The sequence below is a fragment of the Camarhynchus parvulus genome, chromosome 3 (assembly GCF_901933205.1).
Source record: "Camarhynchus parvulus chromosome 3, STF_HiC, whole genome shotgun sequence".
Taxonomy (NCBI): Eukaryota; Metazoa; Chordata; class Aves; order Passeriformes; family Thraupidae; genus Camarhynchus; species Camarhynchus parvulus.
Genome location: NC_044573.1, coordinates 29,509,074 through 29,630,969, shown reverse-complemented (window position 1 = coordinate 29,630,969; position 121,896 = coordinate 29,509,074). Strand labels below are relative to the sequence as shown.

General features: G+C 34.3%; 1 protein-coding gene across 1 annotated transcript; it reads left to right on the top strand.

The window, feature by feature from the left end:
* The first annotated feature begins 795 nt into the window (after positions 1-795).
* DNAH8 (dynein axonemal heavy chain 8) lies at positions 796-115,468 on the top strand. The gene is given in 92 exon segments (XM_030944732.1): positions 796-981; positions 1,608-1,742; positions 3,924-4,008; positions 5,235-5,383; positions 6,703-6,892; positions 7,259-7,422; positions 8,369-8,545; positions 8,902-9,015; positions 11,439-11,546; positions 13,813-13,914; positions 15,203-15,349; positions 16,241-16,438; positions 16,975-17,051; positions 17,510-17,609; positions 19,789-19,908; positions 20,620-20,755; positions 21,451-21,638; positions 22,537-22,617; positions 23,390-23,506; positions 25,980-26,099; positions 26,844-26,973; positions 28,011-28,114; positions 29,046-29,144; positions 30,065-30,157; positions 31,553-31,748; positions 33,410-33,600; positions 35,156-35,282; positions 38,204-38,439; positions 39,579-39,683; positions 40,683-40,796; positions 41,283-41,345; positions 42,264-42,364; positions 43,273-43,410; positions 44,614-44,854; positions 45,860-46,059; positions 46,419-46,572; positions 46,665-46,828; positions 46,974-47,076; positions 47,636-47,740; positions 48,008-48,169; positions 49,982-50,206; positions 51,149-51,321; positions 52,966-53,144; positions 54,836-55,023; positions 55,867-55,953; positions 56,054-56,161; positions 56,941-57,075; positions 57,696-57,857; positions 58,695-58,941; positions 60,279-60,520; positions 60,603-60,743; positions 64,002-64,239; positions 65,176-65,318; positions 65,873-66,007; positions 68,112-68,234; positions 69,260-69,473; positions 70,025-70,134; positions 70,744-70,907; positions 72,933-73,125; positions 73,550-73,672; positions 75,286-75,416; positions 75,741-75,894; positions 76,330-76,494; positions 77,065-77,291; positions 77,678-77,796; positions 80,364-80,467; positions 81,321-81,497; positions 82,356-82,523; positions 83,306-83,518; positions 84,682-84,819; positions 85,155-85,282; positions 85,985-86,156; positions 87,183-87,338; positions 88,617-88,772; positions 89,768-89,950; positions 90,416-90,521; positions 91,351-91,603; positions 91,704-91,894; positions 92,274-92,395; positions 94,323-94,441; positions 95,727-95,929; positions 96,872-96,945; positions 99,201-99,353; positions 101,840-101,995; positions 103,985-104,101; positions 105,277-105,378; positions 105,750-105,910; positions 110,394-110,550; positions 111,069-111,221; positions 111,312-111,501; positions 114,596-114,717; positions 115,181-115,468. Coding segments are annotated over 92 exon segments (13,908 nt in total).
* The last annotated feature ends 6,428 nt before the right edge of the window (positions 115,469-121,896 follow it).

The following is a 121,896-nucleotide window of genomic DNA, read 5'->3' as shown; positions in this document are numbered from 1 at the left end:
TTGAATTTTTTTTTTGTGGCTTTCCTTAATTTGTTTTTTTGGTGGTACTTTTCCTTTAAGAAAGAGATGAACATTTTCTGTAGCAGGTGGTTGCATGCCTAAAACCATAGAACATCAGCCAATTTGTCACCTATTATATGGACAAGAATAAGGAGCTGGTAATGTACTACCAGGTGTTGCTTTTCGGCCAGGTGTTGCTTTTCATGGCAGCCTCACCTTTGATTTTTTATTTCCCACATCAGGTAATAATGTCTAAGAGAGTATATAACACTGTTATGGCAGTGGTAGGCTGCCCTTAGGCCTCATATTAACTACTAAGGAATTCTTGATAATTATCTTGATCCTTATTGTAATAGTACACTGAGCAGAATAGCAATTTCTGTGTATGCAAGTCTTTTCTTTGCTGAATTTGGGTATATAGTTTAGAAACTAAAATTTAAATAAGTCATTTGTGTTTGAAACCATTTCTATTTCTCAGTAATCAGATATGCACTGAAATTATTTATATTTTAAAATATATTTGTTTTATAGAGAGACATTCACTCCACAAAATGAACATGTATGAAAAATTGTTTTTAAAAAATGTCTCAATCTTCGTCTTGACATTTGTAACCTATGATAAAAATGTGTATAATGTCTGGCATTTTAAGAACTGGAAGAGGATTCGATGAGACTATTAAATTTATATATCTGGAAAGTCAGTTTTGAGTAGCTCCTGTCTTCTGCAAAAGGTAGACTTGAAATGTTTGGATTGTGAAAAACATAATCTTCTCTTTTCAAATTTCAGATTTTAGAATGGCGGGAGTACAAAAAAATACTAAAAAGGGTTCAGGTACTGCAGAAGATTTACCCAGACCTTCTCTGACAGCTCAACGATTAGCGAGCCTTTCCTCTTCGTCTCGTTCTTTTGGAAGTCAAAGTTTTTCTAAGATTTACCGCCCTAGTGGAGTTACGAGCGTGCAAAGTCACAAAGCAAAAAAGGTTATAAGTTTCTGGTTCTTTCCTCAGATTATTAAATTCAGTTTATAGTAACAATTAGTTTAAATATTTTATTTATTGATTTTATTTTTCTTTTGACTCAGTTCTTTTACTAAATTATTTCTGGCAGAAAGTGAGTATTTTTTTCCATGTTTGTAATATTTTAAAATTTTAAAGTAATAGAGGTTAGAGGCAGGAGATATTAGCTGAATAATTTACATAGAAGCAAAGCTGTACTCACCTTAGTTCCTGCAAATATTTACCCACCCTAGATACTTTATTTTAAATGGATGTTTTAACCTTTCTGTATTAATTTAATTAAATTGAAATTTTGATCATGAACAAGGAAGCCAGTTAATGTCATGTAAAAATCTTAAAATCTAACTGTAATATTCTTAATGTTTGTTTTTCCTTGAAAAATCCTCAGATTTGACTTCACATCTTATAATAATACTTAATAATTTGTTCTTCTGTTAGCCTCTGAAAATTTAGGTATTTGTAAAATTAGGGCATTTTGTAGCTGTAAATACAAGATAGTAGATTTCAACATTAGTTGCAAGTTAAGTAGCAGGTCATTGTTGTGATTACTTTGTGTATTTTTAGCTTGAAAGTCTTGCTTAATGTTTTAGATTCAATATGAAAAAGCAAGAGAAGATCGAAAAGCAAGAATTAATGCTTCGTATAAATACATATTTGAAGTTCTCAGTGCCAGGGTAGGCTTAGACTTATCAACTGTGGAGGAAATGATACTGGACGTCCCTTCGGTGAGTCTGTTCTGTATTCCTGTTGATTTAAATTATTAGTAAAAATATGTAACAGATTACCCCTTTGATAGAAAGTGTAATCCATCATTTTTATTGTTTCTGCCAGAAAATGTGATTACTAAGGCACACAAACAATGTAAAAGGACACCTGACTAAATCTTTCAGCTGAGTTTCCCAGCAGATTTGCAAATATCTCCAATTTTTGATTGTGGCTTTTTCATCTTTCATACCTCAAGAAAAAAATATATGCTGCTGTTATTTTGATCAAAGGGTTTATTTTCACATCTAGCAGTTCCAAACAGTTTCATCCATCTGAGACTGACTTTATTATGTTCTAATTATGATCATTTTATTTGTTAGGCAAGTTCTCAATGAAATTTCTAAGATAGTGCAAAATTGTGTAACTTATGAGAGCATTTTGAAAATTAGCATGTTGTTAGTAGTAAGAAGGAAGATTATTCCTGCACCATTTAAATACTATGTAAATGTTTGAAAGACCCACTAAGAAATTTCACTTTTGAGTGCTTTATTTATGTTTGTATGTTTAAAAGATTAAGTGGGTCTGCAGAGTGTATAGATCTCAAATCTATGGAACTTCTGAAAGCTTTCATTATTTTTGTGTATTTAGTGTTGCCTTTCATGATATTTCAAAATGATTAAACAAACAGGAGGAAACAGTATGGCTGTTGTGAAAAGATACGACTCAACTCCTCTGATTATGTTTTTGTTATTTGTTATTTGACTGTTGTTGCACCTCATTGATGTTATTTTTGTCTGTTAAGAGAGATTTGACTTAGCATTTCAGCCAGATAATATCTCCTTTGATAAAACAAATCAATTCTTAGAACTTCAGTTTTATAGTTACAAGCCAAATTTAGCCTTACGCCAAATTTGTTTGGGTTTTGTTTGTTTATTGATACTTTTATGTGATAAAATGTACTTTGCCTCATATGTTTGTTTTTTTGTGCTTACACAACATAGAGGTATGCTAAGTATTGTCCCTTTTTTACATTTGTTAAATGGTATATAGTTTTAAATCATTCTGATTTAATGTGAAACTGCTGTTCTACACCAAGTTTGACTAATCCCAGCACTTGAGAAATTGAGAAATTTTGGGTTCTTGAGGGTTTTTTTTTTTTTGTATTTGGTTTTGGTTTGGGTTTTTCTGTTTGTTTACTTTTGTTTGGGTTTGGGTTTGGTTGGGTTGGGGGTTTTTTTGGCTGTTGCCAGGACCATCTGAAAAATTATTGTGGTTGAATATTTTCCTGCTCCCAGTTTTAGTTTATTTATAAACTGTTTAGGCTGTTGGGGCTGTGTCGACATTGTCCCTCACCAAATTGTCATTTAATACATTCCCATAAACATATGTCTTTGATATCCATGACTTATGTTTTGCCCTTTAAAGTGTTAGCCTGCATATATATTCACACAGTGGGTGTGAGGACCACATGGACTTGAAACAGCAGATTGATTCTTTGCAGAATCAGTAGCTATGGGAACAGTTCACCTCTTACCTGCTGTGTAGAATCATACAAGCCCCAAAGTTTTTGTTTCTCCTCCTCTTCCTCACAAGCTGGAGTGCTTCTTGTAGTAGTGAACTTTTTCCTGCTTTTTGTCACTGCACTTTCAGCACTTTAAAAATTTTTCTTTCTCTATTTTGGGGGTGGGTTTTTTAATGTATTTTTCTCTGGTTTAACCTTGTTATTCACTAATGCTGTTTACAAAAGTGAAATGCGCTTCTAGAGCTGGCTTGCTTTTACTTCTTTTATTTTCATGCAATGTTGTCTTCTCACAAGAGTGGCTTTAAGTTCTATCAACCTGGGTGTCACTCATTTTCCCATCATTGTTCTGATTCAGCTTTAGTATTTGTTTATCTGGGGAAAAAAAAACGTGCTCATAAGAAATATACCACAACCAGAAGAGCATCCTTTGTCCCTGAACAGGTGATGCATCTCCACACATGCTTGCTAAACTTCTGACCTTTTTTTTATGATGAGGAGGAAGCCACTACCATGGCTGAGTCCTTCAGTTGGACACTTCCTATATTCTCACAATATTTGAGGATAAACATTTGGGGATAAACAGTGCCAACAAAACAGTAGCATGGTCAAATTAGTTTTGCACCTCTTAAAGGCACATAAAATATTTTGAGTAACACGTATTCACTCTTTGTTTTAACAGTTCGATGCCTTTGATTCCTTTTTTGCCAAGGGAGGAAAAAAATCATTGAAAATTTTTTATCAAGAAGGAGATCCACGAGGAATAGGTAAATGTTTAGCAATAATAATACAGGCACATGTAACAGTGCATTCTACTGTTCATTTCAATTGAAGTTTCTCAGAACAAAATCGGCTTTTTGTTGTTCAGAATTTTGCAAGCTTTTGCTCTGAGGACTGAAAATTCATATTTTAAATGTTTGCTTCAAGTCAAATTGTTTAGGTAAAAAAAAAAAATCTCAATTTTAGTCACTCCTGGAAGATAGACTATAAAGTGTTATCCTGAAGTACTGAATTGGTTGTGACTTTTTCATACATGAGTTTTGCCTGCAGTTCATTAGAAAGCACTTTCATAAAACCTGTCTCTGAATTTTCATTTATTATAAATATTTGAAATTTTTCATGTTTCACATGCATGGTGGAGAATTAGAATGTAATGTCCGAAATCCCTAATGTTTCACTAATTACTGCAAATTATGTTCTGTTACTTATTTATATTGAGCTATCTAATTGCATAAGAATATATCTACTGTCACAGACATCTCTTTATAAAAAATCTTTTCTTTGGGATTTTTCCTTCTGAGAAGCTGTGGCCTCAGAAGCAGATGTAAAAAATGGTTATCTGCTGCTGTAGAATGCAACAAGTCCGTCTGGATTGGCCCATCTTAGATGTTTATAATTAATGGCCAATCCAGGACCGTGCTATCTCGGACAGAGTCCGAGTGAGCTGCCTTTGTTATCATTCTTTCTTTTCTATTAGCGTAGCTAACTTCTAGAAACGTTTCCTCCTTTTTCTTTTTAGTATAGTTATAATGTAATACATATATATCATAAAATAATAAATCAAGCCTTCTGATCATAGAGTCAACATTCTTGTCTCTCACCTCACCTGAAAACCCCAGTGACCACTGTCACAATCCACAGAGCACCTGAGGCCATCTCGAAATCACTCTTTTCGCACTTAGACCTGACATCTTTTTTGGTAGGATAAATAGAAATACAGTACCTTAGTCACCAACAAATTGTTTCAGAACTATGGGGCTGAGCAAATTCCCTTTTCAGTGCATTACAATGCACCCAAATAGGTTTGTAAGATACATGTTATTGTTTGGTGTAGTTTTCTAATAGTGTGATTAATTACAGTTAGAAATTATACTCTGACAAAAGAAGAAAATAAATTATTTATCTGTTCAATTTTATTTCCTTATATTGATTTTAAGCATTTTATCATACCCTCATTTTTAAAAAGAGTCATACCTATGAAATTCCTTTTCAGAGTGTGGTCGGGTAATTCCAGATGTTGAAAAAGGAAGTAAAATTTTTCAATTTTATTTGGAGAAGACACCAGACAAAATCCTAGGACTGTGCTTGTATTTCGTTCGCTATAAGAATGACACATCCATAAATGAAAAAACTATACACGAGGTACTCTCTCATTTTTTTAAAAACTAAAAGCTTTAAAAGCAGCTATTTTTTGTTTCATTATTTTTTCACAGTTGTCGCATATCTAAAGTTACTGGTAATTTTTTGCTCTCCATTTTGGGTAAACAACAAATTGCTGAATCGCTTCAGCAAATACTTGTGATTTAGTGTCTTACAGGATTCTTGTTAAAGAAATATATATTAATTTCTCATTCTCCTTGGTAGCGGTCAAAGCTGATAAGTATATTTTAATTGTGATCAAAATTCCTAAGCTACAAAGAAACACTGAGAAGAGTTTATTGCAAATACCAGGAGACAAAAAGTTTACCTGTACCTTTTCATGTGTTTTGATAAAAAAAATACAAAATAAACATTTATCGTGTATAAATTATGTGGCATGAGATTTTCTGCTTTATAAGACAAATTCTTATGTAAGTGTGGGCTTCATTATTGTTCATAGCTACATGTCTTAGTATTTGGGCAGTGCTTAAGGGACTGTAAATTGATAACAAATAGTTTCACATATGTATCTTGTAATTAGTATTATTTCAAATTCTTCAGACAGAAAATCCATTATTAGTTTGTATTCTTTATATTTCATATTAAAATGTTCCATTCCTTTTGAGACCCTAGAAGGTGAAGGAGAAAAAACACTATCATAAGTAAGATACAAGTTCTGTCTTTATCAAGGGCCTCAGTATTGGTCATAAATATCACTTTTCCATCAAATACCTTCCCAAATAATTCCAAATGCTGAAGGGATAAGGAAAGGAAATTTATGTTTTAGGAAGTTTGTTACATGATGTATGTTAATACTTGCTTATTTTAAGGACATTTTAAATACTGGAATATTAGAAATAGTCACAACTTGTAAAGTTTTGTTTTGGAGAGTAGGTAAAAATTTAACTTGATTCAAGATAATATATATTTAGTCAGATAATTGCTTCTTATATAATTTCAGATAAGGACATTCAGAGAGTTTTTTGCTACTTGCAATTCATTAATTAGTACCTAATTGTGGGTGAGGGCATTTTTCTACCATTTCAAAATTTCCAAACTCTATGTGATAGATAAATAACTGATGTAACAAAAGCATAACTAGACAGCTTTTAAAAACTGTATTAAATAATTATTGACTTCCCTTTTTTATTGAAAGTACTATCTTACAGGCACAATGTAGTTGTGTAATATAATGATTTTCTCTCCTTAAATTCAAGTTTTGTTTGGCATATTGGAGTGCTTTTATAAAAATACATAGAACTTATAATACTGTTTCTAGTGTAAGTTACTGCTTTGATAACAATAATATTTTTACGCTGCAGGAAATTTCCTTTGGTGTTTTGGATGCCACTGATGGACTCCTACCTGGCATTAAAGATCTACTAGAAAAGGTTTTTCTCCCTGCTATCCTTGAAACAAGTAATTGGGGTGATTTAGGTCAGTCCAAAGAGGATACAAAAGACAAGCAGAAATTTGTGGAAACAATTAAGAAATACGTTTCATTTTTAGGAGGTAAGCATTGCATTTAGGAAACAAACTAGAGGAATTCTGCTTAAGGATTTCTATTTAAAGGCAGTAGTGCATGGATAAGTAACTTCTCACATTCTGCAAAGAAAAATAAAATTATCTATTACTTGCATAATATTTACATGGGTGGATTATTTTCTTAAGCAAATAGTGACACATTGCTTTTAAGGAATACCATTGCATTTAAAATCAGATATTTCTGCTTTATAATAGCAATTTCTGCAGTAAATTGCTATTATATCAAAACAACACTGGCTGCAGATGTATATTTTCAAATTTAAATTGCTTTAATTGGTGGAAATTTATTTTAAAATCTTAATTGGCTTGATATTGTAATTGCCTTTTTCTCAGGTGCTGCAGCATGCATTGAAGGAACAGTTGAGTTGAAAAAAGTAGATCACATTAATTTTTCTGAACTCCAGAGCTTTGATAAAATAACTGCAGCTGCTGACAGTCATGACACAGTTAACCAGCTAGAGGAAGTACTTATGATATGGTATAAACAAATTGAACAGGTAAGTTGTTGTTTTAACACATCAATTCAGCATGAATATGGATGAATACTTATAAATTATATGTGAGACTTGCCTGAAGTTTGCCAAAGGCTTCAGCTGCATCTCCACCCAAATTAAGAGAAGCGCTCTGCTTCTATGCACAAGGGAAGTTAAGTAGATAGACCTTATGCCTAGGAATTTACAGTCTAGTGAGAATAAGAGTTTCTGAGCCCTTAATTCACAAATAGTAAGAAGAGAACAGAGAGTTGCAGGACCACATATGTATATAGAGCATACCTAACTGTATATTACCTGTTAAGTTTCTGCTGTCACTTGTCGTGGGAAGTACTGCTCTTAGAAAGATTTTGAGCAGGCCCAGCAGGGCATATTTTATCCAGTGTAAGTTTTGCATGGTAAGGTCTCAGTTATCAAAGTCTGAGGCTTCCATGAAAAAGAGAGAATCCTTTGTCAAAATATGAATCTGTGTAGGCAGGGACATGCTCTACTTATAAGGCATACTATAGTTAGTGTGTTTAGCTCATAAAAATAAAAATGTTAAAGACATGGAAAAAGATCTGACTGCACATTTATCAACATACAAAAGGATAAATTTATGACTGATATCTAATACTTTTATTAAACTAGTTCTTGAAGTTCTGGACAAGTGAAATTGCATTTGGTGCATTTCAATCCACAGACTCTGGTTAAAGGCTTATCTATATATGGTGATATTCACCAGGGTATGACAGCAATTTGTATTAATTGCCTTATTTTCAGTTTAAAAATATGATTAAGTGCAATTCAGACTTAGAAAGCTTTTCCAAATGGGAACCATTTTTATGTGTCAGTAACTGCAAGCTTGTTCTTTTCTAAGTGAGATTCCTCAAGAGTGTTTCCTCTCTATAATGACTTGTCTATTTCCTGTAGTGGGCATTTGATATGTTTTTTTTTTTCAATTGGGTTACAGGTTCTGACTGAGAGCAAACAGCTAAGGAGAGAAGCTAAGGACTCAGGTCCACTGATGGAACTGGAGAACTGGAAATACATGTCTGCAAAATTGAACTTTATTATTGAACAGATCAAAGGACAAAACTGTAAAGCTGTTATCAATGTTCTGAAAGTTGCACACTCTAAAATACTAAAGGTATTTTTTTTTCTTTTTTATGCTGTTTTTTTTACTATAAAGGTTGTTTGTTTGTTTGTTTGTTTTTAGTTCATCTAAGAGAGTTTTGCCAAGGAGAATTAGAAGAGGAAAATTTAGGTGTGTTGCTGGTGTGCTGAATGTACCAAGACAAAGAACAAGACATTTGCGGAATGTAGCCAAAAATGAACATAAAATATATTATATGTGTAATAAATACAATAAGTTAACTTTTATTGCCTGCTTTGGCAATGTCTCTTAAAAATTCATTTACCAAAGTTTACTTCTGGCAAGTGAGTTCAAGTTAAAGAAATAGTTCACTATGTATGAAGTTTTTCACAGTACTCTTTTCCCACTAGTCATGGCAAGAATTAGATGGCAAAATCACAGATGCAGCAAATGAATCAAAGGATAATGTGAGATACCTAAGCACACTTGAAAAAGTTTGTCAGCCCCTTTATACCACTGATGTTGTAAGTATGCCTTTCACCATTCTTTATGCATAGTTTGGGTATTTACATAGAAATCCCAGAGCAGAATAAAGTTTCCCTTCCTTATATTTACTTAAAAGCAATTTTTTCTAATTTACTGCTAGTAATTTAGTAATTTTTACTATTTTAAAAAATTTTTTCTAAAAGCGTGTCAAGCTAAATGTTGAAGCATTATTATATATTTCATCAAATATAGTGTTTTGAAATATGTATTTAGTAAATATGAAGTATGTATTTAGTAAATAAGCATAAATACGTACAATTTTCTAATGAGTCAGTCCTGCTGCTGGTATTATTTTTAAAAGCAATTAAACCAGCTACACATTTTATAATATGAAAATCTCCAAATATATCTTCCCCTGAAAATGCCATATGTGTCTATGATCACATAACTGTAACCAAAGTACTAAAATTTCAGTTATATAGAAAATAATGAAACATTATAAGGTCCTAAATAGGCAAAACATTTTTTTAATATGGAATACAATATTTTCTGCTTCTATTTGCAGAAGTACCTGCCAGTCAGAATTTAGACAATTGGTTGTCCGGGTACACCATTCAGTGGTAGTTCAAGATATTAGTTATTTGGTATAATAACTATGAATTATTATAATAGGTGCATTGCAGAACAGAATGAAAGGAGTACATACCTTAGAAAAATAGTGCTCATTCTCCTTTAGTTTTGAGTTCTTCATGTTTTGGTCCTATATGCCTCCAGCTCTCTGTCAGGAAGTGCTGCATTTCTTTTGAATCTCTGGCAGCTTAGGATCCTAAGGGGCTTTGATATGACATAGAGCTCATATTACATGGAATAGTGTAAGAGGCAAGTATGATAAGCAGTGTCACTGAGCCGTTTATCTTCAGCTCTTCAAAGTATCACTAGAGGGTGCCAGGTACCAGGCAATAATGATGAACTACTTCATAGGTGTTATGAAGATAAAATTATTTGTATTGTAAACAAAGACAGACATTAGTGGGTGCAAACCTGTTGAAAAGTTCATAATTTTACCAATACAGGATAGTTAGAGTTCTTTGTTTAATCTGGAACAGTGTGAATACATGTGATTTTCTGTTTAATCATGTTCCTGAGATCAAGTTAATTTAGGTAGGATTTTCTATGATGTTCAGCTTAAAAGCTGTGATTTCCAAGCTTAATATATCCTGTTTTAAACACATCTTCATTCTGTGCAGAGTTGCATTTAGTATCTGGTATGGACGACTCTTTTATATATTAGCGAATAAGGAATGGAATAAGGAATACATGTTGATTTATGATGATATTTGGTGTGTGCATAAAATATGGCATTTAGTGTATGCAGTATCACACAGTGAACATTTGTGCTGAAGTAGGTTAATATATGAAAATTCAGACCAAGCATTTAACTTGAGGCTTTGAATCAGAGAAATTTCTACACAGTCCAGTATTCAGAGTTTTATTTTCTGTCAAGGATTGAAAAAGAAAACCTATAGACTCAGAATCTCCTGATTCCATTTCACAGGTGGTGTTGGTGATGAACACTATGGACACAGATGGGTTTTTTTATACTATATAGCATTTATTTCACACTCTTGCTAAATGCAAATGCCTTCTATTCACACTATGAGTTTGAGTTTGCAACTCAAATTTAATTACAGGAGCTTGGCTTCTCTATTGAGGGGTGACAGCCAAAATTACTTTCTTGATGTTCTGAATTGCAATTTTTACAAGTTCCTGGTAATGTTAATGAATTATAATTTTTGTCTTTTTTTTGTTTAGTTTTGTTTTTTCCCCACCAAAATACTTTGGAAGTGTTTGAGCTACTGAGTATTTGTAATGCCACTGTACGTTTTTAACAATGTGAACATTGATTTCACAAAATATGTGAAAAATTTAGGTGTTTGATATGCTTGAAGGAATTAGGCATTTGTTAATGAAACTTACATTGTGACAATTATTTAATGAGTTTTCTGAAGTGTCTGAATGAAACATTTTATGTAAAGATTGTTATCACAATGAAAGTACGTTAGCACCCTTACCTGAAGGAAAACAAAAGCCATCACAGAAAATTACTGACAGAAAAATACTTCCTATTGCACCAAAAAATGCAACCTTTACACTTTGAATCAGTGTTCAATTTTGTTCATCAAAATAGGATATTAAAATTATTTTATCTTGTAACTTCTTTAATCTGATTTCTTAGCCAATGATCGAACTTAGCCATTTATTGTTCTTGTTAGTTGATATTTGAAATCTTATTGAGCATGGTTAGTCTTTTTTAATAAGAAAACTTTTCGTAAGCTGCCATGACATTTTAAAGACTGATTTGTGTGGCTTAGGGAAATATGTAATTCAGAAGTTGTCAATAGAATGGAAATATAGTTGCTAAAAATAGAAAGTAATTTTTTCCTTGAAACTTTGCTTTGAGGTATTAATGACACAGGGCATACCATACTTGGTGAAGGCTGTACAAATGATTCACCGTGTTTCAAAATATTACAATACTTCTGAGAGAATTACATCATTACTTATAAAGGTAAGTATATTAAACAAAATAGTAATCACAAAAATTGTGTGACTTTTCAGAAGAAAAAAATTGTTTAAATCAGTAAAGCATTAAAAATGTAAAAACAGTTAAAAAATGGTAGTAAATAGTGGGATTCTGTAAGGGAAAGGAAAAGAACTCTGTTGATCACGAGAGGATTAAACTTGGATTGCAAATTTCTCTTCTGAAAGGAGCTTTGTTTATTCTTGGTTCATCAGTGTTAATTTTTTTTATTCTTAATTAATCTTCTGATCTGAATTAATCTGATCAGTTGTTTCCTAAGTCACAGAATCTGCAAAGGCTCTTTTTCTCTCAGCCTGGATGACCTAATGGCAGATGGCCATCAATCTGACTAGGCTCTTCCTCCAAAAAGTGAGAAAGATAAAAGGTTCCTGTTTTCCGAAGCAAGTCATACTTGAAAAGTTAATTGAATTTCAGATCATAAACTTTCCCTCCTTAAAGAGAAAATTGAGACCAGCTGTGCATTTATATAAATGTCTTTTGCAGAATCCAGATATCCACTGCATGCAAAGATGGTTTGTACAATGATATTCTAGCAAAGAAATCCTTCCTAACTAAGCCACACACCTGCAGTAAGCATTCAGGGGAAATTCACAGTAGACCCTCATTACACAGACACACATTTTTTGTTTCTTTACACCACAGAGTTCAGCATAAAATTTTGTTATATTTCAATCTTAACTAGGGTATTAAGAAGTATATGCTCTTTTGAATCTCTATCCATTCATGGCTGTGGCTGTTTTCTATATATCACATTAGGTATATATTACCTATCATAAAATGGGTCTTTGTACGTTTGTATATTGACTCTTGCTACTGTCTATTATTTAATGGTTGAAGGGAGTAAGTATTTTATTACAGAGGCTAATACCAAACTGGTTACATGAAGCTATGCTTGAAATAGCAAGGAAAAATCTGTATTTTAATCCAGTAGTTTAAGGTCCCTATTTACTGTTTGTTTCCACTTAATGATCATCAGCAGTGACACTGGAGGTCCTATCTCCAATTTCATCAGTAATTTTCTTAAAGTTTGAGGCTGCCTTTGGTATGGCAGTTTCCAGTCTTTTTTCAATTAGGAGTACTTAAGGCCTGCTTTACAATAGCCTCATGTCAGTGTTGCCTTTTTCCCAACCCAGAAATGAAACTCGAGATAATTTTAGTAAGGAGGTAATATAAAAGAGGATCTCTAATGAAGGCCTTCAGAGGCAGTTATGGAAAAATGTCCATGAAAGCCTACCCCTACAAGGATGAGTACACATTTATAGGTTTTAGGAAATTAGCATAATTGATAAAAATCACCAATTAGGAGTACAAATGGTGTTGCAATTTTCCTCCAGGTCAAGCACCTTCTCTGGAGCCCCCCTTCAGCACTAGTTGTGCTTTGTCCATGAGAATGCATCTCAAAAAGTTGTTCTTCGCTTTGGCTCCCAGGTAGAACCAGGATAGCACTGGGGCCTTGTACCTCTCAGGGCTTGAAGCTCTGGAATTTGTTTTGTCTTTCTGCTTAGGGAAAGGCCATGGAAAAGTACTGGGAAAACTAGCTACTAACAAATATATGTGCAATGAATACGGAGAACATATAAAAGAAAAAAGGCAAAACCCAAACAACACCATCAGGAGAATTGTTTTGAATTGTTAATATAATTTAATAGACAAAAAATTTGTCTACCTGTAGCTGTTCTCTGTGATATGTCTTCTGTATCTGCACATACTCCTCTCTCTCTTTCTGTCATGACTAAATTTGGATTTTTGTGGTTGAGAAGTAGAAGAATGGTTGAGAAGTAGAAGAATGTTTTTTTCCTTTTTTATAGCCACAGGAAATCAAGGTAAAGCCATACTGCTAGGATAAAAAATTCTCTAAGAGCAGTCCTTAAATAAGTGCTGCAAGTGTAAAGACAACAATGTAAGTGAAGAATAGTTGGAACTCAATAAGTCCTTTTTGTTCTTGAATTTTGATTGATCACTTTCTGTATTTATGTATTGCTGCAATTATAGGACTTACAAATATGTCCTGGGACTTACGTATACTTCTGGGAGCGTTCTCAGAGTTTTTATAGGGTGTTTGTTGCATATATTGCATATATTTTTTAGCCACTTTCCACAAGTGAAATTTATTCCAAATTTGATTGATAGTATTGACATATGTATATGAGAATTTTATTAGATTTTGTGAAACAGGAAAATTTACTGTTAAGCTTAAAATTACTGTTAAACTTTTTTCATTTGTCTGTCCTAGGTTACAAACCAAATGGTCACAACGTGTAAAGCATACATTACAGATGCTGGCTTGAATCGACTCTGGGATCAGGAGACACCAGTAGTCATTGGAAAAATCAATGTTTGTATTTTGGCGTTATATTATTTACATGTCAAACATATTGATTATCTGTTGATATTGTAAGGAAGTCCATATCAATATGTATCAAGTGCTTTGTACCTCTTGGCTTTTTTATTTCATGATGTTTTGAAAGTTTTCCCAACTCATAGTCTATGGGCATTGCTGTAATTACAATAGCTTCATCTTTATCAGTGTGGTCTGTCACCAACCTTGGAATTGGCATCTTTGCTTTATGTGCAACCAAGGAATTAATATTTCACATTTTTCCATCTTGAGGAAGAGGAGCTATGGAGGAGGGTATAACTCTGATATGGTACCATCCTGGAAAATCTGGTGTTTGAATAGACCCTGAGTTTGTCACAGTAGTTCCTTCCCATACAAGATTTCCTTGGCATACCATGAAAAGTCATTGTTAAGATAGTCTTTCTCTTCTTCATCTGATGGTGACCTATTAAGAACAGATTAAGCAAATGCAATATGCTATGGCTAAATATGTGCAGCTGTGGGAATACTGATTGCCAATGCTTACTTCATTTCCACCTTCTCCTTTTCTGGACCTCAGTTACTGAGTTCCACTCTTCCCCAAAAGGTGTAGAATACAGAGGAAGTATCACTTCCCTAGTCCTGCTGACCACACTATTGCTCATAAAGGCCAGGATGCCGCTGGCCTTCTTGGCCATGGGAGCACACTGCTGGCTCATGTTCAGTCTGCCATCAACCAGTACCCCCAGGTCCCTTTCTGCCTGGCCACTGTCCAGCCACTCTGTCCCCAGCCTGTAGTGCTGCAGGGGGTTATTGCGGCCAAATAGGACACAGCACTTGGTCTTGTAAAACACCAAATTGCTGGATTCAGCCCATTTATCCAGCCTGTCCAGGTCCCTCTGCAGAGCCTTCCTACTCTCCAGCAGATCTACATGGACACCCACATTTGCAAATTGGCTGATGGTGGACTCAGTGCCCTTATCCAGATCATCAGTGAAGATATTAAACAAGACTGGGCCCAACGCTGATCCCTGGGGACACCAGGGTGGCTGCCAACTGGATGCAACACCATTCACCACCACTCTCTGGTTCACTGTGCTCTACCACTGCATGTTCATTCATATGTTGCGAACACTTTCTTCAGATACTGAAAGAAACCCACTGTGTTTAAGTTGTTGTTGCCTCTTGACTGAAACCTGATTAAGTGATAACTAATGGCTTTGGAATGTCAATAGGTTTGAGTACTCTAGTCCCTCACTCATAAACATAGCATAATGAATATGGTTTCTTTTCCTTCACCTTTTAGGACTGCATGTATCTGTTGAGAGAATATCAGAAATGCTTCCATGAAGCTAGGGAAGAGACTTATAAAAATCTAGGGGAAAAGGCATTGGAAGTATCAGAAGTGTACATTTTTGGAAAATCTGAAGCTTTTTGTAGAAGATTAGAAAAAGTGAGTATATTGGGTGCTGTTGTTATTTGCAAAGACGAAGCGTCTCTCCGAACAACAGTTTACGAAGTGGATGCTTGCCAACATACATTCTCTTAATCATCCTTAAAGGAGTCTGTAACTCTCTATTGAGAGAATTTAGGCACTTCCACAGAGTAAGTCATCCCAATGATTGATGCTATTACCTCACAATTGCCTTCTCAATTTGCCAATTTATCTCTTCTAGTGTGGAGACAAATAACCTGATCTAGATTCAGATCATTATTTTATGAGGTTTAAAATTATGTGAAAAAACCTTAAAAACTCATGTTTACTGCCAAGCAGAATTCTTCAGATGATTCTGCTGCTTGGTGTCATCTTAACATTTAGCTTGGTAATGCAGTGAAGGGGTTTAAAACTAACATTCTTGAGTGGAAAAGGTAATAGGTGCTTCTTGGTACAGATTAAGGTCAGGCAAGGGATAAGATGATAATCATCACAAGGTAGGAATTCTGTGAGTCTTTGATGTACTTTTTTATCACTCAATATACATACTAATCTGTAGGGTTGTGTTTTTTTATTCTTTGATATATCTTTTTGTCATAAATATGCCATGTTTTAACTCCTTTTCCATATTACCCTATTGGATCTAGCAGTAAAACATAAAAATCTCCTCTTTATCCTTAAGAAAAACAATTATTATTTTACTTTGTGTTGAGTTGTGGTGACAACTGATGTTGAAAACTGAATTAACCATGCTTCAAGTATTGAAGATACTTGACTCAGAAACAACACATTTGTGAATGCAGTAGCTAGAAGAGTGGCTGTTGAATATTTTATTTTGCTCAGGTTTTAGTTTATAGAGGAAATAACAAAGAATTCATTATGAGCATGAATATAACATCTTTATTTCAGATAATGGAAATGATAGCCATAGAACAGAATTTTAATGCACTGACTCAGTGTGCAATTGAAGGTATAGATCTTATGGCAGTAAAATTCAAAAATATCTACCACATTTTTCAAAAGAAACCATATGACACCCTTGATCCACATGTAACAGAATTTGATGTGGATTTTGTGAAATTCAGGACAGAAGTTGAACGTTTAGAGGTGAGTAAATGTTTTGACGTATTATAACTTACTTGGGAAAGAATTTATGGAACTGATTGTCAGTGGGATGTTGGATTGTGAACAGGCTACATTGTTCTTCTAACCAGCATGGAGTTTATGTTTGTCTGGAGGGAGATTTTTTCCATTCCTTCTCCTTCTTTCAAAGGAAGGTGTAAAATATATTAAACAGTGCTTAAGGATGATTTTCATTCTGTGGCCAAAATGACAAAAATTGTGATACCTGAGAGAATGATCTATGTGAAAGTCATCTATTAGCCTGAAGAAATGTGGTCAAATATTAGGCAGAATAAATTTGCAGCTAATTTGTTTGTTTCATAGAACTGTATGACATTTTAGAGATTATTTGACTGAAACTGGCTATTTAATAATTATATTAAGCATGGCCTTATGAAGGCTGCTATTTTGTGCTCTAAGTGTGCTTTAAGTAACAATTTCAAATGCTACTATGTTAAGAAAGTATCATCAAAATACTATTTTCTGATCTGAAAACCCGTACTGAATTATGTATTCTTTAGACACAGCTACAGAATTTTATGCGCACCTGTTTTCGGAAAATTTTGTCTTCACAGAATTCACTTCAGTTACTTCAAAGGTATTGGCAACTATGTTTTAAAATATTTTAAGGTAACTTGAAATTACTGATTACCACAATTGAAACAGCCCAGCAAATTTTAAAACAAATGGCCTAATTGAGAATTTTTCATTACTGATATTCTGAACCACATAATCATGATAAAATATATGTTTTATCTTTCTTATGGGAATCAATATATTTTTTTTCTTAATTTCATTAGAATGTTATTATACACAAGAAGATACTAAAGGAAAAGCCTAAAACATACTAAGCAACAGCTACCAAAATACCCACCAGAGCAGAAATTTTCAACTTGTTTAAACTTCCTCAAAGAAAAAAGTTTTCCAGGTTCAAAATAATTTCCTAGATTTTTGCTTATTTCAGTTTATGTAATGTTCATATACCCCAAAACAAATTAAATCAGTTATTATTTTAGAAATGTAATTTTGGGTCATTTTTGTCAATTTTTAAAACAGGTTTCAAAGTCTGAATATGCCATGCCTTCAAGAAGAAACAGCACATACAATTAGTTCTATTCTTCAACATTATGTAGCAGAACTCGAAGCTACTAAAAAGGTATTTAATTTCTTTCCTGTAAGTTGTAAACATCATGTTAAAACAGGAGCAAGCATTTTAATATGAATAATTTTTATTTTTTCTGCCTCTTTCACTAATTTACTCCCAATTCTCAATTTATCCTACTTTTGTTTTCCTGTTACAGAAAACAGGCCTTAGTGAATGGGCAGCACAATATGCAGAACAGCTCTTGTAGGCAAATTTGTCATCACAATTTTACTTTATAAACCAAGATATTTTCTGTTATTCCTTCATAAATTAAATTTAAAGAAGCATGTTCTTTGCTGGCTGTGTACATTTCTTGCTTGTACCTTTTGGATTTTTTTATTAAATGAGGCCTCTGCAGTTAATTTGCATGTATAAGTAGTTATTATCAATTGCTGTGGCAGCATAAAATACATGTAAAATATAGGTGAATTGCATTTATGTTCATTATGAAGTAATTTTTCATGATTTTTGTAGTGCACCTTGACTGAAGTATAATGAGAATTAAGTTCTGGCAACTGCTCATATCACTTGACTCTAAACTATTACTTTGTCCATAAAATAAACATCTGCAACAGAACTAGATGTCTAAACTCCCTTTCTACTAATGAAAGAAAGAAAGAAAGAAAGAAAGAAAGAAATAATTACTCTAGAGTGAGTTAATCTGATCAATTTTATATAGTGTCCTGAAGATTTAAATAATTCCCTCCAAATAACCATTTTTCTTTGATGAATATAAAGGGAATCTGGAAAACCAGGTTGTTGAAAAAGGTTTTTTGAGATGTTTACATTTCATAAAATCAATGATAGAAGTTTGCACAAGGAGCCAATATCTATAAACTCTGCAGTTATTAGAAAATTTTTCCTCCAAACAGTGACTTAGAACTGTAGCCTAGCAAGGCTGTGCTGAACCACTCTTTACAAAACCACTCTTTCCTTTCCCTGCCTATACACTGTATATAACAATTCCTGAACCTCTAATTACTGGCTTAACTAGATGAACAGATTTTTAGCAGCGCTGCTTGCTTAAAAATCATGTAGTCCACCCTTAGTTGTATTTTCCCAGACAAAAAAAAAAGATAGGTACATTTACTGAGAGGGTTTCATCCAGGTAAGTTCCTTTCAAGGTCATTGTGAAGCTGCTTGGATTTCTTTGGTTGGGGCCACCGGAGACAAGGTAGGGCTAAGATGTTCTAGTTAGTGAATAGTTGTGTCATCACAGCCTGAGTTCACATGCCTAAAGTTGGGTGGCTCCAAATACTCCTTTTTTCTGTCAAAGAACACATCTTGATTCTGCTGACTAGTTTTAACTATTTATTTGATATTACTAAATTGCCTTTTATCTTTGTCAAACAAGTTATTTCTAATAAAATGTTGCTCTTACTGCAATGCTGGTTCTAAAGTGATTCAATACTTTGTCATTGCAAATTTCAAATGATAGTAATTTAGACCTTTTTTTTGTTTTGTTTTGTTTTGTTTTAATGCAGCCATTCACTGAGCAGGGGATATTCTTTTTTCATCTTGGGCACAGATAAAAGCATGAGCTGTGTATCTAGGAGTATCTACATGCATTTTAGTTAGGAGTTAGTAGAAAAGTGCATATCATAGAATGCTAAACTATTGTGATTTGGAAGGGACCCACAAGAATCATTAAGTTCAAATCCTGAAATATTATCTAATAGTCAGATATGTGTGTCTGAAGAACAGTGTTGATGTTTCTGTTCAGGAAAAAACTCCCAGTTAACTGTCTAGCTTGGGCCTCTCCAGAGGCCAGTTCCAAGCAAAGGAGGAGAAGCCCCACAAGAGTTCTCCTGACACCACTTCCTTAAACAGCTTGTTTTCACAGCAGATGGCTTCAAAGTCAGGTGTCAGACTTGATCCTGAGTACTGGCTGCTCTGCCCCAGGGTTCACAGTGCCTTTTGGTGCACTCAGGTCTCTCTCATAAGTGAGCACAGCTGAGAAACAGCAGGAAATAATGGAGACAGCAGAGGTACCAGCATTGATGTGTGTGCATCTTTGAAGGGTAGCAAGTCAGGGAAGAAATACATTTTTCTCTCCATGAGCTGTTGTGTGACACCATGCAGATTTAATCTGTTTGGGAGGAGGAAGAAATTGTGCCACCAGAGAAAACAGTTTAGCATTTCAATAGATTTTTTTAAATACATGTGTTTAATGATATTGTTCTTGCTATAGCTTTACCAAACCGAGAAAGATGACCCTCCTCTTGCTCGAAACATGCCACCTATTGCAGGAAAGATACTGTGGGTGAGACAGCTATTCAGAAGGGTAAATGAACCAATCAGCTATTTCCATGTAAGTTGATGTGCGGAAAAATTAGGTGTTTTGTGTAACTGTGAACTGTCTTCAGTAGGGTAATCATAAAACTTCTGGTTATAAATGCATCACTTCTTATATGCTAAGGAACATTTTTCTTTGTATGTTTATACTGCTCTGCAGTAAGCCTTGTCGATCCAAGATGTAGTGTTGGAATAGAACAGACTAGACTCTTTCAGTTGAAAATAACTTTGAAGAATTCTTGAAATGTTTGAGCGATACTCCTACAAAGCATCTAGGGTCTCATGCCAAGTTAACTTCTATGTGAGAGAGATTTTCACTTTCCTGTTTCCCTCGGATGTGAATAATGATAATGTAAATCTGTTCCAAGGAAAACAGACATAAATACTGATTAAAAAAGGAAACTTTTACAATAAATTTTCACTTATTCAATTTTGAGTAGAACCGAGTATCCATTTCACTGTGAATTGCAGGTATCTATGACAGTATATTAAGTAATTGCTCTTACTGATGTTAAATATTTAGTATTTTTTCCTTACAAGTTCTTACTGACTTTATTGTCCTGTAAATTTGAATCATTAATATTTGATACACTTTTTAAGACCTCTGTCAGTATAATTCATAGTATTAACTGACACTATGTATAGACAATAGTTAAATTGAGAAAAGCCCAAGTGATATGGGTGGTTTTGGATGTAGTTTTAATTTGAATGTGCTGTGTTTTAACAGAAACATTCAGAAATCTTGGCAAGTCCAGAAGGTAAAGCAGTTGTTCAATCATACAACAAACTTGCATATGTATTGGTGGAGTTCGAGGTAGTCTATCATAATGCATGGATGAAGGAAATGTCACAATTACAATATCGTAAGTAATTAAATATGTACTTGTTCTTTAAATTGTTGTTGAATAGTAAGTTAACATAAATTAAATCAGATTTTTTTTAAAGCTTCATTTACCCTTAACATGTGCGAGTAAATCATGGTCCAGTTATCAGACTCAGTAATACAATCTCAGTGCTTTACTGACCTTGATGCCGGGTTTTGATGCAGGGGATTGCAGATTTGGTACACTGTTTGACTGTACAGATGACTGTAATCATTAGTGACACAAATTCTGGTATTTAAATTCTCTATGTGTACTATTTAAGAATTCTTTCAGAGTTTTTATTTTTCCAGTATAATAATTCATAAGGTTGTATTGCCCCAGTCCTTCTAAGGACAAATATATTATTATTAAACAGCTAGAAATGTTTGATAGTCAAGCATCATGTTTCCTGATACTTAGAGAACTAATTTCATGATTTTTTAACTTGGGCTGAGAAAAATTATGACACAAATAAGAGTGTATCTGAGGCTTGTTTAGTTTATGAAGAGAAAGACAGAAAGTTAATATGATGGAAGTGGGTTGTGTATTTTCTTTAACTGAAAACAACATGAAGCTATTTCACAAGTAACCCTACATACTTAATCACTATAACATTAGAAATATGGATTTCGCAATAATTTATAGAAGTTAAACAATTGTTTGCCTCTGAAACTGATACTAGAATGTCTTTACAGTTTTACAATCCACGATATTTGTGCGTCATCCTACAACTGAGAAGTTCCTGGTTAATTTTGATCCCCAGATTCTAGAGATTGTGCGAGAGACAAAATGTATGATAAAGCTGGGTCTGGAAGTACCAGAGCAAGCATTCAAACTAGCAATAATAGAAGATCAATTGAAGTCAAACAAGTTGAAATTAGAGGTAAACTTGAAAAGTATCGTGATTGCTGTTCAAAAAAATTAAAAAGAGAGTGTGTTTAAACATGGATTTTTTTTCTATAGCTAAAGATTAAAGCTGGGTAAGAGGTAGTTTAAGGTAAATTTGTGGAATGCACAGGTGAACATAGAAAATCTCATTTGAAAAGCCCCTGTTAAGTCCTGTGTGGGCTGGTAGATACTTAAATATAAGAATATATACTTCATATACCCAATGGCATACTAAGTATACTTTGGTCATGAGATAATTTAAGCTATACAAATAGTTTTCACAGTCAGAAAAACAGTAAAATGCAGGGTTTTAAAGTTTTTGACAAGAAACATTGGAGTTAGTCTGGTTTGGAATTGTGAAGAATTTTGAAGAATTTTGCAGGTTTCCTGCAAGAGAAGTTACATTTGTTATACCTATTGTAGTCTCTGCTATGGTGTTATTTGAAGAGCCTGTATCCTGGGGAGCCTGTATCTTGTGCATCATACAAGACTTCTCTGTGTGTGTGTGCGTATGGCATAAGAGAAGAGGATATTTTAAAACTTAAGCATCTGAAGGATATGATACTCAATATTAAGAGATTATTGCAAAGATTAAGCTGTCTTCAGTTCTAGAGAAAGTTAATTCTTTTTCTGGCTTTGTGCCTTAAGAAAGTGTTACAAAAAGGTGGCTTTCATTTCTCCTTCTACGGCATAATACAAATTCATTACAACCCAGAAATGATGTTCATAGGTATGTAATGTCTGTGTAAAATTCTACATTTGTTTTCAAATACAGCATTGTGCAGTTTTCAATATCCTTTTTCAGATGATTTGATTGTATGACAAATTGTTTTCTTGAGTAAAGAAATGTTTTAAATATTCTGTTTGATGCTATCCTTTCTAACAATCAACAGGGTGTTATTGAATCTTATGAAGATTTGTGTAAAGGAACACGAAATGTGTTTGTAAATCTGCTGACACCAAAAAAGCAAAGGGTTAGTACTGCTCTATGCACTTCAGTATACCTCATAGGATCTTAAAATACCTTAATAATAATTTATAATTCTGAAATATTTAGATGGATCTGCATGTTGTGAGCTTAATTGATTTTTCTGAGACCTTTAAGACTAAAAATTTGTTTTTCTGATCCCTCATACATTTCTCAAATAATGTGCTTTATGGTCAAATAATCTTAGTGCCTATGAGATAGAAGACCAGTAGAACAAAAAATATGGTCTTTGAGGTCTATCTATCTCCACAAATCTCTGGCTTTAACATGGAAATTTGCTCAGAAGGAATTATTAACTTTTTAAATTGAGTCTCTTCAGTGGTGTGGAATGCTACACTATGATGTTTTATGCTACACTAAAAGTACAGTTTTATTGGAGATGCAGGATGTCCATCCCACAAGCCATTTTGTTTTGCCAGACATTTACAAGTGTACGTATCTGAATGTTTTAAGTAACCCTCCCCATTCTGTTTGTAAGTAGTCACACTGAAAGGTTGCACACTTTGTGTAAGTTTGTATAACTACAAAGTTGGACAGAAGTTTGAGAAACTAAAAACCTGAGGCTGTAGTATGCACTACCCTCCCCTTCCTTTCTATTGCATAAATTCCTTTGACCTTTTTAATTGGAAGCTTGTAACCTCCCTTGCACACCACTCTGTTTTATAAGCAATGTTAGTAAATATAATAATAGAACTTGTTTTAATTGTTTTCTCTTGTGGTTTTTTTTTTAATCTATTAAAATATATCTTTATGTTTAGATGGAAGCTGTGTTGAGGCAAGGACTTACCATGTTGACTTGGTCATCTGTCACACTGGAAACTTTCTTTAAAGAAGCTGATCAAATTCTGCATATATATAGGCAGCTTTTGAGAAGGGTAAACATTTGCTCACTATATAATTAAAACCAATACCTTACAGAAATTATTTCTAGGATGCTATATTTCATATTCAGACATAATCTGTACTTATTTTTGTACCATACCTACAAATTTTATTGCTTTTTAAATTAGGCTGCTTTTCTTGGAGTAGGGATACACTCAATGATTCTCTTCTATTATTGCCATCATATATTTGATTTTTCCTACTGTCCTTAAAATAGAATCTATTTCCACTTCTTGTCTTCAGATGCTGCGGCTTTCACTCCCGATTTTCAGAGTCAATGCCTGTCTTTGAGTGCTTGTCCATGACTGCAGCTGCATAAAAGATACTTCCATGTAAAAACTGTTGAGTGGAGAACTTTGGAGCATTAATTCTATCCATAGCAGGCATATTGTGAAACTCTTTGTGCAGCCCATAAAATAATGAATGAGATTATGCTCTTTTCTCACAGTTCTCTGCATGCTGCTCTGTGCTCTTTTACTCTCTTGGTATTCATCACATAATTTCTGAATTTATTTTATTCCATATTTAATATCTACATAAGTTATCTGGATGATGGGATCAAGTGCACCCTGACAAAGTTTGCTGATGGCACCAAGCTAAATGGGAAGGTAGAAAGACACCCGACAGGAAGACCTGAATAGGCTTGAAGAGTGGACTAGTAAGAACCTTACAAAGTCCAACAAGGACAAATGTAAGGTCTTGCACCTGGGCAAACATCATTCAGGAGTGCAGCATAGGCTGAGATCTACCTGACCTGGGCATCCTTGTGGATAACAAGTTCAGTGTGAGTGAACAGTGTGCTGCTCCAGCAAAGAAAGTCAGCAGGATGTCGGGTTGCATAAATAAGCAGTGATAACAAATCACCATCCTCCTCTACTTAGCGCTGGTGAGGCCAAAATGGATTCAGTTTTGGTCCCTGCTATACAGAAGACATTTGAAGAGGGTTCAGAGAAGGGCCACAACAATGATCAAAGGACTGGGAAGTCTGACAAATGACGAAAAGTTGAGAGAAATGGTTTTTTTCCACCTTGAGTAAAGAAGGCTTAGGGGAGACCTTATCATCATGGTGTAATATTTGAAGATTGGCTGCAAAGAAGATGGAGACTCCCTTTTTACAATAATTTATGTGGAAAAGATGGGGGGGTAATGGGTATAAGCTACTTGTGGAGAATTATCAATATGACAGAAGAGGAAAATTTTTCACAGTGAGAACAGTCAGCCACTGAAATAATCTCCCACTGAAAGTGGTGTATTTCCCAGACAATTTTGAGGCTCAGCTGGACAGTGTGCTAGGCTGTCTTGTTTAGGCTGTGCTTTTGCCAATAAACGTTGGACCACATGATCCCTGAAGTCTTCTTTCAATTTGGTATACTATGATTCTATGATTTACCATGCTTAAGGACCAGTATTGGCTTGGTTTTTTCTCAAGACTTTAACTTGACAGTCAGATTGCCCTTTTGGCTTGATGATTAAACTGTGTGGCTATTATCTTTTCTATGAATATTGTAAATTGTGTTTCCTTTGTGGTAGGAGATTGTTAGTCACTAGTCAGTGTATCTAGTTCTTTTTATGTATGTCAGAAAATCATAATTATGAGCAATGCCCTGTTTGCCACTGAAACCCAAACCTGGAAAAAGATTGTCTTTGTCAGAAATGAACAGTTTTGTAAGCCTGAGGATATCTAAAATAACCATGTTTTTATATAAATTTGAGTTGTATGTGGTTTTTTTTTACTTCTCCCTGCCATATAAATTTAAAAAAGTTAACCTTGGTTAGACTCTTGATTTCTGTGAATGGGTTATTATTGTCAAACAGGAAAAAAAGTGATGTGCAATGGAAGCATGAGGTATATTGTGAAAAACAAGATGGAATATCACAAATGCAGACTACTTCAGATAAAAGACTAAAAGATGGACAGAAGTCACTTTTACCTGGATTCTTCCATGGCGAAAAACAATTCAGTGTAGTTAACTGTATACTAATAATGCTGCAATTGAGGATCAAAACCTGAGCAAAAATAGAGTTGACTAAAAGAAGGAGAAGGACTGAAGATTAACCCATAAGCAATTTACAGTAGACCCACCCCACTTGCCTTGCTGCTAAACTTGTGGTCAGTAAGACTATGAACAAGTATCCAATTATATTGATGTAGCTTGTTCTATTACTCTGTTTTATTTAATCTAGAAGCAGTGTACCTTGCATGACAGGAATGATCCAGAGTCTGACTTTTTGTTACTGCCTGTCTGCCTAAAACTGCAGTTAAACCAGCCAGGATTCTTTGGGAGTCCAGTAATTGTTACTTAAGTTACCATAACTCTTATTATTCACTTGGAGAATTTTCTACTCTGTAACATTCTTGCATTTATTTTTCTGCAATACATTCTTTACCTGTTAAAGCGCTCTAAAATGGAATACATTATGCTTTAAAGATAAATGTATGGTATTAATGTGGTTTTCTCTTTTTAGGTAAATGTTATAAGTGATGTGCGGATTGGTACAATATTAAAAGAAATATCAAGTACTTCTTTAGTTAGCTTACCAGTAGATGGTGCTATCAAAATTGAGGATCTGTTGACTGACAATGAGGTGTGTGCCACTTTACATCTTTCAGCTTGAATTTTAGGGCATGTTAGGAAAAATGCCTTAGTAAATGAAAATAAAGCTATAAAATTCTCTACGTGGAAATACAGAACTTTATTTGTAATTAAATGATATTGGTTAAAATATTTTATATGAAGATATATTGGTTCTTTGGTATTTGAGATACTTAAGCTGTAGTATTTCATAGATCATCTTATTTAAGTGCTTTGTACTTAGATGAAATTTCTTGTGTATGAAGGACCTCAGAGATATATAGCCCTTCTTCCCCCCCTATTTTTTCCAAATTGTTTTTAAGGAGAAGGCAAAAAATACTTTCCAACAAGTATATTTGAAAATCTGAAAGTTTTTTAGTACAAAATAGGCTAAAAATGTATTAATTATCGAATCAGTGCAAGTAAATAAAATTATTAAGGACAGTTGAAACAGTGTTTGGGTAATTTCAGATTCCGAGTGTGACCTCTCTTCAATATTCAGGATTTTTTTAAGCACCTAAAAGTACCATTGCATTTTAAAATCTGGGGTTTTTTAGGCATTAAAAATATAGTGATAATATAGCAGAAGTTTTTATAAATGTACAAGTATATTTTAGTAAGTATATATGTTTCATTGAAATGGTTTTGGTCTGATTAATACAATATTCAGGAAAATGTTTTGAATCTCCATCAAGAGAAACAGTAATAAGATAATCAGTGTTAACTATGATAATGCATTGATATTTTTATTTAACAGGAATATACTAAAGAGTGTTCTGAGTTATTTAACGTCAAAAGCATGCGCGTTGAAGATGCTGTTCAAGATCTAATAGAGATATTTGAAAAGCATTATGAATTTCCATCTCCTAGACCCTCAGAATTACAAGGTAGTTAATATTGCTTATTTAAATAAAAAGTTCTGTGGACGTTAGCTAATTTTTATCAAAACTGATATGTTTTAGTTCATTTGCTAAACAAATTTTCCTCCAACTAAAATTTCATCTGTGTCACAGCTCTGCCTTCTTTAACCACTGTTAAACTAAACCACTAACTTATGAAGTACAGAGATAACTCAGTTGTGGGGTTTCTAGAGTTAAAAGCTGTCCTTCTGTTTAGATTAGCAAAGTATTTGCTCTAGAGGAAGAACATTCAAGTTCTATTTCTATCAGTCACTCATCATAACTCTCCCATGTCACATCTCGCCACCTGTAAATTAAATCCAGTGTTCCTCTCTTCTCAGCTCTGTCAGCTATTTGGTACTGTCCTTCTGTTTTTAACTTTCCTGCAGAAGTACAATTATGTGCTTTTTTGGCTGGTCAGTTTAAAATAGTATAGTCAAAGGCTGGCACTTGAATGACTGGTTCTCACTTCTTTGGGATGTCTTACAAAGATTTTAGAAGATCCTGTATTGTTACAAGAGAAATAGTTTATATTTAGGGGAAAAAAATGTTTTCAGGAAAATTTTATTTTGAGGCATAATCAGTAATGGAGCTCTTTTCTTTCATGGGATTTTTTCCTTCTGGGTTCAGGTTTCTCCAGCTGTAGAGGCATAGGCAGGGTCAATACTGCAGATGGTTCAGTAGGATGCAGGCAGAAAAAGATGACATGAAAATATTTCTCTGTCCTTTGTTAAATTGTTTATGCTTATTTTGATTTTTTGGTCATTTTCATGGATATAATAATTTCTGCCTATCCATCTTTAGTAACAGAGTGGTAGTGCACTGTGTTTGCTAATCTAAGCCTTATAGGCCGGTCTCTAAACCACATTCCTGGTGTGAAAAAGTGTCATGAAATAAAACCAATTTTTGGTGATCCAGGTATTACTAAATAAAAGTCAATATTTGTTTTGCCTCTAATGAGGGGACAGCATGCTTTAAAGCAGAATATTTGTATAATAACAACTTTCTTTTTTTTTAATTTACAGGAAAAGACAAACGTATAGCATTTGAAGGTAAAGAAAAAACTCCTGCTGAAGGATCTCAAAGTGAAGATAGCAAGAGCAATGATAAAGAAGAAGAATTTAAAAAGGTATTTTGTGAAAATAAGGAAGTTATTTTTAGGCCAGTTGGATTAGTAAACAGGATCTTGAGTTTTGGTAGCTGCATATATATGTTACAGAAAGACATCACATGGAGAGTATAAAATGTAATGTACAAATGATGAAATAGCTTACCTAAAAAGTGCATTTGAGATGGATTTTAGTTTTTACAAATATATTGCATTTTATTCCAATTATCACCTTTATTAAACAAATTATTGACAAAAGTGGTAAGTGTAAAAATTGGAGACAATAATGTGCCTAAGCCATAACACAGACTTCCCTTCTTGGGTAGGCAGGATCTTTCATAATTTCTATCATTCTCTTCCAACTTCATCAGTAAAGATTGTCTTTGTACTTTTCCCATAAAGAATGCAGTTTCTTCATGTTCAGCAGAGAAGGAAAGTAGAAGTAAAGAACAAGGACTCTCAAACGTGGAAGTACAAATACAATAATGCTACAATGTTGCAATTTTTAAAAATAGTGATAATCTCATATTACTGTATTTTCATATTCTTGATCCCGTTGCATTTTATTGTATTTGTCTCTTATTCAAAAATAGGCGCATGTGCACCAATATTCTGGAATAATTCAAGGTTTAGTTTTGTGGCTTGGTTTTCTATTTGTTCTTTTTTTAATATGGAGAGCTTTTCTGAAGGAGTGTATTTCAAACAGATTTCAGTATTTGTTATCTGAATAAGACAAGTTGTTTCTTCACATACTGTATTCTCTTTTCCATGCAGCTTTTACTTATTTACTTGCTTACAACCCCCCAGCTTCTCACTTTGTGCCTTTCATGTAGCTTACAGCATAAATTCCTTCTGACAAAACCTATTAGGTTTGACTTAAGACGTTTTTGCAATAATTTTCAGGTTCCTATGTGAACATGATGCTAAATAATGTATGGTTTATTTATTACAGAACTGTAAAGACTTACTTGCCTATTTCAGTCGCCGGCTGCTAGTCAGTCTCCAGAAATCAACCCGACTGTCTTTGGATCGTATAAAAAGAAGAATGAGTGTTCCAATGTAAGTTGCAAACGAAGGATTCTCTCAATAGTATGCACTCTTTATGAATTTTTCATGATAATGGCAAGATCCATACAAAATCACTCTCTTATATTCAGTATGATTTCTATAGATTCTTCTCCGTTCGAACAGGCATAGAGTTCAGAGACAGAATTGTTTCAGTATAATATATTGTACTTTGAAAAGCCTACTTAGAATTCTATTAAGAGAATTTAGTTCAAGCAAGTGAAGATTATGATGTTTTGTCGTTAATGTTTGTTAAAGTCTGAATTGCTTTTTTTTTTCCTAAGGACATTTTTCATAAAAAATGTATTGAAATCCTTATCAAAGTAAATGGGAATTTTTTTGGTTGTTTCCTTCATATTTGTCTACTGTATCATATTGTTGAATTCTCCCTATTTGGTTAATATATCATACAACAGCATTTAAAATTGTACTTTGCTCTATGTTTTTAGGTTTTAATTTCAGTTTTGAGTAGGTTAACATCATGTTTTTATAATTTTGCACTAGCTTGTCATCTTTGAAACTTTTTTTCATTCTGTTGAATACTTACCTAAAATGTAATGGGACAACTTTTGCTCTTGATAGGTTGTTGCATTTAATGATCAATGAGACCTTCTTATGCCCTATTCAAACCACTGGCAGAGTTCCATCATTCTGAACCTGAGAGTTTAAAATCCAGAATCAGAAAATACTCTGGAGAAAAAATTCTGAAAGCAATGGCTGGATCCAAGTTAGCCTTTGTCAGAATGGTGGAGCTCTAGCTATTCTCTTTATCCTTTAAACAAGAAACTTCTGTAAGTTTTGGAAATAGTACATAATTTCATTTGAAAATTCTCCATGAGGCTTTGGTCAGAAAATGTAGCTCAAAATTATATTTCTCAGATAAAGTGAGGAGGTTCTGTGGTAAAGTGTTTATGATATGTGTCAAAATCATTTTACAGCAAATCTGAGAATGTCACTCCTTTTCTAAAAGCAGAAGTACACCTTGAGATTCCAAATCTGGTAAGTTTTATTTTATATAGGTAAGGTAAGATACATTGTCTTACAGTTATCTCTGCATTTGCCCAAGCGCAGGGTGTGGGCACACTTCCACTGAACCAGCATCTTCTCCAAAGGAGAGCAGTTGCTCATATCTTTCAGTGTGCTGAGAGCACTGATGAAATGTGCTTGCAGTCCCAATGCTCTGGCCTCTGTCTCAGTTGTGCTTGCAGAACCTTGCTTTTTAACCTTCTGTGGTTTAGGAATTACATTGCAATCCATTCATCCGTGTTCTTTGCAGAATGATTACAGTTCTCCTCACGTGTAGTAGTTGCATTACTGCTATTACATGGAATAGGTTCTACATCTTGCTTTATTCTTGTTCTTATTCTTATTCTCTTACTTGCGTAATCTAAATACTTTTGTTGAATTTCAATAGTGAGCATTATCTTTGCTCAGTTTGGCTTTAGTCACCTAAATGGGAAGTTAGATGACCAGAATGAGGAACACTGAACAAAAATAGAAGATTCAAAGCCAGAAAAAGGAGTTGTGGATTTCTATGTACAGGGGAAAAAAGGCAGCTCAATTGCAAAGAAGTAAAGCATTAGTTTGTTTTCCTTTTGTAGAGTAAGATAACTATATGTCAGCAATATGTATTTTTTATTTTATGAGAGAAGGTTGCAAAATTTCTCAAATATCTTATAAAGATTGATGGGTTTATATTGAAATTACAAGCGAGATGTATTGATATTTATGAATTTTCCATATTCATATTGATATTATGAATTTTCCATTGATATTTATGGAAGCATAAAGCACCAAGCTCTACCCACTGCAAAGGAAGTACATCTCTCTTTCCAGTCCTCAAAGGCTTGGCTGATCCAGGGCAGTAATCAAATAATTCTGGGAAAAATACCTCTTTGCTAATGCTAAACTCTAATGAGAGTTTGCAAGAGCCTTGCTTTTATGCATGTGGCTGATCATACATAAGGCCTGAGAAGGGTGGGAAGTGGTGGTTGCATGTTAGCATGCAATTTCTAATGCTTTGTTATTCTAGAGTGTAAAAATCAAGGTTTGTAATGTATTCCCATATTTTATATAAAAGTCATTATAAAAATGATGCTTAAAATGTTGCAGGAGTTTTTTTAATAGCTGTAAAAAAAAGCCAGTAAATCTATCTGCTTATATACTTGGTTGACTTTTCACCCACAGTATGAGTGCATAATTAGATGGTAGGTCATCACAGTATGTTTCATCTCTTTAGAAGCAATTCTGAGCCAGACAACTTGCTAAAGTTGTATTTTCCAGCTTCTCTTCTGGGGTCAACTCTGCAATTCACTATGGGTGGAGTAAAACTGAGGTCTCAAAAATGACAATTAGTTGCATTTATTTCAACAATTTTTCAACTGTTTTAAATAGGTAATAGTTCCCAGTTTAGATGATATACAGCATGCCATCAATCGCATGATTCATTTAATACTGGAAGTAAATAGAGGAGTTGCTCAGTGGGGACAGAGGCATTTGCAAAAATCTATTTTAAAAACAGAAACAGGCATGCGGCAAGCAGCTTCTGCAGGCTTTGGATCGCAAGGAAAAAAAGCCAAAAAAGGGGAAAGTAAGTTGTTTGTTTAGGTTTTGTTTTACTTTTCATTTTGCTTTTTGCTTTAATAACTATGCCATATATAAATATGTGTAAATAAGCTCACTTTTCATCAGAGAAGCCTACTGTGGATTATTTTACATTAATTTTGGGGAGTTTATTTTGATTTAATTACCTGTATTTTTCAGAAATAGCTTTTCAGGCTTACTTAAGTATTACAACTCCAAAAAACAGTAAGCAAAAAACTTTGAAAAATTCCTAGATTCTGAATATTTTACTTAACTTACAGCAAAGTAAGCTGTTGATCAATCTTTTTACCTCCTTATTGTGGAATGTAGCCATAATGATATAGCTGAAACCATAAACCATGATTTTATACTAAATTTCATTGAAATATTGAGATACAGCAAGAGACAGATTTTAGGAAATATTTTAATTGCTGGATGTATTCCTAGATTGGATTAAAAACACCTCAAATGTTTTTTCATGTGAATGAAAAATATTTGACTGGAGACAGACCTACATCCATTTTAGTCAAATACTTTATTTCTTAATATTATTTCAAAGTGTCTCTCCATACATTTTGCAAGCCACCATAAAAACCTAAATATGTTTTTACATATTTACATTTTACATGTGGGTTTTTCTTAGCTGTTAGACCCAGTGATATGCAATCTAGTTATATCTTTGTTATCATTCCTTAAAAAAATCTGTAACATTTTGGAAAGTTTTTATTTCTGACAGTCCAGAGCTGTTACTTTATTCTTCTACTGATGTGTCTTGTATGAGTCTCACCTCTTCTAATGGGCTTCAAGCAGGGTAGCAGGAGCCAATCCTTGTCAGACACTCAGAGTCTTTTCCTCTGCTGTGTCAAAATACAGCATCAGCAAATGACCATTTTCATTGCCTTTAACTAGACACCAGCAACACTTGGGGGCATATGTTAATATTATAGCAATGAGATTATGGAGTACACTGGTAAGGATGGATGAATCTGAGACTGTTTCCAGTAAGCAGATCCCAGAAAAAGGCTTCAGAGTAAAAGAGAACTTGGAGCTGCCTCAAATTCCCCCCATTAAAAAATATATGCTGTGGGAAGGGTGGAGTTTTCTTCTTTGTTCACTGAAATCTGCTTCAAAATGCTCAGGGATTGTTATGACAGAAGGAGCTCATCAGATCTGAAGAATATCAGTTTCTATATTGACCCAGATTTTCTCAGCAATTAACCAAAGAGTTTGAGAAGTTTACACAGCTTTAAGCAGTATATACATCAAAACTTTAATTTCAAAAATTAAAAAAAATATTAAATAATGTGGAAATTTTATGTGGCCTTTGATGTTCTGCTTACAGTTACATTAAAATGAAATTTCATTTCATTCATTCATTCATTTCATTCATTCATTTCATTCATTGAGAAAATGAAATTTGTGAATGAAGATGACTATTTTCTTTCCATTTGAAAACGTTCATTTTAGACTGAATTTGCTCTAGCTGTATAGTGCCTGGCATGAGCTAGCAGCTGGTACTTCACATTAAGCAGTGTGACAGATCTTTGAAGAAGCATACTCAGCCTTTCTGAAGAGCACCATTGCTCAATTTGGTATGCATAGGTTTAGAGGAGAATTCTAATCAGACTGTCAGCAATTCATTGATTTATATATAATTTTATTTTACAGAAGGAGGTGATGAGGTTGTCAGAAAGTTAAAAAATTTTTACTCGGGTGTTGCAGAAAATGAAGCTATTACTAAAATAATTGTGATGCTCTCTTCTGCTGGGAATTCTCTAAAAGAAGGAGTTAGTGACGTTCTGCAAGAATTTGATAAATATAAGGTGTTGTGGACAGAAGATAAAGATGCCATATTTCAGGTCAGTTTAATGATAATAATTTACAGGACTATTCTTCATTAATCCTATCTTTTGAAATCAGAAAACATTGCGAAAAATCAAGGAAAAGAAAAAGATGTAGAAAACACATTTACAGCTGAAATGCTTCTTTTATCTTTCTGTAGGAATGGTACTGTATCTGCTAATGATTCTGTGCCATTCTAGATACTGAAAACCTGGTAATTGCTTTATTTTGTTTGTGTAACTCTGGATTTTTGGCCAGAAAAAAGCAACCCAGTTTGATATGAGGCATGTCTCTATGCAAACACAGGTAGCACAGGGTATTAACAAGAGGAGTTAGAGATATGCACATGCCTGCAAGGCTACTGGAATCACAGGGGGGATGGCACCTATGAGTGGAGCGTTGGAATGGAGGGACACAGCCTCTTTAGGAAGGCTAGGCAGGGAAGACCAGGTCAGGATTAAAAGGAGGGCAGGGACAGGTGACATTATAGTGGGGATCTGCTACAGGCTGCCTGACCGGGAGGTCCAAGCAGATGAGACTTTCTGTAGACAGACAGGAGCAGCCTCACACTCACAAACCCTGATCCTCATGCTGCTGAAGGAACAGCACAGCAGGCCATAAGCAATCCAGGAGGTTCCTGGAGTGTGCTGATGATACTTATTTGACCAAGTAATGGAAGAGCCAATGAGAAGAGGTGCCATACTCTACCTTGTTCTCGCCAACAAGGAGGAGCTGGGGGTGGGGAAGGTGAAGCTCAGGGGCAATTTTATGCTGCAGTGACCATGAAATGGTAGAATTCAAGAGGAGTTTATGTGGGTTAAAACCCCACCAATTCATAAGCAGGGCTGAAATTTTCCTGTTAGTCCAATTAAAATTTTAAGTCTAAAGTAATTAATGTTACTAGCTTGATCTAGTTACTACTGATGAATAGGCTACTGCTACAGTGAAACCTTCAATAATAAGGCAGTTAAGTTTCATACACACATGTTTAATTTCTACATTCTTCCTTTTCCACTATGCTAACCCTTCCACTGCCTGAGTACTCCTGGACAGAAGAGTAGAAGTGGGATGATAAATGCTTTCAGCATTTATTACTTGCCCATGCAGCGTAAGCATAATCAGTACAGGTCTTAAGTAATATTGTTGAATTGCAGCTTTTCAGAATCACAAAATATTTCTACCTTTGAGTTCTGCTCAGGGAACTACTTAGAAAATGTGTTTTATTGTGATTGTTTCTCACATTATTGGGCTTATGAGGTAGTCTTTCTGTAAGCGTGGGCATGCATATGACCTCTGTTTCATCACCTGTTTTCACAAAACAAGTAGATCCTTAATATGTCTGTGTTATCTGTTTCTCTGTTGAATTTGGTTGGAATTTCCCAACAAGGTTGAGTGTTAGTGACAGAGAAATTTATAAACATTTGTTTTACAATGCTAGCAAGGCTACAGAAGGCTAAAACTAAGTATAATAATGGTATACATTTTCAGTAATTGCTGAATTACAGTTACAACATGTTTTACCAAAATTATGGAAATGGACATTTGTTGATTGACATTTTAAACTGCACACAGGAATTTTTTGCTACTGGTCCTACCCTGTCTGAAATTAAAGAAGAAATAGTTCACTACGATACGTTTGAGCAAGAGATGAAAAATTTTAAACCCGTTATGCTTCTTGGTCCAATTGAATTGCACACAGGTATGACATTTTCTTATCTTAGTATGTACAGTAAGATAATCAGTAAAATAGTCACACAATCACAGAAGATGCATAGTTGAAAGGGACCCACAAGGATCATTAAAGTCCAACTGCTGACCCTGCACAGGACCATCCCCAAGAATGACACCATGTGCCTGAGAGCCCTCTCCAAATGCTTCTTGAACTCTGTCAGGCTAGTGCTGTGACCACTTCCCTGAGGTGCCAGTTCCAGCCCAACCACCCTCTGGGTGAAGAACCTTTATCTAATATCCAACCTAACCCTCCCCTAACGCAACTTCAGGCCATTCTGTGTCCTGTCACTGGTTACTACAAAGAAGAGATCAGTGGCCGCCCCTCCTCTTCCCCTCACAAGGAAGATGTAACTTCAATGGGGTCTCCTCTCACTCTCCTCTTCTCCAGGCTGAACAGACCACGTGCCATCAGCTGCTCTTCATACGGCTTCCCCTCAAGGCCCTTCATCATTTTCATTGACCTCCTTTGGATGCTCTCTAATAGTTTAGTATCTTATTTTGTGGTGACCAAAACTGCACACAGGCCTCAAGGTGAGGCTGCCCCAGTGCAGAGCAGAGCAGGAGAATGCCCTCCCTTGTCTGGCTGGTGATGCTGTGCCTGATGCTCCCTGGACATACTTGGCCTTCCTGGCTTCCAGGGCACTTCTGACTCATCTTCAGCTTGCTATCAACCAGGAGACCCAGGTTCCTTTCTGTGCCACTGCTTTCCAGCATCTCATTCCCTAGTCTGTCCCAAATCCAGGGTTTCCCCATTCCAGGTGCAGAATCCGGCACAACTTTCCCTTGTTGAGCTACACATGGTTGGCGATTCCCCAGCCCTCTGGTTTGTCATGGTCTCTCTGCAGGGCCTCTCTGACTTCAGGTGAGTCAACAGCTCCACCTAGTCTGTGAACTTCCTTAGTATTCCTTCAAGTACTATGTCCATGTCATTTATGAAGGTGTTGAAGAGCCTAAGGTCCAAAATGGAGCCTTATGGTACCCCACTGTTGCCACGTCCCCAGTCTGATGTCACCTTGTTCACTACAACCCTTTGTGCCTGACCCATGAGCCAGCTGCTCACCCTCACACGATGTGTTTATATTGAAATATATCTAGACATATTTCAATATGAATAAAAATCACTGAAGAGACCTCACCAACTGTCAGCCCTGGCTCACTCAGATCCTTCTAAGAAGTCTGTGATAAAAAATCCTCCATTCCTCAATTCTCCGTGCCTTCTCTGCTTGTAAATGTGGGCACTAAGTTTTGTCATGAATCTGAAGTTGTTACAGAGACTTTCCAAAGAGTTAATGAATGTGTATTGACACTGATTTGATCATCCTTGGTACTCCTGTCTGGCATCACATCAGCCAATGGTTATAAAGAGCATTGGAAGCATAAAAGCACCTTCTTTGGTACTGGAGAAAGACTAGCATTTAACAGCATTAATGTGTTGTTCCCTTTCAGTGTTTGTTTCAGGAGACATGGCTACTTAGTCATTCCCATGTTTAGTATCTCTTGCTCTCAGAGCATTATGTTCCGAATTAAGCTGTGTATTCTATTTGTGCCACAGTTGGTTGTGCTAAGGATTCCAATGGCACTTATCCCTTTCACCTCACAGGTTATTACAAGACTAACACATCTTCTCTTGACCAACTATCTGGTTGGTACCTAGTGACAAGTAGAAAATGTGTCCTGCTGCAAATATCGGTGTGGCTGTATTTCTAATGAGCAACCCTCTTCTTACGACAGATTAGTTTGATGAGATTAAGAAATAATCTGTGAAATTTGTCTTTCTTGCACATCAGAGAAGCAGAAGATGCCTGCTTTGAAGACGAGTTCATTTCAGGATCTTGGTGATGCATTAACCCTATTTCTTTCAGTGAACAGGCGAAAATGTCAGACTGCTGACTGCACATCCTCATCCAGTTTCTGGATGCAGTTTCTTTTTAATGAGACCACTCTGGAAAACTATCTAATATTGTGTGACCAAGAGTAGGAAGAAAGATTTTATCAAAAAGAATATGGTTTTTGTTGATGGTCATGTGTGACCACTGCATCACAGGGACCCAAGTCCTCTAGGTTACAGAACAAAGATGTTAAATGTCTTTTATGATCTGGGACAGCAGGTAGTTTCTTGGACTCAGTTTAGGTTTGGGAACTGATTTATTGTGATTTACACATTTTAACTTCTGGAAGGGTGTGGTAATTTTCTTGAAATGTGCCTGGGCTTCACGAATCATCTCTTTAATGTTAATAGACACATTATTAAAGGAGCATCTATATCTGCCGCAAAATTTGTGGTTTTTTGAGCAGAAGTGTTTTATGCTATTAGTATATGTTGCTTTCTTTTACCAGAGTACAAAATGCTGCCTAATAAAATCCTAATTTTTTCTGAAAATAAATTTGAATTCTTGACTCTTCTGTCTCTTCAGTGTTGATTTGTGATTATATATTAAGTGCATATAACATGGTGTGTCTCCTTACAGTTTTAGCTGTGAACTCTTCCAAGTCCCAATTTTGAAATCCCAAGATGCCATTTCCTCAAAGGGTATAAAGCATTTAAATATCACTGATCTTAATACATTTGGTTAATGTATATCAAAGCTATTCTCTGAAAATCCACATTAATAAGTAGACATTTTTTCTTTATTCATCTTCTCTATGTGCTCCACTAGGTAAGCTTACCAATAGGTTTTACAGATACCATAATATACAATAAAACAACAGAAATATATTTAGTTATGGTTGAATTTGTTTTGAAACTTTTAAAATGCTGTAATGGAATTGCTTGTCTGCTGTTTTCTAACTACTGTTAAAGAACCATATGTGATGATGTGGGCTTTTTAAATAAAAAAATTAGGATATGAATTGAGTAATTTTTTTTAAATTATTGTTTTTTAAAACCAGGACCACTGAAGAAAGCTTTAACAATTGAAGCCAATTCCTGGAAGATGGTCCTCTGTCGTTATTTAAATGAGGAATATAAAGTGAAATTGCTAGACATAATATCATTCATAAATGATTACCTAAACAAATTGGCTCGACCTCTGGTTGACTTAGATGATGTCAGATTAGCAATGGAAGCTTTAAAAGCCATTCAAGAAAAGAGATCAGATATAGACATCTCTATGGGACCTATTGAAGTAAGATGACTTCTAGTTTGTTATATTGGAAAAATGTTATTTTTATTATTAATAATAATATATATAATAAGTGTCACAGGATAAGATAAACTTTGAACACTGTCTTGAAGGAACTAGGCTGAAGATGGGAAACAAAATATTATTTTTGGTTTTTTATATTATAAATGATGAATATATATTCATATGAATATATATTATGAATCAGATAATTTGATAGATTCTGTATTGACACAAAACAGAAAATAATTATTTCTCAAATTATAATATAGAAACAATCTAGGAGACAACATGCAGAAATAAGAAGATGAGAACACAAGACGCAGGAGCACTATGCTCCATTTTGCTTTTCATTAACCTTAATCCTCCTACTTTTTCTGTATGTGTGAACAAATATCTTGATCATCTAACTCCTTGAAATATAGCCAGAGAATATTCATGAAACCACACATCATGGTTTGCTGTCAAAAACTGGCAACATTCTTTTAGTTTTTTCTATAAGAAAGAAGCTGAAAAAGCTAAAACAAGCTCATTATAAGGACTTGGTATTTACTATCACTGCCTGAAAAAGTCAGCTAATAGAACAAATTAATTAATTAAATGATGTAGAAGTAAACTGCGGAAATACAGCTGCCTTCTTAAGTGTGTATCAGGTATGTTAGAAAGTCAGCCTTACATCAAATAGAAGAACCTGAACAATATTGTAGACATTTAAAGTAATATTCAGCAACCTTAGCAAAAAAGGTTTTATAGATGATATGGCAAAATATTTATAGATGTGTAACTTAACGTGCACAGTTATTCAGAGTTAGGGAAAATTCATCAAAATCTGCATTCAGGTGAACTGTAGATATGTGAAATAAAATACCATTGACATGATAAAATTTTATATTTTCTGATATTAAATCTATGGTGTTTGTATGTTTTCCTAGTATTTAATTCAAGACATCTTTGAAGAAATAGTTTTTGCTGTTGTTCCCTAGTTCTTCATTCCTCATCCTTATTAGAAAAAAAACCCCACCAAAACAGTTATGCCTAAAATATAAGAACAGATTTTCTTTGAAATGTTTTTTACAAATTTGATCTATGTTTCCTCAAACTTATAATGTATTTTTAAGTTAGGTTTGGTTTTTTTCATCTAGGAAGCCTATGCCATTTTAAATGCATTTAATGTGGAAATTACAAAAGAGGAATCAGATGGTGTTGATACAATGAGATATGCTTTTAATAAATTAAAAGCCCAAGCTGTAAGTACATAAAATTATGTTATTTTCCATTTGTGGAAAACATGTGAATTTCTTCAGGTCATAAATGAGAGTGTGAGACTAATTGTCCATCCTCTCTGACTTCTCACTCTTGACATCAGTTCTGCAGTAGTGTCTTAAACTACTATTAGTAGGTTCATTTTCTAATTTCATTTTTCTACAATATAAATAAATAAATAAATAATGTTTGATATTTAAACATTATTGTAGCTTTTAGATATATGTATAAAACCTGCAAGAAAATGCTGTGTCTGCTCTCCCTCATTTCCAGTTTTTGTGTCATTTTTGTCTGATCAGGGAGTTTATTACCCTTGAGTTACATTTTTCTAAGAAGTGTGTACTCTGCCAGTGCCCTTACCCTTAAGCGGTTGTGGTACTTTCACCTTTGTGATTTAGAACTGTCTTATATCCCTCAAAAATTCTGTCTTTATTGAGTATTTTATGTCATGAAGGTGTTTAGATGGAAATATGTAGATATTTTGTCGAATTTATTAAGTTACATCCTCTTCCACAGATTAATCACTCAGGAAAGGACTCAAGAGTACATCTTATATTTTTGTGCAGCTCTTGGTTATTTCTCTCAAAATTTTGATCAAAGAAAAAGAAATTTGTTAAAGAGAAGCTGAGGCCTGTGTGAGAAAGATGACTCTGTTAGCTTGGGGTTTGAGGTTTTATGGAGGGAGGAAAGAAAGATAATAGGATTTTGTTCCGCCACCCCCTTGTAATAAAAGACATTCCTTTAAAGTCCAATGCAAGATTTTGTTATGGTTTTTGGTTGAGGTGCTTTGGTTTATCCCTCACCTTTCCTCTCAAAAATTGAATATAGCACCATAAAGGGGGAAAAAGGTATTTAGCTTCAAATAATCAACTTTTATTAAAAAATTTGAGATGTTTTATTCATAATTTGGATTTATATGTAACTCAAATATCTGCTACTGGTTCTTACAGAAATAACTTTTTTTTTAATCTTTTCCATGTCAGATTGTAGTGCAAGATGAATTGGTTGAAGTTCAGCCCAAGTTTAAGAAAGAGTTGCTAGAAGCAGTTGCAGTTTTTCAGGAGGATGTGGCACAGTTTGAAACAGCTTATGAAACGGTAAATGAATTTAGTATTATTTTGGTTTTCAGGATTTGGGTGCCAGAATTTTATTCTGCTCAGCTACTGGTGTTGGATGCCATGGTTGCTAAGCAGTCATCACTGTAGGTCAAACTTTTCAGTATGAAGAAATACACACAACTCTGTAAAGAAAGAAAAGAAGCACTGGTGATGCAACTTGTAATGAAATTGTGATTATAAATTACAAATTAATTTAGAAACTGTAGTTCATGTTGTGGCAACCTTGCACACAAATCAGCATTAAAAAGGACCACTGTCCTGGTTTTGTTATTTTCAGCAAAATAAGGAAGTATGAAAAGTTAGAATCTAATCTTATTAATTTTAATTAAGGTAAGGGATTTTCAATTCCATAGATGTTACATCTTCTTAGATTTACCACTGTAAGTATTGAATTACCAAATATAGAGTGGCCTTCAGTCACTTTGAGAATTAATATTCCATTTTTGTTAATTGCTTATTTGATAGGAAGGGCCTATGGTTCCAAACATTCCACCTCAGGAAGCCAGTAAGAGGCAGCAGATCTTTCAGGTAAGAAAGTAAACTGTTGAATTTGCAGCTAATTAATTAAATCTGTTCTTGTTTATTGTAATAAGTTTACCAAATTATAAGTCGGATGTTCCTTATAATATTATGTTATCTATAGTTCCTCTCACACAATGTTTTCATTTATGTGGAAGGATTGATTGATTGATCTGTAACCTTTCTTCACTCTTCATATTTTGTGAGGAGAAATTATCAATTTGGTGTAATAAAAGCAGAAAAATAGGCAAGAGTCAATTGTGACACCTTGATAATGGCCAAAAATAAGCCAGGTTACAAAGCAGTCATGAGCCAATTTTGTAATCTCTAAAGATCACATTTTCATTAGATAGTTGTCTTTCAACTTGTTATTTAGTGTTATGAACCTTAATTCATAGGTCCAGGAGCAGTATTTTCTCTCATTTTAATCCTTCTTTTTTCTGCAAGTTACAGTAACTTAAATAGTACTTTTGTCAATCTAAAATATTGTATAGATTGTATAAAGTAAATTCTTAGTTTGTAAAAAGAACTGAGTGACTCAGTTACTTCTTAACACTTCTAATGCATCTAATATGTACTGAAAATTGAGTGATTCTGGTTAAATTTGCTGTGTTTCTTATTTTGCCGGGAGAATGCTCTGTACTTTTGGATACTAGTTGCGAAAATCATTCTTCTTTCCATTTTTCTATGGTGATCATATTCTTTTGGACAGCAGTTAGACTTTGAAAGTAATTGTGTTATTTTGCACTCTGGTGTTTTTCTTCAAGCTATATACTTGTTTAGATCAAAAATACTTTCAGATGTTTTACATATACTTCTAATAGACTTAATAAAAGTTTGAAACAGCTTAAGGATTTTATTTTAGACAATTTTAAGTTAAAACTAAAAAACTTGTGTTTTCATTTGGTCTGTATGAAACACAATCAGGCTAACTTTGATGAGCTGTGGAGAAAGTTTATCACATACTCGTCTGGTGAACGGTTGTTTGGATTGCCTGTCACAGAGTATGACATTTTACATAGAGTCAGGTAACTGTGGAAATATCATTGCCTTAAGTATATTAGAAAGTCTTAGGCTTACACCAAAGGCAGAAATATTATAATATGCAAGTTTTCCATTGCCTTGAATAAATAAATAAATAAATAAATAAATAAATAAATAAATAAATAAATAAAATTATAAAGTTCTAACGAATTTGGTAATTCTAATTTATTAATGTTGAATTTGTTAATTTTGAAAAAATTATTTATTTATTATTACAATAAAATGATACCAGATGATTTTGCTGTGTGGAAATACTATATAAAGCAGCAATATGCCCTGTTCTAGACATAAATATAAATTAAAAATTATATATTAAGATATGGTAGAAAGTGAAGAAGAAATGTAAGGAAAGATCATTTTATTGTGATATAAGAAGAATTAACTACAGCTTTTTTGAAAGTCTGAATTTTTTGAGCAGCTGTACAAATGATGACCAGATTCTAAAGTTTTTGTTCCAGCCATTTCAATAGTTTGATGATGATTCACCCAGAGGAGGATCTCACTGTTTTTAGATCAGAGTTTTAGTTCAGATTCAGAGAGTGCACCTAAGTAAATTGACAGGTTTTTTTCCACCTGCCATGCTCTGCTTTGCACTGCACAGCCAGCTCAGGGCATATAACCTAGGTTTCTTTTGGACTAATGGGGGTTTTGAGAACTAGGCAAAAACAAAACTTCCTCCAAATATGTTTAGTGCGGATGTTACATCCTTAGCACCAACCATCTGCTCTTTTTTGTGGATATCTTTTGATTAATTATTCTTTTCCACATTAAAAAAAATACTCTGTCTACCCCTATTTTTGGTATTATTATTTCCTATATCATGTATTTAAATACTGTGAGGTATCCAGAAAGCTGATTGAAATTATTGGCATAATTGCTTCTTTTTTTCCAGGAAAGAGTTAGGCTTGCTTCAGAAATTGTATGGATTATATGATACTGTAATAAGCACTATTGATGGTTATTATGACATACTTTGGACAGAGATAGATATTGAAAAAATCACTACTGAACTCACAGATTATCAAGCCAGGTATGTTTAACATATTAAGAGTAACAGATGTTAAATGCATTAAGATTTAGGTGAGTTCAGCAAAGCCATTTATATATTTATCAAAACCTCCATAAATAAGGTTTGTTGTAAACAATAAGATTATTCAAGAAGGAATGAATGAACAGCATACTTGTAGTTAAGCAGCCTTTTACCTATAGCTTTGATAAGTGAAGGGCATACAATCAAAGTGCCAGTCTCATTAGCTAAATCAGCCAAAAGGTTAGGAGGACTGAAACTTTATTTGTAAAAGCTAAATTCTTCAATGGGGATGATTAGCACATTGATTTTAAGTTTTGCATCCAATAATAATAGGCACAAAATTCTTTCACCCTCAGAGAAAGGCAGGCAGGTGTTAAACATCCAGTTTGACATCAAGCAGGGAATTAACTAACATGAACATACTGACAACCACCCAGCACTGACATAGCTCTAAGCCACACACATGCTGTTGTATTGCTCCTGATTACTGGGAATAAGAAATCATATCAGTGGGAGGTAGAGAAATAAGTGATAAAGGATGCAAACCCAAGGATTTAATGTTTTTCCTAATAAGTATATACTTTACCATTTGCAGTAGGGTATTCCTGTGGTAGGTCACCTGCTTGGTTCTTGGTATGTTGGCTCTTTAAAAGTGTTGTCGAAGAGGTGGATCTTTATTTAACTGTTCTCAGGGTTTTTTCCACACTAGAAATACGTAGTTTTCATTAGTGAATGGTTTCAGAACCACTAACCAAAAGTGGAGGAGACAGTCATGTTTATTTCATTTTCATGTCTGTCTCCAAATTGGTATGTTAGTAAGTGCCATGTCTATTAAATTGAAGTAAATATTATATTTGTACAACGATTGAATATGCGAAATTCAACTAATTCAACCAATATTTTTCTTTGATTTTTCTTTTCCAATAAAGAGTTTCTGATGATAAGCAAGAGACAACTATGTTTTAACAGAAACTACAGTATTTTTTATTTCCTTTATTTGCATCAGTGTTTGAGACTATTAAATACTATGATTTTTAAGTAGGGCATTTGTAATAGTTTTTCCTAAAAAGGTAGGCCAGTTGACATAGGAAATGTTGACTTAATATAATCCACTTAATCTCTCCTTGTTTAAACTCTTGTTTAAACAATTGTAATTTTGACAAAAGGGAAATTTACAACTATATCACTTTAATTGAACTGCAGGTGCCGTAGACTACCTAAAGGCCTCCACCACTGGCAAGCATTTTCTGATCTCAAGAAAAGAATTGAGGATTTTATTGAGTGTTGTTCTTTGCTGGAAATGATGTCTGACAAAGCAATGAAGCAAAGACACTGGGATCGTATCTCTGAAACAACAGGACATACATTTGATGTAGAATCTGAGACCTTTTGCCTTCGAAACATCATGGAAGCACCAATTCTTCAAAATAAAGAAGATATCGAGGTAGGTACATATGTTTTTCCCCTCCTTGCTCCTTTTCTTTTGTCAGCAAAAATAATGTGATTGGTTATAGAATGGTTACTCTCTTTAAAAATAATTACTTCATTAAAGTCCTTGACTTTCAATCAGACCACACTGGTTTAAAGTAGTCTGTGTTTTATTTAGAAGCTCTTATCTGTGTGAGAAAATGTAGAGGTAGCAGCTGGAATCTTTAGACCCTTATTTGTAGATAATCTCTTCACATTCCTCCTGCCATTATTTTTTATGATTTTCTTAGCTCTTTTTAAGCAGGAAAAAATCCTCAAACAAGATTTAAATGGTCACAGTCACCTAATTTTTTACCTCTGTTGTTGCTTTATAGTTCTGTAGGCAGATCAAAAATTTTAGATGAGGACTTCATGCTTAAGAATATTTAATATTAAAACGTTTTCTAGATTATTAGAAATATTCTTTTGATTATTCTGGATTCTTTTGAACCACACAACTTCAAAAAAAACCCCACCGCCTATAACTTGTGAAAACTCAATGGAGTTTCCATTTTTCATATGGTAAATACATATGCAAAAACTTACTATATCTATACTTGTTTTATATGGAAGCATTCCAAGGTGACTTGCTTAATATTTAATTAAGCTCTGATTTGAATAGAATGTTGGACTTGACCTTTCTAACTTAAATTTTCTTTCGCTTCTCTGATTCTATAAACTGAAAAGTGGTAAGAGTCAGAGTTCATCTGGTGATGAGTCTAATCACTTGCCCTCCTCAGACTTGTAAAAATTGTGATCCAAAAATCTATTTTAAACAGAAATAACAACATGTGAAGCCTCAGAAAATACATATCCATCCATTTCCAAAAGTGATTTTTTCAGGTGTCCATACAAGTAATTTGAGTGAGTAACATTAATAGTGTGATATCTGCATTTTTTAATATTCTATGACTGGAGGTACAGTATTAGGAAATTCATTTCACAAGACTGGAGAGTCTAAAACGGGATTCTTTCTTTGCAGGATATATGCATATCTGCCATGAAGGAAAAGGATATAGAAGCCAAACTGTTACAAGTAGCTGAAACCTGGGGAGCCCAGAATCTGAGTTTTGCACCGTTCAAAGCCAGAGGAGAGCTACTGCTAAAGGGGATAGAATCAGCAGAAATTATGATATTGATGGAGGACAGTTTAATGGTTCTGGATTCTCTACTGTCCAATAGGTACTTGGAATTGTTCATGTATGGCATTTTCAGAAATACACTGTGAGAGTAACAATACTATATTTGAGCTCAATTAGCAGTAAATTTGAATTAAATTTTTTAATATAATAAACTATTAAAAGGCCTAATAAAAAAACTCCTTATGAGAAAGATTTCAATGCATATTCAATTATGACAACTTTCATCTCAATATACTTGAATATAATCAAGCTGCTAAAATCTTTCCAAAGTGTTGTTCTTATTCTAAGTGAAACAAGAGTTAGTTTGTTCTGGGTTTGTGGTTTTTTCACCATTGTAAGTATTCATTTTATAGTAGCTTTATTTAGAATTAAATAGTTTATGCTCTTCTCCACTTTTAGATACAATACGGCATTTAAAAAGCAAATTCAGAGCTGGGTTTCTAAACTAAGCAACTCTTCACACATAATTGAAGAATGGCTGATTGTGCAGAACCTCTGGATTTATCTTGAAGCTGTTTTTGTAGCAGGAGATATTGCAAAAGAGTTACCCCAGGTAAACTTTACAATGCTTGCCTAATATTGTTTACTGAAAGCTTTCTTTGCAATGATTTTCAACAGATTATGCTTTGGTTTTTCTATATGTAGGAAGCAAAGCGTTTTCAGAATATTGACAAATCATGGGTAAAAATAATGCAACGAGCTCATGAAAATGCAAATGTAGTTGCCTGCTGTGTTGGAGATGATACTATGGAGCAACTTCTCCCTTATTTACATGAACAGTTGGAAGTATGTCAGAAATCACTTACAGGGTATGAATTGTTTGATTTTTACTGCTTTACTATATTGTAAATTATTTGTATGAAGCATTAAATGTATTTCAGTCTTACTTACATCCCTATATAGAAAAAATTACAACCTGAAATGGTTTAATAAAAATCTTGTTCAATTTTAAAGATATTTAGAGAAGAAAAGACTGCTGTTTCCAAGATTCTTTTTTATTTCTGATCCTGCACTTGTTGAAATTCTTGGACAAGCAAGTGATTCTCATACAATCCAGGTATGATCTTAATGATTTTTTTCTACTTATAAAAAGAATTAATATAAAGAGAGGCATTTAATAAAATGGGATGCAAACATTTTCTTTTTATAAAGTTTGCTTGAAAAAAAATTTGGTTTCTTGCTCTTGACTATTTTAAAAAATGTGAAATGGATACCTGTAATTCAACACAATCTTCAGAATTCGGAACACTAGAACATTGTTTGATCAAGTGATTTGCTGGTGGTTTCTTTCCCAACTGAACTAATAAAAGGGCCCTGTGAGGCTTTCCTGCTTTGTATATTGCAAAATTCTTCCAGCTAGTCTGGATTGTTACTGAGGGTTGATTGAGATAAGCCAGTGTATCTCTCCTAGATCATCTCTGCAAACTGTAAAAGTACAGTAGACAGAGATAAAATTCTACACAACCTTTTCTGTAATTGTTACCCATGGAGGGCCAGAAATTCATCTGTAAGTTCAGATGAATTTCGCAGGATAACCTTATCTGGGGGGGGGTTTCTGTTTGCTAATGCTAAATATTTACATTGAAACATTAATAACTCCCGAATTATCCTTACAGCCACATCTGACTTCCATATCTGACAACATAAATGAAGTAGAGTTTCACCCAAAGGATTATGATCGCATACTGGCAGTCATATCAAGAGAAGGAGAAAAAATTTCAGTAATTATCTGGTTTTTTTTTCCTAGAAACATTAATAGATAAATAATTTTATTATTGAACATACAAGATGTATTAAGGTGAATTATGGTTAATTACAAATAAATATTTCAAGATTTTTGTTAACAAGACTAGAATATGTCTTCATGAAATAAATTGCTTGGATACGAAGTAAAATCTGTAGCTGTCATGAATAGGAATTTAGTAACTATGTAGTAACTTATATTCTTGAACAGGATGTTGATACATTTGCTTTCATTAATTTTTCAGCTGGACACTCCAGTGCTTGCAAAAGGACCAGTAGAAATTTGGTTGAAGGCTTTATTGCAAATGCAGCAGAGGTCGTTGCATGGCATAATTAGGGCAGCATTTTACCAAATTAGTGACCCAGGATATCAGTTGTTGAATTTTCTTAATCAATTCCCAGCACAGGTAAGAATATGAGATGTGTACATGTGTCTGCAGTCTGGGGTGTATCTGGGGGCATGTGGAAGGCAAAGAGCACGTGGGATTGCTTGTGTGAGGAAGTTTTCATAGAGGAAACAAGGGGAAGGGTCTGGTCAGTAGAAGGTAATCCTAAATCACTTTGATTTTGATACTCAGTATATAGCATCATATTTTTTTTGCCATCTGCTTTAAATTTAGTTTTTTCAGTTCTCCTGGTGAATATAAAGTAGAGCTTATATTTTCTGTAATGGATTTTTAATCCCTTTCAGCTGCAAATAAAATTGCATGTGCAGATTGATTTCTCTCATAATTTAAGATTGTAAGAGCTATGATTATGATTATTTATCTCATAATTTATAAGATTTACCTCATAGTTCATATATTTATCACTATGATAATGCAGTCGTAGTACAAGGCTATGTTGAAAGATTCTAGAAACTCCTCCATCTTACTGATAATTAATAAATTTCAGCTAAAATTATTGAACTGTTTCACATGCTGTATGAATTCTGAATCTCTAATTTGCTGACTGGTACAGTGCTGGGTGTAATTTTTCATAAAAATCCTGCAGATATTAAAACTAGCTATCATGTTGCTATTTTCAAAAAAATCAATACATTTAAATATTTAATAGAATTATCCTAAAACTCTATTATGTAATTGGGTATCATCTCATCAGTGTTTATTTGAAAGTTTTTCCTACCTTAAACAAATAAGGACTGTCTTGTTTCATGTCAGACATTTTGATGTGTCTTTACTACTGTCTGCAAAGATCTTTTCTCACACCTTGCTAAGTTCTTATGTTCGAAAAATTGTTTGTGTTGGAAGGGTTTGGCCAAGGAATTTTTACAAAGAAAAGCTGTGCTACAGAAGAGAGGAGTTGGGCAAAATACTGACAAATTAAATGTTTTCTTCAAACTGTCTTTTTCCTGGCTCAGAGACAGCTGTTATAGATAGCATGAAATAGTCATATCCTAATATAACGTTATTCATTTTTTGTTTTCCTTTGACTAATTGGTCATGCTAAAATTAATCTTTTTTAGTCTCTACCTATGATAGCTCACCATTTAGAATCATGAGGCTATCTTCTAATACACAAACTTGTAACCATGAAATCACTACAGTTATAGGGAGCCAGAAAAGTAGAAAGAGATGTTTAGTAAAACTTTTAGGGCTTGGTGCTTTGTGAATATAAAAATGTGTGTAATAAAAGAATACAGAGATTATCTGTCATTATTTGTTGTGGCTGTTGTAAATCAAAACCAATCTGAAACACTAATTTATGTACAACATCTGATAACTCTTTAGATTTATTTAGAAGCAAAATAACTTGTAGTTTAATGTGCTCTAGGCTTTACTCTGGGCATGACAGAATGTTAGAAGGCAAGCCATCCCATGTTCAGTGAAAATTCACAGCAATTTAATGTTCTTTAATTAGTTACAAATTGGCAATGGAAAATTGTCAGAAGGCCTTCTCCCCCCAGAGCCAGTTTGGGTACGTATTCCTGGAGTCCTCTAAAGGGTTAGAAGGGAAACTGACAGTAGTCCTTAGTGGGAGAGTATCTCACTATGTGACAAATTTTTGTAAAATTTTTAAATCTTTCTCAGCAGGTTGTGCAGCAGAGCCCGTTATTTCAGCCAAGGTGTCCTGGTGGGATAGAGTCGTGCTGGATGTAGTGATATTTTGGAACTGTCTACACCATAATTTGTCATTCCTATTATAACTAAGCCTTCTGTCACACAGCTAGAGTTCAACAAGTGATTAGTTTGTATATTTTTCATGTATTACATTTTTAGGTTGGATTACTGGGAATTCAAATATTGTGGACGCGTGATGGAGAAGAAGCTCTACGCAATGCTAAGGATGACAAAAAAATCATGGACGTAACCAATGCTAGATTTCTGGATATTCTGAATACATTGATTGGCCAGACCACACTGGATCTTTCCAAGTTTGAGAGAGTGAAATTTGAAACACTTATTACCATTCACGTGCATCAGCGTGATATTTTTGATGACTTGGTATAGATTTTGATTTCTGACAACTAAATGCATTTTCTATCATAATATTCTTTCTTATATGTGGTAGCTACAGTTACATGTGTATGCATATGTAAGAGATGTCCATAATCTCATGACAGTAAAAATAATTCAATTTTGCTTAAAATAGAATAAAATTAGTTCTGTCAGCTAAATATTTTTACCAAATGTTTACACTTTTCCTAGAACATTTAAATTTTCCATGTCATCCTATAGAGTTTTTTTTTGGTAGACAAAACAAAATATTTCCTTTCTTTGAAAAGAAGTTGTACTACTCTTAATTGCGTAACTTAAGAAGTTGAGACTGCTGAGGGTGTTGTAACTGTAACATAATTTCCTCATGACTTTACAGAATCTCAGTTGGCACAAGGCTGCGCCTTCCTAAGGAGACTACATAGAATTCAAACAAACAAAAGACCTACTAAAATAGTTGCAATCCTACACTTGAACTTTTGAGACTGTGCTAAATTGTTACTGTTCCTTCATTATTTGGGGAATGGCATCCTTCAACGCTGTCCCTCACATCTTTCCAGAGGCTGTTTAGATTATATAGCATTGGCTTCTCTGCCTCAGTCACATCCTTCCCTCATCACACCCTTTGTTGCAATGTGTTTGGAGGATTTAGCAGTGTGCTACTTGCATTTTTCACTTGAAAAGTGACTGCCCTACTAAAGCAGCTTCAGATTTATTTGATAACACAGATGTTGGGATGATCGGGTTAAGTAGTCAGGAGGTTTTTTAATATCAGTTTAGCATACATCTGGACATGTTATATAATGTTTATTGTATATAAGTTTACTTACACAGGAACTTTAATCTGAGTAATCACTCGTTATTCACATAAAAATAAGCATTTTATCACAGTTGGTAAAGTCAGTAAGTATAGGTTCTTGGTTATAACACATACGTTTACTTTCTTTTAAGGTAAAAATGAACATCAAATCACCAACTGATTTTGAGTGGTTAAAGCAGTCAAGATTCTACTATAAAGAGGATTATGATCAAGTCATCGTAGCAATCACAGATGTTGATTTTATTTACCAAAATGAATTTCTGGGTTGCACTGATCGTCTGGTTATAACACCTCTTACAGACAGGTTAGAAAAGCAATTATAGATAAGGAATACTTTTAATATCTGTAGTTTATTTAATATTTATCCCTAAAGAGATACAATCTGAGTTAAGTCCTATGTGGGCTGAAAGCATTCTCATACATTTGCTTAATATGCTCTTTTAGAAAAAGTAAAATAGAGTCTCACTACTCTGTACATTTACTAATTCCTTTATCACTGCCTTTATCACAGTTTAAAAAGAACCTTTAATAACAGAAATTCATTGTTTTTAGGTTATATAGTAACATATAGTTTAGCAGTATACTGAAGAGAAGGTTAGGTCAAATATTTCAAATTTTGTAATAAGAGATTCTGTAAAGATTATCTGGCTTCTTTGAAAGTCTAAGAAAAAGCTGTGTGCACTCACCTTCCTTCTTCTGTAGCCAAGCAAGTAAATGGTCATTTTGTTTCAAATGTGGCTTAATGAAGAACTGTATTTCCTTCTTCCTTTTGGGAATATCTTTGCTTTCTTCCTTGTCCAAATTATTTCTCCTTTTCATCCTTTCTTGAGATATCACTTTAAACCAAATGAGAAAATAGAAGACCAAGAGATACTTCACTTGCAAACAGATCCCCTCAAGAAATGAAAACAACTTCCAACCTACAATCGTTTACTCTGATATCTGTGTGGTATATGTGCTTCTATGACTTTTTAAATACCTTTATTTCTCCAGAAGAGGTAGAGCTGCTATTGTGACAATATAGGAAGTTCAGTAGGTTTCTGCAGTGAACTATATTGCCCTCAGCAACTGAGTAATTTTTATGTAAAATTGTTAAACTCTACCCCAAAATTGATTGAAGTAGAATGGCAGAGAGAAACCCTTCCTGACACTTCGGAGCTCCTTATTGTATAGAAAGGAAGAAAGTTCCTGCAGTGGAAGTTGGGTGTAATAAATTACACTGATTCAAACTAAAATGAGGAACCAGTTAGTTATAAAACTCTGTTCAATATGTATAAAACCAGAAATACTTCATTTAGAATGTGTTCAAACTATGCTGATTTGATAGTGAAGATACCCCATTGTTTAATTCCTTTAGCATTACTCATTCACATAGAAGTAAAAATGTAATCTAGACTTTTTAAAACTTTAAAAACAAAAGGGGTAAAGCTAGGATTCTTTTCTATTTCTTCTACAAATAGAATTGTAACTATATCTTACACATAGCATGGGAAGGGGCCACACACATATATCCTTATTCTTTCACACTTGAGGATTTAGTCAGAGGTAGCATAATTAAATGTATATGGGTTAGTATGCTGCAAAATATGATGGCATAGCAGAATGCAACTGCAGAATGTGCTCTTTATAGCTACCAGAAAAGTTAATGAGAAATATCTTTATGGGATGTGCATTGATTTTTTAGCTTGTTAACACCAGGGTTTGTTTCTTTTCTTATTTGTTTGATTTGTTGGGTTCTTTTATTTTATAAGTAGTGTTTAAATGTTGTATTTTGTGCCTTTTACCTTTCTGAACTTCTTGCATGGAAATCCATAGGATTGCTTTATAAAGAAGTAGCATTTCAACATAGGGACTGTAAAATCTATTGCATAACTTGATCTTTATTTTATATATATGCTTTTATATCTTGAATATAATTTAATAGATTAACATCAGTTTATATTTGTAGGTGCTATATAACTTTAGCGCAGGCTTTGGGAATGAACATGGGAGGAGCTCCAGCAGGACCAGCTGGAACTGGTAAAACAGAAACAACCAAAGACATGGGAAAGGCTCTGGGAAAATACGTAGTAGTCTTTAACTGCTCTGATCAAATGGACTTCAGAGGTTTGGGCAGGATTTTTAAAGGTAAGATTTCTTCCTGTAGGATAGAAGAGACTTCCACAGGTCATTAGCAGGTGCAGGTAGAGCAGGGTGCTCACTCAGTACTTTATTTGTGTTGGGTTTTGGCTGTCTCCAGGGATGGATGCTCTGCAACACCTCTGCTTAAGTGTTTTGATCATTCTCATCACATTTTTTTATACTTCCTCTGGCTTGGAATCTTCCACATTGAAACACGTGTCCATTGTCTTCTCTTCTTCCTCTGCAGCTCTGAAACAAGCCTGACTCCAACTTCTCAGTGGCTCCTATTATCTAACTGTCAACAGCAATAGGCTTTCTCTTCAGGCTCAACAAATGCTGTTTTTAGCCTCTCCCACTGTGTCCTGTCTTCCCTCCAATCACAGCCCCTGGGTGCACTCATGCGAATGTATCCATGTCCCTCCCCTACTGGGAAACCCCAAAGTGGGCATGGTGCTCCAGCTGCTACCTTGCAAGTGCTGAGCAGAGGTGAACATTGATATGTCTCACCCTGCAGGCTATGCTCGTGCCCAGTTTGCATCTGGCTTCCCTTGCTACAAGGGCATAGATCTGATTCATGCTTAATTAGTTGTTAAATGGACCAGCAGGTCGTTTTCTGCAGAACTGCTTTGCAATGCAGGCAGCACAGAGCTTGTACTGCTGCACGGGGTTATTCTGGTCTAAGGGACTTGAACTTCACGGGATTTCTGTCAGCTCATTTTTCAGAGTAATGGTCTTGTATGTATTGGGAAGCAAGAGGCATAAAAGTGGCTAAAGCTGTGGGTTTATAAACATATTGCCCATTTGAAAGTCATTAAAATTTTAGAAAATCTTTGAGTGACAAAATCCATGACAGAATGTCTTTAAAGTGATTTAGTCTTAACTGTGCAACACAAATAAACCCTGAATGACTGGCATAAATTATTCACAATTAAATAACAAGCTTTTAGCATGCATGAAAGAAAAACATGGCTTGCTGATACTTTAATATCATTTGGGAAAAAATACTGTTAGAAACTTTTTTATAAAACATTGTGAAAGGAAAAACAATTCTCTTAGGTGCTACTACATACATGTTACTTTTCCAAAGAGAAATTAGGCAACTGTGAAAATAATCCTGTGGAAAAGTACTCTTCTTATTAATATAGTACTTCTAGGTTTCTCTTTTAATTTCTTTTTCTTTCTCTGGGTTTCTCTCTTTCTTTCATAGACATATCCACACTTTGAATGTTGTTAATGTGTTGTATTATTATGAGAAACTTGTTTAGTGGGGACTTAAAATGGTAAAATCAAAACAGTGACTTTTTTGGTGACACTTAGGACTAATGTTTTGTAGCTCTAAGTCAATTATTTTTAATTTTTTAGACTAACAGTACATCTTTTTGCAAATAATTGAATGGTGCTCTACAATAAAAGGCTACATTCACAGAATGATCTATAAAAATATTTACCAAATACCCAAAATTATCAAAATATTTTTTCAGACTTTGGCTCACTTTTAAGCATTGTGTATAAATCAACTAATATTAATTCAGACAGATATGGAAACAGTCAGGTGGATTGGAGGAAGATGGGCCTTGACCACAGGGCAATAAATAAAACTAGTGTGATTTAATTATTTGCAGGAAAAGTAATTTAGTTCATATATTCAAATATGCATGAAGGGCAAGAGATAATATTTTTTTCTTTCCCTGTTTTAGGTCTTGCACAGTCTGGATCTTGGGGATGTTTTGATGAATTCAATCGAATTGAGTTACCTGTCTTGTCAGTAGCAGCACAACAAATCTATATTATTTTAACAGCAAGAAAAGAAAAAAAAAAGCAGTTCATTTTTTCTGATGGGGACTGTGTGGATTTAAATCCAGAGTTTGGAATTTTCCTAACTATGGTGAGTGTAGTAATAATTTCAAAGAAGTGGCAAATTATACTACATAGAGGTAAAGTGATACAGTGAAAATAACAGGTTTTATTAATAAAATAATTTTACTATAGAATTAGATTAAAGTGCACAGTACATAAATAATACGATTATTCATTAATAACCTGCCTTCATTTTGATTTTAATATTATGGGAAGGGTTCCTAATTATGTCCCTTCATTGCTGTATTGCTACTCACTGTGCAGACTAGAAGTTTGACCAAACTTGCAGAATTTTCTGTGCTCACTGAGAGGACTGAAACATTAATATGCTTTACTACCATATCTTTAATAATGCTAATAATAATGCATTAATAATTCCTGAATGTTTTGATAATATTAATGTATTAGTAGTTTAATAGTATTAATATTTTAACAGTATTAATGAGAAAGATACTGTAGGGAACGGGGAGAAAAAGAACATTCACTTAAAGAAGGAGATATAAGAAAGATGTTTTTCAGGGACACAGGTCTTTACTAATGGATATCTACATGGATATGTAAAAATTCTTCAATTTCCCACAATATTAACTTTCAGAGTATGCTGTCTTGTTACCATAGGATTCTTGAGGCTTCATAGCACTATTTCCTGTAATCTCATGGGCAGGAAATTTTAAAGTGTATGTTTCCTAATGCCAAGGCGGATGGCAATCCAAGATTACTTTATGGGAGATTAAAATTACAGTAATTGATAGGCAAGACTTCTAACTCTGAACTGCTCTAAGTATTTATACATGCATTTATTTTTATTGAACAATAAAAAGGAAGCTATTTTGCAAATAATAATAATGATGCATTATATTTTCTTATTTAGAATCCTGGATATGCTGGACGTCAAGAACTACCAGAAAATCTCAAAGTACAGTTTAGAAGTGTTGCAATGATGGTTCCAGATAGACAGGTATAATTCCTGACTGAACTGAAAGGAAAAAATGTGTTTTAATTTGCTGACCTGTCTTCAGGAGAACCTAATGGAATTTCTACAAATATTTGTATTTCAGATAATTATAAGGGTTAAACTTGCAAGTTATGGATTCATTGATAATGTGGTCTTGGCTAAGAAATTCTTTGTTCTTTATAAACTTTGTGAGGAGCAGCTCACTAAGCAGGTAATGTTATGTATTCTTTTTTCTTTGTATTTACATCATAAAACCTCCTACTTTTTGGGTTATGCAAATTGTTTCTGAAACATCACTTTCATGCCTTTTACAAAATATTGAACTACTTTAAATGTAATTTTAAAAAGTACCTCTTTAAAATTTCTGAATAAATTACTACATTAATTCATTAATATGTAGTTGTATATGCACCTTTTTTGTTAAAAATGATGCTTTTTAGTTAATTGCAAGTGCATGAAGTTCTCTGCCTAAAAATGTCAGCCAGACAGAAAATATCCCAGTCATGTAATTTTTCTGTAAGAATTATCTAGGGCTAGGCCAAGTAGTTGGAAATTGGAAACTGGAAAGCACAGTCTAGTTTGATTGAAGTTGTCCATGTCCCTATAGCGCTGGCTTGATCTGAAGTCTCTGCTTTAAGATGCCTTAGTTGAAAAGACACGACTCAGAATGGAACTATTAGTTTTTTAGAATCCTGTTACTCAGAGCTATAATTTTTTTTATATGGCATGATAAATGGTTTAATCAATTAAATTTTAATTAGGAAAGAAAAACCTTACAGCATACACACATCTTCCTGAAAACAACTTCATTATCCTTCATTTATTTGAACAGAGTAATTCCTAAGCAGTAGCCACAATTCCTATTTTAGCTACCTTTTCCAGGCAGGACAACTGCACTTTACAAGTAAATATGCAAGAAAAGCTCGATATATTAATGAAATAAAGCTAGAGAATTTGTTACTGATACATAAGCCTTCTTCCACTCTCTAGGTCCATTATGACTTTGGTCTGAGGAATATCCTTTCAGTACTGAGGACTCTTGGAGCTCAAAAGAGAGCCAGGCCAAATGAAGGCGAATTGAGTATTGTCATGAGAGGGTTAAGAGATATGAATCTTTCTAAGCTGGTAAGAATCTAATTTAATATTTAAGCACCATGTAGAGGAAAGCCTAATAGATGTTTCATGGGTTTTGTATGAGATCAGAAAAAAATCTCAAACGTTCTTTACTTTAAAAAATGAAGCATGATAACCTTCGTGTTATCATTAAACAGCATAGAGAATTTATTAGACTTGTAAAGAGCGTTCATTATGCAAAGGTTCAAATAGATTAATATTAAGGCTTACCTCTGCATGTGACTTTCAGTGTCCTGGCTTGTGCACAAACTGACCACTGTACCATAAGTAAATTGAATAAAAAGTATCCACTAAATCAGACTTCTAAAGATTTCTTTCCAGATAGGATGTTCTTTCCAATATATGCTGCTAGTGGTTTACAAATCAATTTTATAAATTGATGCCAGGGTCTACTCAGTGGGAAATTTCGTTCAATTCTGAATTTCTCTTTTGCATGGCTTGTGGATGACATTTTCAAAATGCTGCTTTTTGTAGCAAGCTCTCCTTTTAGCTGTCTGTAAGCATCTGTATCTAGAAAGTATGTTATTATTGCTTTTTCTTTTAAAACAGAGACTAATTTTGATTTGGAAATGTTCTTTGAATAACCATCCTTTAAACATTTTTTGTTTCAGATAGATGAAGATGAGCCTTTGTTTCTGAGTCTTATCAATGATCTCTTCCCGGGGTTGCAGTTGGACAGCAGTACCTATGATGAGCTTCAGGCAGCAGTAGCTCATCAGGTTGAAGAGGCAGGATTGGTTAACCACCCACCATGGAACCTTAAGCTTGTTCAGGTAAAACTTCTTTTTCTAAAGCATTCTTCACAATCAGGAGTCAGAATAATGTGTTTGTGGCTAGACCACTGTCTTACCCAAGAGCCTGCACATCGCATATGGGAAAAACTGAAGGTTGTGTGTGCACCATGCTGAGGAAGACCAGTTCAAGGGACTTGCACTGTGGTGCCTGTAGATCTTCATCCTGGACTGATACAAGCTTTTATTCAGCTTGCAGAGGAAGAAACTGTGTATGTTTCATCTTACAAGATTTTGGCACCCCGGAGGATTAGCACTGTTTTGTGCCATTCAGTTCATTCATACTTGTATAGGCAGACTGACACTTCCACAGCAAACCTAAGGCTAATATTAAATGACAAACATAAAATTCAGTAGAGAACTCTCCTGAAACTAAACCCATACACAGTTCTGGAGGAAGTGCAGTCCCTCTGTTTGTTTCATATACATATGTATTTCAGACTGTAGTAATTACTCATACTTCTGTAGTATTGATGTTTTACTACTATTAATTTTTCCTTTTAAATAATACAGAAAACCCTTTTTCAAATCTTGTAAAACTGTTTTCAGCAGCTTAAAAAAGTTTAGGTAAGATTTAGTTCTGTGAATCATTTATAGTGTACTTGCTTAGTGCTAAAAAGATTAGGAACTGAAGATATGTACTCTTCCACAAAACATTAAAATTCAGCAAATGCACGCTAAATTAAATCCTGAGCATATAACTTGTATGTCTAATACATCTTAATCACTACTAAGTACAAACAAATATCTTTCTAAAGCATGTAGTTGTTTTTATTTTGATTTTAAAATTGAAATATTTTATTTTGATGTTGTTAATAGTTGTATGAAACTAATCTAGTACGTCATGGGTTGATGACACTTGGACCTAGTGGGTCTGGAAAAACCATGGTCATAACTATATTAATGAGAGCACTCACAGAATGTGGCCAGCCTCATAAGGAAATGCGCATGAACCCCAAAGCTATTACTGCTCCTCAAATGTTTGGAAAACTAGATGCTGCAACTAATGACTGGACAGATGGAATCTTTTCTACTCTGTGGAGGAAAACACTGAAAACCAAAAAGGGTATGTAAATACTTCTCATTTGATATCATTAAAATGTACCTTGAATGATATATTAAAAAAAGTATATTGAATTCACACATTTTCCGCTTGAGGAAAACCATAGAGAACATATGAGATGAGATGAGATGAGATTACACCTCTTAAGAAAGGAGATTTAAAAATTTAATATTTCAGATATTTCAGTATATCTACATTAAAAAAAGGATAATTTTCTTACCACTTCAGTTCTACAATGTAGATGTGTGAGTTGGAAGCTGATAAAGCATAAATTTATATTAACTTGTTCTAATGGCACTATCTTTATAATAATGTTATTGTCATGGTTTACATGCATTGATTGCCCTTATTTATATTCCAGTATTTTTAGGATTGGCATACTGAAATTCCTTTTTACAGTGTTTCATTTGTATCTGAAAAAATAAATATATGAAAGAAAGGGAATTCTTCTATGGAACCTTCCTAAAAAGATGTTAAATTTAGAAGACAGTTGAATTTCTTACATTGGAAATGCATATGTTTTCTCTGTTAGAAAATTTATATATTCCAAATGAAGCTGGAATTCTAAAATTTAATTGCTAAAACATAGGTACTTACATCTATGTTTATATTTCAAAATATAAGAAAAACAACCAGATTTTAAGAACAGAGGAGTGTGCATAGTTTTCATTAACTTGAGAGGGATCTGTGAACATTCAATGTCTCTTGTTTAGTTGCTCAAAGAACCCTCACTTTAGCAACAAAACACTAAATTCCCGACTTCTCTGTGCTGCTGGAGTAGGGTTGGGGCAGGAGGAGGATGGTGGAAGAGTTAGATTAGGTTGTAAAGAAAGATGTTGCATCTGTAGAAGAAAGATGGAGTGGGGTAAAAGTGTTCTAGGTGTTTGTCTTTGCTTCTCATCATCCAAATTTATGTTAATTTGCAACAAAATAATGTTTTCCAAGTTGAGTCTGTTTTGCCCATGACAGCTGATAAGTGATCTTCCGGTCTTTATCTGAACCCACAAACATTTTCACTGTATTCTCTCCCTCTGTCCTGTTGAGAGAGGGTAGAGAAAGAGAATAACAAAATTTCTATCCAGTAGCCAACCAAGGTAACAAATATTCAACACTATAAAGGTATAATTGCACCCTCATTTTCTACCAATCTTTTCAAAAATATTTCCTTAACTAAGTATGCAATTTATTCAGTAAGGAGCATCCATATAGATGGCAGAAATTACAATAAATAAAATAAAATTTTGGATGACATTTAAGTTCCAAACTATCTTTTATACAGTTATTTTCTTGATTTTTCAGAAATGTCATACAAATGATCTCTCTTTTGATTATTTTTCCAGGTGAAAATGTGTTTCTGGTTTTAGATGGTCCTGTAGATGCAATCTGGATTGAGAATTTAAATTCAGTTTTGGATGATAACAAGACCCTCACTCTTGCAAATGGAGATCGAATTCCTATGTCTCCTTCCTGTAAACTGTTATTTGAGGTCCACAACATCGAGAATGCCTCTCCAGCGACAGTTTCTCGAATGGGTATGGTCTTCATCAGTTCTTCTGTCCTCAGCTGGAGACCAATATTGCAGGTAACACAACTGTTGCTGGCTGCTCCTTATTATACCTCACTATACCTTTTATACAGAACATTATCATGGATGTTTTTTTCAGGCATGGCTGAAAAAACGTACTGCTCAGGAAGCTGAACTTTTGCAAAGTTTGTATGACAGAATCTTTGAACCAGCATATACATATATGAAACTAAACCTTAACCCCAAAATGGAGCTTCTGGAATGTAACTACATTATGCAGGTAAAAGAGATACTGTATGAGTCTGTGTGAATTGACTGACAATAGTAAAAGTGCAGGAATAGCAAGGAGAACATTTGATAGGCATAAAATTTAATCTGAAAATATTGTCGCCTGAAAAAGAAAAGCTCAAAATCAATATTTGTCTCTTGGGCAATATAAGAGGAAGTGTGAAGATGTGCAGAAGAAAATTTTTCTTCTCTATACTACTTCGTACCTAGGCTAGTCTTCTAATGACTGGAATTTGCAGGCTTCAGGAAATTTCCAGAAGCATATATTTAATAAGGTAGTGAATTCATTTTGGTTCTTTTCATACTAAAACATTATTGTAAGGGTCGCTATATCTCTACTGGCAGTGTCAGCAGAGAGAGAAGAATAATGATATTTATCTTTTTATCTTCAGATGTAATAGGTGTTATTCTGTCCATCAGATCTTTCAAGATCAATGTAGTCATTTTTGCCTCTTCTTTCCTATCAGTTTGAATTCTACCTTGAATGGTGTCCAAACTATATCAGTGATTTATTAATAATATAAATATGTGTTTGACAGATTTTGCAAGACTGTCAGTCCTGTACTGCACATCTCCAGCCAATTTGTTTATGAGTCTGTTGTCATTTACCGTTTCTAAGTTTCCAGACTTTCCATTTGTCTGTGAATCTCCCTTTTATTTTGACACACATAAAAAATTCAGTGGTGTCCTTGAAGAAGAGTCTAGACAAGATAATGTTTTGGATAGCCCTCCAGTTTAATGTCAAACTATCAAATTTGCACCCAGTATCTTTTTTCTGTTCATTAGAGAGTTAGTTTCAGATTTTCTAGATTGTGAAGTATTTTACTGCAAACTAATAGCCCCAGTAAATGCTGGAGAGCTTAACTGTGCAGTATTAAATGACAGTAGAGTATCTTTAGAATTAAAGTCCCCAGGCAGAAACAATTGAACTTTATGTTGTGCAATGTGCAGTATTTTTGAGAGAGGTATAATTTTTCTTCTGCGTTTCTTATCTGTGAAACCTCTGACTGAACTGAGCTTGTCTTCCTGGAAGGTTTTTCCTGTGATCTAAAGTTTCTGTTATTTTTGATTAGCACTTGTTAGGAAGTGTCAGCAAGTCAGTGCTCTAGTCATGCTGCTTGATCAGGGAAATATTTCCCTGATTTAAGCTGTATTGAGTGTTTCTTTGTGTGAATGAAAATCTCTAGTAAGTTTCTGTCACATCTGTGACAAAGTAAATAACTCTTAGCAGGCCTCCATGCTTGTGTTATCTAAGAGCCAGTGTCACCAGAGATTTTTACCCTACTTAAAATCCCAGCTTTGCCATAAATGGTCTCTGTGCAGAAGAGAGACCTTATCAGCCTCCTGTTTTGTTGGGTCTTACATCTCTTTAGCAATTGCAGGGTTTGGGACATGCTGCTTCTGTTTTGTTCATGCATTTTCAAAAATTGCGATCAAATCAAAGCACTTGCATCTGGCAGACTTGTATTTGAGTTTCAAAGCTCAGTTTTGGATGTTTATCCAAACATGCACATGTACCTGATTATGTTCCATTTTTTAGCACTCGCAATTTAAGTTTCCTGTTCATGTACAACAGCTTTATAATGGCTTCATACAAATGTGGTCTCGCCTTTGCTTTCCTCCTTGTAATTTCCACTGACTTTCTAGCTCTTTATGCATCCTCTGGCCTACCTCATTAGGAAGACAAATATCATTTACCTTAGGAGACTCAACACCAATTTTCTGTTTATAGAGTTATCCTGCCTTATGAGCGTATTGGAAAAGTCAGTAAACTTGTAGCTAAAGGAGATCTGATCGATATAGTCTGCATGAAGGATCAAAGGTGCTTGACATCATTCTTTACCAGGCATTTACATGGATGCTAAATAGTCATAGCAGAAGATAGGAGTTTCACTTCTAGATAAACAGTGTATTGGAAGATCGTGAATGTATGACTGGATTATCAGTTCTTAGGAAGGATAGAGGTTATCACTGATCCTGAGGCACCATTGCAGGGATCAGTGCTGTTCAAAATATTCATAAAGAGTTTCAAAAAGTTTTAGATGAAGAAATTTATTGATGATACTAGATTATTCAGGGTATTAAGGACAAAACAACTAACCATGAAGAACTGTAGACAGACTTTATGAGACTGAATAAATAGGTAATAAAATGGCAAATGAAATTCAGTGAAGATAAGCATGAAGGAGTTCACACAGGAAGAAAACAAACTGTTCAACTCCATGAATAGCAGGCCTATGGGACATCTTGCCAAATGTTGTAATAGACAATAAAAGTTTATGTAGGCTCAAGACCAGTCTTGCTATTTTCAGGGTGGAAAAAACCACATGGGATTATAAAAACAGAAAAAGTATGTATTGTTTAGAAAGGGTATCAACAGAAAGTACTACCCCAGCACCACCACAAGCCAAGAGAGATTTTTTTCTTTTTGCTCCTCCACTTTTGGCCACTGTTGTAAATGAGATTCTGGGCAAGCATTAGAAGCATGTGTTACTTTATTACTTCCCACTCCAATTATGAGATGCAAGACAGCAGAAAGAGTACTGATTCCACGAGCTGACTGAAAATCTGTTTCACTGTTAAAAAGACATATTTTGGAACAATATGCTGCACACTGCCTTGTATAGAACGGGAGTACAAATGGGGTTGCCTAAGACGGCCAAACATCCAAATTCAGCAACATCTCAGAATTGTAGATAACAAGTTACTATTTTTCTAGAATCTGGACTCTAGTTCCTTATAAACAGAGTAAAGCAATCACATAACAGAATAATTTAATGTATTTTTTAAATGAAAAAATAGAAGTTAATGTGATAGATACATAAATTGTACCAGAATTGAGATAAAGGCATCAGACAGATGCTGAAAGTTCTTCCATGTTTTAAAAGGGAAAGAAATGGCTAAGCTTCACCTGTTCTTGGAGTTCTGAATATTGTAAAATCCCTTAAAAAGCTATTTTGTTACCCTAGCTTATAAATGATGTTTGTTTTGTAGGCATAATTTAGAAGGATAACTGATAATCAAATTACCTAAGTAACTTTGAAAATTTTATTCAGTTTTATATAGCTATCTTTAATAAATTTTATTTGGTTTGTTGTTCTGAATTTTATGCTTGGTGTTTTTTTGTAATCTGTATTGATTTAAATTTTGAATATACATAAATAATGCATATATACAAATAATGCATTTATAGGTAAATAAAAAGTGATTATGTAATATTTTCTAAATGTATATTTTAAAATATTTTCAGTCTATTAATCTTCTGGAGGGCTTGATTCCATTGAAGGAAGAACGTGGTGTATCAGCTACACAACTTCTGCATAAATTGTTCAACTTTGCAATAATGTGGAGTTTAGGTGCCCTTCTGGAGCTGGACAGTCGAGATAAACTTGAAGCCTTCATTAGAGCTCATGATAATAAATTAGACTTACCAAAAATCCCCCGTGGCAGCAATCAAACGATGTATGAGTTTTATGTAACTGATCGTGGTAAGAAAAAGAACCAATATTCTTTTTTTAAACTGTCGTTTTAAAACTCTGTTACTGCTTTAGTCCTTATTATACAGTCCTATGAATTGAGGATTTTTGACAGCGTAGTACCAGCATATCTGTGGATGTGAGAAGTCAGAGACAAGATGTAGAGTGCTCACTGATAACCTTTTATTATTTCTTTTTTACTTCCTTCTTACAAATTACTTTTTTATCAATTTAGCCAACCTGCAATTTGTAGATAATTCATGCTTAGGCTGGTTTAGTCTAGCTCAATGCTATTTTATGTTTAATTTTCTTATAGGTGTTAGTTTTTTTTAAAGGAATAAAATCTGATTTTAATTTTGCTTAGTAATTTATGTCTAATAACCAGTCATGAATCTGAAAGGTTATAGAATTATAAGAATAGTGAGTTATTTTGATTCTTGATATTTTGAATAGTGTACTATTTTCTAGAACAGTTTTTAAAATTTAACTAGCACACAAAACCATGGTCACAAAAAACTTACTGTCATGACAGAGTATGTTCTCTTCTGAAGAAATTCATTTCTCTCATATCCAGATTTTTTTTTGCCAGCAATATTGATTTAGTGTACACGTGTGAAATCCATATTGCCATGTTCTGTAATTTTTCATTAGCAGTGTGAGAATTCGTTTCTAGGTAAACACTCTTTAGGGTTTTTATTTAGATAAGTATATATAAATAAAAAATATGTCTACATTTTGTAGGATTTTAGGCTAATTACAGCTCATGACTAATAGAATGTCCTTTGTTAGGTGCCTTTTTGACAGAGTTGAGGAAATTTATCCGTTTTTACACTTTGTAGTATTCTACCCATAATATCTATTTTTTAAATTATTGTATTAACATAATATTGAACGTATTGAACATGATCAGAATATTATGGAATTTCCCCCTTTTTTTTGTCATTTCAGGTGCCTGGGAGCACTGGAGTAATAAAGTTCAGGAATTTGTTTATCCAACAGATCATGTCCCAGACTATGCATCTATTCTGGTTCCAAATGTTGATAATACCAGAACTCAGTTTTTGATAAACACAATTGCAAAACAAAAGAAAGTAAGTAGAGGATTACATATTTTAGTATATGCCTACCATATGAAATAAATAGAAAACTACTTAAGTAACTGGATGTTATAATTGTTCTCCATCTTCTAGTCATTGCCTCTAGTCATTGCTTCCCAGGTGCATCATTATATTGTTTTATTTTTATTTTCTTAACATGGAGCCTCTGAAATTATTTTTGTTCAAGAACAGAACTTTAGAATATAAAGGAAGGAATTTACAGGAAGCCTTCTTAGGGTCATCCACTAAAAGAGACTGTTGCAGCAGATGTGTCAGAAACTGGAAGAAGTTTGGCAATTGGAAGAAAATCCTCTAGCACATTCTTGTTTCTCCCTTTCTCTTTTAATTCTTCTAAGAAATTTCTTGGAGAATCTGTGTGGGGTGAAAAACACATATGGTGTCAGTGCATCTGGAGACAAGAAAAACCTATCAAAAATGTAGCATTTAAAAATAGACACAGAAACTATTCTTTTCTCAAAAATAGGTCTGTTATGCATATATAAATATAAGTTTTGATATTACTTATGTGGTTTAATTATCTGTTACAGGCTGTTTTGCTCATAGGAGAACAGGGGACTGCAAAGACAGTTATGATTAAGGGATATATGAAGAGATATGACCCAGAAGAGCATTTGTCAAAAAGTCTAAACTTTTCTTCTGCCACAGAACCATTTATGTTTCAGGTAAAAATATAGATTTTAAGCAATATTGCATACCATTTCCTTGCTAAGTGTATAAAGGGTACTTAATTCTGATGAGAAATGATTTAGAAATAAATTCTAAAGGATCTTTTTTGTCTAAGTCACTTCAACATTTCAGAAAATTCTATAAAAATAATTTTTGCAGATCAGAGTAAAATATAGCCACTCACATAGAGATACATATATTCATGATTGCTGTGAGGTTTTTCATTAGAAATTCCAAGAATGAAATTTTTTTGCTAAAGATCTCTGATTTTCTGCTTAGATTTTAGTTATACTTTGGGTTTTTAATGATTCTTTAGTACATAGTATTAATTTTAATTTTAGTTAAATAAAGAACTGATATCAACCTTTAGATAATTTTTTTCCTTCAGCTCAAGAGTAACTACAGCATCAGAAATTCAATTTTAAAGACCTCTAGAATGACAACTTTGTAGAAATTTCTCTTACTCTATGTAACTGGTAAAAATCTATATAAACAGAAAAAAAATGCTGTGCATAGTTTTTTCAAGTGATTGAAAGGATGTGTTATAACACTTTGATACTACTAATTTGCTACGATGTGATTCTGTAAGTTAAATTAGCTTCATTTCCAATTCAATGTAATGAATTCATAGTGATGAGCCTCTGGTAGGAAAAAGAATTCATTTTGGAAAATTTATTGATTGAAAAATCTCTTCATGGAGTAGGTCTTACAAACTCCATTGCAATATTAGGCATATTTTTTAAGAACCTAATGTAAATTTTATTAAGAAAATGGTGAAAAAAAGAAAAATACACCTATTTTTTAAAAAAATTCCAGACTCGCAGAATGGCTGCTGAGTTTTTCCCAGTTATTCCCATTCTTATGTGTAAGATCCCTGGTCACGGTTTGTATCAAAATGAGACAGAATAAGGCAGCCACCCTTTCAGGCATGCAAGGCTTGTGGAACAGTCAGTATCTCTGTCCCAGTGTCCTTTACCAAGCATATTATGGGTCCTTAGAACATTCTTGCAAACAAATCCCAGGCTTGCTCGTCTCTGGCACAGAGGATGTGTGAGAGGACCTTGGTGTGTGTTGTCTCTGCTGCAGTCCTGCAGCACCTCAGAGGAGGGGCTCCCTTAGCAGTGAGTCAGCTCAAGACATGATTCACTCTGCTGGTTTCCAGTGGAGAGATGTAGCAGAAAAACAGGTGAAATACTTCTAAACGCTTGAAAGAGTTACACCTTTTTTTTTTTTTAATTTTGAGTCACCATTCTGAGGCTATTTGAAAGATTGTGTGATTTTGGATGCATTAGACATGCTACAAAGTTCTTGATTTCTTATGTAATCACTTACCAGTTTCTCTTTTACACCTTAATCACATATTCTCTGTATGCCTGTATCTTAAAATACTCATCAATACCCTGTTGTAAAAATGGGGCAAAAATGTTGGACAAAAGATGTGTGTATTTTCTGTTTCAGAAATACTTTTAATACTTTTATCTTTATGACAGCACATGCTACATTACTCATTTGTGCTTTTATGGAGAAAACATTACTTGTCTAAGGAAAACATCTGGTACCATCTTGTAAGGTGTTTTTTTATGTCATTGTTTATGTATCTTTAGAAATACTGTAGAGCTGCAGAACTTTGAAGAAACATTTCAGCTATATATCATTCTTACTTGTCTATTGCATCCTCTTTCTTGCCACCAAAATATTAAAAATTTTGCATTATATCCCTCACAAGACACCTGGAAAATCATAATTAAAGGAATCTAAGTTGCCTCTCTGCCCTGCAGTTGTACTGCAAATATTAAACAAGTTGTATTAGTTATTGGAATGATAATGCTGATAATGAAATAATAATTTCATTATTATTAGTTTGGAAACTTTTAAAAGTTCAAAGTTTGGAAACTTTTTAAAAAGCTCTGATAGCCAGAGGTGGGTTGCAGGACTAGAGTTGGATTCCTTAGAAACTGTGTTCCTTAATAGCAGAATCAAAGGTGAAACTGCTAGCAAAAAGAGAGAATCATTGCCTGAGTGCTGTTGCAGGTTTTTCAACGATTTCTTTTAAATATTGTTGCTTTAGATATAAAAGGAGAACTTTCTTTATCTTTTTAGAGGACAATAGAGAGTTATGTGGACAAACGTGTTGGAAGCACTTATGGACCTCCTGGAGGCAGAAAGATGACTATTTTTATTGATGATATCAATATGCCATTTATCAATGAATGGGGAGATCAGGTAGACTTTTTTAATATTTACTACTTATTTTCAAAATGTTGTCATTTTTTATGTGGACTTCATATATATATATATATATATATATATATATATATATATATAGTGGACTTCCTAAATTTTTTAGTTAACTGTTAATTATTGGAAGTGCTTTATAATTTTGTTACACTGATGCACACAAAAAAAGAGAGCAAATTATATTTATTGATGAAATATGTAATATAATGATGCTATATTTTACATATTCTCCACTTCCTTATTTTTTTAAGACTAAACAAAAATCAGCACCATACTAAAGTAGTATATTATCAATTTCAAGATTGACATTAATTTGAGAGTACCAGTAAATAAATCTCTGCCAAGAGAAAGGCCAATACCTTGGAGAGAGAAATAAGGGATATGAAAAATTCAAGGCCTCCACTAAGTCTTGCATTATGGCCCCAAGACATGGCTGAAATATTTGTGATGGAATAATGGTTTGTGATTGGTGACATGCTGCATATCATGTTGGTTTTGGTGGGGTGTGTGAGCACATGCATAAGGCATGCTGAATATCATTGGAGCACTTGCTGAGGGGAAAACTCTGGAGCTGTAGAGTGGAATGAAGAGTGAATAACCTTTCCAAAAAAGCATAAAAGAATCAGTTATTTTGCTTCAAAGGAGGCCCGAGAGTGAGCAGAAAAGGATAGCTGCAACATTTGTAGCTGAATTTCCAGCAACAAAATAAGGAACAGAATTTTTTCTCCCTCTGTTAATTTTGTTAATTTTGTTTAGTTCAAAAGAATACAAACATGATTTCGTGATATTATATGGCAGTAGAGCTGTGAAAAAATTTTCCTGCCACTTAAAATCACATAAAAAAAGATCTTCCATATTTCTAAGGAAGGTAGTTTAATCTGGTTTTAGATTAAGGTAAGAATATCTCTCTCTGGATTAGTAGAATTACAAAAATAAGTTAAATTATCATGGTGTATTTTCTTCTTTTCTTGCATAAATTTCTAATTTGTACAATTTACATAAATTTCCAGATAACAAATGAAATTGTCCGTCAGATGATGGAAATGAGAGGGATGTACAGCTTGGATAAACCTGGAGACTTCCTTACAATTGTAGATGTACAAATAATAGCAGCAATGATACATCCTGGAGGAGGCCGTAATGATATTCCCCAGCGTTTAAAAAGACAATTTTCTGTCTTCAATTGTACATTGCCATCCAACGCATCCATCGACAAAATTTTTGGTACTTTTTTTTTTGTTTTAGTACAGTTTATTTCCCTTTGTAATGGATTTAAAATTTATAAAAGTATGCTTTCTTTCTCACTTTCATCATGCAAATTCAGAGTTCTTCCAGGAAAACAGCTGAAGCTGTGGTACAGCAAAAATAGTGCTGTGGAAGAGAAATTAATTCCTTAAAATGTTTGTCTTTCTAATTTTGGACAAACAAATATTAAGAAAGTAATGACATTTCCTGGAAGACTATGAGCACTGGTATTTCTGTGTAGGTTAACATTCCAATTCTGAACTGTCTGGAATGCACTGTGTTGCTAAATTTCTCAATTCTGGTAATTCTGTCAATACAGGATATGGCAGAAACCCAGCACTTACTGCCCAATGTTTCTATACCAATTCAGAAAAGACATAGACAACAGAGAAAAATAATTTCACCTGTAATTTTAAATTATGTTTTACCAAGTATTGTTTCAAACAAGCACCTATTTGTCTTGCTCATGACCTACCTTATTATATCCTACAAGCTGAGATTAATTGTTTATTGTGTCTTGTGTTTTTCAGGTATAATTGCCAATGGATACTTTCATCCCTGTAGAGAATTCAACCCTGAAGTATGTGGTATGGTGGAAAAATTGGTCCCAACAGGAAGAATATTGTGGCAGCGGACAAAGGTATAAATGCAAGGAAAGTTTTATCTCTGAATAGAGTGACTATTAGTTTAGTTTAGGCAACTATTCCCTAAGATCATATCTATAAGAAAAACACAAACAAAAAACCAAACCACTCAACCCCCTCAAAAAAGGAAAAGAAAAGAAAAAAAGAGATTAAAAAACCCCTAGAGAATGGGCTACAATGTTTTCAAGATGAAATCTGGAAAATATCAGATTTCAGTATAGAAGACAGAATAGAAATATCAGTCCATTCCTTCATATAAGTTAATTCATGTTACCCAAAGCTTTGATCTCCATAGCTAAGGGGCAGGGAGTGAAATTCTTTACAAATTATAATTTTTAATTTATAAACCCAGAGCAACTGGTGAAAAAATTACATGTTGTAAGTCTTGGTGTTCTACATTTAGTGATAGATTCTGCTTTTAAGGAATTAGATACTCTTGGTGACTTCTTATAAAGAGTTTTCCCACAGTATTACGTGTGAAAAGTAGTATTTTTTGTTATTTGCATGTTTTATATGTGTTATTAATGATAAAGTTATAAATTCTATTATTATTGATTCTTTCTAGGTGTTAACTGATTTTGAATATTAACAATCCTTTTCTTTAGGCAAAGATGTTACCTACACCATCTAAATTCCACTATATCTTCAACCTTCGAGACCTTTCTAGAATTTGGCAAGGAATGTTAACTATAAAGGCAGAAGAATGCACAACCAGCGCTGTTATCCTAAAACTTTTTAAGCATGAATGTACCAGGGTAATTGCTGACAGGTATAATAATTATGGCATTTTATATTTAGTAGGTTTAGCCATTTATGCTCATACATCTGTAAAACTTCTAAATGTTATAAATCTTATTAGGCCAATATGAAAACTTTTATCTTATTTTACATACAGTCTGCATTGGTATGTCATTCCAACAAATATCATGGTATATACTGATAGATTAACTCAGTATCTGAATGGAAAACATCAAAATATCTAGGTATTATATCTTTTAACCTACTTTTTTCCCCCCCATTTGGCTGCACTCAGCTGCTAATTCCACTGTAGAAAAGAGAACTTTATGGTGTCCTAAATTTATACACATAGGATAATTTAAAATTGCTTTGCTCTCCTCACAGAAAAAAACAGGATTGCATGCTTATGACTAAAAATTGGCCCATTTCCTATAAATCTCTTTCAAAATGTTCATAAAACAGATATAACTATGACCTGTATGTCTTGGGGACCACTATTATTTTTCTGTTCATTGTGCTTCAATTTCTTGTGAAATTCTGGAAGTAGCACTAAAGCTGCTGCTAAAAGCCTGACATATACCCTCTACTACTGTGAATAGTTATAATTATTTCTCTGTGATCAGAGAAGTCCATCCACTGCAAAATATTAGCAGTGCTGATATTTCTGTCTGATATTTCTCACTCTCTTAACTATCAAATATTATACAAACATACATATTTGATAAAATTTATGTCTATATATTTTTATGTGCAACAGAGTGCTGTTGAAATGAGGCAGGGAAAATATTTAATTTTATTTTAAGCTAGGATCCACCCTACTAAGGCAAAAGTATCATACAGAATCATACAGTGTAATATTTTCTGCTTTAAATTAGGGAGCAGTATCACTGGTATTTATTGATATGTTAATGCATGTTTTTAATTTGTTGTGGTAAATTTAAAAATGCATGGAAGACGTATTTGTACAGATATATTAGAAAGAGGGAGAGGAAGAGTGTAGTCATGCATTCCCTGTTTCCATGCTGCTTTTAAATTTCCTAGTGATCAAATTAAAATTTAAATTTCCTAGTGATATTCTAATGTCATTACAAAAGACCTCTAGCAATAGTGATGTAATACATATCTAGGCTGTCTCTACAACAGTTCTTCAATTTAGCTTGTCTTATTTGAAAACTCACACATTTGTTCTGCTTTCCTCTCAGTTGTATCACTGAAAAGAAAAAGAAGTAAATATTTGGAAACTATTTTTTTATGTACTTTGACATTCACAGTTGGAATTAACATTTTCTGTGGATGAGGTGGTTCTTGTCTCTTGCATTTGCCAGTGACTCCTAAGTAGTATTTTTTGTTGCTTCACCAGTAATCATGAGCAGAGTAGTCAAAGGTCTGATCTGTACTAAAATCAGATTGAATCTCTTAAGGGAAGCAGATAAAGCTGTTTACACAATAAAATGTAGTCACTAGTATATGTTTCCGGACTTTAATTAGTCCCCTCTACCCCAACGTGTATTCCTCTGCTAATTATGGGGTTTTTGTAAGGCATGTTGAGACCTGGAGTCAGGATGTAGTGGCATATACTACCTTCCTTTCAGTATTCCTTGTCTAATTGCAGTTCCATAGGCAGTGTTGTGATACCTGAAATTATGCTGTTCTACTGCAGGTTGAAAGATGAAAGATTCACTTAGCCATGGTTATTTGGGAAAGCATTCACCCTTTTTCTTCCTTTTTTGTCTGAAAAATTACATAGTCTGTTGTTGTCTCATTCTTGGTCAAACTTGGAAAATCAAATTAGCTTGTTTTATATTTAATGTCACTGACTATTACACTTTATAGTAGGGAAGCGCTTGACTTGTGTGAATGTTGCCTAATCCTTGTCTGTGACCACTGTGTTGTATGTATCATCTAATACATATTTTTCTTTAAAATGTTACAAGTTTTGGGGTTTTTTTTTGTTGTTGTTGTTGTTTTCGGGTTTTTTCTTAGTACTTAGATACCTGTTTTCTCTCTATATAACTAGAAATATTATTTTTAATTTGTACTAATTTATGGTTTTCAGGTTTAATACACCCGAAGACACAGCTTGGTTTGAAGAAACTATTGATAAAACAATTGAGGAACATGTGGAGGCAGATTTAAGTCAAGTTCTCAAAACTGAACCATATTTTGTAGATTTTTTACGGGATGAACCTGAACCAACTGGTGAAGAACCAGAAGACGTTGAGCTTCAAGCACCAAAAGTTTATGAGGAGGTATTTCATTTTACACATCGAATACTAGGCACCAAAGTTTTCCTTTAATTTTTAAGTGTGTTACATTGCTGAACTCATACAATACAGAGTTTTGTTAAATAGCTACGAAAATTTTTGTGAAAATATATCCAGAATTTTCTAGTTAGCATGCAACAAATCATTTTAGTGATGTTAGATTTAATAATGACATATAAATATGATCTCTCTTTTCCTGTTCTTGTTGCTTCTTTTTTTTCTTCCACCATTAGCAAAAAATTTCTGCATAAACACAACTGCAATAATTATGGTGAATTAGCAAGATAATACCATTACATATGGGCAAAACATAAAACTGAAGTTTGCGTAGAAATATCAAGGGAGTTTTAAAATTCTGAAGTGCCCTACAAGTGTTGCTACAGACTTTTTCTTTTTTTTTTTCCCCCAGATTCCAAGCTATGAATTCCTTTGTAACAAATTGCGGCAATATCAGTTCCAATATAATGAAAATATTAGAGGGTCCTTTCTTGATTTGGTGTTTTTCAAGGATGCAATGACACATCTTATTAAGGTTTGGTATTGCTACTTTTTTATTTGTTTAACTGTTGTAACAGTGTTTATTTGGACAAGCTATTCTTAGAGGTCACATTGTGAAAAGCTATTCTTATCCCCAAACTACTTTGCCATCTTTGCATGGTCAGTTTTGAGAACTAGGAAAGAGCTACAGTTGTTTTACCTGTTTGCATGTTTTATAATAAATTCCTTACTTAAATATGTGTTTAAACTTCTATGTATTCAGACAGATGAAAATTTTCCTCAATAGGAAATGTGAGACCATAAATAAAGACATTTATATTGTCTATATAAAAATATTTTTAGAATTCAGAGAACACTTCAAATGTATCTGTGCCTGACAGGGGACAAAAACAATCTGAGGTAGAATTTGACTGGATGAAAGGAAATATAAACTGGGGCTGCAATAGAATCAGTGTGTAGGGTAGAGATTAGGGTAGTGTGTAGGTCTCAACTATCATTTGTTGTCCTAATCATAAAGGAATGTATAAGAAAAGAATTCATCTGAAATCAAAATCTGATTCATGGAGGTTAAAATAAAGGCAAAGTATGAGATAAGTGTCTCAGCTTTAAGAAGTGTTATCTCAGGAATTGCTTTGACTGGATTGCTGAAAGACACACAGAAGTTGCAGCAAAACAAAAACAGAAGAAGGGGTTTTGTTTGTCTCTAATTCACCTCAAATGAAGTAAATGTTTGTTTGCTTTGCATTTAAACAGGAGTAAATAAATTTCTTTTAAAATATGGTTCACATGATGCTAGGTGCATTTCAGAAGACCTTGAAAGCCTCTGACATTCCATTTTTTATTGGCAAGTTTTAGCTAGAATATCCTTGATATGCAGTCAGTGACAGCAGGGCTCCTTTCTACCTAAGGTGACAATAAATCTAGTCACCTACGTAATTTCATATTTAGACTTTAATACATATATCTGGAAAGCCTCATAAGGAAGTGTGCAGTAAGCTAAAAATATTATAAAAGATAAAAATGTATATATTTCAAAGACTTGATGTAGATGCCAATCTTTTGAATTTTGTGCATAATTTACATGTGAACCAAAATATAATGTAGAATATTAATAGTGCTCTAATATATCGTAAACCCAAAGAATATGTGTCAGAAAACAATAGAATAGAAAATTTGTAATTCGGCTTTTGTGTCTGGAGACTTAGTAAGAAAACTATCACAGAAGAAATGTTGAAAGTTGATAGACTAGAAGATAACATTAAAGCATCGTTTATTCGTGTTAAGTCTTTCAGACTACTAAAATTAGGAAATTAGTACGTTTGTTCTTTTAGCTAAAGCTTTTTATTGGTATTTTTAAACACATTCAGGATGATGTCTTCAAAATAAGCTGGAGCTCAAAATAGCCCCTTTCATGTATTTATGATTATAACAATCCCATATTCTTATATGCAGCTTCTTCATTAGCCACACAAAATTTCTAAAGAATTTACAAGTGTTCTTGTAAAGAAAAATTTCCTGCAAGTATCCTTTTAATAATTTTTACATTGTATTATAGCAAATTAAGCATAAAGCATAATAGATTTTTAAATTTTTCTAACTAACGTTCAACTTTATTTCCGATATTTTTCTTCATTATTTCCTCTATAGGTTTCCCGAATTATTCGGACAGCCTATGGAAATGCTTTACTTGTTGGAGTTGGTGGATCCGGAAAACAAAGTCTTTCAAAGTTAGCCTCCTTCATTGCTGGCTATAAAATATTTCAGATAACTTTAACCAGGTAAGAAATGCAAGAAATATATAAATCAGGTTTATGGTATTGCTTTGTCTTTACTTGGCTACAAATTTTTCTTTTTTTTTTTTTTTTTTTTAATTTTGACACCATTGAAAAAATATTGAAAACAATACACTCTTATCTGGTTTGGATACAACACTAGATTTATTTTGACTTGAAAAAGGTACACCGTGTGTTAGCTATTCCTGCACCAAAATATCTGTGTTTACAAAGTATGTTTGCAATGTCATTTATAAAATACTGTAATCCAAAAAGAGCAGTATTCTGCGTTGTTTTGAACTAACAGATAATGTTCCTTATTTCTCTTAGATCCTATAATGTAACCAATCTGGCAGAAGACTTAAAAGTGTTATATAGGACAGCTGGACAGGAAGGACAAGGTATCACCTTCATTTTCACTGATAATGAGATAAAAGAGGAATCATTTTTGGAATATGTAAATAATCTGCTGTCTTCAGGAGAGGTAAGGGTCTCAGCCTGACAGCCAATGTGCTCTAGAGGCAGGGAACTGTTGAATTTGTTCTCACTACTTTATTTGTCTTGGTAATACATTGTAGAGTAATAATAATTAAAATATTTCAACTTTTTAAGTAAGGAGTGCTCTGGATGTGTAGTTTCTTTATTTCACTGTAAGCCAGGAGAATATAAAAGGGCTGTGGTTAGTATTTCAGTAGCCTTTTATTAAATGATGATTTGGCTGCCAGTTCAAATTCTATACTCTTCTGGAGTTGGACTTCTTAGATTCCAATGGAATTTCATAAGTCTAAACTTGTGGTTTTTAGTCTAAACTGTGTGTATGCAGAGAGAGAGAGATACAGATGTAAACAGGCAAATATTTATAAATTCTATAATAATTACATCCATGCAATTAATTATCAATTTCTTACTTTGTAAAAAGATTTCTAATTTATTTGCTCGGGATGAATTGGATGAAATCACCCAATCCTTAGTACCTGTGATGAAAAAAGAGCTACCTCGACATCCTCCTACCTTTGACAATCTTTATGAGTACTTCTTAAGTCGAGCAAAGAAGAACTTGCATGTTGTCCTCTGCTTTTCTCCAGTAAGTTTTTTCTATGTATCTGTTTTCCTTTCTTCCATTAGCAAACTTGCCTATGTGGTATAAGATAATTATTCAAGTTTTATTTTTTTAAGGAAGTTCAAAATGCATAAAAAGATTACTGAAGTCTCGTTGTAATTGCTGAGATAATAAAAGTAATAGCACAGCTGTGAAAACTTAACAGCAAAATACTTAAAAACTAAATAATTTCTTACAAGTTTAAGTCTTTTTTTTCTCTCGAATATTCTTTCCTAATACACATCAGTGAATGTACTTTTGTGAAATTATGGCTTTTAACCAGAAAAGAGTATTTTATTGGTAATAAAAATACATTATTTGATGCTTCAAAATATTAAAACAATATATATTTGTAATTAATTTCTTTCTTCAAATTTCATGAATGTTGAATGTTAGAAATTTTGCAAAACTCTGCTTGAAAAAAAAATTCAAGGTGTTCTTAGCAGAAATTGATCAAGAAGAAAATAGACTATTTAGTTGTTTTTACTAATTAAACACTTTCATTGACCTTTGCTTAAGAATCATACTGCTAACAAACTACGATTCTCTCTTCAGGTTGGTGAGAAGTTCCGTGCACGTTCTTTGAAATTTCCTGGTCTGATATCAGGGTGCACCATGGATTGGTTCAGTCGATGGCCCAGGGAAGCTCTTGTAGCTGTGTCCAACTATTTTCTGTCAGAATTTAATATGGTCTGTCCTCCACCAGTTAAAACAGAAATAGTACAAACCATGGGTCTCTTCCATGATATAGTATCAGAAAGCTGTGAGAATTATTTCCAAAGGTAATATTTTCGACTTATGCAATAATTAATCTCAAAAATGTTGCTACTGAAAGTGTTTTTTGAACTTGTGTTCTATGTATCAATGAAGGTATTTTAAGGGTAATAAAAAATAAATCTGCTATACTATTATATCCTCAGGCCATGAAAAAGAATTGCTATTACCTTGCAAATTCATCTTCATTCCCACTATTCAACAGTCTTTAATATTGTCTGTGTGGATAAAAAAAAATGTAACTAAAAGTATAAGGGTTTGCATCATGAAGAAATCTGATTTTGAATGAATAAAGACTTGAGTTATATAATTTTCTTTTTTGTGGAAGTGATCAAATAGCTGTATATATTAAAAATATACGTGAAGTTGATGTTGCCAATACGCTTTTGTTTAGGTATCGAAGACGAGCTTATGTAACACCTAAATCTTATCTCTCTTTCATCAACGGCTACAAAGAGGTTTACACTGAGAAGTTAAATAGTATTAATGAGCAGGCTGAACGTATGCAAACTGGTAAGCAAATACATTCCATGTGTGGTCTCAAATGATCTATGTTTTTAATATTAGACTTCTTTTTCAGCGATCACTTATAGGGAATCACAGTCCAGAAGTGGTAGTATATGAGGACTTTTACCAGACACTCCCCCAGTCACAATCTCATAATGATTCTCTTGTAGAAATACCTCAAGAAGCTGCCAGCCTAACCAGTCAGCTCAGCATTGTATTGAACTTTAATATTTGCATATCAGAATTTTTAATAGAAAGTAGAGCCTGAAAATGGGCAGAGGTAGCATCTGATTTACTGGTGTAGAGAGAGGTAATTGTAAACAGTTATTAACTTGTTTCTGGACTTGTCTATAGAAATTCTCACTATGCAATCTGTGTGCTTCACATGGGATTAATTTTGTATTTTTGCTGTAGAATAAGTAGTTGTTATTTGGGGTCATTTTATAGGTGCGGTTCTGAAATACAGAAAAGCATGGTTGAAATATTCTTCAGACAGATTTTGGATATCTGTTTGAAATGGCCTAATTTTTGGCATTATTATTTAATGGTTTCAGAACACCAGTTTTCTAGTGTTTTCAGTTTTCTCCAGTTTGCATCTAGAGATGCTTTTGTAAATCTATAAAGTCAACTGAGCACCTTAGGAAACCTGGCCTTTATCAGAAAAGAAATTACAAACCAATTCAATGGAATAAAGAATTCTACATGATAAGATTTTTCATACAAAGGTAAAGAATGTGGCACTTAACCAATGATTAACTGGTACCCTTTATATGAAGAAAGGTCTAGAATAAAAATGCGTAGCTATTTTATTCATAAATTCTTTACTGAATTAGAGTGAGCTGTAGAGGAGTAAGTGATCCTCAACATTTTCAAATTGTGTAAGTTTCACTCTATGGATCTGTTGCCAGTTCTTGAAAGCTGAATTTATCTTCAATCTACTTTGAGATGGGGATAAAGTCTGAGAACCTTGAAGATTCAAAAGACTGGGGTTGGTTTAGGGTTTTTTTGTATTCTTTCTACAGTTTTTTTATTTCCAAAATAATTCAGAAGTAGTAACATAGGTAGCTTAAGCACTATCAATAAAATTTCATATGTAGGTTTTCATAGCCTCTGACATGTTATTACAAGTTCCATACATGTTCTGCTGAAAAAAATTGATTGTATACCAGTGAACATGTGAATGGATATGTTCTACTGCAGCATCTTCAGAACTTTGATGCATAGAAAACCATGTGTTTCAGCTTGTGGGACATACGAATGCCAGTTAGAAAATTTTCTGATTAGTTCCACTTGCACAGTGGTTGGTACTACTGTAATATTTCTTGCTGGAAGTATGCAGGGGACCTCAATAAGCTATAAAGGTTTCTCATTTATAGTTGAATTCTTCAATTCTCTTTGATCTGCATATTCCTATTTTCTTTCCATCTTTCCTTCTCCGCACTCTAGGCTTGTAGCAGGGAAAAGTAAAGCAGCAAAGGGTATCATTTTCCCTTTTGTGGCTTCTGGGTTGAACGTGCTGGATTGGTAACTAGATGATATTGAGGGTTTCTTCCCACCTAGATGATTCTGTGGTTCTGTAGAATGGCAGTAACCTAATCAAGAGGCAGCTGTGTCAGAACAAGGGCTATGCTGGGAGAGAACTCTTTTCTGTCTGAAATGGGGTAGCAGAAAATTGGAGAGCCATCACAGAGAAATATCACACATCCAATGTGTAGCTGCAAGGGTGTGCTGACTCAAATCCTTAGGGAGAGAAGGCAATAAAGAGATTTACTTCCAGAAAACTTGTAGGATTTAAATATTCAGTGATGAGGAAGAAATAGGCTGGAGAGGCTTCAGCATGCAATGAGGAACTTAGGAATGGCCAAAATATCTGTGCTTAAGTCCATGAGCAAGAGAGAAGAGAAAAAAAGAACTCATGAGTGCATGGGAAAGACTGAATATATAACTATACAGGGAGCAAGCACATCTCTTCCTGGATGCTCTCAGGCACATGTGGGATTCTTGGGGTGTCCTGTGCAGGCCAGGAGTTGGACTAGATCATCCTGATAGATTCCTTCCAACTCAGCATATTCTGTGATTCCATGGTTCTATAAAACGCTGAGCGGCCTCTGTGGGTGGCCCGAGTGGTTTCTATGGCACACAGAAAAGCTAGCATGGGACTGGCCCTCAGCACATAGGTGCTTTTTCACCCTCTCTGTCACCAGGGACAAGAGAGGGTAAACTCAATATGCAGGAGCTGGAGATTATAATTTTGCTGTGATCTTTAGGTCCCCTTTTGACTCCACTTCTTCCCAATTTTTTCTAGAAGGGAGTCTATTAGAAGTAATGGATCCTTAAGTAATTTCTTCATGTAACGACACAATGAGGCATAGTTCAGAAATTCTGATTGTCTTATGACTTTATGATGCAACATATACTTGACATAGTTCCTTTTTTGTTGTTTTTGTTGTTTTCTTTTGAAGAATTGATCTTATCATAATTTTCTGCCTTGCAAAATTACTTATATCTATGAAAAGTGAACAGTAGACACAATCATGATAGTATGTCTGCTTACACCCACTTTTACTTAATAGGTCTGTCCAAGCTGATGGAAGCCAGTGAATCTGTTGCTCAGCTCTCTAAGGACTTGGCTGTTAAGGAGAAGGAGCTGGCTGTGACATCTGCTAAGGCAGATAAAGTAAGTGAGTTTTAAATAACACTAGAATATACAGTGGGTAAAATACTATTGCAGAATTTTATTGTAATTTGCAAGAATTTTCCTCACCTAAATGAGGTTTTACTCTCTCTATATTGTGTTGATTTAGCATTTGCTTCTGAAAGTGAGGAGCTTTTAAACTGCAGCAGAGGTTGAGTGCTTTCCTTGTCCTTCTCCCATTTCTTACCCACTCAGATAAGCATCAGATTTCAGTTTTTTCCACAGTTTTGTTGTTTTGTTTTGTTTTGGGTTGTTTTTGTCCTAATTGACATTATTAAATTTGGGATTTATGTGCACTTACTAGCAGAGAAAAAGTTAACATGATATTGGGACTTTTCTACTTCAAAATTCCTTAGAAAAATGTTCATTGCAGTCCAATTTCAGATTTTGTCTTTCACATTACCAAGGTATCTGTGTGTTCATGAGAGTGGTGGTCTGGTAGAAATCTGGTTTCCAAAATGACTCTCTGGAAAGGCATGCCAGGGAATGGATCAGTATAGGCATTCTGTTTTCTGAAAGATACCATAATGCTCTGATGGTGCATATTTAATATGCACTGGAGAGTGAATTTTGGCTGGTGATGACTTAGGGACTGTCTGCATTCTTTGAGGCCTTTAATCTCATGAGAGAGAAATATGTGACAGGAAGGGATGAAATTGAACTTCTCACGTTTAATTTTTATTCAATAGTTATATGATACCATATATAGTTAGCTGTAGTTGGGGTTGGATTTATATACTTAATAGCTGTTACATACTTATTTTATCATGTGTCTGGTAATCATTTGTTCCACCATTTTGATTTATAGATTTTATGTGTTTATTACCAATTCCAGGTACTAGAAGAAGTCAAAGAAAGTGCTGAAGCCGCAACTAAAATAAAACTTGAAGTCCAGGAGGTGAAAGATAAAGCACAAAGGATTGTGGATGCAATTGATATAGAAAAGCAGGAAGCAGAGAAAAAACTGGAGGCAGCTAAACCAGCACTAGAAGAAGCAGAAGAAGCTCTGAAAGTGAATAAATTTCATTTTTAGTAGTACAGTATTATTTGCATCATCTGTGAGAGGCCAGAGCCACCCACACAGAGCTGTCTCTTGGTATTAACTGCTGTCACCAGCTCCTCTCTGTTGCTGGCCATGTCTCTTAAGAATACTTAAGGCGCACATATTTTAGTTCAAACACATAGGAACTGTTTTATAGTATTTCTTCCCTTCCATCTGAATACTTGATCATTATGAAGGTGGAGTTCTTTCCAAAAGCTACTGATGCCTTTAGAATATCTGTTATTCTGAATTCAAGGGAATACTTCTTGTGCTAACAGAATGTTTTTAATTCAAACTTAAGTAGTTACACCTGTCTTTTAAGACAAAAATCTATCTCTTCCTTCACCAAAAACCACAATGCTTTTGATTTTAAGACTAAAACAGGAAACAAAGGGGATTCAGGGCAATCAGAAGCAGGGTTCAGAAATCTGGAGGCACTACTGTGCTGCATAATTTCATTATTCTGCTCCGAACAGTAAAAAACCTCTGAAATCAGAAATCAATCATGGCCTTCCATTACAGTTATAAGAATTTATGTGAAAGAAGTTATTGAGTAGAAAAAGCAAAAAAAGGAGCATTGATTGCTCTTACACTGATATTTAGATAATGAGATAAATGAAACTTCCAAAAATAGTCACAAAATTACTAAAGTTCCTCCAAACTATGAAACTTATTAATTAGGCCAGGTTTCTCGCTTTTTTGGTGTATCCTTAATACAAATGCATCTCAGAGAAAAGTATTACAAATGAGCATGAAAATTAAGATATTGAATGGGAAAGTAGAATGATGGTATTAATGCAGGATTCTATTGCACCTTTCTTCAAACAGACCATCAAACCAGAGGATATCGCTACTGTTAGAAAGCTTGCAAAACCTCCACACCTCATCATGAGGATCATGGACTGCTGTCTCCTACTATTTCAAAAGAGAGTGGATCAAGTTACCATGGATCCAGAAAAGCCTTGCTGCAAGCCATCATGGGGAGAATCATTGAAAGTAAGTAGAGTTTTCAAATGGTGTTTCTTAAAAATCAGAAATAGCAATTAGCTTATCAGAGAACATTTGATGCTGTTTACGCAAAACATGACAGAATTTTATTGAAAGGCAAACATATTGTTTTAAGATAAACTGTATCTATGCACTGTGTCTAACTGGTAGAAATAGTGGGTGAATTGCTTAGAGACTTTTGTAGCAGAAGCTTTAGAGTTTCTTTGACCCTTCCTGGCACATGGCCTGATGGTAACAGTAACATATAGTGCCCTTGCATTTTATTTAAACTTTTACAGTTAAAAAAGTCATTAAAAGCTTTTGTTTTCCCCTGATATAATAAAAAAAATGAGATAAGCAGTTATTCCATGAATTGCCTGTAAGATGCAAAAAGTTTGTTAGAAAAAATTAAACCAAGTTATTTCACTTTTCAGAATTTTTTTTGCATTTAGTTAAGTTACAAATATATTTCTGAGTCTTTCTTTGGGTCATTTTTTTTAAATTAAATGATGCTTCTTAAATGCTTCTGAAGTGCAACACAGGAATATAGGACATGGAGAGTACATCAGTAACTTTTGAATCTAGTTACTGGAGTGTAATTGGTTAAAACTTCAAAATAACAGAAGGTGTGTGGGAGGAGTTACAACTGAATAGCACACAGACAATATTAGCAATATGAATTACCTCTTTTTTACAGAAGAATTTTAGGAATGCTTTTTAACAGCTTTAACACCTATGAACAAGTCTTTGAATGTCAAATATGTAAATAACTCGTGTGTTGTTTTTTAAAGCTTATGAGTGGCCCGTTCTTGAACAACCTAAGGAACTTTGCTAGGGATACAATCAATGATGAGACAGTAGAATTAGTCCAGCCTTACTTTGAAATGGAAGACTATACATTCGAAAATGGTAAAAAGGTGTGTGGCAACGTGGCAGGACTCCTCTCTTGGACAAAAGCCATGGTGGTATTTTATGGTGTTAACAGAGAAGTCCTCCCTCTTAAGGTAATACATCCTCTCTCTTGCTTTGTGTTTGCTTACCAGTGGCTAAAGAGGGTAGGAGCAGAAACAAAACTATTTTCTCCATCATTCTAGAGAGAAAACAGAACAAAAACTTAGCCTAGACTAAATTTATGTGATCTGGTTTACTGTGTATAGGGAAAGGTGTTTTCAGTCTTTTTATTATGTTATAATTATTTTATAATTGTTTTTAAAATGTTGTACCAGGATCTTCATTCCTTCTCCAGAGGGCCCTGCAAACAGAGGTTTGGAGCTATTTTAGCATTTTTGTTTTCTCCTGGTAACTTAGAAGCAGTGGAGCACTGACATCTTGCCTAAATATTGGCTTTCTAAAGAAGTTCAGAGTTCACGTTAAAGGAGCTATGTTGCAATAGTAGAGAGCAAAATAAGGAAAACATTTCTAAGAGTAAATTTTTACTTTAGCGTGTGTGAGTGTTCTTTTTCAAGTTTATGAAACTCAGTCAGTGATTTTTTTGTTCTAAACAAACTATTTTATCCTTAAATATAGCATAATAAAAAAAAATAGTAAAAGCGGTGAGCACATGGCAACCCCAAATTTTTTTCACATTTTGTCACTGGTAGAAGTGTTATTTACAGAAGCAACAGTAATACAGATTAATATTTTTTAAAATAATTTAATTTCCTGTGTTCACCATAAATATAATTTTAGGAACAATAGGAAGAGTCACTGTTTTAGGACCATTTCCTAGTGTGTAAAAGCAATATTGTTAGCTGATAAAGGACCAATCTCCTGTTGTGATTGCTGGTCACTACAAAATTCACTAATAGAAGAGGAAACTACATATAGTCAAGCAAGAATACTGAGTGATGGTTCTTCTAGTCTAACCAATGTGTACAGATCAGGACCTTACTTCCTTAACCACCTTCTTGAAATGTAATTTTTTTTAAAGGAATAAAATTGACAATATATAGTAGAACTTTAGGTGCTGTATTGTCATTGAACAAAAAAATCTTATCTTTGGTATATATGTAATATAGTTTTCAGCTTAAATGTTTTTATGTTTATATAAAAGTTATTTTGATGTATTGTTGTCTTGTGATTACCAACTAAATAGGCTTAAATAGTTCATTGAATTATATTCAAATAATATATATGATTGAACTTCTATTTTTTTTCTCCTTTGCAGGCTAACCTGGCAAAACAAGAAGGTCGCCTGAAAGTAGCTAATGCAGAAAAAGATAAAGCTCAGGCAGAATTAGATGAAAAGCAAGCTGAACTGGATAAAGTGCAGGCAAAGTTTGATGCAGCAATGAAGGAGAAAATGGTGAGATAAAAGTATTTTAGTCTTATCAAAAATGCTTGTACAATGTTGTTATATAATTGGAATTTGCTGCAAACACACATTTACCTGCCACCTTGAATAACATGGCTGAGATTCAGGTGCAATAGTAAGAGATTTAAGCCTATATCTTCTTCCTGTGAATAGGAACATATTAGATGCCCTGAAGTGTCTGTTAGTTTTATAGATAAATATTAATAAAATATTTATTTTATTAAATAAATAAAATAATTATAAAAAATATAAGAGGATGAAAAGTATATAAAATAACTCCACCATTTTGCATTTGATGATTAAGCAGGACATTTTTTTAATTTTAGGACTTAGAGGATGATGCAGAATCATGCAAAAGAAAGATGCAAGCAGCCTCTGCACTTATCGATGGACTGAGTGGAGAGAAAGTTAGGTGGACTCAGCAAAGCAAAGAATTTAAATCTCAAATTAAAAGGTATCAAATCCATTACAGAAAAACAAAAAAGAAAATGCTTGTAAAAACTGAAATGTTGGTAAACAATTTAGTAGCTTTAATTCTGGTACCTAATTTTCTTCCTGGAAATCTTAATATAGCAATGCAATCAAATGAACTACCCTGAAATTTGAATTTTCCTCCCATAAGTAAGAATACATGGATGCTGAGTACTAGTATTTCAGTTAAGAACAATACCTCTGATTTTGGAATTAGCTTCTAAAAAGATTATTACCAGGACTGTTAGGTGCCTGTATTACAGCTGCTTCTGCAGTCCCCCTAATACTGCACATCCTTCTGATGTCACTGGGGAAGTGAAAGCTTCAGATAAGCTCAGCTTCTGTAGAAGACTTATGTTACTACAAATTTGCTATGAGGAAAGTGGGCATTTCTGGTGGGAGTTTCAATAGAACTAGGTTTGTATCCTTGATAAATACTGTATTTCAGACATATTTTTAAGAAATTAACAATTTTCTTCACTCATTTAGCTGTCATTAGGGCTTTATTGTTTTGTGGGGGTGGAGATGGTGTTTTCATAAAATACTACTCTTTAAGTTTTGCCTCAAAAATGCTCTGGAAACAACTTTTTTTTTATATTCTTATGTTTCAAAAGCAGGTTTTCTAAGTAATTAAAAATTGAATTTGTGCACCACCTTTTAATGGTGATTTTTCTTCCTTTTCTAGACTTGTGGGAGATATATTGCTCTGCACAGGCTTTCTTTCATACTGTGGACCTTTTAATCAAGACTTCAGAAACCTTTTGCTTAAAGACTTATGGGAAACAGAGTTGAGAGAGCATAAAATCCCCTTTTCTGAAGATTTGAACCTGATTTCTATGTTGGTAGATCAACCAACAGTAAGTTATTGGTGCTTGGAGGGTTTAATTTGAATTTCTGTTAGCATATTCTACATCTGTTAGCCAGTATTATGCCTGCTTAGAGAAGGACTATAATCCCCAGTATTCCGAATATTGCTGTGCTGAGTAGTTCTGCTGTTTCCACATGCTCCTGGCAATTTCCACTAAATCTTGGCGTAGTAATAGTAACAAAACCCAAGAGAAAGAAGTGATGCACAACAGAATTTCTCACCCCCTGCTGACCAATACCCAGTCAATCCTTAAACCATGATCAAGCCTCTTCTGAGTAACTCCCCCAGTTTATATAGTGGAGATGGCATTCTATGGTATGGAATATCCCTTGGGCCAGTTCAGGTCAGCTGTCCTGGCCATGCTCCCTCCCAGCTTTTTGTGCACCTGCTCGCTGGCAGAGAACAGGACATGGAAAAATCCATGACTTGGGGTAAGCACTACTGAGCAACAGCCAAAACATCAGGGTGCCAACACTATTCTCACACTAAAGCAGAAAAACACAGCACTGTACCATCTACTAAGAGAAAATTGACCTTTATTTCAGCCAAAACCAGGACATTTCTAAAACAGTGGGTTTGGTTGTAATTTAAAATAGAATACATAAACTCCTTTTATTCATTGTAAATGTATTAGAAATGGGCAAAGAGTGGGAAATGCCAGAATCTTCAAGTTTCCTTTAGTAAACATTAATTTCCAAAAGCTCTCTTAGACTAGTTTTTGCTTAATTGATCCCAATGCTTAATTTGTCTGTCAAGCTGTCTTTTAACATTCTGACACTTTAAAATATACTTTTTGTGATTCTATTCAGTTTAAAAAATCCATAAGAATAAAATTCTGGAAATATTTTTATACTTGCATTAATACTTCTTCAGCAGGTTCAGATATGCATTCCCTTTGATATCCCTGTTACTTGTTAGAAAAATTTGAATTGAAGAAAAATTCCCGTGGTAATTTATTGCAAACTACTCCTTTTTCTTCATCTCTCTTCTTTTTCTTTAAATTTTTTTTCTTTAGATTAGTGAGTGGAATCTTCAAGGATTGCCTGGAGATCACCTCTCAATTCAGAATGGTATTATTGTCACTAAGGCATCAAGATACCCACTTTTAGTAGACCCACAAACTCAAGGAAAAGCATGGGTGATAAATAAAGAACAGGATAATGAATTACAGGTAAACAGTGTCTTAAAGGACGGGTGTGCTCTATTATACTCCTTCAAACATTAGGAGGTTGCATTTGAGTCAATGTGATCTGTGGTAAGTTTAACGTGTATGGAGACTGACATTTATGCATCAGCAGGGAACTTGAGAACAGCTGTAAATCTCACTCAAGGGCTTGGAAAAGACTATCCAACTTGTATGAGTTCTAACAAAAAAGTATAAAAGTATTTTGTTCAAGATGGGTAGGTATGGTCCCAACACAAAAGAGGACAAATGGTGATAATTAAAAAGCAAAAGAGTATAATATTAAATTATTAAATGAGAGCAAATTGGGCGACTGCTAGGAACATTACAGATAAAGGCAGGATAAGTTACAGCTCTGAAAATGTAGGCAAAGTGCCTCAAGTGCTGCAGCCCATAATTTAGAACCTGAGAGTGTATTCATAATAAGGTGGTTGCTACAAAAGGAAGTTGAGGAAATCCAGCTGAAGCCATACCCATGAAAAATTTGCCTATACTAACATTACTGCAATCTTCACAGCTCTTTTACAGGTTAAGTCAATATGCTAAAATGCCTTCTCATGAAATATAATACAAAGATGTTCATGTGTCACTATTTGCATCACAAATTATTTTTTCCCAAATGATGTGACATGGCAAAAGGAAACTGCATTTTAAAACCCTTAGCCTGAATGCTGAGAAAACTCATATGTCCTGAATATCAATAAATTTTGGAGGGTTTAGAATTAGTTAATTATATAGATTACTATTTTATGCATGCTTTTTAATAATTTCATATAGTATGAATCCCATTTCATGAAATATCAATCTGAATTCATAATATTGTAGCAGTGTTTCATTTTTTAGATTGAGTTCAGATTTCCAGAAGGAATTTCTCAGCACTTCAAAGCTAAAATTAGAAAATCTAGTCCTTTTAGGACATAGAACAGAAAATTAAAGGCTAGGTGTCTCTGATTTCTAAAATGTACATAACATCTTTAATATGCCATAAGCTGTACCAGTTTGATTTAGTACATTATTACTCTCATAATGAAGCCCTGAGGATTCAGTTACAGCCAACCTTTTAAGTCACCATTTTATGGTAATTTTCACTGTACACACAGAAGTATTTCTGCATAAATTGCTGCATGGTCAACATTTATAGCACCTGCTTTACAATGCAACTAACAAAAACAATGAAAAATTTTCCATTGTTAGGTCTGTGGTTTTCATGTAAGATAGTGAAGAAATGCTTTGTCCTTACAGCAAATTTATAATTTGCTTTTTGAGGTAACAACTCTGAATGACAAGTATTTCCGGCAACACCTTGAAGACAGTCTTTCGCTGGGACGATCACTCCTGATAGAAGATATAGAGGAAGAATTGGATCCAGTCCTTGATAATATATTAGAAAAAAATTTCATAAAATCTGGATCTGCTTTTAAGGTTAGTAATCAAGCAAAGAAATGAAAAAAGTAGCTAGCCTTGTGACAAATGTTATTTTATCGTTGTTATAAACACCTAGGTAAACTTTGTATTCAGTAGAGACGTGTAAAGAATCAAACCGAACTAATAAAATATAACAGACAGAGCCTCAGCTGTGTAGTAAGTTGGCAAGTCTAAACTATGAGTTTAACTACCAGGGTTATTACTGAATTTTCCAAACTGGAACCAATTATACTTATCTGATTGAATGCTTAAAATTCTTTCTACTGATTTTCAAGCAGTGCAAATGTGCTTACGGAAGTGCTTTGGTGCTACTCCTTTATAAGCCAGATATTTGAAGACATCTTGGAGACTCGTATGTTGGAGCCTCATTTGCCCCCCACTGTCCCATGGCAGATGATCTTTAAGGTCCCTTCCAACACCAACAATTCCATGATTCATACTACAATATCCAGTGATCAGATTTCCTTGTGCACATGCAGCTTTTGAGTTAGACTGCTGTTTCAGAATATCTTAATTCTATAAAAAAATATTTTGAATACTCTGAATGAATTTTTACTTCATTTGAAATATTCTTTGAAACCTGCTTAGTCTTAATAAAGATGAAATTTATGTCCAGCAATTTCTGTTCCATTGTTGGATCACATAACTCCTTTTACCTTGGACATAAGAGAATGATGACTTCTACAAAGGTCAGCAGTTTCTACTACCTCTTCATTTGAGGTGTGCTTAGAAACCAAATGGTTCTGAAAATGTTAATCATAATCCACAGTGGAAGTGATCCCTATATTTAACTGGAGTGAAATGCAACTTTTATAACATACTGTAACTTATACATTTGATCATTGACTTTTATTTTCATGACAAATTTAAATTGTGAAATAAATTTCCTCTTTTTGGCACTTCAAATAGTGTAATTTTTTTTCTGCTCAATATTACTGAGTTTAATAAAGCTCATTTTCCTCTGTTTAATACTATTTTAACTTAATCCACAGGTGAAAGTTGGTGATAAGGAAGTAGATGTTATGAATACATTTAGACTGTTCATTACTACAAAGCTACCTAATCCTTCTTTCACACCTGAAATTAATGCAAAAACATCAATTATTGATTTTACTGTTACAATGAAAGGACTTGAGAATCAGTTACTGAGAAGAGTAATTCTCACTGAAAAACAGGTAAGTTAACAGTACAAATAAATCATAGTGATATTTATTTTTTTTCCATTTAATTGGTTTTGGTATGTAGAAAAAAGAAATTTTCAAATAAAAAAAAATATTAGCTATTTTGTAAAATTATATTCAGATTCAGTATAGACATTTCCAAATATCAAAAATGCATCTGGAGGCTCTTAATATATATATAACTATCAGTACAATACAAACAATTAATTATCTGGATTTGACATTGATAAGATATCTCACAAGATACTGAATAAATACTGCTTAAAAAATATTTGTTATTAAAAACATGTTTTAGATACCAAGAAAAGAAAGATGCACATTTCATGACTGGATCCAGCTCTTCACCTGTATCTTCAATCACAATTCATTCACTTGAAAAATCAAAAACTGAATTTTAAGTATCCCTCATAGTTGCAACCCATAAAATGTCATGCCATTTTCTTTTTTTTTCAATAACAGGAACTAGAGGCAGAACGAATTAAACTCATGGAAGATGTAACTTCTAATAAGAGGAAGATGAAGGAACTGGAAGACAATCTTCTTTACAAACTAAGTGCAACCAAAGGTTATGTATCAAAATATTAATCAGATTAGGCAGATAATACTGATTCACACTAGGTCTTTTCCTTACAGATTTTGGTTTATCCATCTAAGATTCAGTAAAATAATGTACAATGGCAGGAGTATGAGGACTGTGAGGGATTTGGTGCCATAACATGCCACTATATGCAACTCAGAACACCTGAGCTTAACACCTAAACAAGTTCTTTGAAATACATCTATATTTTTGAGAGCTTTCTGCCCCTCAGATGAGATCAGGTATCTGGCCATGGGCAAATCTTTAATCCTTTAATGGAAATAAAAATTGGAATGGCCTGGCTTAAAATTGTTTTGAAACTCTTTTGCAGTACATTATTAGCCTGAAAATGACCACTTACTATCTCTGGTGGAAAAAGAATCTGGTAACAGAAAATCTGTGAGAAACTGCTGGAGATTCATGCATATTGTTGAATGATAATTTCCCTTAGGACCATAAGTCTTTTTTACTTTGAGAGTGACAATGAATAGACTTCAAAATAATTTAAATCATTTGTTGACTATGTAGATTGTGTGGATAAGATAGGTGACTTCTCTAGTATGTGATGCAAAGCTGTTGGTATAAATACATTTAACATATTTTGAATGAATTTGCTCAAATATGTTTCATGTAAAAATAATTTTTAGTATTACATATCCTGTCTGGTCTCTATTTTAAAAGCTTTCTGTAATTCAGTAAATAATTTCATTTTTAAAAATCAATAATTCCTGTAATTTGGCCTTTTGTTTTATATATAGATTTGAAGTGAAAATATTGTTACAATCATATCCTAAACACCCAGTATTTTACTTTTCAGGTTCACTAGTGGATGATGAATCTTTAATTGGTGTCCTGCAAACAACGAAGCAAACAGCTGCTGAAATAGCTGTCAAGTTGTCTGTGGCAGCAGAAACTGAAGTGAAGATTAACACTGCTCAGGAGGAATATCGACCTGTTGCTACGCGTGGAAGCATTCTTTATTTCCTTCTTACAGCAATGAGCATGGTCAATAATATGTATCAAACTTCACTGGCTCAGTTCTTGAAGCTGTTTGATCAATCTATAGCCAGGTAGGAAGACACAGATTTTTCCTACTATTCAGATGTTTGTCTTTCCAATGTATTTGCTCTTATTCATGTGGTTTCTTTGTGCTTTGTTTTCATGATTTAGGTCTAAGAAGTCTCCTGTGCCTCAGAAAAGAATCTCAAATATTATTGAATATCTTACTTTTGAAATTCACTCATATTCTGTTAGAGGCCTGTATGAAAACCACAAATTCCTCTTTACCCTCCTCCTGGCTTTAAAAATTGATATTGAGAGAGGACATGTGGAAAACAGAGAGTTCCAAACTCTCATTAGAGGTATTTTTTAAAAATTGTTTTATGTGTAGAGCTAATTCAACTTTTTTTAACTTTTATGCCATTTCAAAATCTTATTTCTTTGTCTACATGGTTTCTATCAACGTTTCTGTGGGAACTGGGCTTGTTCAGCTTGGCAAAGGGAAGCCTGAGAGGACACCCAATAGTAGCCTTCCAACACCTGTGAGAAGGCCATTAATAATGCTAAGTTATCCTTTGGTATAAAATAAATGCTAAGGACACAAGAGTACAGCCAGTTTCCTGGAGAAAATTACTTAGGTCAAAATATATAAATTAAAAAGAAATGTCAATTATATCTTGACCCCTGGAATATCATGTATTTCATCAGAAAGTACATTTCATCCTGTGTTTTTATCCACAGGAGGTGCAGCGTTGGATCTACAGGCTTGCCCACCCAAACCAAGCCGCTGGATTCTTGACATGATATGGCTAAATCTGGTGGAGTTAAACAAACTTCCACAATTTGAAGAAATTTTGAACCAGGTAATATCTTCTAATTATCTTTTTAATGTTAATAACCAGTTTTGTCATCCCAATGTGTTTCCACAAAAATACAGAATAACAGCATAGAGACAATTAGGAAGCATGAATGGTGGTGTGTTTATGTATCTTCTTTAGGGTATTTTGTATTGTAGTAATTGAGGTAGAAAAAGGAGAGAAGGAACAGGAGCAAAGGAAAAAGGAAGTCAATAAAAGAGAGATAGGATAAAAAGGTAGAGGTGTCAAAAAGGATCATAAAATTAATCTGAGTGTTAGGTTTTAAGTGACAATGTTGTCTGTCTTGATTCTGGTGTATTTTTACAAGTTTGCTGCTTGTTTTTAAATACTTATTTCTGTTCCAAGGGTGACATTTAGATATGATGAGCTGGCTACAAATGCCATATTTTACATAGGCATGCATGAACTTACATGCACATAAGCTTGTGACATGTTCAATTTGGTAAATTTATTTTTCTTTTTTTAGTGCAGTTAAACCATTCCCTAGGCATATCTTATATCAAGTTCTCCTTGCTGTTACAGCATTGGCCAACTCCATTTTGTGATGGCCCTGGGGGGTAGCAGACATTTTAGCTAAATGGTTACCTGCAAGTGGTCCTGGCTGTTTCTAAACCCTGTATCAAGGCAAGGGTTGGATACATACCAGTGCAATTCTTCCAGTTTTTGGTTTCTTGAGGTATCAAAATAGAATATTAAATAAGGAGAAAGTTGGAGAAACTTTAGTTAGGTTGTTCATTCTGGGTTGTTAGGGTGCCAGAATCCTATTTCTATAAAAGTCCTTTCACCAGGGCTTTTCTAGAATGTGTGCAAACAAAATTTTAGACCCTGAAATACTTAGGTGACTATGTTACCACAAAAGCTCTCCTTTTTAAATTAATTTTTAGCACTGTCTTACTTTTGCCAGGTAGTTGCAAAGTTAAAAAGTGGCAATTAAAGTTATTTCGGTCATAGATAGAAATGGAATATGGAAGGGTGCCAACTAGGATATCAATTAAAAACCCAAATATTGTGAAAACATCTTTTTAATCCTTATTTTTATCCATTAGAAGTGCTGTTCTATTTGATTGATCATATAAAATACAACTGTATCATTATTCATTTAGATGAAAAAGAAAATTATTTAAAGTGACCAAAAAAGAGAATGGTATGCCCTGTTCTCAAGAAGTCTCCTGTGCTTTTCTTTTTCTCATGCTAGTTTCAATTTGTTTTTCTCCTCTGAAAAAATAAGTCCCAGAGGCCTAATTTAACATAGACATTTTTTGTTTTAAACCTTTAGCAGTGCATTCCTTGTTCTTTTTCTAGTGGTCTGAGAATATTGCAGTAGCTGACCCTCCTCAGTCACTGCATTGAAGACCCAGTTGCATTTTCACTATGTTCTGCCCACTGGTATTCCTTGTCCTGTTATGTCAGGGGTTCTAAGAGGTGCCTTATATTGTGATCATATTTGTGGTCAGGTTTATTCTTTTTCAAGCCAAAAGCTTACTAGAATCTGCTACTTTTAATTTGTGATTCATTGGCTGGATGAACTGTACTGGGACAGATTTTTCTGATCCTCTTCATATTTTGTGACCAAAAGGAATAAATTAATCAATCACAGTTGTTCCTCTTGTAGTATAGAATCCTCCTGCTAATTACTGATTTTTCTAAAGTAGATGCATGTGTTTGGGAGGGGAATGCATAGATAACTGGCTGGCTTGAGAGTCTGCATCTTAACACTGATTGCAGCAATTGAATTAATATTACTTGTAGTATTTTAATAGCAATTCTCATGACATATGGCTTAAATGCTATAGGCAATGTTACTTGTAATATGTCCTAATATAATAATGGCCTCTCATTAAAAGCTACATTTGCAAGAGGATTTTACTGCAACTGAAATATATTTATTTGTGTGTTAATGTAATAAATTTAGATAGCTCACAGTGATAAGGCATGGAAACACTGGTTTGATAAAGATGCCCCTGAGGAAGAAATTATCCCTAATGGATACAGTGATTCACTTGACACTTTTCGCAAGCTTTTACTCATCAGGTGAGTATCTTCAGAAATTTTGGGAAATTACACAGTTGCAACTCATCTCAACTTATCCGTATGCTCTTATCATAATAGTGTAATTTCAGTTATCTCTGGGTGACATTAAATAGCAATTCACTCACATGAAATATGTTTTTATTCAATTACTTCAGAGCTATTTTCTGCCATCTAAAGGTATTTATAGAAAATATTTTTATAGCTTTTCTTTTACGTCAGGAGAAATGCAAACTGGATTGCATAATGCAGCCTTCTTTGAGAAGCCCATGAAAAAGTAGAATATTCCAGATAGCTTTCAATTTTTTAAATTAAATTTCTTTTGAAATTAACTATTTTAAATACCTTTAAACAAGTATTAAAATATAAAATAAAAAAAGAGAGATGGTGAAAATCCAAAATAAGTATTCAAAATCCCATGTGAAAGGTGTGCTATAATTTTTTTTTTTTTTTTACCATATAAGACCTCTAAGATCTTGGGATAAAATGGATTTCCCCAAAGAAGCATTCAGCTGCCTTATGCCTGAGATCATATCTTATTCCATTCATTTTATACTTCCCAAGTGCTGTAACAAATAAATCAGAGATACTAATGAAATACTCCAACAATATTATTTACTAGACTGTGATTTGTCTTTGGAGCAGATTCAGCCTGTGCCATAAAAAAGGCTGGAATCTGATGGAAATACCACATTGTTTAATGCTCTACACCCTAAGAGGGGAGAGGACCATCCAAGTCTGCAGCATTTAAATAATCTTCAAAACCTGAAGATTGTCAAAGTAATATATTTTATCCAAAAGTAGTTGTTTGTTTTTCCATGGGAAAAACACTCATCACCAGCACAAATACGGTCCAGTGCAAAAGAATTGACTTTGTATCCTAAAAGGCTAAATGACCAAATGAATCATCTGCAGAGTTTTACTAAAGGGCAAAAAAACCTTAACATTTTCCTTTCTGTGTTCTCAAATACAAAAGTTCTGTTTAAAATGAAGAATATCCCAAACTAATGAAGGTGCCTAGAAGAGAAAATTCCAATGCAAATAGTTAAGGCAAAATTGTAAGCAACTGGAAAGTATCGTAAGTTGAGGGAGACCATCAACTCTGCCTGTTATGATGTCTGTGAAGACAAACCTAGAAGCATATATATATGAATGTGTGTGTATGTATATGTATATATAATGATTTTTTAAAATCTCCCTAATTAATAAAAATAAAATTTCTAATTTGAGTCTGATCTTGGAGGAAAAGGCAGTGAATTTATATCTTTGTATGTATTTTATTTTCTAGGTCTTGGTGTCCAGACCGAACACTTTCCCAAGCAAGGAAATATATTGCAAGTTCCTTGCATGAGAAATATACAGAGCCAGTTATTTTGAATTTAAGAAAAACTTGGGAAGAAAGTGACATGCGAACACCTCTCATCTGTTTCTTGTCTATGGGATCAGACCCAACTGATCAGATTAATTCCTTGTCTCGGAAGCTTCATTTGGGTATGAAAGTAATTATTCATTGTCATATGTTAAGACACAGATGGTCAGTATAAGTCATTTCAGAGATGTTTTTTCCTGAGAAGTATTTCTTGAATTCTCTTGCACTACTGTTTTTTCCAGAAATATCATCTTAGAGATAAAATAATGTTTTAAATAGAAGACAGTATGCTAAGAACCATTCTGTGTGAGGTTGGACAGTAATTCAACTCTTTTTTTCATAAATTGTTATCATTCTTCCTGGTGATGATAACTTTTTAAATCCCTATCTTGTAAAGCAATTAATTCTTCTTTTAAAGTCCTGTTATGGTGACAATAATATTTTCTTGCTTTAACTCTTAACTACAGGTAACTGCAAAATCAGTAATCTGCTTAAAATATTACTTTGTAACAAAAAAATAGCTACAAGGTCTACATTTGTATATTCTGGACTTCAGTTCTACATTATGTGGAAGTTCTGAAAAAGTGTGAATAGAAACTGAGTTGAGAGTAGATCCCGTATATTCTTGACATTAGTCACATTAGTATGTTCATAAATTCAGTTTTACATCTTTGCATTGTGTTTATGTACACCTTGAGAAAAATCTCTGTTCATATTTCAAATGCTCTGGTGTTGTTAAAATGTGGCACACATTCACATTCGCAGTCAACCTTAGTCACAGTCTTTAACTTCAGTGAGTATATTGTCTATGTGTATTTCAATGTTGTTAAACAAAATGTCAATGTTTAGAAAATGTATACAATGTCAATGTTTAGAAAATGCTATATATTAATAGCATAATATGATGGTGAAGGGCTTTCATATGCTTTCATATTTATATATTTTTGCATTAAATTAATTTAATTGTGCTGTATTTATATCACTGGTTGCTGGACTGAATTGAAATTCTCACTTTTTCTCAATAATGTAAGTTCATTAATCTTATATTGTCAAATATGTTATAGAATGTAGGACCATCTCAATGGGCCAAGGACAAGAGGTTCATGCACGTAAACTCGTAGAGGTGTCAATGGAACAGGTGGGGAAAAAACATTGCTACATAAGTTGATTGTTTTGGTATTCTTTTACACCCCTTTAGCATCCAGTCTATAATATTTTGCATTTTCATCTTACTATCAAGCATATCTCAGGGTGACCATGTCTTTTTGAATGCCTGAGTTTAAAAACATTTCTCTGTGGCATATATATGTGACAGTGGAGTCCAAGGCAATGCCTCTGGCAGCAGTGCTACTGAGCAGCTTCCCAAGTTCCTTACTTATCACTACACTCTTAACAAAGGGAAAAAGGACATTGTGGCCTGGTCCTGTCCAGATCCCACCTCTTTATTGGAATTTTTTTTCATTTTTTCCCCTCCCATATAAGAGATACCTGGATGTTGCATAACTTCTACTGAATGAAACGATGAGTGCACATGTAGCTTAAAGTTGTAGATACAGAAACCTGTGCTTGCTTGTAATACTGTTTCACATTTTTCTTACAACACTGCTAGTGACAGGACCACTTACTCACCAGCATTTGGTGTCTCTTCTTTGTTTCTTTAATTGTCGATCTTTTGGCTTTGAGTCCCAAGCCTGTCTAAGAATTTCTAAACAATATATAAGAATTTTTCTTTAGATGTTGTAGTGTAATTTGTTATGGCAGATGATATTCCCCAACAGTAAAACCATGAAAAACCTAAGTAGCAGCTACAGAGAGATAGTAATTGAAACTTCAAACACAATATAAAAGTTTTAGTGCAAAGGTGGTACCTTCTGGTCAGCTGGACACTTCAAGGAGTTGCGGACAGTCTTTCAAATGAAGACATACAGCCATAGTTGCCTGCAAGCTCAAAATATGGGGTATCAGTCATATACCTGTACTTTAGAGGGGTAGAATATCTCCAGTAATAGAGAGCAGAACATGAGTATTGGCATATAGATGTACACCAATTTGGAAAAAGATAGAAAAGAAATCTCTTTATAGCAAATGAAAATTTATATTATAAGTGCACACATACATCTGGTATTTCTTTTTTTGTATGTCTAGAATGGTCACGCTAAACTCCCAGTTCATTGCAATGGTGAAAACTGGAGCATTCCTTCCTTTCTTTTGCTCTTAAATTGAAGCACAAGGACACTCAAAACAGCACTCCAGTAGAGCTACCAGTAACAATTTCTGAACTACATGCCTTGGTGCTGAAGGGAGTAAAATGTGAACATCAGATTTGAAACTACTAAACAGAATTAGTGAATATGAAGACAAATACCTATTTGGTTTTTTTGTACCTCTGGCCAAGAGTACATAATATTATTAAAACTGCTGTGCTATGTTACAGGAAGATAATTTTCAAAAACTGTGTTTGCTTCATTTGGAAATGTATGAAATTGATTAAAGATCTCCCTCAGAAAAGTTGATCCCCATAAAAGAAGGAAAAAAACACCTTCATTTAATCTTCTTTTTTTTAATATCTATCAATTCACCACAAATATGTCAACTATATTTTTTCACCAACAGTTACTGATGTTTTTTAAATGAGCTAAAACAAAATTGCTAAAATGAAATTACAAGCTGTAATGAAATCCACTGTCCATCACTGTTTAGAACTGATTAAATAATGTCCCATTTTAATATCAGGCTTCTAATTCATCAGGCTTCTAAAGTGATGCTAAAAATGCTGATTGGATTTAAATTCATAAACAAAAGTTTAGAGAGACAATAATCCAACTAGAGCTTTCATGCTCAATTTGAGAGATGAATAAGATCAAAATAAGTGAAGGTTGAATTTCATGCAAATGCCTTTATTGCAGATAAACTAATTGGAATTAAAAACTTTAGAGTCTTATTACCACCCCTTTGCACTTATTTAGATTATGTTATTAACAAATCAGTTTTTAAAAATACGTATTCCTTAAATTTCAGCTGTTACTTTTCCACTCACATTCTTTTGGATCTGAGAACAGGATTGCTTATCGCTGATGTTTTGCTGGAAGAGTACAGGAACCTCTTTTTGCCACTAGATAGCACTGATTCTTTACTTACAATATTGAGCCTGGTTATGTTATTTTCATTGAGAAAAAGAGAATGTGGAAATAACTTTTGCACTAACTTATCCTATTTGCTTTATCTGTGCCAATATCCTATAATATCAAAAGAGAATATATATTTAGGAACAGAACAGAATTTTTAAAAAATTACATGGAAAACCAAATTTTATTCTTATATAGACAGCTGGCTTTAGCATTATGTATAACTTGTTCTTAATATTATATGGTAATAGTTGATATCCTTGTTTAGGGAGGTTGGGTGTTACTTCAGAATTGTCACCTTGGACTGGAGTTCATGGAAGAACTACTGGAGACACTTCTTACTGCTGAGATCCAGAATGACACATTTCGAGTTTGGATAACTACTGAACAACATCTTAAATTCCCAATTACACTGCTACAGGTTTGTTCAAATATTTAATTTAGGTACTTAATGAAAATTATTCAAATTAATTATGTAAATGGCAGTAAAAAAATGGAGGGGAAAAACCCAAGGATAAAATGGACTTTTGTTGCAACGTAAATATCACTTCAAAAAGGAAGGTTACTTACCAGTAACTGGAAGTTCTTGATGATGCATTATCTATGTGTGAGTCCACACTGTACAGAGTCCATTCTGTACACAGAAGCACTTCAGTAAAAACTATCTCGCTTTACTTCTATCCCTTTTTGCCTGACCAGGTGCCTTGTAGACAGATTAATGCCCACAAATGTTCTTCCAGAGAAAGATTCCAGATTCCCCTAAAATAAAGAAATGAATTGTAAATGGGACAGAACACACATGGATAACACATCTCAGAGAACATCACCTACCCGATTTCTTTGGATGAACTATAAATGGCTGCTCTGTAGATCTCAAGGACACACTTTTTATCAGAACCAGGAGAATTGCCTAAACCTTTACAAAGTACACTTAAGTCGCTGATGATAGTTCCCAACACTCTCATTGGATCATAATGCTACTTAATATCTACTGTAATAGCTGTATGTTGACATTCCTATGTTCCCTTTCCTCTAAAAAACAGTGGAAGTCTCCTTAGTCATTCTCATTCTCTCTGAATAAAAATAGATGCCTCACCTGATATCCAGCATGTAAAGGGGGAAGGACTCCTGTCTTGAAAGAGTGTAGAGGCAGCCTTCAGTAAGAATTGTCCATCCCCATGGTCTGTGTATGGAAAGCTAGCTGTATGCACTCCTGTGTTCTCTCAAAAGAACAAGAAATCATCCTGCGTCTCCAAGGGGTTTATGAATAGTGAGGTTTATGGACACAGAGTTTGCTAAAAGTGAGAAAAGAGAACTCAGAGGGTTGATGGATGAATCTTCACTGTGTTTATCTCAAATATTTCACATGTGATTTCCCACTATATAGTGTCATGTTACCTGTTAAAATGTTAACATATTCAGGAATTCCAGAACAAGAATAATTGACAAACCAAAGCCCCTTCTCAGATGAAAAGAGAACAATTTGCTTTGCTCTTTTCAATATAGAATTTTCATCAATACCTGAACAGGATATCCTTTGAAATGTGGAAACATTGATTTTTCAAGTGTTCCAATCCAGTCCAACAGTAACAGCAACACAGCTCGGTGTGTTCATGGGCTGCCTGGCCTGTCCTTCCTGTGCAAGCTGCCATGTTACCCAAGCTAGACAGACAAGTATTTACAACTGGAGAAAAAAAAAACCCTTTATTTTTATTTTAGTACCTCCAGCATTTGTAATTGTCTTGAGCAACAGAGATTCTGGTAGGGTCAGTCTGTGTCTGAACTAATAAATTGTTCCATGAGCATTATCCAGCGCTGGAATGCAATAGCCCATAGGGGTAAGTAGTTAGAACATTCTCTGATGTGAAAACCTGTGCTTACTAGCACTTTTCCAAATAATTTGCAGGTATGGTTTGAAAATAAAAATGGTGTAGCCACTCTTCCCATTAGGCAGTTTTGCTTGAAACTAAGGGGCTGAATTCTAAGAGGCTGTGACAATTTACTACCACAAATATGGATTCAATGTCTACTGACCACAGTACTCAGGAATATTCTCTGGTGAATCTAATTTGCTGCTGTAGACAGAGCCAGAGCCAGAGTAGACACTGTGAACACAAAGATCTGATCTGAGGGGTGAGATTTCATTGTATTTACTGTGAAATTCTGGGAACAGAAATACTACACCGTTCTTGTCATTATAAGGGATGCTTTTCTTGCATGATTCAGTCATTGAATCAGGGATATAAAAGCCTTTTGAAAAGCACAGTGACTGCTTTTATGTCATTGATGATAAATTTTAGGTCCATGGCCAAGTGTCAGTGATGGTTTTAACCAAGAGAAGTTAAAGGTCTGTGTTCAAAATCCTTTGTGGCCTAATCTAGTATGACTGCAAAAGAGAAGGGTTTTGGAAGACCTGTTTGCAGCCTTGCAGTACTTGAAGGCGCCCATAGGAAAGATGAGGACAGACATTTTAGAATGGTGTGTTGCAACAGGTCGAGGGATTCTGGTTTTAAGCTGAAGAAGGTTTTATTTAGATTACATATAAGTTTTTTACAATGAGGGTGGTGAAGCACTGAGACAGGTGGCACCCAGAAAGGTATTGGATACTCCATCCCTGGAAATATTCAAGGTCAAGTTGAACAGGACTCTGAGCAATCTGATCTGTTTGAAGATGTCACTGATCTTCAGGGGGGTTGGACTGGATGGCCTTTAAAAGGTCCTTTCCAACTTAAACTATTCTATGATTCTGTGTACTCCTTTTATGCAGTTTAAGTACATATCAACTTCATTTCTACAAGGCTTCAGTTATTTACATTTTATTTATAACTAGTAGTTGGGACATTTTCATATGTTGCTATTTTTGTTTCAGTAAACAAATCCAATTCCTTTATATTTTTCTTGAGACAGATTGCTATAAAGTTCACAAATGAACCTCCACAAGGTATACGTGCCGGACTGAAAAGAACATTTTCTGGAATTAGTCAGGATCTGTTAAACGTTAGCAACCTGCCTATGTGGAAACCTTTGCTTTACACTGTAGCTTTCCTGCATTCTACTGTTCAGGTATTTCTTAAAAGGTTTGCAAATAGTGGTGTAATATATGGAGTCACTCTAATAGAGGTTCCTGAAAAAACACATTCTGATATTTATTGTAGCATCATGCTGCAGGACTAAAGCTTTAACCACTGTAATCTGTATTTCAAGGTTCATTATTATCTCTTTTTTAAAATAGCTTTTAAACAATTCTCATATAATGAGCATTTAGATTTTTTTTCTCATCTAACTTCAGCTGATCGAAAGTTAGTCATTGGGTATATGGGAAAAAATTCTCTCTGTAGTCAATAAAATAGATAAGCATGCTAAAACAGAAAACCAGCTTATCTGTCACAGCTGTCTTTCTCTAAGAGTGAATATTTTTCTAGAGATATATCACTTTCTCCATTGATTTTAAAGGCAATCCAGATGCCTAATTTGGAGTAGCTATTTTCTAGATGGCTAAAATGAAATAAAATTCTTATAACATCTGTGCCAATGTGTTTTCTACATTAATTCCAGTGTGAGAACAAAGATACCTATACATTGTAGTATAAAGAGAAATAAGTTTTGAGACAACAATAAAGACTAATATTCTGAGCTCTCTGAATGTACTGCCTTTTCACCAAGGATCTCAAAATAGTTACAAAACACTGTTTAAGCCTTAGGTTCTACTGAGCATCTTCTATTTTTTGGTGTAGGCAGCTGGTGAGAGAAGGACAATTTTTGATGTTCACTGTTACAGCATTCTGCATTATTTTACTTCTTTTACCCTTTTTAAACAGTGAAAAAGTTGTTCTGTGTACTGCCTCGGGATTATACTGTTCTTGTGGAACTAGATCTATGATTATTCAACCCATCAGTGTTTTTAAAAACTATTCCAGCTATTCATCTGTTAAGAAATTTTGTGAATTGCCAACCAACAACATTGTCCTGCCTTTAAAGTGACCAGTTCTTAATATTCTTTGGGGACAAGATCATGATGATAAATATAGCTTAGGATGTAATTCAAAAAACTTTGCAGGAAATCATTACACTTTTCTGCATGGTATTATTGGTTAATGCTGTCTCATCTGCTTATAAGCAGATGATGGTTCCCAACACTCTCATTGAAAAATAAAAGGTGGGGGTTTTTTTTCATTCTAGTTCTTTTTAAATATTGTAGCTAGGGTGCCTAAATGTTACTTCAGGTGTCAAAGACTGTCAGTGATTAGTGACCTGGTAATATAAAATCTGATAAATATGTTATTACTTGGATAATTTTAAAATGTAATTTATTAATTTGATAAATGTCAGCGCTATTCATAAGTTTAGTTCTTAACTTCGTGGATTAATTTGTTCTACATTCTGAAAAAAACATCATTGAGCAAATTAACTGAGGTGGCTTTAATATACTTGTGAAAAATCTAATAGTGCTAGGTGTTGAAAGGGTTTGGGCTACAGAATATTTATTCTTTACTTTCATAGTTGACTATTTTTCTGTTAATACAACTGTTATCACTTTATTTCCAAGTAGGCATCCAATAATATATTTCAATAATGTGATGGTGGCAACCTTAATGTAAAGTTATGAATTTTGAAAAAATGTACATTAAAAAAACCATATTGAAACAATAAGACAGAAGTGGCTGTATAAAACTCTTTGGAAAACTGAGCATAAATATAGGAGCTTGAAAATTTTAAATATCATTAGTCGATAGTATATGTAAAAAGAAGAGAAAAACTGTACATGCTATATTAATCAATTATTTAATATAAAAATCTCATTATCCACACAGAAATGTGGCATTGTAAACTTGTGACTTTCAAATTGATTATTAAAGTTATTAATAAATTGTTTTGTTGCTTTTTCTATAAATATTTATCCCTCATGGTATAACTTAACTGTATTATTGATACGTTTGAGGCATACAGCTATTTCCTAGGCTACATTTCATTAGTATTGTTATTGAAATTTTTTAAGGAAAGAAAATTATAAGTTGTTTCATAAATATATTTGGTTTTAATTTTATTCCTAAGGAGCGACGCAAGTTTGGACCTTTGGGTTGGAATATTCCCTATGAATTTAACTCAGCAGACTTTACAGCCAGCATTCAGTTTATAATAAATCACCTAAAAAAAATTGACATCAAGAAGGTGAATGCTAAAATCTTTATATAGTACATTTTAATGCTTTGAATGGCAGCAGAAATTGTTTTTTCCTCATGTTTATCATAATTTACTCATTGCTATTCATTTAGTGCCACTTCTAATGATCAAAGGTTGAGGTTCTCTGCAAGAAAATCAAGCTGAAATATTTTATGTGCTGTCATGCATGTAAAAATACTGATTTGTTAAGAACATTAATTTGTTTTTCTTTTTTACTGTATCCAAAATTAACAAGTCTGTATGTTATCTGTTTTGGAAAGGGAGCTAAAATATTTACCAAGTTTGATAGAGCAAATCAAACCTCTCTACAGCTACCATGTGATCTTCTACTGCTTAGCAGGGAATAGCCATTCCTTATGAAGCAGCACACAGCAAAGAGAGAAAAATAAGAAATAGGGAGAAGGGGTGGCATGGGGAGGGTGGACTGGGGGGTAAGAAGAGAGGCAATAGCAGCTGCGAGTGATTTCAGATCAAAGAAGTAATAATGAATATAAATATTTTATATGTATCACATATATATATATATAAAATATATTATGATATTTTACTTCTGGAGCTCAAGGCATATGAGGAGTGGCTGAGGGACCCAGAGTGTATAGCCTGGAGAAAAGGAGGCTCAGGGGAGACCTTGTCACTCTCTACACCTCCCAGAAAGGCGGGTGTAGCCAGGTGGGGATCGGCCTCTGCTCCCAGGCAACCAACTAGTGCCAGGACAAGAGGACATGACCTCAAGCTGTGCCAGTAAAGGTTTAGGTTGAACATCAGGAGGATTTTCTTAGTGGAAAGGGTTGTCAAGCATTGGAATGGACAGCCCAGGAAGGCTGTGGAGTAACTATGTCTGTAAGTGTTGAAGAAACAACTGGACTTGGCTCTTAGTGCCATGGTCTAAATTGGTGTTTGGTCAAAGATTGGATGCAATTATCTTAAAGGTCTTTTCCAACATAAATGATCCTGTGATTCTATATTTATAGTAGCAGGATCAAGCCCAACTCTTCTATAAAATTGCAGAGTTGAGCTCAGTAAATACATTAGAAATAACTTATTGTTATATAATTTTTTCAATTTATGTTTCAGAATATTATGAGCTTCAGATTGTATTTAAATTAAAATCTTCTTCTTACATATAATAACTATAGTCTTTCATGTACTTTACTTGCATCCAGGGGATATCGTGGAACACAGTGCGCTACATGATTGGAGAAGTACAGTATGGAGGCCGAGTCACAGATGACTATGATAAACGTCTTCTTAATTGCTTTGCAAGGGTAGGAGAGCTTGGAAATACAGTTATTTGTCATGATTATTGGCAGCTGTAAAACAGAAATCAGAAGGTCTTCTTTCTGCATATGCAATTCACCAATTTTCAAAGTAAAACAAATTTTTCAAAACATCATTCTTTGGCAGTGAGGATCTTCCCTTTGGTTCCTCTTTGGTGAGGAGCAGAAGCTTAAAAAGACTCAGCTGGAAGTCAAACATAGTAGACATATTCTTAATGATTTATGGTTGTATTAAAGTAAAATTAGATGCAGTAGCTGAAACAAGAATCCTAATCCTCCGAGAGTAAAAGTGAGGTTAAAAAGCCCTCTAAGTAGCAAAATAATTGCTGTCTTTCTTTTTCCCCATGGATTTTTCACAGGTATGGTTTAATGAAAGTATGTTTGACAGCTCTTTCTGCTTTTACACTGGCTATAAAATTCCAGTATGCAAAACTCTGGAACAGTACTTTGAATACATCCAGTTACTTCCTGCCATGGACACCCCAGAGGTGTTTGGTCTCCATCCCAATGCTGATATTACGTAAGTAGGTCTCAACATATTGAAAATGGAGAATGTTTCTTTTAGTATTTGGAATCAAATTCCTATCAAGTGTTAAGTAAAGTATATTTTGCATTGGAAATCTAGGATTCATGTAAATTTCACTGTTGAAGTGGAACACTTCCTATGTATGTACATTGTTATAAATGCCGTATCTTCAGCTACGTTTTACACGTCCTTCTAAAGCAGTTGGAACTCTTATAACTTACTCCTCATGATTTTACTTTTTTTAATTGAAGATATTATCAAACTTTAATATGAACACGTGATCAGTTGATCTATGCAGTTCAACTTGAGAAAGTTTCTACTATTGGCTTTTGTTTCAAGCAGTTTATTTTTCTGTCCACAATTGTTAAATGATTCTCTGGATTGTCATTTGGTTTACAAGCACATGCCTTTGGATGCAACTACAAACTTATGGTGCAGTCGGTCTGGCCATTTCCATTATTTAAAAGAGGCTTTTCGACTGCACCAAGTACTAGCTCCACTTAAAATTTTATCTTTGACTGAATTCACTCTTTCATTCCAAATAATCTGTGTAACAGCTTGCCCTTTATTTCTTTCTAATATTATATGCCCTGTGAATGGATATGAACATCATAATATTTTTTTCCTTGAAGTTCTTAATAATTCTTCCATGAAATACTGCATTTTCATATGCAGTATGTCCACATTCTACCTTCATTGTTTCTTCATGTAGCTATTTTTCTACTTTTAAATATTCAAATGCAGAGCTGCTGTGAAAACCTAACATCATCTAATATTTTTGGATGAAACAATAATTTCCCACAATTTTTCAGTGTCAAAGTTGAGAGGCTGATGCTGTGTCAAGAGGCCTGTATTCTAGGTGTGCTGTGAGAAGAGTACACAGTTTTACTGTCAACTCCTACTAGCACATACCGCTTTTAATATATGCTTGTGAAGAAAAGAATCTGAGAGTAGATTCTGTTTCAAGTCATTCCCTGATACTTGCAAGACCTCCCTTCAGAAATGATTAAAGAAGAAAGACGAGCCAAGATTTAACAGAGAGCTAAACAAAGTCTTGAAGAGAGACATGCTGTAGATCCAAAATTAGGCTTGTAGGAGAGCTAATTTATAGGAGGAAACTTGAGACTAATACTGTTGGAGGAGCTTTAGTGAGTAGGAACAGCTCTCTGGTTTCTCTTCCGTGCTCGGTTTTCCTTCCACTTGGTACCTCCACATATTCCTGTTACCTTTCTTATTCCTGTAGATTTTGCCTTGTAGGTATTTCTTTAGAGTTTGGGGAAAATGTTTTACTGCTTAAGGCTTTTTCCCATGTCTCTCATGGTCTGTTATAAGCAACAATGCACAGTTGCTGTGTCTGAATTTCGTCTTTGATGTACAGACTACATGGATTAGCATCCCATACAATATAAAATTCTATTCAAATTCTCCTTATAATATCTTCTCAAGTCATCTCAGAGTATGCAGAAGGCTAACCGCTAGAATTGAAACCCTGAGAGAGCCAACAGCTCTCCATGTTACTATTACTGAGGACAAGAAAAATCTTATCTCTCACTAATTTACCAAGGCAGTTTTACATTTCAGCCAAAAGCTCAATCTGTTGGTTAAAATTGTAAGGCTTCAATGAATTTCAATGCTTTCATTTAGGATTAACACCTGAAATCATTGAGAATGATTTTAACTTGCTGTATGAATCATAGGCTCTGCAAAGCCACATAGTTAACAGGTACCTGAGCAGGAAAGGAATATTCTGACAGTCTTCTGCCAAAACCCCTTCCCAACTGGTTCCCTTCTAAAGCCTTAAATGTAGCTGAATATTTGTTAAGCTATTGCAAGCGGATGAATGTAAGGTTTTGAACACCGTGCTGCAATAGATATTGCTGTCTTCTATAAAAAGCTGAGGCAATGGTTCTGTCACGTGCATTTTTTCTTAGTTTTCACTTCCAGTGAAAATCCCTGATGGCATGTATTCCAGCTATCAAATAATGATAGCATGTTACATCCAAATTCTTGAGAAAATACTCTTAATAATGTTTTTTGGAGCTCAGAATCCACAGAAAATTAATTTTCTTTTTTCATCTTATGACACAATTCACTTTACAATACTGTTTTGGGGGAAAAAAATATAGAAATACATATTGAGTGCTTTATCTTACATACTTTAAGCAACACTCACACTATAAATGAGATTCGTTTAATGTTGCTGTATCTTCCTTTCTGTTTACTCTAGACTTGCTTAACAGTAATAGAGAAAAATAGATCCTTGTAAAGTGCAATTTCTCTCATCACAAAGCAGACATCTAAAATACATGAGCTGAATAGGGCAATCGAGACAAAAAAGCTGATATGGAGACATCTACACATAAATATCTACATGTGATGAGGGTCAACCCATCACGCGCAACTGATTCCATGCTCAGGAACATGGTACTTCCTCTACAGACTTCTGCCATCTTTTTATTGTTACTGTTTGCATCTATACTTCATTTTATTTGCAATCTAAAGTAAAGTGAGATTTTCCAAAGCCCAGAAATTTTTTTTTGCAGAGTGGTTTTTATGTTGAATATGTCCCAGTGGTATGTAAATGAAATTCTTTCCTGGTATTTTAACCTCACTTCTGCAGTGGAAAATTACTTTTAATTATGTAAAGACCAAGATACATATTTCTGCCTTTTCTGTTTTTATTTACAAAAACGTCTTGTTAAAAGAGTAATTATTATTTATGCAAGATTCACGTAAGTTCTCCTCTTCAGAAGGTTCCTAGCTTGTGTCATTTAAGAAAGGAATATCACCAGTCAATATCACCTTTGATTCCATTCCTTTGCTGCTATTTCTCAAAAGCCATTCTCTTCTTTTCCCCAAAGTTTGCATACTTCTTTTTAAAATAGTTTCTATTCCTTTTTTTTTTTTTTTTTTAGATTTAGAAAGACCATTTCTTAAATTTAAATATAATTTAATTGATGTAATGATCAGGGAACCCATACCTTCTACATAAAATAGTCTGATGGCAGAATTGGAAGAATGGTGCTTACGGTATGAAGAGGAAGGTTCACATGTCTCTAATCACTACTTGTTAAATCAACAAGACAAAAAGGAAAGGTTACGACCACCAATATGTCATCCAAATTACCAATAAAGCCATGAGTCCAAGAGAATTTTTATCTTTTCTGCTCATACATGGTCTTGAATAAATCTTTCATTCTTTTAATGGGGCCATAAATTGAAAAAAAGCTTGAGAGTTTTGAATCTAAAGTCAAGGGTTATGAAAATCCTTGAAAGCCCCCACCATTCCTATTTTAAGAAGCAGAAATTATATCCTCAGAGAAGCAAAATCCTAGTAGTATTTCTTCCACTTTTCTGATTTATAGTCTTTATAATTGCGTTCACACTTCTTTTTTTTTTTTTTTCTGAAATACTGTAGTATCTAGCTTCTCTGGTATTGTGACACTGTATCCAAAGCATCTTTAGGCACTTTAGTTCACACATTCTATCCTTGGTTTCATGTCTTATATAATTATGTATGACAAAGTAACAGAGGAGATGGATATCATAGGAAAGTTGAAAAGTAATGCTGACATGCAAATCTATGCTTTGAATCAGTGTAAATGTATGTCCTTACATCACCCATTGATGTCTGTTCCTCGTGTAGCTGATTCCATAAGGTAAAAGTAGGCATTGCTGACACTTCAGTACTTCAGGCTTTCTTTCTTATTTCCTCTCATAGCTCTACACCACTGGATAGCACTCCAACAAAAATACTCCTATAATTATTCTGTTGAAGGACTGATGTGGTCTACCATCTTTCATTATGCAATGCCACACAAATTTAATTCACACTTTTGTATTGACTCAGAACATTAATTTGCATTAGCACTGCCCATGCTTCACTATGGAATAGAAGTTTTTTACCTGCAGTGCTGTAAATCTAGCAGCCCTTGTCATTAATCCTGAAACATCTGAAAGCAGAATAGATTTACTAATTATCAGAGGGGCAGCTTTCAGAGTTATACCTCCACCTTTTCCTGTTTCTGCATTGCACTTTTAAGAAGTAATTAAATGAGGCAAATATTCTTCCTTGTTACAAAACTTTTATTGCTTCTTCTCAACAAATAGCTCTTTAGAAGACATTAATCAGGAATATGCCATTTCCTTCCCTTTCCTCAGAATCCCTGATATCGTAGGTTTTTCTGCCACCTCACAATCTCAGCTTGCAGACCTCCTTCTTATCCCTGAATTAGGCACACAGGAAGTATATAAGAGGGAAGAGGGAAGTTCATATGCTTTAAAACTTTGGTGAACCAAACCTTCATGATCAGTGTATTATGCAGTGTATTATGGTTGGTGCAGGATGCAAAGGAAACCAATTTTGTGCGAGTTTTGATTTGACTTCATGGCACACTGTTTTTTGTGTGTTCTACAAAGTTATCATTAACTATTAAAAAATTCTATGTAATTTATAGCATGTTTTTCATCCTCTCAGATACCAGAGAAATACATCAGCTGATGTTCTGGATACTATTACCAACATTCAGCCTAAAGAAAGTGGTGGAGGATCTGGAGAAACTCGTGAATCAGTTGTTTATCGTTTGGCTGAAGACATGCTAGAGAAACTTCCTCCAGATTACGTACCTCATGAGGCAAGCTAACCTTAGTCTTGTCCTACTGTTCTCTCTATTGAGTTTTCCCACTACACATTCCAAAAAAGAAACATCAAATTGTACAAAAGATCATATAAACGTAGCAGATTCAAGTAAGGAACCAACACCCTTATTGCTACCAGCATGAATTGGTATGAAGTTTTTTTATCTAAAGTCAAGACATCTGACAATTGGCCATGGAGATATGTTGGGGAGACTACACTTGGATTTGCAAAGCTACTTGGGAAAACAGAAAAAAGTCAGTCTTGACATTTTGTGACAGCAGTCTCCTGGGCCTTCTGGGAGAAGTCCTGTTCTAGCAAAATCATGTGTAATTGGGTACTGTTAGACAAAAAGTAAAAACTGCAGCAGTTTTAAGGAGATAAATGTTAGCTGAATAATACACAAATCTAATATTTACTTTTCTGAACACATGAGTAGTTAAAATGTTGCATACTACAATGGCATTTCAACGATTTAGACTTAACTAAAATTCCTTCTGTGCTTTTATAATTTAGGTAAAGGCTCGTTTAGTTAAAATGGGAATACTAAACTCTATGAACATTTTTCTTCGTCAAGAAATTGACCGCATGCAGAGAGTGATCACAGTTGTCCGCACCAGTTTGAATGATCTGAAACTAGCCATAGATGGAACTATTGTTATGAGCGAGGCAAGTAAAGTACTTCTACTACATATGGAATACAGTGCTTTAAACTATTAACTTGATTTATTTACTTTGAATATTATTTAATTCTTTCAGAATTTAAGAGATGCACTTGATAACATGTATGATGCTCGAATCCCTCAAGTATGGAGAAGAGTGTCTTGGGAGTCTTCCACACTTGGCTTCTGGTTTACTGAACTTTTGGACAGAAATGCTCAATTATCTAATTGGATATTTCAAGGAAGACCAAAGGTTTTTTGGATAACTGGATTCTTTAATCCGCAAGGTAAGGCTACTGAAAAGACTTGAGTAGTAATGTATTGAATAGTAGTATTTAGATGGTTATGCTGCCAGCATGTGTCACAGGAGCCAAGATGAAAAATGGGTTCAATGTGCACTTACAGCCCAGAAAGCCAACCTTAGCCTAGGCTGCATTGAAAGGAGCATGGCCAGCAGGGCAAGGGAGGTGGTTCTGCCCCTCTGCTCTGCTCTGCTCTGCTCTGCTCTCGTGAGAGCCCACCTGGAGTGCTGCATCCAGCTCTGGGACCCTCACAGAAAGGATGTGAACCTGCTGGAGCAACTGAAGCAAAGGGCCATGAAGACAATCAGAGGGCTGGAGCACCTCTCATATGAAGGCAGGAAGAGAGAGTTGGGGCCATTTAGCCAGGGGGAAAAGGCTCTGGGGGTGACTTTTATAGCACCTTCCAGTACCTAGAGGGGGCTACAAGAGAGCTGGAGAGGGACTTTGCACAACTGCATTTAGTGATAGGACAAGGGAGGACAGATTTAAACTGTAAACGGGTAGGTTTAGAACTGATACTATAAATTTTTTACTGTGAGGGGTTAAGGCATTGGAACAGATTGGCAAAAGAAGTGTGGGTGCCCCATTCCTGGCAGTGTCTAAGATGAGGTGGGATTGGACTTGGTCTAGTGGAATTCTTTTTTTTTTTGTGTGTGTGACACTGACCATGACAGATGAGTTGGAACTTGATGATTTTTTTAAGGTCCCTTTCAACCCAAACATTCTATGTGATTCTATGGTTCTCTGATCTTTTAGTCTGACCCAAACCCACAGTTTTTATATTACAAGAAGGAAAACATATGGTAAATAAAACACTTAATCTTGCTGACATATGCAGCGTGATATTATACAACTTCTAAAGAAAGTATACTTAATAATAATGATACAGCTTTTAAAGAAAGTACTATTTTTCTCTGGTTTGAAGCTGTTTAACTCATTCCAAACTGTAAGTTGCGAGTATGGAAGAGCTTTAATCTAGAGCAAGATGTTACAGCAGCAACAAAATGACTTTTTACAGGACAGTAAGAGCAATCACTCACTGGAACAGCCTCATCAGAGACATGGTAGAGTCCCCACTTCTGGAGGTTTTCAAGATGTAATTGAATGGTGCTAGATAACCTCATCTAGTCTTCCCTTTCCCATGAAAGGTTGGACCAGGTGAACTTTCCATGTCTCTTCCAACGTGGGCTATGAACGTGCAATAGTACCACAATTTATAGCAGTTCTTTGTCTTTCACAAAGAATCATCAAAATGTATGTATCCATTTCACAGGTTATTTAATGAACAGTTTCTTCAAATCCATCAAAGATATGCTGTGAAGTACAAGTAAACATTATCTATCATTATCTGTTATAGCTTGATATTTTTACCATTTAGAGGAAAGAGGAGGTAAAACAAATTTTAACCATCTCCGTGAGTAAAAAAACCCATTACCTTATAAGGTGTGTGTTCCTAAGAGAATCTCCTTCAGCCTATACAACTACACATACAAAATTCTCATAAGAAACTTGTGCGTGACAGCTTTGAGGGTTTTTTTTTGTGTTTTTGTTTTAATTAGAACTAACCTAAAACTTTTGTTTTGATTAGAACTAACTCATATAACATTCAAGAACTAATTCTTGAATGCTATATGAGTTACCTTTGCTTTGTGATGCTTCTGTTCTTACTGGCCTTCCTACTGCCAGAACTGTAAAAACTACTAATAACAAAGTCTGGTTTAGAGTCACTTTCAGAAACAACTGATGTGCCTGGAGTACATCCAATTTATTATTAAAAGATGGTATTGGGATGTCAGTCAAACATCATTTGTATACTAAGTGGCACAGCTAATAAGCAAACTGATCTCTGATGATTCAAAAGCAGCGCTCACAGTGGTGTAAAAGAAGATAATGGACCACATTCTTTTGACAAATTAAAACATTTAGCCTAACGGGCAACAAACCTGAGATACAGATGGTCTTGAGCTTTATTATTGCTTCAACCTCTGTGTTAAAAAAAACCCAAAAGTAGTCCTTCAGCTAGAAAGAGGTTTGCTAAGTGCAAAATGTGTGCTGTGGGTAGAGGTGAGGTGAGTATATTTGTAAGATCAGACTATATTTGTAATACTGCTCACCAGGAAATTCACTATTAAGAATGCAGTTCTCTATGTTAACTTCTCTTTCTTCGTCTTGATCTCTATGACTCTCAATTCCAAGTAGTTCTTCATCTCATAGCTTAAAATAGCAGATATCGAGTTTTTGGTGACTTCATTGTTATCTTCTGACACGCACAGAAACAACCAGGTATTTGGTACTGGTGTCTCTGTTTTTGTAGCTTTTTACTTTATAACACATTCAAACCTCTTTGCTGCTCAGTCATCTGTGCTTAAACTATTCAGCCCTTAGCATCTCAAACTTTTCCTGTTTCAAATTTCTGTAAAGTCTGTTTCAAACAATACTCAAAAAAATCACCTAATTTGCTGGTCACTTATGTCATCCTCTACCTTTATTTCTATCTGACACCCTTTATTCCCCTAACAAAACATACATTTTTCATTCCTCATAGGCACTGCATTGACTAGATTCCCCACACTCACATAGTGATTTTATTATCATATTCAGACACATATTTTCTATTTTCCATCAATGAAATTTATTCTACTTCTTTCATTTAAAACACCTCCACCTTTTAGCTAAGTTGCCTTTACATAAACATCAGCTCACCCAATGGATAACTTGTTTGCCTTGAAATTCTTTCTTGAAAGACACCTTTATCATGGATCCTGTAGTTAATTGCCTTATGATAATATTTGTTAGTCAGTGTCCTGACCAAATATTTCTTAATAGAAATTTAATAGAAGAAAAAAGTACATGTCATTTAAAAATATTTTTCTTGGTGTAATGCACAGTATGCCGCTTTTGTCATTTGTTCCTATTTTGATCTCAAAGCAAAGTTTGCTATCATTAGTCAGGATGCTCCTTTTTTAATACAACTCTGATTATCTGTCTGCAAGTTCAGTGCAGAACCATGCTAATAACTGAGCAATATTTTATTTTATAATGTGAGATAAATACTAAATGCATGGCTTAATTTTTCAAGGATTCCTGACAGCAATGAAACAAGAAGCGACTCGAGCACATAAAGACTGGGCTTTAGATAAAGTTGCAGTTCATAATGACGTGCTAAAGCTAACCAAGGAAGAAATCATATCACCTCCTTCTGTACGTATGACATGCAAAGATGTTTCAGTATTAATTTTGGTATTTAGTTTATATTATGCACAATTGAGTCGTTTTGGATTGATAGAGGAAAAAGTTACTACTGTCTTCACCTTAATGTTTTTGCTCAGCATAGAAGCCAAACACTAAGTATGAAGCTATTAATTAAGTGAGAAAAATATTTAGTTAAAAGAACTGTTTTCATTGTACCACCTGTTAATTTTTGGAATTTATAGTAAACTTTACATGAAACTTTGTAGTATATAGAGTTTATTAAACAACTTTTGTTGCCCTCCATTTCAGTAGCATTATCTTCTGAAAAAGGATTATATTGTAGTTCAAAGTGAAATAGTTTGAAGAGATTCAATGCCAGATATTTTTTACTATAAAACATACACTTTTTTTAATGGTTTAAAAAATTATTATGCTTTATATGTTGTGATTTATCTGCTTACTCTTCACACAGGAAGGAGTTTATATCTACGGGCTCTTCTTGGAGGGTGCAGGCTGGGACAAACGAAGAAGCATACTTGTTGAGTCTTCACCAAAGATTCTTTTTGTCCAGCTGCCTGTGCTCCACATGTTTGCTGTTGATTCAACCAGACCTAGGGATCCCAGGCTCTATGTTTGTCCTCTTTACAAGAAGCCCAAGAGGACAGATTTGAACTTTATTACAGAGGTATTTTTAAAGACAGCAAAGTCTCCAGACCACTGGATTCTGAGAGGAGTGGCTCTTCTCTGTGACATCAAGTAAGCTGCTTTTCCTACTATGGCAGAAGAGTGTGTGGCACCAGTAACAAATTAAATGTGTAATTCTTCTACTGCTCTTTATTTGGCAGCTACTTGTCATTATACTAGAAATTGCATTTCAGTCTTGGCTTACTGATGTTTTTTCTCTGCTGTCAGCAAATTCAGTTTGCCTTGACTGTTTGTTGATAGTTTTGAAGTAAATCTTTCCAATAAGTTCATTGCTTGTAGTCTTTGAAGTATGCATTATATTACTTTAAATGGATACTTGCTTTAAAAATGTCAAATAAAATGTTATTAAACCTTACAAAAATAAAAATTTTGCTTTTTTATTCTTTCACATGTAGAACTTTTTGCTTGTGTTTCAGTGACTTATGATGACAACAAAATTTAAAATCTCCTAGATACAAACTTAAATTCCTAGATTCTGCATGATACACAGGTTATTTTCTGTGAGTCTGCAGGAAACTATATGACAAAAAATATCTTTGATCCATATTTTTTGCTTGGGCTTTCTCAGATCTCACTTGTTCTTGTTAAACTATCTAGATTAAGCAAAACTACACCAGGAATGTTTGTGTCTGGAATATCTGATGGAGACCAGTATGTTTTCTGTCCAGTTTAGCTGTGTGGGAACAGAAGTAGAACAGTTCCAACTACTAAATATGGATTTTTTTTTTAATTAGAGAACCAGATTATTTACAAGTATAATTGTTTTGTCTGCATTTCCTTGTAGCTCTAAACTGTGGGTTGCAATCCTTGAAATGACCCACACAGCATTATTCTGTGATGATACTCAGGAATATCCTAACCATGAGTTTTCCAGATATAATTAGTATGAAACTAATTCTATTTATGTAATACTAAACAAGATATGCAGTCTACACTATCTCTTTAATAATCTCCAAAAAAGCTTCTTCCTTCAGATACCTTTATTTGGCAACACAGTTTTTCACTTACACCCCATGACTGGACTGTTTTTCCTTTTGCCATTCAAGAGTGTTCAAATGCATCTGCTGTGGCAAAATGCAGCTACTACTTGACAAAGTCCTGGGCATCTGTTGAGATGATAAAAGGCCCTTCCTCCGGCTGGAGTCCTTTGGCTTTCTATTGGAGGTCACCATCCCGGGATATCCTCTTGCAGAAAGTCCACGGCATACAGGAAATAACAATACACAGACACAACATCATGAGCAGAGTAACAAAAAAGTGAGATTTAAGTCAAACATTTAATTAATTAAAATTAAGTAAAACATTTCTTCTCTCTCCTCTATAGATTTACTTAGATTCAAATACAAGAAACCTGCTGGTGTTGGATAACTTTTACCATTTTAATGTATTTTTAGAAGTTGTGCCACAGAACTACATCTGCAAAAAAGGAAGAAAAAAATCTGACTTTGCAATTGCAAAAGATTTTTCCCCAAGTAATCATAATATTGATGTTAGAACTTGTGGTGGGTTGACCATCAGCTAAGTACCCAGTGGCTTGCCCCACCCTGCCCTGCCCAAACAGAATGGGGCAAAGAATTGCAAGATCAGAAGCTGAAAAGAAGGGGGCCAAGATGAAGACAGTTTAATAAGTGAAGCAAAGCTGCACACACAAGAAAATCAAATTAACGAATTTATTTTCTGCTTCACACTGGCAGGCAGATGTTTAGCTGTTTTCTGGGAAGAGCCTCAGCACACATAATGGTTACTTGGTAAGACAGATTCAATGAGAACAAATGTCCCTTATCCTCATTCTTTCCTGAAGTCTTTGGTGCTGAACATGACATCATGTTTATGCAATATCCCTTTGGACAGTTTGGGTCAGTTGACCTGGCTTTTCCCCCTCCCCTGTTCTTGCACATGCCCAGTATACTCACTGCAGGGGCAGAGGGGAAAACAGTTCATATCCAAAAATCAGCACAAGAACTACATGTATTCATTCCTAGATGTTTTTTTTCCTGGTCTAGCCTTTTAGCTTAATTACAATGGAGAAACAGTGTGTAATCTTGAATGCCTCCACAGGTGGAAGATGTGCACTGACACTTTTACAAGTAAAAGCCTATATGGGAAATAGCAGGGAAAGTACAAATTAATGTGCTGAGTTACATAACTTACACTGCAGATGGTTTTATTCTCCATCCAGTATAATAGCAAAAATAGAGATGAATAGTATATTGTTATCTCAGCTGTATCATGTATTGCATCAGATACTTGAGATCATCTCTTTCTTGTTTGCCAAGGTCCAGTCCCCATTTCCTATCTTCTCTGAGCCTGTCTAGGGGTTTGTTCCACTCTCTTTCCTCAATACCATGCATTAGCTCACTACTTTCAGGTTACAGTGAATGTTAATTTTCATAGAGCTTTTCAGTTAATTTATGGAAATAATCTATGTTTTGTGACAACAACAATCTACTATGTATTCAGAAGAGTTTTTTTTCTCTCTCTCTATGCTTCAAGAATATTTATCAGGTATTTTCATGTCCTGGCCATACGTGAGATAGTATCCTTACACTTAATTTGTTTACAGCCAGCTCTTCAAACATCTAAAGAGGTGCAGTTAATTACTTGAACCACAAGTCATTCCTCCCAGCTGTCATAATCTATAGGAATTCAAGATCTCAATTCAAGACTTTTCACTCCCAGGAATCCTCTATACCTCCAGAATATTGTAATAAGCATTCAAATTCCTAAATTAACACGGTTTGTTGTGTTTTTTTAAAGTAACTAAACAAAGTTACCCTCTGAATGTTTTAATGTTGATTTGCTATTCAAGTTACTGCTGTTTAAGTTGTGAGACAGTGTTGTGGTGCCTAAACTGACAAAAAAGGAACACCATGTCAGCAAAACAGAAATATTTAACAGATGATCAAGAGAATACAAGTACTTGAAATATGACATTTAATTAGTCTCTATGAGAGAAGACCTAACTCACAAAGGTCTGTGTTTGAGAATGTAAAGAAGAACACGTCCAGAATTGGCTTAGAGAGTGCATTCACTTGTGTGAATTTTTCTTCCTCCCTTTGTGTCACCCAGAAGAATTTTCCTGCCCTTTTACTCTGATTTTCAGAGGTAATCCAAGCCAGTGAGATGAGGGAAGGCACTTCTATTCTTTCCTGCTGCTTTAGAACGGACACCTTAATTGGGAGCCATTGATCTGTGGGTACCTCAAGATACTCACTTTTCACAGAACTTTTTCTTCTTAGGTGGTGATTCATGAGAAGCCTGGAGCTTGGCTGTGTGATGAGATTTTATGTGACAGTGGCTAAGAATTAACAAAAACTATGGAAAAGAGCTTGTGAATGGCATGAAGGGGAGGATTTGTTTTCTGTCCAGGTTTCTAAATCTCACAAAACCACTGACTGGAACGAGATTGTTTCAAGAATGTAACATTTCAGCTAAGTTTTAACTTGAAAGATTTGTTAATTCCATAGAATAATTTTCTTTATCTACACCCTCTGTTTCTGCCTCTAGATTCGGGTCAGCTGTAACCAAAATTTGGTCAGAATAGTCATAGTTTATGCCACAATCCACTGTTTTCTTATTCAGTCACCTCATTCACTGACCATATTTATTTTTAATATTTAAACTAACACATAATTTTTGAAAGTATTGAAGAACATCTGGCAGCAGTATATGAGTGTGTTTCTGTTGACACAAATACTGAAAACTGATTGCATGGAATGTGCAAGGTGCTGTTTCAAGTATATTGATGTTTTTGTAGGAGTTGGTGCCTGTATCTGCATCCCACAAGCAGGATATTCCTGAGGTGAGTCTAATTTCATAAAAGCCAAAATCCCATGTCCTTTCCAGTGATTAGCACTGCCTTCCGAGCACCAAGAGCCATGCATACATTAACTCTTAGAAATTCAGGAAAACTTTGTTAACTTAGCAATGTCCAAGATAAAGGTCAAATCCAGAGAAAGACTTTGCAACTAGAAATATGTAGGCACGCTGTTTGTGGTAATTGGGAGTGGGGCTGCAGCCCAGCCTCATCCCCAATGGGCTACAGCTGTGAGAAGCAGGTGAGCAGCATTGACAGCAATGAGCCATGGAGTGCCCAGGGGCACTGACCAACCACCAAAGGGAACAGAGGGCACACAGGTGCAAATGCATGAGGGGTATAAAAGGCTGGGCTAAAGAATGAGAAGGGCAGATGCTTGCAGCTTTCTGAAGTGGTGTAGTGTTATGTTGTATGGGCAGACACCTGCAGTGGTCTGGTGTTACTCTGCATGGGTTGAAGCTTTCTGAAATTGTATGGTGATACCCTGTGTGGCTGTCTCAACTGCAAGACATGCTGTGACAAATACCTTGTGGTTTTTATATAGCAAATATTAGCAAGGGTAAGTAAGGCACTGCTAGCATGTCTGACTCACTTCTATGCCTCTCTATTTCCATTACAATTTCTAATTTATTTGATATAACTCTATGCTGATAACATCACTGGGGACATCAGAATAGTCTCTGACTTACTGCATTGACTATTTAATAAAGGTATGACTCAACCAAGGTTTTAGTTAGTTAGATGACTAGTAATTAAGGAATATCCAGGAATAGAAGACCCAGTTTATCCAATTTCCATTATCTTCACATTCCCAGGTGTCAAAAAGGATTAGTGATTGCATTCCACCAGTTAAAAAGTTAATTTTTAGGACTTTAATTCTTACCTTGCTGTTCGATCTAAAAATTTGCCTTAGATTTTTGTATCCTTTATAATGAAACAAGATACTCTTCACCCTATTCCTGTGAGATTTAGTCTTTATCCAAATTATTTTATCATTTTTCCTGAATACTGAGATCTCATCCAAAATTCATCCTTAATATCAGTGCCAATGTTTACCTTAATTGACATACAGTTATCAGTATTTTCCACCTAACTCTCATTCAGCTCCAGGGAAATGTGATTCCACCTTCTGAATATTAGGAAAACACTACCTTTTATTATTTCCAGGACAAAATGACACACTTAAAGAATTTCCTCTTGGACTCCTTGCCTTTTTGCTCACCCCTGTCCCAACTCCTGGACTTTCCTTGTGGATCTACAACTTCAAATGACTTACAGTATCAACAGGCTGACTCCTTCAATTCACCTTATGCTTCATTTTTTCCCAAGTAATTGTGGCAGGATGTCTTAACGGGTAAACTGCAGCTTCCTGCATATGTTTGCTACTCAGTAGTTCCTCCTACTGGAGTTCATATGTTTATGCTTTTCAGGTTAGTTGAGTGGCTGTTCAAGAGGTTAGCTGATTAAAATCCCAAATATTCATTTCTCAAGTCTGCTGGCTCATCACCAAAGTGGGATTTCTGTGAACAGCCACTCAGAGACAGAATGATCATTTTTACAGGCGCAGTAATTCAAAGAAGTGCATTCAACAGGTAACTGCCCCTTGTCCCTGCACCTTCAGGTGACCTGTGAACACGCTGCTGGATAGCAATGGAAATGAAGGATGGTTAGGGTCACCTTCTCTTTTTAGGGGAATGTTTATGATGTGATAAGCAACAGCCTCAAAGACATTGTGATGAGTAGTTTGTGATCTCCTTCTCACTGAGCACTAAAAGTCAAAATAGTGAAATGTAAATTGGCATGTAAATTGAAATGAAAGCTATTAAACCAATATAATTACAATCTACAGAATTTAATCCAGAGAGTACCCTTCTCTCTCTCTTTAGTCACAGCCATGGTAACACATTGGAAATCCAAGAAACAAGTTACCAATTTCATTCATTCATTCATGCAGGGACTATTTTGATAAGAAATGCCAGACCATAAAGTTTTATTTCTCAGGAGACATATCCTGTCCCTCTTCAAAAGATATTTTTATAAAAAATCCATTAGATACTGCAGACAAGCCACTAAATGCTTGTCTTAGCATTTGGGAAGCATTTTACTGAGGGGACACAAGTTCTGCCTAGAGGCACCAAGCAGCAGAGTAGACAGAAGTTCTCTCCATCTTTTTGGGAAAGACCAGTATTAGATCATTGCACGATATGTACAAGACAGTCTTCCTCTTCTGTACTGAGGTTTCACTTGGTGGGAAAACATTGAATGGAGGCATTTCCAAATAATTTCCTCACAGAAAAAAGCTACTACAACAAAAGAGGTAGATGGGAGAATAATATTTCGGTCAATTTTACTAATAAAAATAAGAAGACTTATCAATTCTTCCGTTGTTCTGTGGGTCATAGCTTCTTATCTTCTTGTAAAAAATGAGAAGAGAAATTGAATTCTTTGCTGATAATTTCTTACCATTATTAGTTCATCCTAGCAGCCTTCTGTAGTCCAAAACACTATTCTTAACAAAGTTTTTTGAATGAGGTTTTTAATATAGAAATTTTAAATAAGAGTCAGAGATTTTGCTAAGAAATTCAAACAGTAATAAAAGTTATTTTCTATTATATTACAAGACTGCAACTAGCTTTGATATTTCTAATTCTATAGTTCTAAGATTT